Source organism: Amphiprion ocellaris, chromosome 8, assembly GCF_022539595.1.
Source record: "Amphiprion ocellaris isolate individual 3 ecotype Okinawa chromosome 8, ASM2253959v1, whole genome shotgun sequence".
In the NCBI taxonomy this organism is placed as follows: domain Eukaryota; kingdom Metazoa; phylum Chordata; class Actinopteri; family Pomacentridae; genus Amphiprion; species Amphiprion ocellaris.
Genome location: NC_072773.1, coordinates 6874843 through 6995277, shown reverse-complemented (window position 1 = coordinate 6995277; position 120435 = coordinate 6874843). Strand labels below are relative to the sequence as shown.

Here is a 120435-nt window from a genome sequence, read left to right as displayed (position 1 = left end):
CTTACCACTGCAACACAAGAGCAGGGTAATTAACCATAATTCACTTTAGCTATTTTTAGTTGACCTGATTTCTGCTGCACATACTGTATTTGTCAAGTTTTGATGGTACATTTTGTAACTTTTTCAACAATTTAGCCTGGAATTAAAGATTGATTTCAGTGCCATATATTTTCTTTTCACTAATATATTATTTGGTTCACCCAGTGGTCATATTTATGTTGTGTGCAGGGAAAAAGAACATAAAACAACTGTCATATATTCATGTAAAACACCTGTGATTATTGGCATAATTTGCAATGTGCTCTCAAAAGTCAATTAATTGGAATAAAACTCTAATTTTATTTCTGCCTGGAGGTGATTCAAGATGCTGCAAGGCTGTGATGATGCAAAAAATCAGATTTTTTTTTTCAAATGTTTGATTACTCATCAGAATTTTGAAGAAAAAAACACCTTAAAGCTCAAATGAGTCAAAACCAAAACTACAATTGCTTTGTTTGGCTTTTTTTTGGGGGTGCTTAGGAGTTTTTAGGTGAAATTTCTTATTCAGAATGAGATGAGACATGCAAAAACCTAGTTAGGTCAAGCTAAATATAAAATACTGTCGATTACTGTGTTAAAAATTGCACAAACATAGTATGATTATGTATATTTCACAGGGTTTTGGCTGAAATTAAACTATTCTTGTCAAGAAACTGTAAATCTGGCACACTTTCTTGAATGCATTGCAGTTTTTGTCAAATTTAGGTGTCCTTAGTGTGTGTTTGAGTGTGTGTGGGAGCGACAAAGCGAGTTACAACTACGGATATAAAGAAATTAGGAAAAGTATTATTTTGAACATATTTCTTTTTATTTACAAACTTCAAAAAAAACAAACAAACAAAAAAAAAGGATCTCAAAGTAATCCAGGGTCATACACATTATCCATCGATAATCTACACATCAGGCTTTGACTGGAGCCAATCCTCAAAGACAGCAGATTTTAATCTCCTCCTCCACTAAAATGGAATTCAGACAGTCGGCTCGGCTTATCCGACGCGAACTGACTTGTATAAATAAATATGTAAATTCAAGTAGAAAGCTGTGAAAGTAAAGAGCAGTCAGTCTGCCGAGCTGACAACCAAAACAGTTCAAAACTGAGGAAATGCATTTTGATGGACAGTTCTGATGATATGGTGATGGACCATTTAAAAAAAAAAACAAAAAAAAAAAAAAGCACTTGATATCGTTGTCTTTTTTTCAGCGGATAAGTGTTTGGACTGCCCCTGACCCACTACTTGTGATTTGAGCTTACATGCACACAAATGGCTCATATTATTCAGATTATACATTTGTACTCCAATTATCTGAGTTCATTCAGATCAGAAAATGGTTTCAAAGCGGCTCAATTTTGCTGAATATCGAAGCATCCCTGGTGTCATTTTCTGGGGGTTTCTCATCAGTCGTCGGATGTTTAATCCATCCTGGATATTCAACACCTTAATTGGTTGGTCCACATGCAAGCTCTGCACAGTTTCACATGTGTTGGGTCAGACTGGCTGATGATCAGTTCTCAAAAAAGAAACAAACAAAAAAAACCCACCAAACACAAAAAAGACCATCTGTAGTAACAACAAATACTAATATGACCATAAAATTCTCGCAAACAAGATAATGAAGAAACAAATGGAAACCCCAAAAAAAAGAAAAGACGTTGTACAAAAATAAAAATACAAATGAATAAATATGCACCGTCATAAATAAATTAATTTGGTAAATTCAAACATTGTAAAAAGAAGAGAGCAAAAAAAAAAAAACAAACAAAAAAAATAAGTAAACTAGCATGTGGAAGAGAAAAAGGGCGGGAAAAATGATGAAGAGCGGGAAATGACAAAAAAGCGGGAAATGCTTAAGTCTTTGCTCGATGATGTTTCAACTGAAGAGCTAGTGGTTTTTTGAAAGCTCTTGCTGCAGCCGTTTGAGAAGATGGAACAGCAGGATGATCTAAAGGGAACTTGGTCACACGATGAAGCTTTTTCCAACTTTAAACCAATAATTGATGTATACAGATTTGTGTCTCTTTTACAGTGCAGCACAGTGCGGATATGTACTTCGAATGAGGATGCCGTTGAGAGAAAAAGCGTGTCACTGTGGTAGATTTTAATTCTGCTCTGCCACATTATTTGGTCTCTTAAGACACAATTCCTCTTTGATGGAGGTTTCTGATGTGCTTGTGCATTTCTTTTTCTTATTTTGTTTTTGGCAAAGCTACCATCTTTACTTAAAAAAATTGGTTTGGTTTGCTCAACAAAATGTGACGAGAAAGAAAAACTAAAGGAAAACCAGCAGAGCAGAGGTGAAATCTGTGTTGAGAAGAAGTTACTGAACCGAGTAACACAAGTTTCTATTTATATACCTTTTAAATGATTCCTTTTGTAACCCTTAAAAACACGACACGCAGACTCGAACACAGTAATGACACTAGCGTAACCAAAGAAACTCGGGGTTTTTGCCGGCTTAGTTTCCTCCAGGGGTTTGTTGTACAAATACATATATAGGCTTGAGTGAGTGTTTTGCATCGTTTTTCGCTAGGCTACAGTAAGACTGCGGGTGAGATTCAGAGAGCCGCTGTGACCGTCTGTCTCTCTTTACCTCTCATCTCTCACAGTTAACATTCAGAAAGATGGAGGCAAAAAGGCATTTTCTGTTGGTTGTTTTTCTCCGCTACAAGGAGGACACCTCACTAGTTTTTTTTTTCTCATTTTCACCTGGCTGTTTTTGTTTTTCTCATAGGCAATCGTTTTCTTTAAAAAGTCGATTACATAAATAGAAAATACACGCACACACGAAAAAGAAAAATCTAAATCTTACCATGTTTGATGCCTAAACAGAAGGAGTCTTTTCAAAAAGGCCTGGTATAAAGGCATTTGATTTCGCGTACATTCTTTTAAAGTTTCGGTAAATGTCTCCAACCTCATCCTCAACAACAACAATTCAACGTGATCCCGTGTCTTTTTTTTTTTAATTTTTTTTTTTACTTCTTCATGAACCGCTAACCTGGCAGTGAATTATCAAGTTCCATCAAAACGCTTTGTTTGATCTGCTAACATTTTCTTTTTTTTAAAGAAATATTCAGTAGCAATATTCAACAAGTGACAAACAATACCATTTCAACAGATTTTTAACCACCTAACTTAAGTGTCAAACCTTTTTGTTTGTTTTTTTTTAATCATAAGCAACTTCCACCCAGCTGTAGTCTTTTTTTTAAATTAGCTGAAAGCAAGAATTTTAACATTTAGCAAAGCTGCAGAACTAGAATCTCTAAAGCCGACAGTACAACTAGTGGCCGTTTCTGGTCACTGCAGGTCCACGCTCAGCAGTACTCAGTCCAGTGATTAGCATCTTAATGCCAGTAATTGGACAAAAAAAAAAAAAAAAACCCAAAACAAAACACTTGGAAGCCCAAATTCCTCTGATTTCCATTTTCACCTTCCCTCTGGAGCTTTTATCAGCTTTCATCTTCCGATTTTCAGCATCAAGATTTGTCGCTCAGTGTCCAGTCTGTGTTCGATCCCCGTCCAGACTGTTTTTGCAGAGATGATCAGAGGAAACACTTCGTCAAGGGCTCAGTTGTTGTCACCGTCTTTCACTTTTAGTCTATTTCTGACCACAGACTCTTTGAAATCTGCATCCGGGCAAATAGGGGGTCATCCTATTTTGACGATTACTAAACTGCTAAAAGCTTTCTCCAGAAACCGCATCGTTCTTCCGTCACTGCCCCCTCACTTCAATCACATCGTCATCGTCCGAGCTGTTCTCCCTGCTGACGTCGCCGCCGTTAATCAGAACCGGACCCCGGTGGCCCTCAGATCGAGCCGAGGAGGAGAAGGAGGAAGGGGAGGATGACGAGGAGCTGGAGGCAGCAGTGGGAGGGTACTGGGACAGGAAACTGGCTCCAGCAGGACCAGGGGTTGCGGCCGGACCAGGCAGACCCCCCGGCAGCATCGAGCCTGAGTAGAGGCTGGCCAGAGATGGGCTGTAGGTGAGTGGGAAGCCTGAAGGCAGCATCCCGGCCATGCCAGCCATACTGGGGCTCAGCATGAAGGGAGGCAGGGCTCCTGGGAGGGAGCTGGCAGCTTTGACTGGAGCAGAGGAGGATGAGGAAGATGAGACTGCAGAAGCGGTGATTGTTGTGGATGAAGGGGAAGACGAGGAGGTGGGGACAGCGCCGGCTCCGCCCAATCCAAACAGATCTGTGTACATGTAACTGGGGTCGCCCAGCTGAGCATGGGGGGGCTGGAAGTAACGAGAGCCTGCCCCCATGAACAGAGGATGCCCCAGAGAGCCGCCCAGCATGGCCGAGTTGAACCCCATTGGTGGGAGGCCGTAACCCCCAGTGAAGGGGAAGCCTTGAGAGGCCAGAGGGGCTGAGGAGTGTTTACCGTTGGAGGGCTGCTTACTGGCTCGCTCATCCAGGGATGGGGTGGAGGCTTTACGCTTGGAGCCTGTTCTCAGGTCCTGGGCGGCGGTGGCGTCCATGTTGGGCTGAATTACGTTAGTCACAGAGGCGTCGTGGTGGCTCATGTTTCCACCAGTAAAGCTGCTGCCATTGGCGGGTTTGGTGGGAGGCTGGTTGCTCTCTGCTGCCCCCTCTGGCTGGACGCCGGATCCCGCTGAGCCTCCAGATCCGGTTACATCCGTGTAGCGCTGCAGCTCGTTGATGATCTCCGGTCCGTCAGGTGAAAGAGGGCGGGGCAAAGGCTTGGAGGCTGCCTGCTGCTTCCTGTCAGGTGACAGGCAACTGTTGCTGCCATTGGTTGAAACATCCTGAGGTGGGGCTTGCGAGTCTGAGAAGAACAAAAGGATTGGATGGTAGATTGAGAAGCTGAAAGACATTATTTACACAAACTGAGTTCACATAAAGAATAGTGCAATGTCAGTAGTGGTTTCCTCATCTTATAGTGTCTTATCTACACTTTGAATCACAAAACCCACCAGTCGGTTTGAAAGGGATTTTTTATTATTTATTTAAAATGACACTGTTTGCTAAAGCCAGAAATTGTAAGCTCAGAAAGCATAGTTAGATTTTAACTCCCAGTTGTCCTCTAACTTCTGTGTCTTCAGGTTTTGTCAGGAAAATTAACCAAACCTAAGCTTAAAATTGAAATTTTTCAGCAAAATCACATTATTCTACATGTCTCATTGAAAATTTGCCAAAAAATAAACACTGCTCTGACTAGATAGTGTAAAAAACTAAAAAAATTGCATTGCTTGTCACAATTGTAAAGTCAAGAATGACTCGACTGCACTTCAAGAGTCATGAGACAAAAATTTGAGGGCTTCTGGCTGAATTGCAGGTTGTGTTTTCTTGAACAGACAGAATACATATGAAAACCAATTACAAATGTTAAAATATTTATTTTGTGTGCAAACACCATTTTTTCCAGTTATGGTAATACCTGAAGGCACTTGCAAAATTTTGTACATGTTTATACCAGTTTTTTCAGTTTTTGTCAAATAAATAATCAAAGAAATTTAACTTTTTAAAAGTTTTTTTTAATCATTTGTGTGATTATGACTTTGCTATTCTGAACAGAAGATATTTTTTAGCTCTCTCTGCTTCTAGCTGTGGTTGTGTTGTTTCCATTGAGGTGCAGGACTTTTTATTGCAGTGAAAAATAAACCCACTGAAGAAAAACGTGACAGTAGCAATTCTGGTAAATTTATCATCCTACCTTTGGGTGGCGCTGTTGTACTCTCCTCCACTGTCTTGGCTTTATTAGCTGCTCTGATGGCAAAGATTCGGCCATCAGACGTCCTAATGTAAGTCCCTAAAACAGCCAAAAAGTGAAAGAAATTGTGAGTAAACACAGAAATTTGATAAAAAACTGATTAATCATCCTGATAGTTTTCTTGCTAACTGACTAAATGAAGATATTTAGTTCACTATCATATGAGACAAGCAGTAAATTCTCAAATTTGAAAAGCTGGACTAAAGAAGTCAAGTTTTTCAGAGTCTAATAAAGGAGTTTTGTACCTTTTGTGCCCCTGATGACATGGATACTTTCTCCAGCGGTGATCCTGGCCTGAACATCTGTGGAGCTGTTGGTGTCTGGAATCACGATGTCTAGAAGAGACAGAAAAGGATGATTTAAGAGTGTCTACAAACATGAATATTATGAGCAAATATGGATAAAAATGAGGTCAAAAAAATGTAGTGTGTGCACAATTTGCCTACCAGTAGTGGTGACAATTTTCTGCACAAACACGCCAGCTTTTTGCAGGCAGTTGACAGGGAATCCTCCGAGGCCGGACCTGGAGGAATCGTTGTCCAGGGCGGAGCCTGCAGTCGCCTGGCGAGGGATCATGGGAACTGGAGTCGACTGGACTGGCCGGACGCTGGTCACCGGCTTTTCCTCAGTGCGAGTGGGAGGACGCCTGGGGAGATTTTAAAAGCAGGTTTAGACGTTGTTTACATCTGACAAAGTGTAAGAATTTGAGAAAACCTTGAATCACTGACCAGTTTCTCTGACTGAATGCAGGGATGTTGGTGAGGCTCTGGTCGCTGGCCGGGTAGTAGTGAGCATACGATGGCCGGGTGTACGGCACTGAGGCCCTCTTCTCTTCTTCGTAGCCCTTCTTGGCGGCTTTCTTCTCGGCGTTGCTCAGCTTCAGCTCTCTGCGGTCGATCAGCAGCGACTCGTGAGGGAATGGTTGCTGGAATAGAGGATGGAGAGAGTTTTAAACTTCCTCATTCTTTCATAGCATCTCGCTCTTTCCACTTGCAGAAAACTTTGTATGTAATTTAGAATGCCACCATCTAAGCACTACTTTTCAGTGGCTTATGCCGATCTGCAGCAATAAAAACACATGAAAAGTGCCAAGTGGGGAACCCTAATTACCACATGACTCACCGCCTCTCCAGCACCTCACAGGCTATTTTGAAACGGTGTTATAAATATAAAGCAAAGTGTAATTGCAACCGCTCGGTGTAGCTCCCACCTCCAATGTATTCTAAAAATGCAGTTCAGTGGTTAACTAAAGAGACATTCAATGTTTTCATTCAGCTGCAAGGTGACTTATTGTTAATTATCTCTAGTTAAGATGAACTGCCAGTCCTTAGAAAATGAGTTTTCAGCTGCAATGCACAATGCAAAAATCCTGCAGACTTGGAGCTGGTGAAGCTGATAAAATATTCCCACATGTTTTGCCTTTATGACCTCTATAAGGATTAAAAAATCTCTGTTCGTCTACCTTCGTAATCAGGTGAGAGTAACGGTACAGAGCCTTCCCGAGGACGCTCTCCATCTCCTCCTGAGGCTTCAGCTGCACCTGGGAAGGATCTGGTTCCTCCTCCACAAAATGAAGAAGAGACTCCACTTCCTTTCTGGTAAAGGTCAGCACTGGGTTCAGATCATCCACCACACGGTCTAAAGGACGAAGAGGGGAAAATCAACATGAAAAATCCCATCATGAGTATGTGAAAATATGTAGGCAAAAACTTATATAAAGGATAAAGGCTCATTTTTACAGACACTCTTCGTGGCCTAAATGTGTCTCTCAGCAGTCGAAGCTTAGGGCAAACACTTGGGACAGTTTACTCTGTCAGACAAGAGCCTCTTAGCAGAAGAGCTGCAGCTTCAGCACAAAGCTGATTATTTAGTTTCGGGGGGTCTGTTCACACAGAAGGAGGTTTTCAGTGAGTCTGACTACTGACAGAAGCTTGACAGAGTAGGGCTGAATCATTCATGGCTTAAAGAAAATATCTAACTGTGATTTTTCTGACAGATAATGTGATTGGATTTCAGATAGTTAAAGTTAAAAGCTTTAGTTAAAGTCAAAAGTGCAACTGTCATAGCAGGAAGTTGACATGAATTTGTAAAACCACTCACATGACAGTTTAAGCTCTTTACAGTCTTCACAAATTACTAAATGCATTGTTCATATGGTCCAGCCAACCATCGCTAGAGGCAGAGAGAACTCAAGAATGTCTTTTGTGCAGTAGTTTTTTTATGCCATAAATCATAAATAAATAAAGAATTCAAGATTAAATTCTTAGATTTTTTTCTATAAATGTTTAAAAATGGAATCTACAAGTGCCCACATGTTACAAACACTAGAAAAAATGGTGACTCTACATACTGTACGTATTGTACTACATTAATTAACATTAATTCTATTTCCATTTTAGTCTAGTCGTTATACATAGCCTGCAGTTCAGCTGAAAAGTCTGAATTTTCTTCACATGAGTGTTGGTTGCAGTAGAGTCAGCAATGATTTCAAGGTTCAAGAGCTGCAGAATTTTTTTTTTCCTTCACAGAATCTGGTTAGAACAAATGGTTATTTTTTTGGACAAATTTATTAACTGAGAGATTTGGAATAAACTGCTATCATGATTTCAAGCTTAGATCTGGTTAAGTTTCCCAATTAAACTGTAAGTGCCAGATGAGTAGTTCTGTCAGAAAGTTGAAACCTGACAGTTCTCGAAGATTTTACAGATTCTGGTGTAAATTTGGGGATTTTACTTTAAAAGAGTGTTAATTTTTCTGTTTTTGTCACAATAAAGTGAAATTTACAGTGGCTGAGCATCAGAGAAGTGCATCAAAACTTTGCCTAATGTATGTCTGCTACTGAATTTGCAATTGGAAATGTTGCCAGTACGTAAAAAAATAAATAACACAAACTGGATGTGCTATTAACCCTGTCATGTATGCATTTTTGGTAGAGTTTAGAGGTAGTGATTTGACTGCGGATGTTGTAATATTCTGCAGCTGCTCTGAACTCACCTGACATTCCCTGTTTGGAGATCTGTCGGTCGTAGATCTTCTTCTCCAGCGTGAAGTCGCAGACCAGTCGGTAGATGTGACATGGCTTCCTCTGGCCGTAGCGGTAAACACGACACACGGCCTGAGCGTCGTGACATGGGTTCCAGGAGGCGTCGAAGACCACGACACGGTTCGCTCCGATCAGGTTCACACCGAGACAACCAGCCCTGAGATCCACACAGAGATCAGCAAGAAGATGAAGGTGTGTTCAGTTTTTTTCTTTACCATAATTTTATGGTATTAATATTGTGGCTGTATGTTACCTGGTTGACAACAAGAAGACCCACGCTGAGGTGTTGGACGGATCGTTGAACTGGTTTATCAGTCGCTCTCTCTCTGAGGCTGTTGTGCTTCCATCCAGTCCTTCAAAAGACCAAATACCACACAGTCAAAATAGAGTTTCCTGCAGCTTTATGTGCTGGGATATTTTATCGCTTGCTTTAGTTGATGGTGTAATTAATTTCATTCCATGCCTTTTCACCTTATTCATTTTAAAGGCTCTACTTTACTTATTTGACTACATCAGATTATTCATACACTCGTTTGTAACATATAAAGAAAGAAATGATGTAAAGACAAGGGAAAAATAAAAATATATAGAGGAAAAAAGTAATTATTGACTACAAATTTGTGTAACATCAAATAACCATATATTTATTTAAAACGAAACTTAAATTAGATAAACTTTATTTATCTCTTGTCTGGGATATTTACATGTTACAGCAGCTGGATACAGATGAGGCATGAAAGTAGTAGGACAAGAATTACAAAAGAAGAATAAGGCTAAATATAAAAATATAATAAAGCCATAACAAAGAAAATGTACAAGACATGTTGAAGCTACAGGTAGATATCCATAGATAAATTATATTTGCTTGTGATTGGTCTTTAACAACTTTTTTCTTAGTTTGCTTAAGCAATTAAGTAAGTGATGCAGCTCATATTTCTAAAGAAAAACATTTAAATATCTCTAAATAAGGCAAAAAAAACCCAACAGTTGTGCATACTGATGTTTGTGTATAATCATAAAAGATCACCAGTAGGTGGCAGCACTCATTGTAAGTTAATGAGAGACATGTACAAAACAAATCACTACATTAAGGAACACATATCCTTGTATAAAGAGCACATTTATCAGCTTAGTTCATCACAGCTTACGAATGTCAAAATAGACATTAATTTCTCCTGAGCCACAGCTGCCATTATCTGCCTCTGAGTTTAAAATAACTTTTCTACTCACAATATGGACTGAATCACCTGAAGCATCTTTTAAAGATGATAAATGATGACTTACTGTAGTAGTTGAGGTTTCTGACCCAGGTCTGGTTGGTTCTGTCTCTGCTGGGTGTGTTGGGCGTCGGAGGCATTGGCCTCTTAGCCAGGAAATCCTCGATCACGGTGAGCGTAGATAAACTCTGACTGCAGGAGGAAACAAACAGAATAGGAGATCAGATCACATCCAAATGTCACAGGAAGTAGCACTGAACAAGCAGAAAGTAAAGCTGAGAAAAGCTGCAAAGGACAAAATCTAAAAATAAAACCGTTTCTCTTCTAATTTAATTCCAAAAATCTGAAATCTGGTGTTTTTTGTGTAAACTTTTACCTGAAAACAAGGAGCTTGTCTCCCTTCCTGACGCTCTCCTCGATTAAATGGAACAGCAGAACCATCTTTGCCGAGTACTCCAGGATGCCAGGCTTGTAGTCGCACATGATATCCTTCGCCTGGATGAGTGAGAAGAAAGAAAAGGTTAAAACTGCACTTAGATCAGCAGATTAAGTGTTGTTTCTCTTTAGGTCACAAACAAGTGTTGAAGTGAAGCTATGGGCCAGACTGTGTTTAAATGCTCATATATATCAATATTTTTGAAGCAATATCACTGAAATTTTGCTTTAGGACAAATGGAACTCCAGTCAATAAGTGCTAAAGGGGTCAGGAACATATTACAGACTTTAACGCAGTAGCTTTTTTTGGAATTACAACGTACCCATTCATAGGTGATGACCTGGTTGGCTTTCTCCTGCAGCTGGTTCAGACTCAGTCCACCAATAGCATTGGGATTGTCCACGTTCTTGGACTTTTGATTGGGTGCTGTTGGACATCGAGCGTTTCCCGTTGAGGTGATGTCGTCCAGATCTAAATCATGGTCACTCGCCATGTTTTCCTTCTGCAGGGCCTCATACAGAACATCGGGGTGGTTCCAAATCTGTGGAACATCATTCATTTGCATTTAGTGAAATAAAAACACCAATATTCTCTTTATGATTATCGCATGTTTTCCTTAAAAAAATACAACATTTATCAGAGTCAAAGGCTGTAAAAGCGGAAAGAATCATTGGATATTCAATGTTTCTTTTTTTTTTTAATGGAAAAATGCATTTAAAATGTGATGTTTCAATAAAATCAGTTCATTCCACTTGTCATGTTTTTTTAAATGCCAAAAATTACCCTTTGGCACTAACCAGATTTTGTAAAAAACTAAAAATTCTGCTCTAATAGATGCAACCTTAAAACCATTTGCAATTTAACCTTGACCAATACTTCTGTGACAAGAATTTTGACTGAACTTAGAGAGCAGATAGGAGACAAGTCTGGAAATTAAATGTGTAGGTAGCAAAACATCTATAGTTTGTAGAGTTTCCAAAATGTTCATCCCGTATTTGTAACATCAGCGGGCTCTTAGAAAAATATTGCACATGTTGATTCCAGTTGTTTTCAATTTTTGAGAAATAAATAATCAAAGAAATTTAACTTTTGTTTTTTTCTTTTTGTATGATTTATGGTTTTATAACTTTGTCATTCTGCACAGAAGACATTTTTGAATCTTCTCTACTAGTCATAGTTGCTGTTTCCATAGAGGTGTAGGACTTTATATTGTAGTGAAAAATGAGCCCACAGCAAGTAAAAAAGTGACAGTAGCAAAGAAATGCCCAGATTATTTAATAATAACTTGCAGAACAAAACTGCAGTAACTCGTGCAGAACAAGAAGATATTTGTAGAAGGAATTTTGGTCTTTATCCTCTACTTGTGAGTAAATTTTATCAAATAAATAGTGGATTTTTTTGTTATTATTTTTTTTTAAATTTCCAGACAGACTTCCAGAGTCACTGCTCACCTTGCAGCAGACGCAGAAAGCTTTGAGGGGGTTGAGGCTGAGCCAGCCAGTGTTTCCTGCCTCCCTGAAGCGGTTCATGAACTCGGTGTACAGCGCCCTCTGCAGGGGAGACAGACGCACCAGGATCACATGTTCCTCCTTCGAGGGCAGCTGGTCCCTCAGGACATCGTGGCCTCGCCTGGATTAAAGACAAATCACAGTAAATATTTGCAAAGGCTTATTAAAGGTTAAGAATGTTTAGGGAAGACTGAGCTTGGGGACAGTGATTCTGACTCCTACCTCTGGACGAAGCCCTCCAGTAGGCTGTGCAGGACGTGGCTCCGGTACCTCATCAGCTGGATGTCCTGAGGTGTGCTGTCCACGCACTGCCCGTTCAGAATGGGGCGCTCAAACATGTTGCTGAACTCCTGCCGCGTACCTAAAATACGAACAAGATCTCTGCTTAAAAAACAAACATCTCGGCAGGTAATTGTGGAACACAATATTCCACAGATCCAGTTTCCTACCTAAGAAGTCGGGTCGGACAAAGTCGACCATGCACCAGTACTCGATGAGGTTGTTCTGCAGTGGATATCCGGTCAGGACCACGCGCCGTCGGGTTCGGATGTTCTTTAAAGCCTGGGACGTGCTGGCGTGGCAGTTCTTGATGCGATGTCCTTCGTCGCAGATGACCACATCTGGACCGGGCCGGGCCAACGCTTTCTCAATACCTGGAGGAGGACAAGTCATGATATTTACTTCTGACAGATTCCACACTGGACCTGTTTTTTCTTCCTCTGTATCCTCTATTATCTTCCCCACTTTCTCCTACCTTTAAGCAGTTCCTGCTGCCTGTCCTCCTCATCCAGGTCGATAACAACAGGTCCAGTTGTTTTTTTGCTCTTCTTCTTCCTTCCAGTAACGAAGCTTTTCTTCAGCGACAGCAGCCGATACATCTCGTATCCCATCAGCAGAACCCCTCCGTCCCGAGCCCAGTCCTCCACCACCTTGGCCCTGGTTGCTGTGTTCCTGCATCGCATAAGAAAGAATAAAGATGGGTTTAAAACGTAATTCTTTCTTAGTACCTTTAAGCACCATGAAATGAGTGAAATAACTGAACGAAAGCAAAGAAACTGAGGAGCAAACAAGAGAAGAAAAAAACGTAATAAACAGAGATTACCTTGTATCAAGCTGCCAGGAGATTTGAAAGGCATATTGAAAACAATCACCAATATTATACCATTTATCAGAGTAAAAAACTGTTAAAAAAAATTTTAAAAAAGGAAAAATTGTTGGATTTTTACCTTTGAGATGCTTCTTGAACTAATTATGTGTGACTTTTGTTGGGAAAATTTAAAAATCTAAGCTTAAGATTATAAAATCCTCTTAGACTGTTGGTCTAATGATTTATTCAAAAAATAAATCATTTTGAACTAAGAAGATTATGTAAAAAACAAGCAAAAAATTGTGATTCCCGAAGCAACCAAGAATATATTTGAAACTCATGTGCCATCAACAGAAAAATCAAAACAAACTGACATAAATTCTGGGACTTTTTGACTAAACTGGGCTGACGGGGGACAAATATGAAGGCAAATGAAAAACATAAGAAGTTTATGATTTATGGTATTATAACTGTGTCATAATGCTCAGAAGACTTTTTTGAGTTTTGTCTACTTCTGGTCATGGTTGTGCCGTTTCCATAGAGGTGTAGGACTTTATATTGCAGTGAAAAATGAGTCCACACTGAGGAAAAATGTGTCAGGAGCAAAGAAACGCCCCAAAACTGCTTGGGGTAAGAGGAGGAAACAAGAATTTCAGTAATTCCTGTTGTAATAAATTACAATTCTGTTGGAGAAGAGCTTTAACAGAAGTGAAAATGCTTGTTGACTTAGTTAATTTTTAACAGTCACACTTTGCAGGATGTATTGTAACCAAGCTGACAGACAGAATGAGGTTACTGTGTCACTTTCAGCCTGCATCATGGAACTGCACTCTCACTTTGCAGTATTTCTTCCACCCCTAATCCCAAACACACAACACGAGAATCTGAAAATCTTTCCAGTAGACGCAGCTGTTCGCAAAGAGACGCAAGGAAGGCCAAGCCAGCTGGGGATTAAAGGCGGAGGCAGCGAGAAGGTCAGCTTAGCAGAAAGGAAAAGTTTCCTGCCTGCTGTGACCCTACGAGGAAGACGGGACCTCGAGACTTGTTTTGGTCTTTTATTCTTTCTTGCCGCTTTTATGTAAATCAATAAAAAGGTCCTGTGTAGCTGCTCCGTTGTGCGGCTCGCTGTTCCAACATACAAACAGTAGGATTTAAGTTTTAAAAATAAGGATTTAAGCTTCCGCTTCTGTTACTCACTTGTGTTCGTCGTTGAGGATGTGAACTTTAAATGTTCGTGGCGTCACCAGCGCCGGGTCGGTATCTGGAGATAACGCCTCGGGGGGCGGGACCCACATGTTGAACTCCGACAGCCAGTTCTGCAATGTGTTCACCTGGAACGAAACGAGGAGATAAAATAATCAATTTTTGTCGTCTAGTCTCAGTATTGATCCCGTTCACGTCTTATCCAGTCCTGACAAGATCAACTGACATTGACAAAATTTCATCTCTGACTTGATTCAATCATTTCAGATACTGAGAACATGCTCTTTATAACTTCACAAATTTTAACATTTCTCACTTTCACATCAGTAATTTTTCAATTTAAATGCCCTTAGTGTACAACAAACAATATAATTATAAGACATTGTGCAATTTATGGTAATTATTAATGGTAAATTATATGTCTTTCCAAGTATAGATTGTTCAGTTGATTAAAAATAATAAATATAATTGTTAATTGGGGTATATTTTAACATTTTTTCATTCAATTTTTGCTGAAAAATCACAATTTTAAGTTTATATTTTCCTGATGAAATCTAAAGTCACATATAACTTCAAGGAAAGTGAGAAAGTTAAAATCCGACAATATTTTCTGGTTTTATAGGGTTTTTTCCCCGCTGTCCTGTGTAAATACAGCCTGCAGTTCACTTCAATTCAGTCGAACAGACACTGAATATTTGTTTTTCACAACTGAATCTCTAATGGGAACACAGAATTTGTACTTTCTTGTTTCATTGCACCGAAACTTTACTTCCCACGTGGCACAGATTCAACTTTCTGAAGGGTTTTAGCATCTGTTGTAAGGTGAGCATAAGTGTCTGGAAGTCTACCTGAATACATAAAAAAAAAACTACTATTAATTTGGCTAAATTTACAAATAAATAGAGGATTAACAACAAAATTACATTAAATGTTTTCACTAAAATCCTTTAATCCCACTTTTGTTATCGCTACTTCAAGCTATGTCTGCATATATATTGTGTCAGAGTATTTGTTTCCTCTATATATTTTGATTTAATCAACTTAAATTCTGAGTTTTTTGATTCACTGCACCTAAATTGTACTTCCCACAATGATCAGACTTAAACTGTTGAAGGCAGTGAGAACATGAGTCTGGAAGTCTGTCTGGACACATAAAAATAATTTTTAAAAAAACTAACAACAATTTGTCTAAATATGCCAGCAAACACAGGATCTACACCAAAATTACTTTAATGTTTTCACTAAGATCCTTTAATTACACTGCCTCTATCATAACTCCAAGCTGTAGTTGTATATATATTGTGTCCAAATACTTGTTCCATCCCAAATTTTTTGGTTTAATGAACTTATATTCTTTGTTTGTTTTAATTCGTTGTAACAAAACTATATTTTAAACCATAAACATACATAAAAAATTAAGAAATCCACTATTATTTTAAGTACATTAACCATTAAAATGTTTTCAATAAAATCTTTTAATCCCACTTCTGTTATAACTTCAAGCTGTCTGCATGTATATTGTGTCCTAGTACCTGTTCCATCCATATTTTTTCATTTAATCAACTCATATTCTTTTTTTCTTTTTTATTCAAAGCATCAAAACTATACTTTCATATATAAACGCACGTAAAAATGTAAGAAATTAACTATTAATTTGGCTAAATTTAAGAGCACTTAGAGGATAAACATCAAAATTACTTCTACAGATGTCCTCTTGTCCTGTAATATCTATTAATATTATTATTATTATTACTACTACTATTATTATCATTATAAACCCTTTTAACCCCAATTGGGAGTCCTACATGGAACATTTATGTGTCTTCTTGCTTTCAATCCTCAAATCCTGTCATTTTAATATAAAATTTGTAATAAAAACTGCACAGGTGCTTACGGGTACGATGGCGAGCACAGTATGAGCCTGGGTGTGTCTGAACAGGACGTCGATGAAGGAGATGACCTGCAGCGTTTTGCCGAGGCCCATGCTGTGGGCGAGGATGCAGCCGAAGCCGCTGCTGCTGCTGAAACGCTCCACCGACTCCACCAGGTTGTCGTACAGGAAACGGACACCGCCGATCTGACGGGAAGGCAGTGAAAGTCAAGAAGAAGCAATGAGGAAGAGGAGGAAAATGGCAAAACAGGAGAGAGACGGCAAGGTGGTGTAGAAAAAAAGGTAGAGTTTAGTTTGAACCATTCAACAGAAGGGAATTTTTTGAGTATGATGCAGATTTGGGCGAGTTGTTTCGGCATTTTGGTAAGATTGAAGTTTTTTAGGAGCAGAAAATCTGTGTACCTGGTGAGGTTTGATCACTCGGGCCAGCTGGGGCGACAGGAAAATGTCTGTCTCTGCAGCCGGGTGGTTCAGATTGATCAGCACTCTGCCCTGGTCGTCCGGTTGGTTCAGGACATCGTCGGCATGCGCACCACTCGGCTCGCCGTCCTCCTCCTTGAGGTTGGATTCGCTGCTGATGTGGATGATGCCGTCATCCTCGCCTGAACTCAGATCTATGACATCTAAACAGACGAAACAGATACAGGAAGGTTTAAAAAGATGTAGAAGAAATAGACACATTTTCTCATTCATCATTTGTGACCTTCAGTTTTGTGGGGAAAATGAGCCAAATCGAAATTTAAAATCACCTTATGTTATCTTAAAAAAATTGTCAAAAATAAACTGTTTGCACCAAGAAAATTCTGTAAAAAAAAAAAAAAAAATTCTCTCACTCCCTGTTGCAACCAAGAAGATATTAGTAACTCAGCTGTAATCAACTAAACAATTTTTAAAAAGTGACAAAATTCATGAGAGTTTTGGCTAAACTAGGCTGATAGGAGAGAAGCATGGAGACAAATAAAAAATGTAAAAATTTCAGGATTTATGGCTGTGTCATATTGCAATGAAGACATTTTTGAGTTCTATCCACTTCTAGTCATGTTTTTTCTGTTGCTTAAAGGTACGGGAATTTATATTGCAGTGAAACAGGAGGGGAAAAGAGAAACATTACGGTGTAAACTTGAAAAATGTTTTTTCCATCTAAATACAGGAAACACATTTTTCTCTTGCGGATGCAGAAACCATGGTAGGATGAGAAACTATTTTGTTCCTGTATTTAAAGCTCACACATACTGCAGTATGTGAGACAGCAATGGGAGCGAGGACACTACATTACACAACCTATTTCTTCAGCCTGAATACAATGAAACACCTGAGTGTCTCCAAACTTCACAGTAACAATAGTAAACTTTACAAGGTGTGTTCCACATACAGCAGTGCAGAAGTTTTGCATACACATGTAACCATTGGAGCCTCGAGCACATTCTGTTCTTGTTACATTTTCATCCACGGTGGGCTCATTTTTAACTATAATATAAAGTCCTGCACCTCTATGCAAACTCAGAAATGTCTTTTGTGTAGCACAGTAAAGTTATGATGCCATAACTCATAATAAAGAAAAAACAAATGCTACACTTCTTTGAATATTTATTCTATAAATATGAAAAAAAATGGAATCAGCATGTTGCCTACAGGTGTTACCAATGTTGACGAAGAATAGTGATTTTACAAGCCATACATATTTACCTTTCTGTACTTGTCTCCTATTAGTTCAGCTCAGTGATTTTTTTGTCAAATGACTGTTGGTTACAGCTGAGCCACTAATATCTTCTCGGTTGTGTCATAGAGTGCAGAATTGTTTGTTTATTATCATATTATTACGGTGTAAAGGGCTTATTTTTGGATAATTTTTATATGACACATAAAGGAACTACAAAGTCATGGATTTTTCTGACACATAACTGTTCGTCACAGTTGAATCAATCATGACTTAATGGGTGCAACAAGGAGTGCAGAATTTTTTGTTTTTAATAGCATCTAGTTAAAGCATACAATGTAATTTTTTTTGCAAATTTTTAAACGAGACGTATAATATAGGTTTTGGTGGGCTTTTTGGTGTGTTGCTGTTGAGTCACTAATGGCTTCACTGTTGTGGCAAGGAGTGCAGAATTTATAGCTTTTTGCAGAATCTATTAAGAACAAGCCGTTTACTTTTGTTAATTTTTTCACTGAGACATGTAGAATAAAGTGCCTGAACACCATGTCACCCATGATTAATTTAAGGACAACATGTCTTTCAAAGCAGCTGTTGGGTTTTGAGGCTCAGAGGGTTAAACATTAAATTGAATGTACTGAACTGGTGAAATGAATGAAAATGTACTTGTCTTCTGATTTTTTAAAAACCTTTTTGCAAATATTTACTGTATATTCACTTGTCATCTTTTTACTTTTCAAATGATCCAAGTCATATTGAACAACATATTGGGATATTAAGCTTAGATTTAGATCTGAAGGAACGACACATCACATCGTATAAGACCAGTTTACGGATCATAAAAAAAGGTTAAAAATCCAATGATTTGTTCTGTTTTTACAGTTTTGGGCTCTGATAAATGTTGTAATTTTGCCAGTTTTTTAAAAATACAACATGCCTTTCAAACCCTTGTAGCGGGTTTTAGGTATCAGGGGTAAAACATTTAAGTCCCATCATCCCAACACTTCAAAAATAATTTCTGCTAATATTTACTGTGACTACGCTTGTTTATTTTCATTTTAAAGGAGACATGTCAAATAAAGTGATTTTAATGACATATTGTGATTTGTGATGGTTCTTTCACAGATGAATAGTTCATGGACCATCAGAAACTTGACAATCTGATGACTCTCTCTCTCTCTCTTATTTTTTAAATTTTTTTTACAGTTTCTGGCTCTAATAAATTATGTAATTTTTGGGTAATGACGTGAGCGTGGATTGGAAAAGACCAAAATCCATATCTGATAAAAAAAAAGGGGGGGGGGGGCTTGAACGTCAAACGGTATCAAGTGGTGAAAGTTATACAAGCTGGCAGCCTGTGAAGGCACAACGGGAAGAGGTGGTGTGTGTGTGTGTGTGTGTGTGTGTGTGTGTCAGTATGTTAGTGTGTGTGAAAAAGAGAGAGAGCGCTTATATAACTGCAGTGAATGGCTGGTTATACAAGTAGGATTAGAGTGGAGGGGGAGACTGGTTATGCAACCCCAACCAGAAATGTCACTGTGACACTGCAGTGCGAGTGTGTGCGTTTATATATGCGTGTGTGTGTGTGTTCTGGCTCATAACCAGGATTAGCTGGCTTTATTGCTCCACAGACCCACTCTGATTTGCCCTACAGACACTCTTTCATCTCCCTCCGAGCTTCATTTTCCTTCGCTTTTGTCTTTCTCGGCTTTCACATCTTTTGTGTGATTTGCAGGTGTGTGTGTGTGTGTGTGTGTGTGTGTGTGTGTTTGTGTTTGTGTGTGTCTCCAAATGCAGTAAAACGTGTGTTTATCCTTCGACTCTCTCACAGTGTGTATGTAAGTGTGTGTTTATCCTTGACTGTTTGAGTGGCTTTGTGCGTCTGAGAGTGTTTGTGCACTCGGGCAACAAGGGAACGGTACATGATGTACCCGGCAAAGGTTTAAATATTCTGATTCACATGGCAGCTAATTTACGAAAAACTCCCTGCAGCACTTTTAAAGCAGCCACACACACACACACACACACACACACACACACACACACATTTGACAGGAAGCGAGGGGAGTTTTGACCTCAGTTGTTTAAACTTGTGCAGGCTAATTGACTTTAAAGGCTTCCAAAAAAGCTGTGTGGTCCGTCCGCCCTGGAAAGACTTCCCTTCTTACGCCAAGTTTCTGCTTCAAATGAGGGCCAAATTCATTTAAAACCATCTTTACTGACAACAAAAACGATAAAATGAGCAAGAAAGTCACAAAAAACAGAAACAGCAGAACCATGTGAGGTCTGAGTGGTCCTCCTGGAAGTATTTACAGAATTTAGAATACATATTTTTGATTAAATATCATGATTTTAAGGTTAGATTTAGTTAATTTTCCTGACAAAACATAAAATTAGACGTGATGAGTTCAAGGACAGTTGGAAAAAGTTAAAAATGAGACATTTTCTTTTTTTTTTGCTTGTTTGTGTACAAAATCTGAAGGTTCTGCTTTCTTGTTATTTGTGTGAGCACACATGAAAGGAAGTGAAGAGAGTTTTGAATAAAGAGCATGATTTTAAGCTTGGATTCAGTTAACTTTCCCATCAAAACCCAAAATCAGACATGATAAGTTCAAGCACACCTGAAAAATAAAAAAGCGACAATATTTTCTTCTTTGATGGCAGCGCGCACATACGCAGCGGCTTTGAGCTCTCCAGACCACATTACGTTCTTACTTATTCTGTGTTCTTTACTTAGATACTTGGCACAGGCACAGAAGTATAGTCACGCTTAACTCATCGGCTTGAATCGAGGATTATTTCTGATTCCTGAGGATCTTTCTATCCCCCTTGAGATTATCAGAACTACTGAAAGAGCCCCGACACCAGCTGAGAAGCTGAGGAGGCCAAGGTTCTGGTTTCTGGAATCTGTTATTTTTGCAGAATCTGTTGAGAGCAAATGATTTCCACACACATTTGAAAGGAAGGGAGACGAGTTTTGACCTTAGTTGTTAAAATTTTCGCACTAATTGACTCTAAAAGTTTTTTTTAAAAAAGCTGTGAAGTTTGTGTGGTCACCCTGAAATTTTTTTTTTTACAATGTAGAATATAGCTTCTTAATGAAATATCACGATTTTAAACTTAGATTCAGTTAATTGTCCTAACGAAACATGAAATTGGACACGATGAATTCAAAGACAGTTGGAAAGACAATACTTCCTTGATTTTTTCAGGTTTCTCAGTTGTGCTTTTTTGCAGAATCTGCAGGTTCTGTTTTCTGGAGTCTGATATTTTCAGACATGATAAGTTTAGTTGGAAAGTAAAAAAGTGACAATATTTTCTTTTTTCCCTAGTTTTTTTTTGTAGAATCTGGTTTAAAGATTATGATTTTAAGCTTAGATTCAGTTATTTTTCCGGATGAAACCCCAAATCAGGACATGGACAGTGGGAATGTTAAAAAAATGACAATACTTTGGTTTTTTTTGGAGAATCTGTAGGTTCTGGTTTCAGGAATGTGTTAATTTTTCTAAATCTGGTGAGAGCAAATAATTTACACGCACATTTAACAGGAAGTGAGGAGAATTTTGACCCCAGTTGTTTAAACTTTCGCACTAACTGACCTTAAGACTTTCCCAAAAAAACAGCTGTGAGGTCCATCGCCTTATAGTAAGTTTGCACCAGCCAAGTTTGTGGTTCAAAATAAAGGCCAGCTTCATATAATACTGCCTCTATGGTCAACAGAAAAGCTGAAATGAAAAAGTAGAACCTGCAGGACCTATATCTAGCAATTTGGAGTGGATTTAAGGTGAACACTGATCCAGACATCTGCTATGTTGTGGTAAAGAAAGAATTCTCATTTGGAATGTTTTTCCAATCCTCCATATGCATTTTGTTCTTGACTTTCCACCTCTGGGCTCAGATTGGAAACAGATTGTGTAATTTAATAAATGCATGTCTGGCTATTGATGGCTGCTTTGCTTAATCTTTGAGTGATTGATGCTTTCGAGATGGAATCAGCTTTCATCACGGGATCCACCGTTTATATCTATATCTATAACTGTGCATTATGCAACCTCACAGACGTCTCCAGCACTGAGAAATCTGGACAATCTGATAAGAAATCAACCTTGAAAACACCCTTTTACACATCTGCTGGCAATTTTACAGGACAGATGTGTAATGAAACAGCTGATGCACTTTTCCACCAAAGTCACGACAGCGATCGCGCTACGGATTGTGACATAAACGCATCGCTTGTGTGGAAGGAAATTTGGCTTAATCATGCTTCATTATGCACACACAAAGTGAGTCAGTTCGATTAAAATACAGCAAACGGGACCGATTTCAAGCTTTGGAAAAGATTCTAATCTCGTCAAATGACGAGAACGTGCTCATTAAGGATTTTCTTCTACCCTTTGTACAGAATAAAAAAGGAAAAATGTCTGTGACAATCACACTAATCATTAGATCATCAGTCGGATTGACTTTTTCCCCGCTTTCATTCATAGTATTTGTTTTTACAAGCTCAGAGTTCATTCAGAACTCCTTATAGCAGAATGTGGCGGCACCTCTTGTGCCCCAGATGCTAAATATCGCACATCATTATTACAGCTCTATTCATACGGGTCCTTAAACTGAAGCCTGTAATTCAAAAGCGAAAAGCACTCAGACAGATGAAGCCAACAGTGTTACAGATTCCATATCTGAAACTGGACTATCCTGTGGTCTCCCACCTTTAACTAGATCGACTATTCATATTGGTGATTTATTTATTATGCATAACTTCTTGCTTCTGTTGTGTCTCAGATATGAGTCAAACCTGCCAAAAAGTACCGTTTGAGGTGTTTTTAAGCAACAGATTGAACTATACAGATTCATTTGACTGTCCTGTGATCTTCAGTTTTGATGATCTAACATTGTTCTTGAAATTCAGAATAATTTTCCTGTGAGTATGCAGTCTAAATGGGTTAAAAGTCCAGGTTTCTCCAAGCTGAAGCTGTCTATAAAACTATGTTAACCTTCAACGGATTTTAAATGCACGTTAGACTTTTAATAATGCCTAAATGACACAACTTATCAGAGCCAGAAACTGTAGGAACGGAAAGATTTGTTGGATTTTTAACTTTCTGATGATGCTCGAACTGCTCAACGTGCCCTTCTGTCACAAAAATGGCCAAAAGCTGAGCTTAAAATCACAATTTCCGATAAAATCACTTAAAAATTTGCAAAAGATTGACTGTTTGCTTTAACCAGATTCTGAAAAAAATGAAAAAATTCTGCGCTCCGAAACACAACAGAGGAACTATCACTGACTCAGTTGTGACCAACAGCCATGAGACAAAATTCAGGGAGTTCTGGCTGAACTGCAAACTGTGTTTACACAGAGCAGATAGTAGACATGAATGGAAATAAATAAAAAATGTAAATAATAAAATATCTATGACTTGTAGTGTGACCTGTTGTTCTTCATGTAATTTCAACACCTGTGGGCACTTGGGAAAATGTTGCAAAGATTGAAGCCAAGTTTATTCAATATTTTTCAAACAAATAAATAAATGTAACTTTGGTTCCATTTTTTTGTTTTTTGTTTAGCATTTATGACATAACTGTCATACTGCACATAATGCATTTTAAAGTTCGCTCTACTTCTAGTCATGGTTGTTCTGTTTCCATCGAGGTGCAGGACTTTATATTGCAGTGATAAATGAGCCCACAGTGAGTGAAAATGTAAGAGGAGCAAAAAACGCCCATAAGTTGCATAGGGTTCAGAAGGTTAAGCATAATAAAAAAAGAAGGGATTTAAGTTTCCACCCTAACAGCATTTCTATCCTTTAATTTCTAAAAAATGGACACAAAAGTCGGTGAAACTTTTCAACGTTCGTAATTTAACTCTTCACTCGTTACTTCACAGCTCACACTGTGCTGTTTAGTCACCTTAACAAATACTATCCGGCTTATTTAAGCAGTGCGGACAGATGAGAATATACAGCTGGATGATGGGTGATAAATTAACTTCACTGTTCTGCATCTGTTTGCTTTCATAACCTCCCTGCAGCCATCTGGCCTCAGCGACCTACTGGCCCACTTCCACAAATAAAGGTCAAAGGGAAACTTGGAGGCAGAAAACGGAGAGAGGTCGGGCACAATTCAGCAGCATGAATCACTGATATATATGTATTTACAGAGGGATTGAAGTGGGAAAAAACTGTACTTTATTTGATATCTTGATTCTACAGGAAGTTAAAGCTTTGGTTGTTCTACAGGATCTGTTTTTCTAAATTATATGTAAAGTTTCGATTTTATTTTCTTCTGTTTTTCTGCATTGTTATTTTCAAGCATCGCTCTGTGCAAAAAAGTATTTTCATACAGAGAAATATCTGATGTAAAAGGACATTAGGTCATATATATTGTGTACATACACACACACACACACACACACACACACACACACATATATAAATATACATACATACATATACACATATATACACACACACACATATACACATATATATCAAGATATCAAAGTTTTTTCACATATACATATATATATATATATATATATATATCTATATATATATATATATATATATATATATATATATATATATATATATATATATATATATATATATATATATGTGTGTGTGTGTGTGTGTGTGTGTGTGTGTGTGTGTGTGTGAGAAAAACTTTGATATGTTGATTTGCCAGGAAGGTGAAATTCTCATGGGTTCTTTAAGGTCTCTTTTCCGATTTAGACGTACAGTTTAGATTGTTTTTTCTTCTCATTATCCAGAGAAATAAATATATGCGTGTTCCACTATGATGTTTGCAAAGCAGAACTTCAGCCTTTATCACATTTGTCAGGACTTTAAATTTGCAGTAATTTGCGACTTTTTTTGCAAGTAAGTATTTTTATACATTTTGGTTGGAGTCAATTACGTTAATGAGGTAATTTAGTTATGTTCATCTTTGAAATAACAGTCATCTAATGCTCACTGAGAGAAACCTGTTCAAGGATTCACTTAAAACACAAAACTAAACACCCAATCTGTGTCACTGTCATGACTTTTGAGTCAAAAAAATTTCTGAAAAATGTCAGAAACAAACAAAAATCCTTTGTTTTGGTTGCTGAAGCGTTTGTGTTAAGAGGAATATCTGATTTTATGGGTTGTTGCTGATCTAATATGCTTCAAAACAAAGTCAATATTGGCGTTTCTGTGTTGTGTTGTTGCCGTTTCTCACCTGTTTTGTGCTCTTTAGCAGCTGATGTGGTTTTGTCTGTCTTGCTGTCGTCCTCGCTGACACCAGTGCTGCTGGAGTCCAAACTGATCACTTCCTGTCTGCTCGACTTTGCCTCCTGCTGAGAGGCCACCGATGTCGACGATGACGACACATGCTTTGTCACGTCGCCTAAAAATAGGGATGGGAATGACGTAGCAGATCAAGAAAGAGGTGAAAAAAAATTGACTTCAAAATAAAAACTCTGCTCTTGAGAACTTGGGGACAATATCAGACATCATTTTTGCACTTATGTGTTTTTTTTCTCCCCCCATTTAAATTGCTCGTGGGTGCATATGCAATCATACTTAATATAAACAAAATCTACATATATGTGGTAAAGTTCAGTCAGCTTGTGCTGCAAAACAGAACTTTAGTCTTTAGCACATTTGTCAGGGTTTCAGATTTGCAAACACTGTCATCTGTGACTGATTCTCCCAGATGTATATTCTTCTGCTGCAATTTGTATTTAAAATGTTTGTTTGAATCACCGTATGTGCAGAGTGCATACTATTTGTTATTTGTTGGCACCACAGCACAGTATATTTTCAGATTTTTTCAAAAAGTGGTAATATATTTATAGATCCAACGCATTTTCTTCAGTTTCATAGATTTTTTTCCATTGATTCAGGTGGGCATTCATATGGCTACATGCTTCAATATGTTATCGGAGGTAAAGATTACAGAATTGGTGGTTGCAGATGCAGTTGTGGAAGCATTTTTGTGTGTTTTTGCGCTCACCAGTTGTGTATTCAGGCAGCAGTGGTACGGGGAAATCCTGTTTTCTTTGCTGCTCCAGACGTCGCCTCCTGTCCAGCTCCTCCTGCTGGGCGGCTTTGGTCACGGCCTCCAACTGATGCTCCCTCAGCAACTTTCTACAAAGACAGAAAAGCACTTAAAATTTTAATACAGCTATATATTTTTGTAAGCTAACTTTACTTATTAAACAGTGCAGGCAGCATGGTTTAGCTTGTATGTGCATTTATATGTCAAAGGACTGTTATTATCAAGCATTGCATCTTTATAGGGGCATTAATCAGCATTTATTTGATATTAAAATGGGATTACATTTTGGTTTAATGAGTCATTCACTGTTCGGGTCAGTAGTCGTGCTCTCATCTTGTTTTCCAGATGTAGCAGGAAATTTGTTAGCGCTAAATATCAGGCAAAGTTAGCTGCTAGCTAGCAAATGTAGCCAAACAGTTAGCAGCTACAGAGGCAGATATGTTTCTGAGAAGTCAATGGAGACACAACTGGAGTGTAAACGAGGCATAAATACTGGATCTACATATTAGGCTAAAAGATTTGATAACCATTTCATTCAACTGTAGTGCTCTCAGCAGTCTCATTTCCAGATGTAGCGGGAAATTTGCTAGCACTGAGTAGCAGGCAAAGTTAGCTGCTAGCTACCAAATGAAACCAAACTGTTAGCAGCTAAAAAGGCAGTTATGTTTCTGAAAAGTCAACAAAGACACAATTGAAGCATAAAAGAGGCATAAATACTGGATTTATATTTATACATATATTAGACTAAAAGATAGAAACATGACTTACAATGGTTGCTGTGGGCAAAAAAACACAATTTAATGAATGGCAATACAATGTACAAAACACTATGTGCATGCAGAGGGATTTAGATAAAAGATCAGATTTAGAATTTAGATTATTTGTGGTTTCTCATGTGTTAATGCTGCTACAAAGGAGTTTCATGCTGTTTTTTTTTGCTATCGTCACATTTTTACTCACTGTGGACTAATTTTTAACTGTGATATAAAGTCCTGCATCTCTATGGAAGTAGAAAAACTATGGCTGGAAACAGAATGCTAAAATATATTCTGTATAGTACAACACAGTTATAATGTCATAAATCCTAAAAATGGAAAATAAGAACGTCGAATTTTCTAGATTTTTAATGTTATAAAAACTGGAATTGGCACATACAACATATTTTCGAGGTCCTAAGGTTGGTATTTATGCTGAGAAAAAATGGGAAAATACTATAGACTGCATTTTACTACTATTTTACTACTACTTAGGTTTTTAATTTGCTTCAAAAATTGCCTCCTAAGCACTGCCTGCAGTTCAATCAAGAAGTCGCAAAATTTTTGCCAAGTGACTGTTGTTTGCAGCTGAGTAGCGAATGGTTTCTTGGTTTTAACAGTTTTTAAATTTTTTTTAAGAATCTGGTTAATACAAATTTATTTTTGACAATTTTGTAAATAGGCATGTGGAATAAAGAAATTTTGAAGATATATTGCGTTTTTAAGCTCGATATAGTTTATTTTACCCAATGGAACTCCTCACATCATGCATGATTTCCTTAAGGACTGTTGAAAACCTGAATAATGGTGTAATTTTAAAGGTTTCTTAAAGAAAACATGCATTTCATACCTAACAGTGGGTTTTGGGGTTCAGAGGGTTAATTATTTGAGATAGAAAACCTCAAAATTCTGGGAAAATTCTATTGCTCAGTGTTTACAACAGCAACAGACAACTGAAACCATATTTTCTGCTCTGTTTACACCAACAGTTAAATATCTTATCAATGAGGGAGCTACAGGCAGAGAATTAAACCCAGAGCTCACATCTCTGGCACATGGTTTATATTATCTTGAACACACTGTTATGTAAAAGCAGCAGAATACTTGGGGTTGAGCTATATCATGTTTACTGGCAGGCCGGAGGAACGAAGCTGCAGACAGTGCACATGTATAATCAGGGATAGATTTCATCGGTAATTGGCCCGAGCTTTAATTCTTCAAAGTGAGAGTGAAATCTGAGAATGAGGAAGGGAAAAAAGACGTACAGTGGCAATATGATAAATCCTATCATCCGGCCGCTGGGTGTTATTAGAAATACAATAAGTGTTGAATAAGCCGAGTGAATGTTAGTTTGCTCTGCACCTCAGCAGCAACATACCCAAAGGCTTGTGTGGTAATCCTTTTTATCTCAAGGTTGACTGGGTACTGCATGACAAGCAATGAGTCAGACTTGTTTTTAAAAACTGGTTTACTCAGCCTTCAAATGCAAAGTAGGCAAAACACTAAATGGATCTCATATCTTAACATCTGTGTCTTAGCAGTTTTATACAGGCATGGATTTATTGGGCTGTAAGCTAGAAAAGGTGTGATGTTGCTGGTCATGGCATGAGGCTGGGATGTGCTCAGCAGAAAACGGATATTCAAGTGCTCTTCTGTGAATTCATGAAAGTGTCCACTACATTTTACTGGCAGGACCAAATGTCCAAGGACAATGACTACCTGCCCGCCAAAATATACCTCATATTTCATGAAAACAGCTCTTTAGACGATTCATTATTTTAACAGTTACTGGTACGTAAAGAAATCAGCTTCTTTATTATAGTTGGCTAACGTCTCCATTTAAACCTTTAACCCTCTGAACCTCATTTTTACTTACTGTGGAATAATTTTCACTGGAAAATAAAATCATGCATCTCTATTTTGCAGTATGACACACTTCTAATGGCATAATTCATAAAGTAGAGAAAAAAACATTGAATATTCCGTGATTAATATTGCAACAAAAATGGGAAAAAATCTGTAATCAACATGTTCAGTGTCCTCAGATGTTACTTTTGGAAAAATAAATGGTGCCTCTATATATCAAAGACATTTTACGGCTTACATTTTCAATCATTCTTACTTTCTATGTGATCTATTTGAACACTGCCTGCAGTTCAACCAAAAGGTTGCAAAATTTTTGTCTCATGACTTCGTCACAGCTTCTCAGGTGTGCCCTAGTGCACAGAATTTTATATTTTTATAGAATCTAGTTGGGCCAAAATGCTTATTTTATGAGACATATAGAATAAATCGATTTTGATGGAAATCGTGATTTTATGCTGAGATTCAGATCATCCTGTGAGAAGTTTACTTTGAGTAGTAGTTTAGAAGGTTGAAAATCCGGCAAATCGTTGTTTGCATAAGTATTACCAATACAAGAAAAAAAACTGGTGACAATACATACTGTAGATATTTTGTTATTTATATTTTTAATTTGCTTCCACACTTGCTTGATCTCTGACTCCTTGTAAACACAGCCTGCAGTTCAATCCGAATAGTTTCTTGAATTTTTGTCACAAGACTGATGGCTTCAGCTGAGACATTAACGACTTCACTGTAGCACTGAGGAGCTCAGAATTTTTCAGTTTTTACAGAATGTAATTAGCAGAAAGAGCTCATTTTTTGCAAAAATGTTAATGAAACATGCAGAATAAAGCCAATTTGATGGAATATGATCATTTTAAGCTCAGGTTCGACCTAAAATGAACGTGTTGTTTGAGATGGAACGACACATCAAAGATGAGTTGTTTAAGAGCCACTGGGAAGTTGAAGATGAAAAAATTCTTCACGTTTTTTAAGTTTTTGTCTCAAACTTTTCTAATGGAACAAGAAGTCACAGATGCATAGCTAAAGAGCCGTTGGGAAGGTGAAACTGAAAATTTTTTTATGTTTTTTGAATTTTTGGATCTCATAAACTGTGTCATTCCTTAAATTTTTTGAAGATGATTCTTGTTTGAAAGCCACCGGTGGGTTTTAAAGTTCAGAGTGTCACAGACATGTTGGTGGATTAAATGTTGTGAATTCTTTTGCTATTTCTTTCAGGAATCTGCAGTGAATAAACATGTTGGTGTTTGAAATTGCATTTAGGAACGCCGGGTTCCATACCTGATGTTGCGTCTCATGTGTGAAGGTTTGGAGCTCCTCTTCTTGGTTCCTGACAGGGTGGAGGGAGGCGAGGGGCTTTGGCTTGCCTGCCTGGAGTGGGGTCTGGACCCGGGCTGGGATGGTGGGTGAGCCGGCATCTCCGCCGAGGGTGAGGTAGATGGGGGAGGGGTGCACTGCCACACTGCCGGGTCGCCGCCTTGAGCCTCATTCTCAGAGCTGAAGGGGGCGCTGTGGGACTGGTCTATAGAAGGGACGAGACAGGACAGATAACTGTTAATTGAAAGTGTAATAAAAGAGCAAAACAGGACACAATGTAAGTCATGAGTTTGGATTCTTATCATCCACAATTCTGGTTAAAAAAACTCCACAAGTTCACACAAGTACAAATAAATTTGAAAATTGGGGTTTTCTTGGATAAATATGCTCCGCAGACAGATATTAAAAGATGTAACTGTTATGTAAATGTGCAGAACAATCAGATGCTGCTGTGGAGAAGAAAAAAAATGCAACTAGTTTGATCTTCTTTAAAAGATATAAAGATATATTGTCTTTTATGTTCCCTCAGAGCTTACTAAACTGAGCTTTATGCTAACACACGAAAGAGTCACTGCAATATGAAACTGAAGAGCTAGCCAGCAGATATTCAAGAACGTCTCCACCTACCAAATAAAGCAAAGAAAAGCAAGTAGCAGTGAGCATTTTTTATTTTAAACATCACTAACAGCCTTTTATAGAACTAAGAACAATGCAGCCCTGAGGCGTTGATGTTAAAGTGCCTTTTTTTATTACAATTTTGAAACTCTCCATTAATGTCTGACTGATATTAAACTGCTATACAAGTGCTACATAAATTATGTGATCTTTCTCAAACACAGTGTTGTGCTTTTTCAGTAATTATCCCACTGCATGATTTATCATACATGAAAAAAAAAATTGTTTCAGGTGTATTTTTACAACTAGGCAGCGTCTCTGCTTAAAAAGTTGATTTTGGAAAATTCCCGTGTCTGCTGAGTCACATTAGCTGTGAGTTTTGTAATACTTGTTGACTCCGGGAAACTGGCGTGAAACAGAGCTTCACTTCTGCAGTCTAACAGCTCAAAATACTCACCAAATATTTTAGGAACTTCCACATTCAAGACACTTGGTCTTAATAAAATCTGGGTGGACGAGTACAACTGAGTCATAAGATTAATTAAAAAGTTCCTCTGGCCGTCTAGCACCACAAAGACTCTGTTGTCAGCTGAAGTTGCACACCTAACAATCATAACTGTCAATGAACAGGAAGAAATAAATCATATAAATTCATTACCAACAGTCCTGAGTCAAATATTCTACTGACAAAGCAAGCAGCCAGTTCTACTGGATTCGTCCTGTACTGTTTGTTCATTATGATCGACCCACTCTTTAGTTTATGCAGGTAAACATGCTTGTGTTCAGATGGTTTTGTCTGAGGTGTGGATGCAACACTCCTGTTCTATTAAAAAACCTGGCAACACGTTTCAACAAATGAGCCAACAGGAGCAGCATACAAACAAATATTAGATCTTTCTTTTTATTGTAATTGTGTTTGGAAATAGCTGAATCACAACCTTACAGCTACAAAATGAAAAGCAGCGGAAAGACTCTTAATGTCTATTGCACCTTTGTACTTTAACCCTCTGAACCTCAAAACCTGCCAGTGGGTCTGAAAAGCATGTTATCTTAAAAAAAAAAAAAAAAACAACAAAAGACAACCATCAATATGGAAAGAAACTGTTAAACCATGAAGAATCGTCATACTTTCATGAAATTTCACCTAGAAAAATGATCCAAATCTAAGCGTAAAATTGGAAGATTTCATCAAAATGACTTCATTCTACAGGTGTAATTTAAAACACTGGACAAAAACTGAGCCTTTAGATTAACCAGATTGTGTTAAAAAAAAAAAGCAAAAAAACTCAGCCAAAAAAGATTATTAGTGATACAACTGTGACAAACAGCCACATGACAAAAATCCAGGAAGTTTTCAGCTCTACTAAGATGAACAGCAGGCTGTGTTTAAACAGCAGACAGGAAACAAGTGGCAAATCAAATTAAAAATGTAAGTAGTAAAATATCTGTAGTATGTAGAGTCACCATTTCTTTTTCCAGTGCTGGTAACACTGAATGAAACTTGACAGAATATTGAACCTAAAAATTTTGAAGTGATTTTAATTTTGTTTTTATGAATTATGGCGACATAACTGTATCACGCTGCACAAAAGTTATTTTAACGTTCTGTTCACTTCTCGTCACGGTTGTTCCGTTTCCATTGAGGCTCATGATTTTATATTGCATTGAAAAATAAACCCACAGTGAGTAAAAATGCAACAAGAGGAAAAAACAAAAACGCCAAGACACTGCTTGGGGTTCAAAGGGTTAAACTGGTTTGATTTATTGATCTGCTGCAGCCTGTGAGGACTTCACTGTATTCAAATAAGCATTTAACTAAACCACATTAGTGAGACTCTGAGCCAAATCATACTTCAATGCAAATCCATGAAAACTGTACACATCTTTAATCCTAATTTGTCATCTTGTCTGTAAATGCTTTTTCAGTTCTGTTTCTTCTTCCCTCAATCTGCCTGTATTTCACCTTTCTTCTTCTTCTTCTTCTTTCCTCCTCCTCTTCCTGCTTTCTCAGTTGTTCTGCCAGAAACACACTGAACCAGATCTGAGGCTTATGTAAGAGTTGGATCATAAATATGGACGGCTTATGAAACACAAGACAGGATACAAACAGCCGACAGACGCACGCAGCAAACACACACATTCCAGAGGACAAGTGTTCACATAAGAATATTAATCAATACATAAATATCTGATGCAAACGTAGAAACGTGTAGAACGGCGCAGCCAAAAATCTGACTGGACAAAACGGGGTAATGCCAAAACACACGTCTATCCTCGGTTTCAACATGCTAAGAAATGCGTACAAGACACGTTCACTGTGTGACACCTGGCATGAGGATACAAACGGACACACATCCTCGACATAATGGAGCATGGAGGCTGGTGGCAATGAGCTCACCGCCAACTGAAAAACAACTTACATAAAACGCCCCTTCAGTCCATCTATGCAATAACAAACTTCTTGATCTGGCTGCTAATGACAGCAGCTCATCTCAGTGCTTGGTGTGTGCGTGGCGCATCTCAGAGTAGCGTTTCAAAGCAATTCTTTTGCAGTAACTTAAATATAATTAGCTATATGCAGAGAATAAAATATCAAAAAAAGTCTGGGCTCTTTAGAAGGTGCGCAATCCTCTAACGCTGGTGCATTAAAAGGTTAAAAAAAAATGCTAAGAAATGTTCAATCTACAACATCGAAATAAATGCAGTAACCAAGGTCAATTTGTTTTTTTTTACTTTTTTGTTCAAATAAATTAATTCGTGTCAGTATTCACCAGTTTCATGAGTCTTCCACAGCTTCTTTTTAATAGGGCTTCCTCCAGTGCCATCATTAGACTGATATATTTCTTTTGAGATAAATTTTCTGCAACTTTTTAATGCAAATTTGGTGCACATATCCATGATCCCCAGCTTTAGAACCACAGAAATGCCTCTTAATGTTTATAGTATGCTATAAGAAGTGCAAAACATGAACATAAAACAGCACAATGCTTAAAAATGCACTATGAAACACCAGCTTGAAAGCTCCTGTGTGTACATTTATGTAGAATAACTGTAGAAATCTTTTCTACACAAATAAGTCGAAACACAATCCTCCTTGAAGGTGTTAAACCAAGGGACGGATGAATAACTTTACTACTGTTTCTTTAAAGGTACCATGTGCTGAAAATCCATCTTTACTGTATGTTTTATAAACTTGGAGGAGTAAAGTAAAAGCTGTGAAAATGTAGACATTTTCATTATTCTGGCTCCCAAACAACTAGATAGTTTCCAGTTTTAAATGCTAGTAAGAATTTTTTTCAAGATTCTACTTAGACATCAGTGGGCTTTTGAGCCGCTTGTGCTAATATTAAAATGACTTCGCCATGAGCAAGGCTCATCAAATGTTCTGCTGTTGGATGCAAGAGTGAACACAAGAGTCTTCATGGACTCCAAGCATGTGAAGAACTGAAAAGCCAGTGGATCACTTTTATATTTTGATGGCAATGTCACCACAACAAATCCTTAGTGTTAGCATGTTGTGCAGCTAATGTAGCTAACAATACTATTAGCATTGATCATATGGCAACTGGTTAGAGCTCTGTGGAAAGTGTAAGACAGAGAAGCATTCAGAAACTTTATTTTGAAACCAATGAACAAGGACTGGGTGGGTTTTTGTCACCTATTGTGCTTCAGTTCAACCTAAACTCAGCCACTGTTTACTTCTCTCCTGCTCTCTGTGCTCACATATACTGCATTTCAATACATCCGAATTCCCAATAAGACTGCTCTCATTTGCATATTTTTTCGTTTACTGGTGTCAGACAACAGAACAAGTATGAAGTAATGACTGGAATGCACCCTATTAAGATTATATTTTAACCAGCAGTGATTTCCAAGCTGCTGCTTCACCGCTAAACTATAGATTTTTAATACTGCAACGTTATCCGACAAACTCACCAAATACATGTGTTAAAAACAACATCTGTGCAGGGAATTCAAAGGTACTTCCACACAAGACGAATAAAAAGAGTCATGTTCTCACAAACTCATTCACATCAATGTCAGCTGTTTTGCTGGGTGCTGTCACAAACACGCAGAGAGAGTTTTCTTCCTGAAGCGAGCCTTGATAGCGGCAGCTTAACTCCAAACAGTTTTATTAGATCAGAACTAAAATCAGGAGTTATACAGTCATGGTGAAATTAAACATCTTTATGTTTTTTTGAGCTAAAATATTAGAAAACAACACATTGTGGTCACATGAGTCTTTCACTAATATGTTGAAAAGGGGAACAATATGGAATTTTTAACTCTACAAGCATCAGAGATGTTAAAATATCTGCAAAGAAAATGATAAGAGATCCAAATCAGACACTCTTACACTGTCCTCTGCCTTTCACTGCTCATGATATCATGTCCATCACGTTTTCTTTTCAGACTGAGCTGTCAGACATTGTGTTCCCAGAATAGTAAATGGAGGAGCCTTCCTGAAACTGAATTATTATATCGTACGAGAGGCAGGAGCAGCAACATAACTTTTGTCTTGTGTCACAAATTTGATTTACAAATCCACTTCTTCACCCTGTCTACCCTGTTTTCCTCCCTCCCTCCAAACTCTACCTCACAGGACAGTTATATAACGGTTCCTAAAATGCATATGGAGCCTCGACATCAGCACAAACACACACACAAGACACTGAGGGGGCAGCCGAGGCAAAAAATAAAGAGGCGGCGAGATGAAAGTGAGGTCACCATTCAAAGAGAAAGACAGAGATGCACTTCAGAGTAAGAGGGGGCGTTCGACACACTCACACATTAAAAAAACATGGTGGCACAAAACACGCAAAGATTCTGGGACTGTTTCCTTCTGCTCGGGTCAAGAGGACAAATTCAGGAATCATTCACCACACAGAGGGAGACTTTATGAAATACGTTACGAAATATGCTTTTATTAGCTCTTTAGACACACCTTGTACTCATTGAGTGCGTATCCAATGTTCATCTTCAAATATTTCTCTCGAAAACAAAGTGAGAAAGTTAAAAAAAAAAAAAAAACACGACTCCATCATCTTTGGTATTTAACTCTAATGAGCCAACAAGTCTGCTGGATTTGGGAATGAAGTCAGCAAAACAGTTTGATTTTGTTTCATGCAATCAAGTAAAAACAAATAAAAAGTGCTAATGATAATGAAGCGCAGCAGCATCACATCGGTTTCTTCTTATGGAATAACAGTTTCAGTACCAGATTTCTGCTAAAACTGGGAATGAGAGTGGGATGCAGAGGACCAAGCCATTAGCAGACCCGACCACACTTGTTGACAGAGTCCATGCATTTAAAACAACCACTCTAATGCTCTGAACCACAGAAATTTTTAGCCGAGATAAGGATCTCCGGAGAGAGGCATCCAGCTGAAAGCAATTTTATGTTGCTTGGATGTTGCTAAATAGTGTCTGTGGGCCGGATCATAAACATATGGTGTTTTAAAAGTGTGAAATTTCTCCTCACACGCAGCCTCTCAGTGACTTTTTATTAAATAAAATGCAACTAAAAGTAACTTTACTGTAGGATTAGGAAGGAAGTAAAGCAGTTTCATAACATGCAAATCACGTTTCTCTTCCACGGTGCTGAATTACCTCCAAAGAAAGTGTATCTACAGAGAAAAAGATGCAGATAAACGAGTTTCATAACCTACTGAACAGTTATTCAAGTTCTATAGCCTCCAATTATGTAGTATTTGTGTTGTCCTTGCCAGTGGAACAGAATAGAACAAAATGGAATAGAATAGAACAGCATAGCATAAAATGGAATAGAAAAGAACAGAATGGAACACCACTACAGAACAAATTAAAATAGAACAGAACTGAGTAGAATAGAACAGAACAGAATCTAATAAAGTAGAACAGAACATGATAAAATATAATAGAAAAGAATAGAGTAGAATAAAATATAATAAAATAGAACATCTTTATTGCAATTTGCAACGAAAAGGGTCAGTCTTGTAGGGCACAATAAATAAATACTAAGTGCATAGACAATTAGCAGGTATTAATTATCTATGCGCGTATATATACAACCCCTGTGTGCGTGCGTGTGCGTGCGTGCATGTGCGTGTATATACATATGTATATATATACATAAATAAAAGTAATGGTTCGAAGAAACCGTAAGACCTTGGCACAAGATGACTTGAAATCAGCAAGACTGCCAGTCATTCTAAGCATATGTTTTCAGGTAGCCTTAAGAAGAAACTGTTTAACACCCTACACTGTCTGGAATAACATCCCCATCTTCCAAGCATGATATCCCACTTTTCCTAACTGGAATTCTGAACGTATGGCTGGTTTTATTCCTTTGGGAATCAAAAGAAACAAAGACCTGACTGGGTCTACAGGGAGCCAAAACAGGCGCTGCAACTGGTCAATGTTCATGCCTGTCGTACATGTCTGCCCTCCGATTGGTTCCCTCGTCTAGACCAGCTGTATCCTCCCCTACCTCTTCTTCTTCCTCCTTGTAATTCTCTTCCTTATTATTGTTCATGCCATTTTTGTTATCTCCCTCCTTTCTTGGTCCTTCCTGGTGTTCTACTTTTTAAGTCTGGGTGACCCTAAACTTTTACTTTTATATATACTATATACATACATAGACATATTATTTATATACAGGCCAATGTAGAGATTCACACACATATATTTTCAGACACACACACCTTTGGGAGAATCTTCCTGCATCATGACCCACCAGGTTACACAACACTCGCACAAAATGTACAAAATAAGTTATATAACGGATGAATTGTTCAATACTCCCCACCAAGTGCCCAGGAAACCGAAAACCTCTCTTGAATCATGCTCGGCAAACACACATTTTATGCGCCGTGCAAACAATACTACGACACAAGACTGGCGGCGCTCCAATCACAACAGCCCGTCAAATAAACGTTGTTGGCTGTATGAACTCACACATTACATAATGCAATACGGAGCACAGTCGAATGAAAAAAATCCTCCGCTTGCCACCCATTACCTGGATCCCAGCAGTTAATCTGCACCTCCTGCCAAACTGCTCACACTTTATGTTCCTCACATCCATCTTTCATGGCTGCGGACCCCACACCACTGTGAGGTATTTAATCACTAACAGGGAAGCAGGGACTTCGGATGTATTTGAAAATCACACAAGAAATTAGACATATAAACAAAGAAAACTTTCTATTTTACTTTCCTCTTAAACCATTTAAACCCTCAAAACATGCCAGAGGGTTTTAAAGTCATGTTCTCTTCACAAAAACAGCCAAAATGACACAATTTATCAGAGCTAGAAACCATAGAAACAGAAAGAAATGGTTAGATTTTGAACTTTAAAACGGTCCTGAACTACTCATCTGCGACGTGATGTTTACTCATTCATCAAAATCACTTTATTCCACACGTTTATTTAAAAATTCACCAAAAATAAACAGTTTGCTTAAACTAATTATGAGGTGCAAGTAGCATTTATCTGACAAATTTATGACACTTTGTCACCAGCTGCAATAAATGGATTCTGCTCTGCATTTAAAAAAGCTCCTGAAAGTTGTTTTTTGTTTGTGCATCTGGATGTGGGGTGTGAAATAAAGAAGATTGAATCACGAAAGAGAAAAGACCAAATATATTCACTAAAAAGCACAAAAACACTGGTACACACAGGGTGGCAGTTTTTGAGTTCATTGCAGACTTGCTTCTTAAACTTTTACCTGCTGGACTTGTGCATTTTTTAAAGTTCTTTTTCTGGCCTTTGGGCTTTTTTAGGGACAGTGTAGAGGCAGACAGGAAAATAGGGAGAAAAGCGGGGGAAAGACATGCAGTAAAGGGCCGTGAGCAGGAATTGAGGCCAGGCCGCTGCATCGGGGACTAGCCTCTGTTCGTGGGTCGCCTGCTCAACCAGTTGAGCTATCCGGGCGCCCCTGAACTTTTGCATTTTTTTGTCAAAACTATGACTGATTAGTAACCGCACCTTCTGAAATCTCTGTGCTTCAACTTCAGCTAAAGCAAATGAGTTAACGGAACTATTGGTTGGGTTTATCAGAATTTGAAAACTTATTTGTGAGTTCTGATCTGCCCTCCTCATTAAGAAAACCCTCCCGAGGCCTTAAAGCAAAAATGCGAGCTTGACAAACTGATTGTTGCTAAGTGATCAGATATAACTCCAGCATTAAGCTGCAGGCGATGAGGAGGGGATGAAAGCAGGACGAGAAAACAAGATGACTTGAGGCCAAGCGTGAATGCAGGTGAAGCTCCACCACAAGAGAATGTAATGAAGTGTCTGGATGAAATGCTGAATCATGACAGAGTAAACAGCAGCTGCAGCACATTTTCTGAGCCATTACTTTGTTCGTTTTGGACGCTGCTTCTGGGTTAAAGACTAAAGACACAAACAACACAACGTGCACTGAAGAGATACGGCATGCAGCTTTGAAAGGAATGTGAAGCCGTTGGCAGCAGGATCATGGTCAGTGTTTGCAGCAGAGCAAACGTCTTCAGCAAACCACCGGGTTATGTAACCGCATCTACGTATATGTTAAGTGTTTATATAACTCTTCTTCGCACTGTGCTGACGAACACGACACCATCAACATGCCATGGCAACATGTAAGTGTCAATAACTCAGTCGTCAGTGTCATGAGGAGGGCAGGAAGGAGAGGAAAAAGACCGTCGGGAAAGAAAAAGAAGCTTAACATTAAAGCTTCTTTTAAAAAACTATACTTTGCATTTAGGAGGTTTTCTTTTGTCCTCGGTGTGTTATGTAGCTGCTGTTTTTGTGTATATAGAATATACAAAAGTCTGGAAACAGAAAACACAGTTTCTGGATCTGACAGATCTTGTAATTTTATGTTTTGTTTTTTTTGAACATGTACAACCTTTTAAATGATCCATAGGTTTTATCAATACCGCGAGAAAAATGGTGACTCTACATACTACATTTTTCTTTTACTACTTTCATTTTAAATTTGTTTCTGTGCTTGTTTCCTCTATGCTCTGCAAAAAAGCAGCCCATTCCAGCCAAAAAAGTCTTGAATTTCTGTCACGTGATTGTTGGTCATTGCTGAGTCATTAATGACTTCCTGGTTGCGGTAAGCAGTGCAGAATTTTTAGGTTTTTACAGAATCTGTTCACAGCCAACCATTCATTTGTAGCACTTTTTAAAATTATACATGTTGAATATCATGACTTTGATGAAAAACCAATACATTACAATAACTTTATTAATCCCCAAATGGAAATTCAATAAAACCATTACTTGAAGGTTAGATTTGGTTAAGCAAGTCACAGATGGGTAGCTCAAGGGCCATTTCAGAAGCTGAAATTCCAATTCTTTCAGTTTTCAGTTTGACAAATTTTGCTTTTTGTGGTTTAAGTTTAAACAGATAGGAGCTAAAATCTGAGTGCCATACAGAGTTTGAAACGAGCTGCTGCAGAAAAGAATAGAATGAGAAAAATATGTGTTTTGAACAATAAAGCAAAGAATAAAGCTATACAACATGGTAAAACTACAGAATACCATATACACAGACCGTTACAATGTGTCTTTGGTCTAACGAAACCCTTTAAAGCCTCAGTAGATAAACTCGTAGGCTTTTTCTTGGCTCTGGAAACCTGACAAGTTGGTGGGTTTTTTTTTAAACAGTGATGAAAACAGCTGGATGCAGAGAAAACTGATTTTATATGATGTCTGGCTGCTTTTCAAAGAAAAATATTTTTAAAAAAACTTCAGTGGAACAGATGGATACATGGGGCTGCCCTTGAACTCAAACCATGAGCTAAGGTTGTAATCTGGAAAAGTCATGTGATAACATTTACTTGAATCGATTTCTGCAAACTGAGAGAATCAGTGCCAACTTCCCTCCTGTCTGCAATTCACATCTCTTAAAATACATCCAACACCTGCATTAGATTCATTTGCATCCATAAAACATGAATTCAGATGAACACAACTCACATTTCTGGATCTGTTTTGCCACTTGCCTACAGAACTGAACTAAGGATCCACTGTTTACAGGTTTTAACGTGTTTTTCCCTCCTTAATGTCACTTTCTTTCCTCTGATCTCCTTTCAGATCAAAACAAATGAGATGAAAACTAACCAAATAAATAAATAAAATGAATGAAAGTGTATAATCCGTCTATGTCGAGCCCTCGTCGCTCTCCGTCCGCCATCTGTGTAAACAGATTAGAGATGACGGCAGATATTTACTACGATGCAGCGGAGAATCCTCCACGTCACAAACACACAGACAACACAAACAACGCAATTCCAGGAAGTAGAGAGAAAACGGACGGATTTCACTGTAACGTCAGCGTTATTAATCCAACTTCATCCGTACGGAGGCTTTTCTGCTCTCTCTTGTCAGAACCGTAAACGGGTCTGTTCCTCCGGAAGTTATTCAACATGTTTTGTATAAATTTCAGTGACTAATTGTGTAACATCTGACTTTTGAGAAATGCCAATCAGAGGGCAAAATGCAAAAAATTAAATCCTCATACCTCACGAGCAAAAATACCAGGGCATGTATGATATGTGGGATGAAAAGACTTGCTTTTGTTGGTATCTTGACCTTTTTGTTTAGGGTTTAGTTTGAAATATCTTCATTAAGGGGATTTTCTAACACATCATGTAAAAGAAGTGGTTCACATATTAACCTTGAAGTAGTTTTTCTTTACCTTCTTTCACTAAAAAATTTTTGAGTTCAGTTGGAAATCTAAAAATTGAGGAAAAATGCAAAAATGAAACAAAAAAAACATTAGTACACGTATGACAAAAATGTAATTTGCTGCTATTTTTAGAACCTTTTCTCAAGGTTTCATTTGAAACATGTTAATTAAGATGATTTTTTGGGACATCATGTAAAATAAGTGATTAAGATACTAACTTTAAAATAGTTTTTCTTTACTTTGTTCTAACAGAAATTTTTTGAGTTAAGTGGGGAATCTAAAAATTGAGGCAAAATGCAAAAATTAAATCCACTAAAACACTAGTGCGCATATGACAATAATGTCATTTGTTGCCATTTTTGGGACTTTTTTTTAAAATTTAGTTTGAAACATGTGAACTAGGATGATTTTGAAAACATCATAAAAAATAAATGGTTCCTATATTAACTGTCAAGTATATTTCTTTACTTTCTTTCAACAGATTTTTTTTGAGTTAAATGCAAAATGCAAAAATTAAATCCATAAAAACCCCAGTGCATGTATGACAATAATGTGATTTGCTGCATTTTTGGGACCTTTTTTAAGGTGTAATTTGAAACATGTTAATTAAAATGACTTGTAAGACATCATGTAAAATAAGTGGTTAAAATATTAACTTCAAAGTAGTTTTTCTTTACTTTCTTTTATCAGAAATCTTAAGAACTGTGTGGAGAATCTACAAATTGAGACAAAAGGCAAAAATTAAATCCTCATGCGTCACGAGCAAAAACACGAGTGCATATAAGACATTTTACATGACAATAATATCATTTGTTGCTATTTGTTGGACCCTTTTTAAAGGTTTAATATAAAGCATGTTAATCAAGGGATTTCATGGAAAACAAGTTGTTTAGTAATTAACGTTGAAGTAGTTTTTCGTTGCTTTCTTTCACCAGCAAATTTTTTTAAAATCTAAAAATTGAGGTTAACTCATTTTTAATTGATTTATGTCTTTTAAGAATTCTGAGAAGTTCTTCAGAGAAAACAGGAAAATGCTTTGGTGATGGTGGGGATAGAATTTCTGTGTAGAATCGTTAAACCTGCATTGGTTTTCACATAATTATTGTTGGGGGAGGGCTATTTTTGTTCTATCTTTGTATGAAACCTTACATTTTCTCACCTCTTCATCTCATCCTTCCTCATCACAGTCTACCTCTCTACCTGCCAACACCTCCTGCTCAGTTACCTGCCTCTACTTTTTTAAATTATTCCTCCATCCTCCTCCTTCTGTTTTCATTTCTTTCTCCTCCACACCTCTCACCTTCCTTCTTGCTCCTCCTCATCACATAATCACCTCCCGCTGACGTACATTTATGAACCACAGAACATCTTTCTTAAGGAGTTGCCAATAAAAGGTGAAATTATACGTGACTTCCTGATAACTGGTTCTACACAATGCATCGTCTTTGGTTATTGAAATGAACTGCTGGTGAGGCTTTGTCAGGTTTATGCAATCAGAATGATGGATTTTTGTATTCTGCGTACTGTGAAACCACACTACGTTCTACAAAGTACAAAGAAATCTTCGGTATGCATCTGTGTTTTAAAGTGACTCAGAATACAAATAAGATTAGCCAACTGTGGATCCCGGTATTCCGGTTAAGTAGTGAAGTTTGGGAATGATTCATCACTAAATTGAAAGATTATTCACTTGCTTCTTTGTTAATGGTATAATTTTCTTCCAACTTTCAAAGGAAAGATGAAAGCTAAAGCAGTATTTGACTTATAAAATTGAATTTCTACAGATGAAGGTGCATCATTATGTATACTGCATATGAGTAAACCTGAACTTAATAAAATTATGGGAGATTTGAGGTTTTTCTCAACTTTAACCTTCTGAATCCTAAGTTGTTCTCCCGTCATGTTTTCACTCACTTTTGGTGAAATTTTCCCCTGCAAAATATACTCCTCCACCTTTATGGATACAGCACAACCATGGATAGAATTAGCCAAAATTTAAAAATGTATTTTATGCAGTATAACATTTTTAATGCTATGAAGTAGAAAAAACTGAAGTGAAAGTTTAATATTTCTTATAATTTGTTTTACTCATTTTCGTTTGTTGCAGCTGAGTCACTCTTGGTGTCTTGATTGCGCTAAAAAATTGAGAATTTTTCATTTTTTACAGAATCTGGTTCGTGCACATGGTTACTTTATGTCAAATTTTCAAATAAAGCATGTAGAAAAAAGTGATGAAATATTACAAGAACTTACAGAAACTTGGAAATCTGATTATTGTTTCTGTTTTTACAGGTTCTGGCTCTGATAAATGGTGCAATTTTGTAGATTTTTTTAAAGACAACATGCCTTTCGAACCCACATTTTAATTACTTAACCAATGTCAATATCACCTTGTAAACAAACCTGCAGAATCTAGAATAAAGTGTATTTTTCCTCAAGATAGATGCAATATTTATGTCACGGTAGAATAGTCACATCAGTGTGATACATCATTGGCTAATGGCCAAACTGTTTATCTGATTAAAATGAAACTACTGCTAAGTTCTTCAATTAATTCCAAATTCCATGTAGATGCGATTTGTCGGGCACAAAAAGTAGAAGTAGGATTTCCCAGAAAGCTAAAATGTGAAAAGACAAAAATAAACAAAACACTTATCAGGAAACAGGAAGCTGATCTTATCTGACACCAACCGGCGGCTTCCAGTGATGCATTTGTGTGACAGAAACTGAACCGGGTCAGGGATGAATGTGTTAACCAGGTCAGTAGGTTGTGTTAAGAGTCGGGGCACAAAACTTCCCATTAATTTGTTCCTGGAGGCTTCAGCTGCTGCACAGCGAGTGTTTCATTCAGAGTCCCTTCGGTTCCCTCACTGACACAGTCGGGCAAAAATTTGCTCTGCAAAAGACAGACAGGCCACCGCCGCCGAGGCTGGTCGGACGAGAAGGGACGCTTATGTAACCGCTGCCTCTGGCTGTTACACAACCGGCATGTTCACAAGAACCTCACGTCCTGTACGCACACACACACACACACACACACACACACAAGATGTACCACGTCACAAGCACACCAAACACACGCTCACCGGAGGAACACGGTGACGTTTAGAGAACAACCTAGACTTTGAATCACTCCACCAGCGACGACAGTTAGCGCTGCTCCCTCACTTTTATGACCCAAACTGCAGCGACAAGAAAATGTCAGATGGTTTGCGGTGGACGGTGAGGACAGACAGACAGGCTGAGGGATGAGGGTGGACAGATGATGAGGAGATAAATTGGAACACAAGATGGAAGGTAAACAGATCAATAAATCAACTGGTCGAAGGCAGACTAAATATTTAAACTCCGGAATGTGGCAGACGCTTTGTCCAACAGCGACAGTTTGTGTGTTCGCTCTGATTAAAGGCAGTAAAATATCAAGATTTGTGACATTAGCAATATGAAACGTCACTTTTCCATTTCGCTGACTGACGAATGATGTCAGTGAAATGTGTTGGAAGTTTCTACTTTGTCTTGGAATAACTTTCATCATCTACACTACCGTTCAAAAGTTTGGGGTCACCCAGACAATTTCATGTTTTCCATAGGGCTGGACCCGAATATCCGAATATTCGGTCGTGATGATGGTATCCGAATATTTATCTTGAGAGCTGAATATTCGTGACGTGTCCCCCTGTCGGACATTACGATATGAACCGATCCTAATATTCACCGCGTCCCCTATGTACCCCATGTAGATATTCCATTAAAAATCAGCTGTTTCCAACTAGAATAGTCATTTACCACATCAACAATGTCTAGACTGTTTCTGGTTCATTTAATGTTATTTTTTCTATCAAAAATAAGGACATTTCTAAGTGACCCCAAACTTTTGAACCAGCAACAAGATGCATATATGTATGAAAATTAACCCTCTGAGAAAAAAAGCACAAAATGTACACCATTTATCACATCCAGAAACTTTAAAAGCAGAGAGAATCATCAGATTTTCCACTTTCTCATGAACTACTCATCTGTCACACCTTTCTGTCAGAACACCTGAAACAAATCCAAGCCAAACAAATCATATTGCCTTAAAATCATTTTATTCCCCACGTCTCTTTTAAAAATTTGTCAGAAACTGACTGCTTTGTCTAATAAAGTTCTGTAAAAAAAAAAAGAAAATTCTGCACTTCCTGGCGAAACTATGAAGTCTTAAATAACTCATCTGTGACCAACAGTTATGTTGAGGTACTTTTCAAATGGGCTAAATTGAACTGCAAGCTGTGTTCACCATAAAAGATGGGAGACAAGAATGACAAAGTGAAACATGTATAGTATGCAGAGTCAGTATTTTTCACAGTATTTGTAAAATTTGTGGGCACTTGTAAAAATTTTGCACATGCTATTTCCAAGTGTACTTCAATTCTTTAGTTTAAATAATTAAAAAAAAAATCTACTTTCATTTTCTATAGGAGGCGCAGGACTCTATATTGCAGTGAAAATTTAAGCTACAGTGAGTAAAAAATAAAAAACAAAACACACACCCAGAAACTGCTTGGAATTCAGATCATTTTTAATGTTTAAATCTCCCCCAAAAACACATTTATTAAGTTCAGGTTTACTTATATGTTACACTGTGATATAAGTCAAGCTTCTTTTCTCTTCTTTTCAATAAAAAATGAACCCACAGTGAACAAAAGCACCTGAGGTTGGGCTTTATAATCAATGGAAATAGTTCTCTGCCAGTTTCTTGACAAACTCTAATAAATGGAATCAGCAGTACCTGTGCCAAATTTGCTCAAAAGTGCACTTTTCCTTTCACTGTGACTTTCAGGTATGGCTACATTAAACTGCCAAAATGTTCCTTCTTTTAAACGTTTTAGATGTTAACTTTTTTTGCGGATTCCCAAAGTCAGACTAAGCATTAACTAGGTTATATGCTCGCCTTGAGAAAGCCAAAAATAGCGACTAATGCATCCCTCAACATGACAGAACAACACACACACACACACACACACACGCACACACACACACACACACACACACACACACACACACACACACACACACACACACACACACACACACACACACACACACACACACCTCTGTTATATAACCGGCTGGCCTGAATGAGTTATTAAGGCTGCTTTATTAGAGCGAGGCAGGTGAGTTATGAAACCCTCCCGCTGGCGGAGTGTGTCAGAGGAACGACGAGGCGATGCAAGACGAATAAGACCGAAGGGGGAAGGAAGGCAGGAAGGCGATGCAGAGAGAACAGCAGCAGCAGCAGCAGCAGAGGGGTGAGTCAAGGTAGAACAGCCTGTTTGTAGGCCAGTGTGTCACTGCTGCTGCTGAGGAGGAACCAGGAGGAGGAGGAGAGCATCGGTCACTCTATGACCGGTTACGTAAACCCTCGTTGGCAGCGTTTGGGATACATCGTGTACTTTCAGCTTCTGAGCAGCCTCTGAGAAATCTCACCTCCGCAAACCACCTCAAATCTTTAATACAAACGTCTGTCGGTGCATCGCCGGATCGGAGCTTAAAATAATGGTCACCCTGTGCTGCTTATCAATGTGCCGAGCAGCCACTTAACTCAAGCTCAATATACTAAAAATCTTTGACTGAATCAGTCGCCTGCAGCAGTGGAAGCTCCCAGAACCAAAGTCTGAACACGTCAGACTTGGCTCAAGATGAGATATACAGATTCTTGTTTACCAGACTGTGAAAGCTACAGTTTGTGACAGACCTTATCCCTCTGAAAACCCAAGAAGTTCCATTTTTACCCACTGTGGGCTTGTTTTTCACTGCAGCATAAGCTTCTTCACCTCTATGGAAACAGCACAACCATGAAAAGAAGGAGCGAGAACCTAAAAGTGTCTTTTCTGCAGCAAAACAAAGTAATAACGTCACAAATTATACTTGAATTTGTTTGACTAGTTTACAAAAATTGAAAAAAAGCAACTGGAATCATTGTACACAGGTACCAAAACTGAGGGGAAAAATATGTCCGGACCCTACATACTACAGATATTTTACCAAGTTGGTCAAAGTCATTGTGGACCACTCAGGGGAATAAGTAGACACAATGAAGTCTAAAAATTTCTGTCACCTGTACAGTCTAGTGACAGATCTGTTTCAGAGTATGTCAGTTAGTTTCATGAGCATTTTCCACCTTTTTGATTGAGCTGCTGTTAAAAGAGAGTTCCAGGCGGGCGACAAAGTCCTTGTTCTGCTTCTGTTCTCGCTGCCAAATACTCAGATTCACTTAAATATCTTAAGCGGTGTGGTAAACACATTTATGCCTTTTGAACTCTACAGTGGACTAAAGTCAAAGCAGACGAGAAAACGAGTATAAAACAACAACAGCTACGAGTTTGTGGGTGTCCACAGGATCCGACAGTTCTACACTTCCCATTTCAGTCTATCTAAGCAGCCTTGCCATGCCTCCCAGTAGTGCCACAATGCTTTTTAAAAGGCAAAGCATCTCATTGCCAGCTCCTGCCGCAAAAAGTTCAGGTCTGTATGCTACTTTATGAAAACTAGCCGTCACTCAAACTCTGAAATTTCCAAAAAGAACTTTTAAACCAAACACTAAACTAACATTTTCACATATGTGCTCAGTAATGTCTGACTCCAGGTAAAGTACGGTTTTTGCATGGACTACTATTATACATGGTATATTTATGAGATTTTTATACTTGCACATTTCTTGTTAGACTGCTGCTTACAATGACAGTAAAGGAATTCTGAAGGCAGATTCAGCAACTGCATGGTGAAATGTTTTCGTAATATAACAGAAAGCTTCCAAAAAACCTGCCATGTTGGTTCAGTTTGAAAACCAGGAACAGACGGTCCATAAATGAAGTGTTCGACCAGTCAGGTGCAGCTGGAGTTTGCTAGATTGATGAAGGATGTAGCCTATGTTGGTTTCTTCTTGGTTTATTGTGATACTGTGTAGTCCCACAGCTATGAATTGTCCAATACGACCTTTCGCATCAGGAAGCATGTGTTGGATCTTTAGCGAACCTACGGTTAAAAACACTCTTCAGCTCACGGGTCCATCGGTTGAACTAGTCGTCCCTCAGCTATTAATAAATAGATGAGACATAAACCGTGTTCTGGTTGATGCATTTTAAACATCATTTTCAGGAACTTCTTGTCCACAGTGGAACTGAATAAGTCACTATTTAAAAGCCGCTCCTGTTCCTGGCCGTAAATCAAGAAATATTTGATTAAAATGTGAAATAATACGAGTAGCTTCGCCTCAGCCTTCATGATGTTCACTGTTTGATCCTGAGGCTGCGGTATTGTAACACTATACAGCACTGTAGCCATTTAATGGGAGGGATAGGAGGAAAAAAAGGGGGGAAAAGAGTGAGAAAGGAAGGAGGTTAGACGAGGTAAAACGGAGACAGCAGGAGTTTATTAGAGAGCAAGAAACACAACAAAGCTGGTGGATGAAAGCTGCACTCACAGGAGGGAATAAATCTATACAGATAAAGGAAACGGCGACAGATTGGAGAGGGAACAAAGTGTGCAAGGGTGGGATGGAAGAGGAATAAAATTGCAGTGGAGGAGAACAAAGAAAGCCGCTATATGATCTGACAAGAGGAAGTCAAAAGATAAAAAAAAAAACCCAAAAACCTGCAGCTTTCAACAAAGAGAACATTAGGGAAGTGGGAATGAGAGGCATGTGGCCGGTCTGGCGAAGCCTACATCCTCTGCGTTATGAAAGCAGCCAGACTACACGTGCTTGCGGTGTTCGGACTCCCGGCGCTGGTCCGAACAGGACAGGTTGTTCTAGCCCAGGGTGAGGAGGAGCAGCAAAAAAACAAAAAAAAAGAATCAGCACAACAAGCTCCTTCCTGTTTCTTACTGTAGCGCAGAGGTGCTGCTGCTGCCGAAATATCTAATCGGCTCATCGCTGACAGACAGACTGTACTCTGAGGAAGACGTGCACACTCACTGCACAATGGATCTGAGGGAGAACAGTGTGTTCCTTTAGCCTTTATCATTATTCGACATGCCCCATTCGCAGCGATGACAGGGCACCTAGCGTCTCCTTTCACAGCGAGCCAAACACCCAGAGCAAATCCCTTCAATTACCAGCGTGCAGACGTGACTTAAGTTATAAAGCATCGTGTCTAAATGCACGCCAACACACAAGGAGGCACAAACGTGGTGCAACCTGAGCAAAATATGACAAATCATGACGGGTATTTCTGAAATCCTTTGACTGTTCAGCTGTCTGTATATTTCACCCATGAAGGAAAACTTTAACAGCTTTTCAACACGTGGCTTAACAAAAACACAACACAATCTTTTCTCTAGTGTCAGATTCAACTACATGGATGCTGCAGAACACAAATTGAATGACTGAGGTTAAAATGACTTGCAGCATTCGCATCAAAGAATTTCCTTCAAGATTATTGCAGTTTTATCTCATCTTACATCGTGTGAACTATGTCAAACCTTCAGGAATACACAGAAGAAAACTAAATTGAACCTACAAGAAGTTTTAAGGTCGGACTGGATTCTTTACTAGCAAAGTCAACCACTTGACCTTAGACAACCTGAACAGAAGTTTCCTCTTTTGTGAGCTCCTATCTGTGGATCAGATTGCAGACAGTGACTTTAAATGTGCATTATTTTCTCATTTACTTGGGTTAAATTGGACAAATAAGTACTAAAAAGGCACGAAATGTTTACCCCATACATCTCAAGTGGATGATAATAGGGTTAAAGATAGTATTTTAGCTGACTTCAATGTCATTATCAGTTTCATTTTGAATCAAATGGGCAGAAACAACATGAAAAACAACACAAGATCCTACAGAGCAACAAAAATAAGCACAAAACAACCTATTTTCAAGATGGATAATCAGAATGGTAAATGACACGTGGCCGTATTGGACGTCTTAAAATGCTGGGTCATGGTTCCAGAAATGAACCTTTACATTTTAAGTTCATAAAACAAATTTCTCAACATTAACCGAAAGTTAAGACACACTGTTAAAGAAAATAGTCTTATTTGTTGGTCTGATAACTTGCTGAGAGTTAAGGTTTATCTGATTTGACCTGAGGATCTTGACTCTGCATGAAAGAAATCTCTCAACATTAAACTAGACTTATAACACACTGTTAAAGAAAAATGTCACATTAGTACGACTGATCACTTGCTTTGGTTTATCTTATATGATTTTGGAAGAAAAATGAAACTCTTCTTCATGAAAAATGTTACTTTTACAGCTCCTGGGAATCTTGCCTTCCTGTGAAATAATTATCTAAACATTAAACTAGACTTACAACAAACTGTTAAAGAAAAAAGTCATATGAGTTGCTACAAGTTAAGGTTTATCTGACTTCATTTTGGCAAAATAATATTTTACAGCTCTTGAAGATTTTGCCTTTACAAAAAACATATCATCAAACAATAAACTAAAGACTTGCTGTTCAACAAAAAAAGTCCTATTAGTACGACTGATAACTTCAGTAAAAGTTTTTCAGTCTTCACTTTGGCAGAATAACTAAACTCAGACAGCTCCTGAGTATTTAGACTTTTCATGGAGAAAAAACATATAAAAAACCTTTAAAAATGCTCTGCAGACTGCACTGTCCTGTCCCGGCGCCTCACGCGTTTACCCCCCTAACCCACTGGTCTGCTGAACCATATGTTTTCCTGCCTCCCACATGCTCATACTTCCAGCATGGCCCAATCCTACCCGACTCAACCAATCATGCACTGGCATTGGTTTAGGTAACCGTAGAAACAGCCAATGAGAGGACAGGCCTGGGATGACAACACGAGACAGAGGCAGCCGACACGCGTGGGAGAGAACCGGCGAAAAGATGGAAGGAGGGAGACAAAAGAACGAATCGAGCAGAGAGTCAAGAAATGCAGGAAAGTGATAGAAAACAGAAACATAATGTGACGACAGAAGTCCAGAGACGATAAAAGTGACAAAAAGAAGACAGAGCGAGTGTGCATGCTTGAGGAGGTATGCATCATGTGTTACACAACAACGTTAAGTAACTTAACAAGCGGCGCTCAACTAACGCTGCACATTCGAGACATTTCTGGGATGCTTCTTTCACTTCTGCCCACTCTGTCTCTTTAAAGTCCCATTTTTTCCACCATTCATAATGTCATCGGCTTTCATTCATGCTGTTTTTCCTCCAAACAGGATGCAGTGGTGAAGGGAAGCACCTCTGCATCCACGTTCATTATCTCACCAGATAAACTGCAGAGCATCTCTGCATCGCATCTCCTGCAGCTGTGTGGCAACGTTCACCTATTTGCTGACGACGTTGTTACCTACCTGCGAATGACTCGGATTCGTCCAGTAGCAGCATGGTTGTCGAGCAAAAAAGAGAAGATCTGGTCTCCTCTGCCTCCCTGTTACGCTCTCAAAACTACCTCCTCTCTCAGGGAAAAAAAGTTTTACAAAAGAAGCAACAAGGAGGTTGATTATTATTCCTCCTTGTCTCAGCCTTGTTAGACACTCGGCTGCTCTGTTAATCGACTGCCTCAGTGACTGACTGACTCACTGACTACCGGCCGTCCACTATGCAAGCTCCTCTCTGAGTCAATAACACTGTGAATGTGAGGCAGAGGCAGGCAGGAGAGCTGGCAGCTGAAAAACTTACATAACCCTTCATGCTGGAGCTGGGGCCCCGCCGAGGGGGGACTCGAACGGTCTGAACAACCCTTGGTCCTCCCCGCCTCTTTAAGAAAAAACAGAAAAAAGAAACACCACTCCCCCATAACACGCTGAGGACTACAGAGCATGTACGGAAGCCGGCGCCCACATACTCATGCTGTTTATGTGTTTGCTGGTCAGCTTTGAACACTTTGACGAGGCTAAAAGATCAGATAAAAGCACACAGAAACCACATGTCAGAGCGTTAATGTGACCGTTGTCGCTTAGATTTTTAAAAAAAAACACTCGGATTCTTCCGCACACGAGGCAAAACAAGCCATTTCACGCACGTTTCTCTGTCTTCTTACTTCAAAATAAGATCATTCGAGGTGGTGTGGTCGGTTTTAAGAGCCACAGAGGAATGTGAGCTGCACAAATCTTTGTCACCTACAAGATTATTTTAGAACAACTCACATGACACCTGATACATGCTGAGCCCTTCATGTATGTAGGGAACCTAAGGGTGCACGCACAATTGTGACACTTTTCTAAAGAAAAAGCTGCGTTTTAAATAGCCAGTGGGTCCAAGAATGGCTCATAACCTTACACAAAAAGACTCTAAACCGGTTTTCCTCTAAATGCTACAACTCCCACCTAAGACCTCAAGAAACAAGCAAAATATGTAATCTACTTCTTAAAAAGTGTTCTAAATCTCAGCACATATATAAAAAAAAATCTGAGTTTTGTTGTATTTGTGGTTGCTGTGGAAAACGCTGTCAAGTAGCAATTTTTTATAAACTTAGAGTCTAGAAAGAGGCTCCTCAAAGATCAGAAAACAAAATGTGTTAATCTACTTTTTAAAAGTTCTTTCAAATCCTCACTTTTAAATCAACTTTAAAACTTTCAAAAGATCTACCATCTCAAAAGATGATTTTCAAAGATCTGAAACTACTTTTATTTGCAAAAAACTGATGAAAATCGAGAAAACCTTGCACACATTCAGGCAATTAACATGCACATTCCTGTACACTGGAAGTATTTCTATTATGAATGTAAGTTTGATGATTTGTTGTCAATCTAGTGACTCATTTAAGCTGTGACTGGCTTCAAAAACAAAACAAAATAAAGTATAATGACTTAATATAATGATTAATCTAGTGATTAATGAAGAGCAACTTTGTCTAAATACAAAGAGAGTCTAAAAAAATGGTTCCTTGAAGATCTGAAGCTACTTTTATTTGCAAAAACTCACGGAAAATAGATAAAACCTTACACATATTCAGGCCATTAATTTGCACATTCCTGTACACTGAAAGTATTTCTATTATGACATTTAATCTTTTGCTACTGATTTGACATGTAACATACTACATATTAGTTTTTTACTGGTACACATTTAAACACTTTAAATGTCAAACTCCTACTACTTAGCAATAAAACGGTTTCTGATTCTGGTTTGTAGAGCCATTTTCTGCTCATGAGAGGAAAATTCAGCCACAAACACGTATCTAAAAGTCCTTGTAATTGAGGTAAGAATACTTTTTCAAATAATTTTTTTGGGAACAAGGACAACTCCTGCATCTATTTCATAACATGCCTTATGAAAGCTCTGAGCCGTGTTCTGCCCGAGCAGCTAAAGACTTGGCACCGCAACATATATAGGTCAGTATGATACAAACTCCCCCTCCTCCTCCATGTGTCTGCATACATGCACTGATAAGAAGAAGACATACAGCAGCAGGAGAGGAGATATGTGGGGAGATTAAGAGGAGTGTTGAGTGAAATGGAAACCCGAGTCAAAAAAGAAATGTCAGCTACTCACCCATGTCATGTGGCTCAAAGTTTTTGTGTCTCCTACTCTGGTGAGAGATCCATACCCCCTTCTTTCTGTCTTTCTTTCTTAGCAACTCACAGCTGTTTGTGTTGTGCTGCTGCTTGCCGCTTCAACAAACACTTCCTTTCACCGTCCTGTGTGAGCTGAGTGTGTGTTTCAGAGTGTGCCTGCAACACCTAACCTCGTCTCGCTGCTCTATCGGCACTCCAGCTGAGGACAGAAGGCCATTGGGACAATTACAAAACAATGAGTCGCTGAAAGCTGCCGCAGCAAGCCGCTTGTACCAGCCCCCCCTCCCCCCTGCTCATTGCCTTTCCTGTCTGCCTCCCCCATCACCTCCCTCTTTCTATCTACCCTCCCCCCTCAGGCCAACTGACACACACAGGAGCCGGGCGTGATGTCATCAGGCCACGCCCACCGCCGAGAAGCTGCCTTAGGTAATAGGGGTAATGGGGTTCACCCAGGAGGGAGATGGACAAGAAGGGGGAGACGAGTAGGGCAAAAAAAAAACCAAAACAAAAACATCCTGCAGCTGTAATTTTGTTGATTTGTTGTCATTTAGCAGGAATCTAGTGATGCATTTGAGCTTTGAGTGGCTTTAAAAATCTAATTAAACATAGATTCTGAAGGCAAATTGTGCAAAAACAGCACAAACGGGGAAAAAAATCATCACTAGCTTCAAAAATACTCCCAACCTGAGTTTTAAAAGGTCAATGGCTGGTAAAGATATACAAAAACACTTTTAAAATGGTTTTCCTCCAAATGGTACATGAACTCTCACTCATGACCTTCAGAAACATGAAAAAGAAACTTTCCATAGCATCAGAAAACAAAATATGTAATCACTTCTTAAAAAAGTTACGACAAATTAAGCTGTTTTAGGTAACAGGGGTAACCGGGCTCAATCTGGAGGGAGATGGACAAGAAGAGGGGAGACGGGAAGGGCAAAAAAAACATACTGCATCGGTAATTTTGTTGATTTGTTGTCATTTAGCAGAAATCTAGTGACGCATTTGAGCTCTGAGTGCCTTTAAAAATGGAATTAAACATTAGATTATGAAGGCAAATTGTGCAAAAATGGGACAAACAAGGAAAAAAATCATCATTAGTTTAAAAAATGAAGCCGAAGTCATGTTATCAGAAGTCATTAAATAGCCAGTGGGTCAAACAAGGGCTGGCAAAGATACACAAAAACACTTTAAACTGGTTTTCCGCTGAATGCTACATCAACTCCCACTCAGGATGTCTTGTTTGTTGTTTGTTTTGTTATTGCAATTGTTATCTGCAGTTGTTGGAGAACACACTGGTGAGTAGCAACTTTATGTAAATGCATAGAATCTTTAAAAAAAAATGGGTTCTTGAAGATCTGAAGCTACTTTTATTTGCAAAAACTGATGCAGAGCAAACAAAAAAACTTGCATTCATTGGCAACTTATTTGCACATTCCCACACATTGGAAATATTTCTATTATGACTGCAATTTTGTTGATTTGTTGGTATTCAGCAGAAATCTAGTGATGTATTTGAGCTGTAACTGGCTTTAAAAATGAAATTCAACATTAGATTGTGAAGGCAAATTGTGCAAGAACAAGACAAAAAACCCCAAAAACAAATGTTACGAAAATTATTCCCATGGGTCATTAAACAGCCAGTGGGTCAAACAATGACTGGTAAAGATTCACAAATACACTCTAAAAAACACAATTTTTTTTCTAAATGCTATGTCAACTCCTACTCAGGATGTCAAAAATACAAGCAAAAACATTATTCAGAGCATCATTCTTTAAATTTCTTCTAAACGCTCACTATTAAATCACACCTATATCAAAAAATATCAGCATATATATCGATGCATCAGTCTAAAAAAAAAGTGTCTGAAGATCTGAAGCTACTTTTATTTGCAAAATCTGATGCAGAATTATCATAAACCTTGTACATTCATAGGCGATTAACTTGCACATTCCTACATACTGGAAGTATTTTTATTATGACTGTAATTTTGTTCATTTGTTGTCATCTGGCTAAAATCTAGTGACTCATCTGAGCTGTGACTGGTTTTAAAACAACAAAGCCAGTCAATCTAGTGTAATGATTCAATCTAATGATTAAACATTACATTATGAAGAAAAACGAGGAAGGATTTGCACAAATTAAAAAAAAATCCTTTTATGTTGAAGAGCAAATCCAGACTTTGATGGTTTTAATTAGCCAGGACATAAAAAAACTAGGAGTTTAACATCACTGCAAATGCAATTAAAATTGATGACGTTGGAGCAAAAACGTGCAAAATAAAACAACAACAACAAAAAAAGAAAATGACAACATAAAGGAAAAGGAAGAGGAAAACGAAACAGAGGTGAATAAAATCGTAGTAGTACTACTTTCTGGTCAGCGAGCGCGTCGGAAACTTCTCGTTTGGCATGGTGGGACGGTATCACACGTCATAAATGCCAATAAACACGTCGTTAACGCTATAATTGTCGAAAACAGTAAAACATTTCAGTGGCAGATTCGAAAAAGCGAGGATGCTGGGAGAAAATGAAAAACCGAATAGATATACGCCGGAAAGGAGATGAAGGAAGAAAAATAATGTGAGAATAAATAAAAAAGGTGGAAAATGACTCAGAGAAGATGATAAAATAGAGGATTTAAGGCTAGAAAAGGTGGAAAAGATGAAGCGGTGAAGGCAACAAGAGTGATGGAATCAGGTAAAAAGGGAAATAACAAGAGACGGGCCTCCTCCAAAACAATCCTGTGAACCCAGGGACCCTGTTTTAAGCCCAATGTTGCCGGTCGAGGGGGTTTATTCTGCAGATCACTTTCCAAACAGAGGCTGGAAAGGCGAGATCCCGGCCTCACATGGCCACACATTAACCCACATCGCTAAGGAGCCTGAGGGGGGGAGGTGCAGCCGGGTGAGGAAGAGGGAGGTGGGGGAGGAGAAAGCAGGAGCAGCAGCAGCAGCGAGAAGCCCACCAGCTGCCTGGCAACACATGAACAGCCTCCTCACACAGCCAGCGCTTCACCTTTGCCACACTACCACAGTTCTGCATCAGGCCACACCTCCAGCTGGGAAGCCCAGCTCCCATTACACTGTTTACATAACCCACACTGACCAATAGGAGGGAGAGAGAGGGGGAGAAACGCGGGAGATGTGCCTTTTCACACACATTATTTGGGATTTTTGTTGCTCGGATTTGCCAAAAGGTTGAGAGAAGATTCCAGATCATTTACTGGAGTCACAAAACCACGTTACAAAAGATGGTTGTGAAAGAATCACAACTTGTCAAATCCTGTCTATTACAAATACCCCAAAGTAAAAGGGCAAAATAAAGCAGAAAATAAGGCCTGTTGTTTTCACAAAACCGCCAAAATGGCATCATTTATCAGAACCAAAAACAGAAAGAATTCAACTGTCTGACCATCCTCGAATGAATCCGTCTGTGATGTGAGGTTCCATCAGAAAACCTAAAGAATTCTGAGCTGAAAATTGATATTTAATTAAAATCACTTCTTTCTACATATCTGATTATTTGCTTGAGTTAAAGTCACAAAACCACATTTCAAAGAGGAAAAGAATCACAACCTGTCAAATCCTGTTTATTCCAAGAAAAGAGCTTGTAAATATAAAAAATTTAAGTACTGTACTATCACAAAACCACATTACAAAAGACTGTTGTGAAAGAATTACAACTTGTCAATTGACAATCCTGTCTATTATGAAAAATACTCACAAATAACAGCAAAATAAATATTTTTACAAACAGAAGAATTCAACTCTTGAATGATTCATCTGTGATGTGTGGTTCCATCAGAAGACTTAATGAGATCTAAGCTTAAAATTGAAATATTTCATCAAAAAACTTTATTCTACATGTCAGAATTTAGGATTGTTTACTTGAGTTAAAGTCACAAAACCACATTACAAAGACAACTGTGAAAGAATCACAACTTGTCAAATCCCGTTTACTCCAAGAAAAGAGATGGTAAATATCAAAAAGTGTAAGTACTCATTACGAAAAAAAGTGCAAAATAAGGTCTGTTGACACCATTTATCAGCCAGAAACTGTAAAAACAGAAAGTACTGGTCAATGGTCCTAGAATAAATCATCTGTAACGTGCAGCTCCACCAGAAAACTTAATGAAATCTGAGCTTAAAATTGTGATATTTAATTAAAATCATTTTATTGTACATATTTGAAATGGTTTACTTAAGTTAAAGCCACAAAATCACATTAGAAAAACATTTAAAGAATGACACGTTTAACTAATTGTCCAACCCAGCGCAATCCAAAAAAGTACTTGCAAATATAAAAAATTAAAGTACTGATTGTGGTAATGTAATACAAGCGTTATTGGCATATTAATACTGATATATCACCACTGAAAGAAATGACTTCACAAAATTGCCAATTTATCACAATTGCACTATTTATTAGTGCAAAAAAATGTTTGAATTGACTGATTTCCAACTTTCTAATGGTCCTTGAATGAAACACCTGCGACATGCAGTTCCATCAGAGCATTTAGCCAAATTAAAAATAGGGTATCTCATCAAAATAACTTTATTCTACATGTCAGAATTTCGGGTTGTTGAGCTAAAGTCACAAAACCACATTAAAAAGACAGTTGTGAAAGAATCACAGTTTGTCAATTCCTGCTTATTCAAGGAAAAGAGCTTGTAAATATTAAAAAAAAATAAGCATTTTTAAAAAATGAAAATAGTGCAAAATAAGGCCTGTTGACACCATTTATCAGAGCCAGAAACTGTAAAAACAGAAAGTACTGGTCAATGTTCCTCGAATGACTCATCTGTGACGTGCAGCTCTGTCGGAAAACTTAATGAAATCTGAGCTTAAAATTGTGACTTATCTTGTGGTTCCATTAGACAATTTATTCTAATCAAAGCTTCAAGTATTTCATTAAATCACTTCATTCTACTCGTCTGATCTGAGGTTATTTACTCAAGCTAAAGTCACAAAGCAACATTATACAAACAGTTAAAGAATCTCTGATTGTCAAATCCTGTCTGCTACGAAAAATACTTATAAATATAAAAAAAGAACATACTTTTAGTGTAAAATAGCCAACGAAGCATCACAGGGTTGGATTATTGTCACTGATGCAACACCATATAAGAAGTATCGTAATTGTGTATCTGAACTTGGTGGGTTTGAAAAACATATTGTCTTCATAGAACTGCCAAAATAACATCAAGAAACAGCAAAAAGAATTTTGTGATTTTCAACTTTTTGACGGGCCTTGAATGAATCATCTGTGACCTGCGTTTCCATCAGAAAACTTTTCAAATTTTAACTTAAAATTGAATTATTTCATTAAAATCACTTTATTTTAACACAGTTTTAAAAATATGCCAATAAAGGAGTATTCATGCACATGACCATGATGCACACAGTTTTTGATAAACCCTTGTACATAATTGGGTGGAAGAAAAGGAGTAAAGCAATATGATAAATGGCAAAAATACACCGACTTGAAACATATTTGTGATATGTTTTGAGCAATGCAATGCAACAAAAAATGCACAGAAAGAAAACTTGTGGTGTGTGTATAGGTACAGTTTTTACTATCACCCAGTACTTAGACACCTGACAGCTGCCGAATACGAACATCTGATCCCATATTGAGCTGCTGGGTGCATTTTGTTTAGGTGTACAGGACGGCCACGTATGTCACAAACAAACCTAATTCCAGTGAAATGTAAATTAGAATGCAGTTTAGCTGGATAAGAGTGTAACTTTTTGTGAGATAAGGCTCATTTTCAACAATACTGAAACACATAGTGGACTGTCTAAAACTCTAAAATCTTTGTATAAATCTCATAATTTGAAAAATCATTGGAGGGGTGGAAGCAGAGCGAGGTTTTAGCTTCTCTCTCTTCCTCTGTTTTGTCAATCTTGCAAGTTACAACCTGAAAGGCTTCGAGGAGAGAATGGAAGTGTTCGGCTTTCTCCTTGTGTCTTATTGCATAAAGATGACAGAGATGATCTGATTTGTCGGCAACACAATGAACTCTTCAGAGGGACCAGTGACCAGGGGGATAAATCTGGGTGGAGAATGTTAGAGAGCAGTGCTTGGGTCTCAATCATTACCACCTCTAAGCACAGTATCTAACTTCTGTTTACACAGAAAAGCTGGGAAACAAACAGGATGCCAGTTATTGTGAACTGAACTATGGAACATGGTAAACGTGACCATTAAAACTAAGGAGAAGCTACCTAGCAGCACAACAACTGTATCAGGCAGCTGTCAGGGGTTTGTCACTGAAAACTGTAGATAATCTAAAGCACCTCATTTTGCAAATTAAAAAAAAAAAAAAATCTGTTATCAGTCCCCAGATTTTTCTCATGACAGTTCATCACAGATGTGTCAGTGATGGTTTCTCAGTTTTGTGCTAAACTCCAGAATTTCTATTTTTTTTTACATAATCGGGTTAGTGCAGTTCATAGTTATTTTGATGGACAAAAACTGGAAAAAATGGAATTAGCATGTACAAAAATGTGCCAAGTGGCAGCAGATGTGACCAATACCAGGAGAAAAAATCTTGACAAACTATAGACATTTTACTACTTCACATTTTTAATTTGTTTTCATGTTGTCTGCGCTGTATATATGCACAGCCTGCAGTTCAGTTGAAATGTCCCTGAATTTTTGTCATATGATTATTGGTCACACCCAAGTCACTGACAGCTTCCTGTTTGTGTTGAGTAGTTCAAATTTTTTCTTATTTGTACAGAATCTGCGTAGAGAAAATGGTTTATTTTTGGCAATTAAAAAAATATAAAACATGTAGAATAAAGTGATTTTGATAAAACATCAAGATTCCAAACTCAGATTTGGTTTAGTTTTCTTATTAAACAACGCATAACAGATCTTAGACAACAGTGGCAGGTTCTGTCAATTCATGATAATACTGTTGTTGTTCAAGGGTCTGAGCGGTGGTTCCATGAATATGATCCACTGTAGCCACAAACACAAGTCTAAATTGTGCTTATATTTACAGAAAGTCTGATCCGAGACATTAACAAGAGGTAGAGTTCAGGTGAGAGAAGCTAAGAGTGGAAAGAAATGAAGAAATATTGAGGAGGAAGCAGAACGTGTCAAGCTGAACATTCTGAGCCTATAAATTCAGCTTGAAAAGGCATGTTTTCTCTACAAAAATCACCAAAATTAATCTGTTTTAATTTATTTACCAACTGAAATTGTCAAAACAGAATTGGTGGAGTGAAATTAAGATCTGTTACAGTTTTTGCCCATCAAAATCACTTAAAATTTTGTGAAAAATAAACACCCAATTATGTAAAAATTATTGGTGGGACGCGATTTAAAAAAAAATAAATCTAATTAATTACAGGCTTTGTAATTAATCGCAATTAATTGCAGTTTTGTCAAATAGCAATATTTGACACAATAAGTGAAGTTTTTCAATTAAAATAAAATTGCGGTTGACAGTTGAATCAATGAATAGACATATACATGTTTATAATTTAAAATTTATTTAAAAAAAGGAAAATGGGACATATAGAAAAAGTGATTTTGAGGACTTAAAGCCTGAAGTTAGTTGTTTTTTCCACTGTATGGCACATAAACTCAAGCACTGTCTAGAAAAGTGGTCTATTATGGGATGGCTACACCGTTAGCCGTTAGCATGACTCGTAGCTAACGTTAGCTCTGGTGCTAACAGCAACATGTTTTACATTGAGGTGATACCGTCGGCTTGAAGTGACGCAGTGATCAGAAAAGTCTTTGTTGTACAATTTGCACACAACCAGGCTTTTATCCAAGCTGCCATCAGGAAGATTTTTAAAAGAAAACTTTCTGCCCAACAAGCTCAATCTCGTCTTCCTTCACTGTTCACCAGAGCCTGACTTCACTCAGTGCTTCCTGTGCTTCTTCTTCATGGCTACAAACAGACTTTAGGTTCATTACCGCCACCTACTGGGCTGGAGTGTTCATCAGCGTTACCGGTGTGCCAGAAATGAGGGAACTGAGGAGGGTGCAATTAATTGCATTATTATTTTTAACGCGTTATTTTCGCTGTAATTAATCAATCGAAATTAACGCGTTAAAGTCCCAGCCCTAGTAAAAATCAAAAAACTCTGCACTGCACCACAAAACTGAGAAACCATCACTGACACATCTGTGATGAACAGTCATCAGGGCAAAACTTTGGGGACTTTTTACACACACTGGTACATGTTGATACCAGGTTTCTTCAATTTTCTGTAAAATAACTAAACAAACAAATTAAATTTTCATTTTTTTCTTACTGTGTATTGCATTATAATGCCATTCTAAGTTCTCCCAACTTCGAGTCATGGTTGTGATGGTTCTATAGAGGTGCAGGACTTCTCGATTTCTTAAGATAGAGCAGAAGGCTTCCAATGAAACAAATTCTGACAATTTCAGTTCAGATCAGAGGGCATTCCAAGCAGAGGGGGAAGAGTAACTGAAAGCTTTTTTTCCCGTTTCAGTTTGAACACGAGGAGCACACAGATACAAAATATCATCTGATCATAGGGTGTAACGACTTTCAGTTCTCCAAAGAGAAAGGCATAAATAAGTAGGACCCAGGCCAGGAAGAGCCTTATAAACCAGAGTCATACAGAGTCTACTTTATAAGGCTGAGGCTTAAATTTAGTCACAGGTATCTGGAACTGAACAATGTAGTATTTTACTTTATGATCGAAGCAACTTGTCAAGATCAATAAATGATTTTAAATTTACATTAATTTCCAAATCTGTGTGGTAATCCTGACCACCACACCGAACAAACTAAATGGGAACTATTAAGGAAGAAGGTGAAAGTTGTCGTCCTGCCTTGTAAATGTATAAAATTTATGCATAAAAAATACAAAAAAGTTGTGGCAGTGAATCAACAACAGAGTTCCCACAAACCAAACTATTTTGTACTAAAGCTGCTGACTCACACAGTGCTGAATTTCTTTAAATATTTTCACAGTAAAGATTCATTTTGCAATGTCATACATATGCCCTGCAGGCCAAAGCCGGCCTGCAGGGCATATGTATGACATCCCTGATCTCTACTTGGAAAGGCTTGGGAAAGAAAACTTAAAAAGCTGTCTTTTCCTGCTTTGAGAGTAGTTAAATTGCATTTACTGAGAAAATACAGTTCCTTGAAATTAATTCCTGTGGGATTATAATGTTACATAAAGTCTAACGGCTACTGATCCAAACTCTTAAAGGATTAAATCTTGCTCAACTGAAATAAATATATAAAACATGGGCGATATTGTCCGTTGGGTTGATCAGCGGAGCTCGGAGGATTCTCCATGCCTGAAAGCGGCTAAAAAGGGACGATTTTCCATCCGAGTATAAATAAACTCATGTCAGTGACATCAGAGTGACTAATGAAAATGTGAAAAGTTCAGATTATAGCAGAGAACACATGATTCACCATAAAGACGGCAGGTGGTTTCAGTGATGAGTTACTGTAACTCATAATCAGTTTGACACGAAGCCAGCTGGGTTACCTGATCTCACAGCGCACACACACACACACACACACACACACACACACACACAAAGCACACACACACACACAAAGCACAGACACAAAAAACCCACAAAGCACACAATGTGATCTGGCAGTCTGGTGTGTCAGTATGTGGACCAGCTGGTGTTACTGTATCACCTCCTACACTTCACTCTGTGCAGCCCTTAATCAGGTCACACACACACCACACACATAACACACACGCACACATGCACATGCACACACACACACACACACACACACACACACACACACACACAGACTTCGAGAATCTCATATTCCCTCTAACAATTTTAAATACCAAATTACAAAAACACAAAATCTTCACAATTATTTATGTTCATACAGATATAAGTTTATGTAACCGCATTGATATTAGCATTGCTGTGTTTTCAAAGGCTGCATACTTTACTGATTACCATTTTACAAGCTGTAGTACCTGGTGACACCACCAGGTTACTGTTTAACGCTGTAACCTCCTGAAGATGTGGTCATTTGGAATACCGAGTGTTCAGAGAGCATTGTGGGAAACTAACTAGCCAGGGCACCATGACAAAGTCTCATGTGGCAATTAATGCCCACGTAAGTGTGCGAGCAAGCTATCGTGAACTACAACTGCGATAGCACTTTAGCTACATCAGCACACAGAATGATTTCCACTGAGCAAATTTCATTCATTGATTTATTTTATTAGTTGCTTCTTGACTTGATCCAAGATGTTTGGGGCTGTAAAATTGCAGGAAACTAAGTTTAAAATATATTTTTTCTCTGAGGAAGAACTCCCTATCATCCACAAATTATGTATTTTCTCCCTTTTTAAAACTTCTCTCTAAACACTTGGTTTAAATCCAAGAGGTTTGTTGATGTAAAAATACAGGAATTTGTTTTAAATAACATTTTTTCCTTCATGTAGAAACCTGTCTGGTTTCAATGTCTGGAGCTTTAAATACAGCTGAGCAGTTATTTTCCCTGTCACCTTCAGGAAGAAAACTCTCTCTGCATCTGTGATTAACAGTGTGAAGCAGTCACCAACAACTGACAAGATGGCAGTACCAGAGACATGGATGATTGTGAGAAACTAGGACTTTCTATCTCTTCTAATTTTATCTGAGGATCATCTGACTTGATAATAGCAACAGCAACTAAGAGAGGAAGCATCATGAAAAATTATGTTGTGCAGTTGCTTCTTGACTTAACCCAAAAGGTTTGGAGGTGTAAAATTGCAGGAAATTAGGTTTAAATTACATCTTTTCTCTAAGGGAGAATTTCCTAACAATCTTTTCCCCATTTTAAAGCATAACCAGTTCGCCAAAAGGTGTCTGTAACGTTCGTGGGAGGAAACATGTTTACTTGTTTTTTTGCCAGTTTGAATGAGAGCTCTAGTCACCGACACCTACACACCAACAGGGGAGCAACAGGCTAATTAACAGACTATTACTCTGCTGCTCTCTGGAGCTAATCGGCCTGTTTACATGTGTGCAAGTCTTATGAAAGATGTGACTAAACCCCATGACGGCTTCATCTAAATCCCACAGAGATGAAAAAACATGCAGCGCACACACACCTCAATCTGTTCACAAACACACACAGACAACACACCTGACCCAGAGCGGGAATCCTGCAGTGCCGAAGAGGAAGATTTTATTTTAGAAGGCTGCTCCCACCCTCCCCACGTTCATTTCTCAATGTCACTCTTTGATGAATGGCCTCCCCATTTCTTTACACACACATACTAACTGATTTTTTCAAGGGGTTTGTATGAGTTTCCTCAATTTTTCTGGAAACACATTCTTTCCCCATATAGTTCTCAAAAGATCGCTTTGAATAAAAGTGATTTTCACATAGATTTTATGGCGTCTTCATCAAATAATCTGTCTTGTGCTGCAAAAACACTGTTGACCGCTACAAACAGTCTGTTGGCAACAACATTAACCCAAAATTGGGAATAGGGAACAAAAAAGGGCAGACACAATTTTATATCACGGAGTCACATTTAAATAAAAGTGCTTTTCACACATATATAATGGCATCTACATCAAATAATTTATGTTTGGTACCCTAAAAACACTGCTGACCACTATAAACAGAGTCTGCTGGCAAACAGATTAACCCAAAATAGGGAACAAAAAGGGGCAGATACTTAAATTTATATGATGAAATCGATTTTAAGAGACAATTATAGATACTACAGTGGCTTTCTTCATATGTCCCAGATCACAAGCTTTTAAGCAGGTGTTTCAGTTTTGCTAACGTGGAGCACCCCAGGGTTCTATTCTAGGCCTCATCTTATTCCTCTCCGTCAGCAAAATTGTACAAAGCCTACCGAGTAAAATCTCATGAAATTTGGTGGAGAGCATAGCTAAAGGACGAATCCAACTAATTTTGGTGCAATTCTGGATTACTTTCTTAAAACACAGTGCATTAATTTCGGCAGACAACTGCACCCTTAGTTTAGAGCGCTATGGTAAAATATTTAATCCCTCCTGGCTTCTTAAATTTTATTTATATTTCATTCTAATGTGTCAGATGTTAAAACAACAGAACAAAAACAACCAGAGTAAACACAAAATACAAGTTTTAAAGGTTCCATATTTGACCTATTGTCAGTAAATGTCTTATATGTTACATCAGTGTAGCATGAGATACAAAAAATAGAAGAAACTGCACCTCTTACTAGTATTTTCCTACAAAAAGGCAGCTGCTAGACTTGATTAAAACCAAGAAAAGAGACAACTTGAGCACATCTACACAGGTTAACGGGGTGATTATATTTTTTCTTTTACCTTTACGGTTCGTCACATACCAGATTATATTCTAGTTCCTCTATCTAGAGGAGAAACTGTCTTTTCTGTCAGAGCACACAGACACTAAAGCAACCAATAATTTCTTACTTTACAAGGTGCACATTTTCGATTTTTAGCTGATGAGTACTTCATTGATTCTTGTCCAGTTAGTTTTATCCGTCTATCATGTTTTACTGTTTGTTTTGTCTAAAATGTTGGTTATCGGTTCATTATTTATTATATCATAATACAATATAATACAGAGAACACTCATTTTCAAGGGTAAATTTCGATTATTTTTCTTTTCAAGGTCAATATTTCTCCTTTTATGTGCCATTTTATTATTTTCTAAGAAATATTTGTCACTTAATAATATCACTAATCACGAAATATTAACACTTTTTGTAAATTCCATAAAGCTGCACATTTTTTTGTAGTATGTATGCAAATTGTTTATCTTTCGTATTTGAATTTTAACAGCTGATTTTTACATTTTGCCTATGTAATTGATTCAGTTTCCATACAAAATCAAATTATGTGTACATAATAATGATCTTTTCAAATTTGCAGTGTACATTCTGGCAATTCTCATAAGACTACTGAGGTTTGCACAAAATTAAAACTTAACTGATGAAAACCATCGTAGTAGCCAGAATGGAACATCTGTCTCAAATCCAGTGAAGTCAAGCAAAACCAGATGTTTGCATACTGAAAATGGTTGCCAAAAAAATCCACAAATTTATTAAACACTTGGAAGAGTCAATCTGCTAAGCTAATGCTTCATTGAATCAATGTAAAATTCCAAAATGTGTATTTTCCAGCAGCTTAGTAGCCAACAAATATGTATATTAATAGAAAATAACCACCAAATAAAACCCTATCATTAAAATACATTTACTAAAATTGTATATCCTTGCAATTTCTCATAAATAACTGAGAACAAACTGTTACCTTCATGCAAAAAATACAGCGATTTGTCTTTGCACCCTCATTTTTCTCCTCATCCTGTCTGTCTCTTTAATTTATTATGGAAAATATATCTTTCCAGTTGACTGTACAGCTCACTCAAGTTTCCACTCATCATCCCATTTGTGTATTTTCCCCATAAATGAGGCAACAAATTAGAGGCAAAGGGAGAAAAGTAACATTAAAAACACCAACGTCCAGTTGTTAACTATAAAACTGCATTTTACACATGTTTTTATGAGAAAACTTTCGCCAGATGTTAAATTGCTGCACAACGTACATGTGAGTGTTTGTGTTTTGTATGTTCAGGTGTTCAAAGTGGTGCCAGTGATCGCCATGACAACCCAAAGTTCTCCACGAAGAAAACCAATTATTCAACTTAGAAGCTGAACCGACATTCTGCAGCTGAAAAAAGCAAACTGAGACTATAAAAAAGTGTCACTTCATGTGCAGCAGAGAATTTATACAGGACCTAAACACCTTAAACACAAATATAAAGTGTGTGAGAAAACTAAATGTTATGATAAACATATAATCAGTCATTTTTGTCATTATTAAGCATATTTTTTATTAGCTTCTTCATGATTGCAAACCTTTTTGAACCAATAAATTCTATATACATTCTCAGTTCATTTCACTTCTTGAGTCAGCACTCAATATTGTGCAATAACTACATATCTATACGCAATAACACACTATTTATAACCTCTGTGCAGTAACACACAACTTATCACACTCTATACTACACTTTATTTACTCAGGAAAAGCTCATATTACATTAATGTATATGCTGTTTCTACTTATGTATTTTTAGGACATACAGTAATGGAAAAAAATATTGGACCACCCTTGTTTTCTTCAGTTTCTTGTTCATTTTAATGCCTGGTACAACTACAGGTACATTTCTTTAGACAAATGTAATGGGAAAAAAAAGCTCGTAACAGTTGAATTTAAGAGCTGATATCTAGCCATTTTCCATGGTTTTCTTGATAACCAAAATCACTTAAGTTCTTACATCAATAGTTATGGCATTCTACTGCCAAAAACAGTGCTTCAAGGCATTCCATGTTTTCTGTCTGTTTTACTCACGAGTCACATAGCAGTTAGTACTGATTCATAACCATTGTTTCTGATGACTGCAGCCATGCGTCTTGGCATGCTCTCCACCAGCTTCTGACATCGTTCTGCTGTCAATGCAGCCCATTCCAATTGCACAAATTCAAACAAATTTGCTTTGTATTTTCACTTGTGGTTCTCCATTTTGTATTTGATGATTTTCCACAGGTTTTCAACTGGATTTAGATCTGGTGACTGAGCAGGCCAGGGCATGGTTCCAATGTTCTGGTTCTCCATCCAGGCTTTAACTGACCTTGCCGTGTGGCAAGGGGCATTGGCCATGTTAACATGAAGTTTTTTAATTCGGAATTATTAATTCAGAATTAACTCATTCGGAATTAAAGTTTTGTGCTTCGCGTTTACATGGAAATATTAATTCCGAATTAAGGTTTACATGGGCCGCACGTTTATCCCCTTCCTTAATTCCACTTTAACGCTTGGGCATTGGAAAGGATTCTGATTGGACAGGAAGTGGACGTGACGTATCGCTGTTTACCGGAAGAAAACACACTCCATTTGCCGAGGCATTTCTTTTCCCCAACAACATGGAGGAACAACTAATAAGCACGCTTTTCGCTTTGCTTTTTATTGTCATTTTGAAACAGCAACCCGACAATGGCGTACTACTTCTGTTGCATCACTTGAGAAGGAGAAGAGAGATAGAATACCGGAGAAGTGAGGCAGAAGACCAAGCTGTGTACGTTGCTACGTCATCGCTAAGTCGTCGCTACGTCATTGCTACATGAGGAGCCAAGCATGCGCAGAATGACCGGAATTAACTAAAGCAGAATTAACTGTATACATGAATAGAACGTACACAGGAATTAGTTTATTTGGAATTAACATCGGAATAAACCAGGTAGTTTATTCGGAATTAAGTTTATTCAGAATTAACTTTTTAATTTGGAATTAGCGTTTACAAGGAGATTTTAAAGCGGAATTAACTTTAATTCCGAATTAAAGAGGAATTAAAGGTCTCATGTAAACGTGGCAATTGTGTTGTTGGAAAATCCAGTCATTTCAGGCAGAAAAGAGTTTTCCAGCTGATGGAAGAAGATTGTTTTCAAGAGTAGCCTTGTACATCACCTGGTTCATTGGCCCTCACACAATTGAATTTGCACTGTTCCACCCAGACTGAAACAACCTCAGATTGTCATCGATCCACCCCCATGTTTTACTGCAGGGGCAAGACAGTCTGGTTTGTAGCTTCTCCAGGCTTAAACCTAACCAGTGAGTGGGCTGGAGTGGACATCAACTGAAAATTGGATTCATCACTGAGGAGAACCTCAGCCCAATCATCAACAGTTCAATCCTTATGATCCCCAACCCAAGAGTAACTGGGCTTTTCTCTGCCTTTCCTTGATGAAGGGCTTCTTCCTGCTCTGTGTGACTTCAGACCAGCTTCAAGAAGTCGGTTTCCAACTGTCCTTGCCGAACAAGTCACATTTCTCCACAGTGCCCACTCATTTTTAAGGTCCCTGGAGGTCTGAGGACGATTCCTGACACAGGAATGGATGAGTGCACAGTCATCTTGTGGGGTAGAAAGATATTTCCTGCCGCGACCAGCTAGTAATTTGGTAGTACCGTGTTCGGTTTGTTTTTTCGTGTAATGAGCGGCTGTGTTGGAGATCTTCAGTTTTTTTGCTACCTGTCTCTCACTCATGCCAATTTCCAGCAGTGCCAAGATGGCTGCCTGCATTGTATTCTTCAGGTAATATCCCTTTAGTTGTACCAGGCATTAAAATGAACAAGAAATTGAAGAAAACAAAGGTGGTCTAGTAATTTTTTCCATGACTGTTTTTTTCCACTCATGTTCACATTTTAGGTCATATTTTTCTACCTACGCTTATATTTTTTGTTCATATTTGTACTTAGGTGTTCAAAGTGGTGCTGGTGATCGCCATGACAACCCCAAGTAAAACTAATTATGCAACTCAGAAACTGAACTGACCTTGTGCAGCTAAAATAAGCAAACCGATAATTTTTTAAAAAGTGTTGCTTAATGTGCAGCAGAGAATTTATACAGGACTTAAACACCTTAAATATAAATACACAGTGTTTAAGAAAATTAAATGTTATGAAAAACATATAGAAAATCTGTCACTTTTGCAATCATTACATATATTTTTCAGTAGTTTTTTCATGATTACTCAGGTTTGCATTTTAGGTCATATGTTTCTACTTGTGTTTATATTTTTAGTTCACATTTGTACTTATGTTTATTTATATATTCTGTACTGTTCATATCGCTGAGAAGTTTCCCCTCGGGGATCAATAAAGTATTCCATCCATTTATGCAATTTGTGTTTGAGATATTAAAATTTCACTCACTTTATCATTACTTTCTTTGTTGTCCATTTCAGTAAGGGCTAAAATATGTATATCCTTGTCTTTAAAATGTATGTATGGAAAAATGCATTCCAGTATTTAAAGAGCAGCTGTTTGAAAGTAGATTTTCAAACAACAGGAGAAAAAAAGAAAACAATATTCATGCATTTGAGAACATAAAAATCTCAAAAAATAACGTAGAAATAATGCAGCAAATGGGAACAGCTTCGGGTAAATTCAGCGGTGGTGAGACAGAAAGACAAAATTTTCAAAAGCAGATTAAAAACGGCAGACAACAGGTGAGAAAAGAGAAAAAGAAAAAGGGGGGATGTTGAACCTGAACCATGAAACTGCTACAGCTTTGAGGGGGCCGGCATCCTGGTGACGGTTGCTACGGTAACCAAGCGACAGACGCAGGTGACAGCAGGGGGGGGTGATGATGTCACACAGAGTAAAATAGACGTGCAAAGCGAGGACGATAAACATGTACAAAGGGGCGTTCTTGCCTATGAAGCCTTTCAATTCTTCCACCAGCTGCCAAGACAACAAAGTCCAACATGCACGCCGAGATATTTTCTAAAATTAAAAACACCTGAACTGTGTCATAAATTCACCCAAGTTGTAGTGTAATAACTGCAACATGTACAAGGTTGGTTTAAAGTGAATTTAAACCAGCCTCCACTTGCAAAAATTTACAATGCAAGTGTAATTAATTGTGTTTCAAGCTGGAGTTTGGAAGATTTACATAAAAATACAAGTCTTTTACATTCAAGTCTTTGCCAAACTGATTCACACAATGGAGGAGTGCCACAGTGTAAAAAATAAAAAGAAGTGAAATAAAGATGAAATTTCAGCAGCTGCAGAGCCTAGAAATACAGTAAAGTAGTCACACATACAAACAATTTTCTTAATTAAAATACATTTTCTGGCTATAACTTTACATATGATCATGCATATTTTTGTTGCACATTTTATTATCATTATTATTGATAATATTGACACTACTGCTACGACTATTAATAACAGTAATAATAACAATAATAACAATAATAATAATAATAATAATAATAATAATAATAACAGTAACAATAACAATAAATAATAATAGTGCTGTCAAACGATTATACATTTTAATCAGATTAATCACAGGGTTGCTGTGGACTAATTCCGATTAATCACGATTAAATATCATTCATTTTTAATCAAAATTAATCATGTTTAATTTTGCACGCACAAATAGACTTAAGAAAGAAGAGAATATACTTAACACTGAAGGCGTTTAATAAACATCTTCAGTGTTAAGTAGGTTCATGTTAGAATCCCAGACTAACGCGTACTTTGCGTTAATGTGGTACTTTAAGCTGAAAGTGCTTTCGTGAAAGATGGAATTTGGCTTAAAGCTAACTTTGGTGCAATACATCATATGGAAACATTTATGTTTAATATTATACATGGTCCCTTTGGAAATAAACTGATAATAATAATAATAATAATAATAATAATAATAATAATAATAATAATAATAAAACTCCTTTCTGCTGAGTGTGCATATTACTGTATGTCGGTCAACTGTTCCGTCTTGGGGTTTCTTTGTATTCAACTTTCCCACCAAGAGGGCCAGCGTGCTGTTTGGTAGGGCCCAACCGATATGGATTTTTTTTGAGGCCAATGCCGATTCCAATATTTGGCAGAAAAAAATTCTGATAACGGATTAATCGGCAGTTCTTTTTTGGTCCCTTAATCATACAACAACCAAGATATGAATTACAGGCAGAACATTTTACTGTTTATAATACTTTGTCCTTTAGTATTTGTTTAAGTTTACAACAGAGAGGAATTTTCAAATCCAAAAACATGTAACAAAGCATTAAACCTCTGGGAATTTATATGACCTTAAAAAAAAAGTCAATTGCCTTTTACTTCTTGTTGCTGCAGATTAGAGGTATACATACACACATGCGTGGACAAAATTGTTGGTACCCCTCGGTTAATGAAAGAAAAACCCACAATGGTCACATAAATAATTTGAATCTGGCCAAAGTAATAATAAATAAAAATTCTATGAAAATGAGCCAATGAAAATCAGACATTGCTTTTAAACGGTGTTTTAGCAGAATTATTTTTAGAAAATAAACTCATGAAACAGGCCTAACCCTAACTCTCTCCTTAACTCCTCCACGTTTTCCATATTTATTTTTCCGCCGTTCGTCAAACTGCATGCGTCGTCTGCACTTCCTCTCAACGCCAAGGTGACATCACTTCTGTTTAGCTGGGCTAGGAGCTAACGCCAAGCAGGAATCCTGTGATCAGGTACGACTACTCACCCTGGACAGAAAGCCCCGCCCAGAGCCATTTGATTGACAGCTCAGTCCACCAAGTCAAGCCAAGCCTTTTGACTTTGCTTTTACTTGGTGGACTGAGGAGTGCCAAAAGGAAAAGGCAAATGCAAAACGGAAAAGACAATGACAAAATGGAAATATAAAAAGAAAAAAAGAGAAAAGGGAAAAGCAAAGACCAAATTTTCCTTTTTATTTATTTATTTTTATTTATTCTTCTTTATATTTCCACATTTATTTATTTATTTCTCTTTATATTTATTTATTTCTCTTTATATTTCCACATTTATTCATTTATTTCTCTTTATATTTCCACATTTATTTCCTTATTTATTTATTTCTCTTTATATTTCCAGATTTATTTATTTATTTCTCTTTATATTTTCACATTTATTTCCTTATTTATTTATTTAGTTCTCTATATATTTCCACATTTATTTCCTTATTTATTTATTTATTTATATTTTATTGTGGCACTCTGTGACTCCATATAGGCTAGATTATCTTCCACTATTACACTGAAATGTCATTACATTGATTGAGTGATTAAATAATTCTATGAAATAAGGTAATTGTGCTGTTACTTAAGAGATAGCAAAAAAAGATTGTGTACTTTACACACACCTTTGTTTTATTATCTATCTATTTAAAAGATGTTTTCCAGTGAAAATGTGTAATTCAGTTTAACTGTGGCAGTCAAAAATGAGAAAATATGAAGGGAAAAAAATGTTAATTTACAGTTATTCATTGTTGATTTATAGTAAATTGCTGGAATTTTATGAGTACAAAAAAGATGCTTTTCGTTTGTAAAAAAAACTAAATCTATGTAGTTATCTATGAGTACATTTAAAATGGATTTAAGTGAGAAAGACATTAAAATACAGTGGAGTGAAAGTGAATTATTTTTGTTGTCAAAATCTGCACATCGACAGGAGCATACTGTAGAGTATAAAATAATTCTATGAAATAATGTTGTAATTATGCTGTTATTAAAAGATAGTAAAATACATATACTTTAAATTCACTTTAGCTGTATTTAACAATTGTAAATTTACAGTTTTTAATTGTTGATTTTGTGTATGGTAATTTACTGTAATGTTATACATTACATTCAATAAAAAGTTCAATAAAGCTGATTTTTGTTTGTTCAAAAACAATAAAAAGTAAATAAAAAACTAGAAAAGGTAGATAAGAGTTCAAACAAAAATTAAAAAATAAAGAGAAAATATAAAAATATCACATATAAACAATTTAAATGACAGCAAAGTGAACACTAATTTACTTTTACTATTTTTGTTATTCTTCTTGTAGAAATCTGTAAATATTGTAGAGTGATTAAACAATTCTATGAAATAATGTAATTATGCTGTTATTTAAAATATATTAAAATTCAAATTCTGTACTTTAAATGTACAGAATTAAATTTTTAAGTTTTATATTGTTTATTTGAGTGTTTTTAACTCTGTTAACTTTAGACAGTGTTCTTGGGTGCCCTGGAAGGCGCCTATAAATAAAATGTCTCATTATTATTATTATTATTATTATTACTACTTTTGTTGTGTTTCATTGTTATATTTAAAAGGTGTTTTCCAGTGAAAATGTGTAATTCTGCCTAAATGTGGCAGTGAAAATAGACAAAATATAAAAAGACAAAGCTGTAAATTTATTGTTATTCATTGTTAATTTATGTATAGCTGTAAAGCTTTATTTTGCTGTATTTTGTTGGTAAAAAATAAATAAGTCTTAAAAAAAAAACACCTGTGAAAATTTGGCAAGGATGTGAGAAAAAACACTCAAACACATTTTAAAAAAAATATTACTTTCAAAAATTATAAAAGTCAATAATGCAATTGGTAATAATTTAAACAAATTGTTTAAATAAAACATCAAAATATCTCATATGGATGATTGAAAAGACAGTAAAGTGAACATTAATTTACATTTGCTATTTCTATGGTATAAATCTGTATATTGACAGGAACATATTGTATATTAATTATATAATGTAAATATGCTGTATTTTCAAATATAGTAAAATTCAAATTTAAATGTACTTTTGTTGTATTTAATTTATTTTGTTATATTTAAAAGAGACTTTACAGTGTAATTCTGCTTAAATTTGGCAGTGAAATTAAGGTTATAATTGTTGATTCATGTATAGTCCAATAAAGATGATTTTTGCTTGTAAAAAAAATCTTTAAAAACTGTGGAATTATGGCAGCAAGGATTTGAAAAAGAATACATTAAAATTAGGGCTGGGACTTTAATGTGTTAATTTCAATTAATTAATCACACCGAAAATATCACGTTAAATACGTTTAATTGCGCATTTAATTGCACCTTTCTCGGTTCCCTGATTTCTGGCACACCAGTAACTCTGATGAACACTCCAGCCCAGTAGGTGGCGGTAATGAACCTCAAGTCTGTTTGCCAGCTGCGATGAAGAAGCACAGGAAGCACTGAGTGACGTCAGATGAACAGTGAAGGAAGATGAGATTGAGCTTGTTGGGCAGAAAGTTTTCTTGTAAAAATCTTCCTGATGTCAGCTTGGATAAAAGCCTGGTTGTGTGCAAATTGTACAACAAAGAGTTTTCTGATCACTGCAGCACTTCAAGCAGACAGTAAAACATGTTGCTGTTAGCACCAGAGCTAATGTTAGCTACGACAGTCCTGGTAATGGCTAACGGTGTAGCCATCCCATAATAGACCACTTTTCAAGACAGTGCTTGAGTTTACAAAAAGTCTTAAAATGTTGAATATAATCGCTATAGTTGCACTTTGATTTGCAGTAATCTGTGACCGTAGCAGACAGATGAAAAATGCAGATAAATAGAAATGAAACAAACATTTTTGTTGTTTAAGTTTTTACACTGTCGAGGCTCCACCTCCTTGGAGGAGGAATAACTTAAACAAAAAAAATATCTGTCTTTTAATAACTTCATTATAAACTTTTTGTTTATAAAAAATTACACAAATAAAAAAAATGTATATGCCTAAAAAAAGAACCATCAAAATTACACCATTTATCAGTTCCAGAAATGATGAAAACAGAATGAATCTCTAGATTGCCAACTTTCTGAAGCTCCTTGAACTACTTATGCTGATGTTATGTGCCATACAGTGGAAAAAACAACTAAATCCAGGCTTTAAATCATCCAAATCATATTTTTCTATATGTCCCATTTTAATAAAAAAAAATAAATTTTAAATTATAAACACGTATATGTCTGTTCATTGATTCAACTGTCAACCACAATTTTGTTTGAATTGAAAAACTTCACTTATTGTGTCAAATATTGCTATTTGACAAAAAGTGCGATTAATTGCGATTAATTAACTACAAAGCCTGTAATTAATTCAATTCAATTTCATTTATATAGCGCCAATTACAGTCAAATTGTCTCAAGACGCTTTACAGAACCCATATGCCTGACCCCCAGAGCAAGCCAAAAGGCAACAGTGGCAAGGAAAACACCCTTTTAACAGGGAAAAAAACCTTGAGCAGAACCCGGCTCTTTATGTGGGGGACCCATCTGCCTGCTGGCCGGGTGGGTTGAGAGGGACAGAAGAGGTAGAGAGGTAGAGATAGAGGGGTAGAGGTAGAGATAGAGGGATACAGATAGAGGGGTAGAGGTAGAGGGGAAGAGGTAGAGGGGTAGAGATAGAGGTGTAGAGGTAGAGATAGAGGGATACAGATAGAGGGGTAGAGATAGAGAGGTGGGGGGTGGGACACAAGGACCATAAAACACAGCCACACATCTGAAGCATCCAGCTCTGGGACCAGGGACACTCGGAGAAAGGAGAATTAGATTAAATTTTTTAATCATGCCCCACCACTAATTAAAATACATAAAATACTGTAAACCTTTCAAAAAGCCAGAAGGCAGTTGTAAATAATTTAAAGAAAATGTTAAAAAAAAAAAAAAAGTTTTTAAATCACACAGATTATTTAAAAGACAGTAAAGTGAACATTAATTTTACATTTTTATTATTTTTTGTGTAGAAATCTGTACAAACTGTAGAGTGATTTAATAATTCTATAAAATAATGTAAAAATGCTGTTATTTAAAGGGTAGAAAAATGTTAATCCTATACTTTAAATGTACTATTGACTATTGATTTTGCTATATTTAAAGACATTTCCCAGTACAAATGTGTAATTCTGCTTAAATTTGGCAGTGAAATTACAATTTTAAATTGTTGGTTTATGTATAGTAATTTACTGGAATTTTAGGAAACAATAAACAGTCCAATACAGATGTTCTTCGCTTGTAAAAAATATATAAATAAATAAATAAAATTGTGGAAATATGGCAGCAAGGATGTGAGAAAGAACACATAAAAATACATAAAATACTGTACCCTTAAAAATTTCTAAAGCAAGAGGGCAGTTTTTAATTATTTAAAGAAAAAAATATTTTTAAAAAATCACAGATTTAAAAGACAGTAAAGTGAACACTAATTTACATTGTTGTTATTTTTCTTGCAAAAATCTGTATAAATAGTAGAATGATTAAATAATTCTATGAAATATTGTAATTATGCCGTTATTTAAAATGTAGCAAAATTCCAATTGTGTGCTTTAGATGTACTTTTATTGTCAATCAGTGCAGACAGTGAAAATTTTGCACATTTAAGTTGTATTTTTTATTGTTGACTGGACCAAATTCTTCAGCAAATGTGATCATTTTGAGCTTTCAATTTCCCATTGTTTCACGCTAAATGTTTTGTAATAAAAATAATCTGTACTTTACACCTCCCAATGTGACCTCACAGTCCAGTTCTGTTGCCTTCAGCTGCTGCACCAGGTCGATTATACAAAGTGTTGCACAACTGTTGTGGTAATTTCTTTTTTTTAAAAAGCCTGAGCACCAAGCAGGAAGGTACGAGGACATCAACCCCTTTTTGGTAGATGATTAATTAATCATCATCATAATCATCTCAGAAGTGCAGAACCTCCATTACAGAAATATGGCTTCTATCGGCGCTGAGCTGCTGTAATTAGGACGACATGTACACTCGGAGTGTGAGTGTGTCTGTGTGTGTGTGTGTCTGTGTGTGTGCGAATACATGTGCTAAAGAGTTCTTCACGGGTCTCTGCTGCTTCGTCCCAAACATAACAAGCAATTTGTCACATTAAACACCGACTGGCAGCAACGAGGAGCACAAACGTTTCAAATCTTTCATGTCACAGGTTGGATTTGATCGATCTGTGGATTTTTTTAAAGACAGCTGAAGAACTACAGGACAAGAAATGCATAAAAAGAAAACCCAACCAAAAACCACTCCCAAGCAGCGATAAAGCATTTTTCCTGCACATATTAAACAAAATAGTGTCATAAAACACATCAAATGTGCACATACAGCCCTAAAATAACTCATTCCTACAGATGTAAATGTAATTTAGCTGTTTTATTGCTGACAGGTTGCATCTCGTTACTAAAACTACACTGGAAAATACAAAAAATCAGTGTAATGTTTAACTGTGCAGGTGTGAATGTTGGCAGGAGCAGGGAGCATAAGTAAACAGATCAATAGATATGATATTATAAGCATTATATTTAAGAAAAACAGATTTTTGTTCATATTGGTTTATCTATAAAATATGTGAAAAGATGTATATACTTTCAAATTAATAATAATCTGCTGTAAAAGTGCGAATTATGTAGCTTTAAATTACAAAATACATAACGATCTAACAATATTATATTATTTTGCAGCAGGGTAGGTCATTTAGCAAAACAATATGCTGGCCAATAAAAAAAAAAAAGTTTTAAAAAAGTAAAAAAACTGAACACCTGAAAGCAAAGATGTGGAAAAAATAGAACAATAAATTACAGCAAAACTGTAAAATTTAAAAAATTATAGTCAGTAAGGCATTAATTTAGACAAAACTTAAAAAAAAATCTTAGTAACCAAGTTACCACATAAAGAAGATTTTTAAGACAGTGAAGTAAAGGTTAATTAAAATTTTCATCATTTTTCTTATAGAGATCTGCGCATTGACGGTGTTTTTTTTAACAGACATTTACCACAAATAAATTTTTTTTCAATTTTTCATATTAAAAATTTACACCTGTAAAATACACCAAAATATTTTCAAACAAATAAACTGTAAAAGTGCAAATTATGTAAATTTACCTTACAAGAATCCCAAATTTTACAGGATTATAGAATTTCAAAGCAGGTTAGAATATTTTAGTAAAACAATATAGAGGCCACTAAAGTTGTTTTTCATTTGTAAAAAGAAATAAAAATGAAAAAAGGCACAAAGTAAAAAATATAATATCTGGAAGCAAGGATATGAGAAAAAAACTGAAGAAAACAATAAAATACAGTAAAATAGTGTAAAATTCAAACTATAAAGCCAATAAGGCATTAATTCAACTATAAAAAACACAAAATTATCATATATGGAAGATTTTTAAGAGAGTGAAGTAAATGATAATTAGAATTTTCATTTTTTTTCTTATAGAAATCTGTACATTGATGGGAGTATATTGCAGATTAATAAAATAATTCTATGGAAAAAGCCCAATGATGCTATTACTTCAAAGAAACGACACTCAAATTGTGTACTTTAAATGCAGTTTCGTTGTATTTAATTGATTTTTACTATATTTAAGGGATGTTTTGCACCTGCAAAAATGTGCCAATCTGCTTAGATTCAGTTGTGAAATTATGAGAGAACACATACGAGGAAAAATCTGTAAAATTAAAGTTGAACATGGCGAATTATGCATGGTCATTTAATGTAATTTTATGAGAACTGACATTTTACTGTTTTTTTTAACATGTACAGGCATCTGAATTAAAAACCTAAATTTTTATTATTTTTCATATAGAAATCTGCACATTGATGGGAATATATTGTAGATTTAATAAATAATTCTATGAAAAACGTAATTATGCTGTTATTCAAAAGACAGTGACACTCAATTGTGTGCTTAAATTCAGCCGTGAAATTACAAGAGAAAATATACAAGGAGATATCTGTAAAATTAAAGTTGGTAGTGGTGAATTATGCATGGTAATTTACTGTAATTTTATGGAAACTGACATTTTACTGTTTTTTAAACAGTGTACAGGCCTCTGAATTAAGGAAATCTCCCATAAAACCTTTTGATAATATGAAGGCAGGAAAGAAAAACAGCAAAGACTGGAAGAAATGGCAAAGAGGAAACCCACAGATACAGTGTTTGTGTATAAACAGGGTTGGTGGGTGTATTATTATGGGTTTGTGTAGATTCTCACTGTGGCAGGTTGGTAAACCAAAAAAAAAAAAAAAAAAACTGACAAGGAACCACACACAGAAACAAAAATACATTTGTAAAGATCCTGATTTACATAAATAATGCCTTTTCCAACCTTAATCAAACACCAAGTCCTCACTAAAGCCCTCTCTTTGTAAAAATGTCCTTAACCTTAATGTCAAAAGCCCCGCAAAAAAGCCCCGGTCATACACAAAAACACACTCAAGGGGCAAGAGAAGAAAGAAAGAAGCTTAAAATTCAAGGACAGTCACTTGAACACTTCAGGGCTTTGTGTATTTCCACCAGAAATCGATTAAAAAAGCGCTCGGGTGTGTTCAGTTTATGAAACACAACAACTTTCTAAATGTGCTGCAAGTTCTAAAAAAGAAAAAGAAAGAAAAAAACTACTAAAAAGCAGCATTCTTCTTTTTCTCCAGGAGGTCAAAGTCATCCAAAGACTGACGCCATTTAAGTTCTGCAACCAAAGTTTAAATCTTTACCTCCCACGCACACAAACTCACTGCCAGAGACACACACACACACACACACACACACACACACACACACACACACACACACACACAAACATCAACACACAGGACTGTGCGTTTAATAGGACTAATAGATGATTCATTGGGTTATGTAACACCCCCTGGCAGCAGAAGAAGAGGAGAGAAGGAGATGTTTGGTTTGTTTCCTGAGGGACTCAAGGATGCCAGTAGAGCTGCTCTGGTCACGCATGTTGCTGCTCCGGTTTGTTCTCACAGCAGCGTTTTATTTATTTTTAAGTTAAAAAAAATATATTTTATAAGTCAGGCAGATGAGGAAGTAGTACCTGCTGCTCAGGTGTCAACATCTGCTTTTTCATCCAGAAACTTCCAGGTTTTAGCTTGTTTGTTCAGCAGCAAATAATCTAATACTTTAATGTGATTAAGAGAAAGAATGAAAGCTGGAATAAGACAAACTTTTTAGCCAGATTAATGCACAAAGTCTGTCAGATGATCAACCCCACCACCCATCTTCTTAGAAAGGTGTCATTTTGAGTTGATTTTAAACTACCATAATTTCCCGGCTACTGAGCGCATCTGAATATAAGCCGCACCCACTAAATTTAAAAAGAAAAACATTTTTGTACATATATAAGCCGCACCTGTCTATAAGCCACAAGTGTCCACGTTGTAACATGAGATATTTACACAGAAAGATTTTTTTTACATTTAATTAAATAAATTTTTTCGAAACATTGCCTGTAACACGGCAGTAAAACGCAGAGTCAGTTCTTCACGCTGCCGACTCCAACGTTTCACCATGGATTCATTGATGCCAAGCTTACTGCAGCTGCTCTATTTTCTTCTTTAACAGGCAGATCGATTGCCTTTAACTTAGAAGCTGCATCATACGCTATGCTGCCCTTGCAGCGCGTAGCTAGACAGCTAGCTAACATTCTCAAGTCTTTAAATAATCACACAGGGCTTGCTTTTTCTGTGCTTTACTTCAGCTTGACTTGGACCAATAGTGTAAAAAGACAAATAATCTCCAAGGCAGAAGCATAGTGAAACATTAGCAACAAAGGTGAATTAGCTGTGTCCGTTGCTCCACATGAGAGACGTAGCTAACAGGAAAAACAAAGCACCTTCCAAGATATGTCAGAGTGCAGAGCGCTCACACTGTCGTCATTTCTGACACCACACTAGAACGAAAGCACTCACTCTGACGCGGTTTTAAAAACCCAACTGAAAATCAACTTTTAACTTACACACTTAACTTTAAAGACAGTACATATGCATTTTCTTTGTGTGTTTTCCATGATGAGGGTGTGTGCATGAAGCAAAAATGACTTATCTGAGGAATTTAGTGTGAGTGCGTTTGATTTAATTTGAACAGTTTCATTGGTTCACTGTGACCTGTTCGGTAATTTCATTGGTCTGATGTGACGAGGCTAAACGTATTGATGGCATGAAGCTCGCCCGTAAAAATCTATACATTAGCCACATTGTTGTATAAGCCACAAGGTTCAAAGCATGAGAAAAAAGTAGCGGCTTATAGTCCAGAAATTACGGTACTTTTTATACTTCAGCTGAGGAAGAAACCCAATAATCCTGGGTCCACTTCCTATATTCTTATATTTACTGTGCCAACGAACACGGCAGAGTTATGTAACGATCGGCGTACGTTTGTTTGTTAGCAACATTCCTCAAAAATGGACTAATGGATTTGGATGAAAATTTCAGGTCAGAAATGACACAAGGACCAAGTGATTAGATTTTGGCAGTGATGCAGCTTATAGTCTGGATCCACAGAGTTGTTAAAGATTTCTGTATCATTGCAAGATAGCAGCATGGCATCACTGTAACTATGACAACAAATGAACGCTACGTCAGCTGCCTGCTGATGATCACGATTGTGATCCTACTACAAATCGACCACTGTGGACTTATCAGGACTTATCTGTAAGAAATTATAGAAGGAATGACTGATTAAATTGTGGGGGTGTTTCCGAGTCCCATCAATTTCCACCGCCCGCTACATATTTAGGTCACACAATTCAGTATCCGTACATAACGTACACATGCATAACACACACCTGTGGTCAGCACAAGGTCATTTTGTTTGTGGATACATCTATATTAAATGGCCACATTCTATGTTGTCGTGATTTCTGCCACAAATTTTTTTCAAGATTTCAGTCGTCGGAAATGATACGACTAAGCAGCCTTAGCGGAGTACTGCGCTCTCTGAGTTCTTTTCTTGTTAATTCAATTTTATAGTGGACTGTTTTTTGTTTTATATATATATATATATATATATATATATATATATATATATATATATATATATATATATATATATAATTTCAGCAAAAGTACAAAAATTAGGTTTACTTCAGCATTGTGTGTCTGACATCCATGTTTCTTTTTCTGCTGCAACTAAACCATCGCCTTTTTCAAGTTAGATTACACAGTAAATAGAAGACCTTAAAACCTGGATACAAAACTATTGAAAACCTGGATATTAATGCACAAATCTATTGAAAACCTGGATATTAACACACAAAATTATTGAAAACCTGGATATTACATCACAAATCCATTGAAAACCTGGATCTAAACAAAAAAATTTTTTTTTAAAATTAAACCTGGATTTTAAAGCAGAAAACTATTAAATACCTGAATTTTAATGCACAAAATTTTTGCAAACCCAGAAGTTAACACACAAAACTGTTAGTGTACAAGTGTGTCCAAAACCTGGATATTTAAACATAAAACAGCTAAAAATCTAGACACTAAGACACAGAACTAATTAATATCTGGATATTAATGCACAAATTTGTGAATAATTATGTACCAAAGTGTCCATATTCTGGATATTAATATACAAAACTATTATAAACCTGGATATTAATGCACAAAATTGTAAAAGATCTTGATATTAACGCATAAAACTAATGAAAACGTAGATATTAAGACACAAAATTGGAAACAAAACCCTGGTATTAATGCCCAAAACTGTTAAAGAACTTGATATCAACATACAAAACCGTTAAAAACCTGGATGTTGACACAAAAAAACGAATAAAACTTGGATATTAACACACAAAAGGGTTAAAAAAAACTTGATATTAATGCATAAAACTGATAAAAACCTTGATATTAAAACTCAAAGTTGTCAAAAACCTGGATACTAATGCACAGAACTGCTCAGCATTGTGCATCTGAAGTCTATATTTCATCATATTTTTTTCTGCTGCAACTAAACCATTGTTTTTTTTTTTTAACATTAAATAGAGTAAATACGAGAAAAGATAAGTCTAATGAAAAAAATCATGTTTTATATTTCACATTTGGGCAAAGCAAACATTTAGGTTGACAAAACTGGAAATTTAAAGTTGACTTTCCCTTGAAATGAAGTTGCAGAGATGCACATTTGAGAGGAATAAAATGATTTAAGTGCATCTAACTTAACCCAGCTGCATTAATTTTACTTGTTCACTTAATGTAGATAAACTTGACTCAAGTGCATGCTTCAAACTGAAGCAATTCATTTAAGTTCGTCCAACAATTCTTTTTTTTTTTTTGTGCAGATGCCTCCTTAATTTCTACTTTTTATCTATTTTCTATCACCATTAAAACCAACCAAACTCTCCGATCAACCACAACATTAAAAACACTGACAGAAACACTTATTATCTCATAATGTTGTTCATGTTTCGCTGGGAAACCGTGCACTCTGGCCTTCATAAATTCATGTTACTTTGACATGTAACAACAATCTAAACATTTTTGCAGATCAAACACACCAGTCACCTCCTAAAGTAAGACAATGCATCCAACCACACCACGACAACTGCTCAGTAACAGATCGAGGACAAAAAGCCGACCTTCAAACTCCTCAAATCCAAGTCCAATCAAAGATGCGACGTCTAATAGATCAACAACCTGCATCCCAGCAAACACAAAGTCCTGCTGCTGAACACCAGAGGATAAACCCTGCTGATCTACACCCAACATCCTGACTCACCAGGAAGCCCCTCATCTTCATCTTCATCATCTCCATCACTGATATAACAGAAGTCTCCATCCCTCCCGTTCAGTCGTTCCTCTTCATCATCAGACATCCTGACCTGGAAGCCGCTGCTACCTCAGCATCATCTGAAAACAAGAGTAGAGGTACGAATGAACATATGGAAACTAACAAACAGATGAAATAAATGCATAAATTAACTGCTGCCACACTACACAAGTGTTGTTACAAGCTCTGTTCAAATAAACAAAAAAAAAAAAATCTGTGAAAAAAAGGTGAAACTCTGGCAGGTAAAACATTAAAAACCACTGTAAAAACTATTAAAATAACAAAAATCTGTCAAGTAATGATATTTTTTTAGCTGATTTAAATACCATGAAACTGTATTTTTGTGGTCACACCATGTAAAATAATTACTGTTAAATAAAACAGAAAATATATGTTTTATGTTACCTTTATTTATGGAACAGTTTTTTTTTTGGCAAATATGTAAATTAATACTTTTTTCCTGCGACTTTACTAGATATCTGAAATTTAACAAAACAGTTTGAAAAAAAACTAAAAAACTGCAAAAACATACACAATCCGTCCAAAAAAAAGTTGCACACTAATATTTCATTGGACTACTTTTAGCTCTGAGCGACACACATTTGCTGTGACACTGTTCTGACAAGCTTCTGCAATGTCACAGCATTTATTTCTGTCCAGAATTGCATTCATTTTTCTCCAAGATCTTGCACTGATGATGGAAGAGTCAGACTGCTGCACAAAGTCTTCTCTACCATATCCCAAAGATTCTCACTAGGGCTGAGGTCTGGATTCTGTGGAGGTCAATCCATGTGTGAAAATGATGTCTCATGCTCCCTGATCCACTCATTCTCAATGTGAGCCCCATGAATCCTGGCATCGTCATCTTGGAACATGTACATGAACATCAGGGAAGAAAACCTCCATTGATGTAAAGACCTGGTCATTCAGAATATTCAGGTAGTCAGCTGACCTCATTCTTTGGGAACATAACGTTGCTGAACCTGATCAACCCCAGATCATAACCCTAAACCCCACAGACTGGTAGGAAATAGACATGATGAGTTCATCACTTCATCTGCCTCTCTTCTTACTCTGATGCACCCATCATTTTGGAACATCTGGACTCATTAGACCACATGACCTTCGTTCAGTGCTCCAGAGTCCAATCTTTATGCTACCTAGCAAATTGAAGCCTTTTTTTCTGATAAGCCTTGCTAATCAGTGGTTTTCTTAGAGCTGGACAGCTGATTAGTCCCAATCCTTGAATTCCCTTCACATTGTGCGTGTGGAAATGCTCTTACTTTCACTATTAAACATAGTCGTGAGTTCTACTGTTGATTACCTACGATCATAGAAGAGCTTGTTCCGACCACATTTGGTCCTAGACGCTGATGGTTCACCACTATTCTTCAGGTTTTAATAATGCGTTGGATGGTTCTTAACCCGATTTTAGTAGTTTCAGAAATCTCCTTAGTTGTTTTCTTTGCTTGATGCAGGCCAATAATTTGAAATTGTGATTTGCAATTTTAAGTTCATTTGAAAAACAAAATTGAGTATTTGATTCTATATACATCCATAAAATCTGTGTTCTCTTGCAGAATAAAGGCAATTTATCAAATTCTGTTGTTTCTGCTGCACTGTAGGTGTAAACTTGCAGGATTTTAAATTTTCTGAACAAAAAAAGAAAGAAAAAAATTAGGTCAGGTTATGAGTATTTTAAAGGCCTTTTGTAAGAAAGACATAATAAAGGGTTACGACCTGCGAATCAAAGACGGAGCTGCAGCACAAAGGGACAAAACGAAATGTGCTGGAGAGAACTGCACAAAGAGCGAGAGGTGAAGAGTGCTCAGGAGTTTGCAGGATGCTTTTAAAGCTCCATCTCTCAACAACAGGAAAATTACTACTGAGAGGCTTTTCTCTGAGGCAGAACAAAACAATCATAAACTGAAAACCACAGAGCAGATGTACCATTTATTACCAGGTGTGGTTTGGTAAAAGCAAAGTTTGGCTTCTTTTCTTGTCTGACACACAATAAGAGTAATAATCGTTATGTAAAGTGTCATTATTACAGATATACACTACGGGTCAAAAGTTTTAGAATGCCCCAATTCTTCCAGTTTTTTATTGAAATTCAAGTAGTGCAAGTCCAATGAATAGCCTGAATTGGTACAAAAGTAAGTGGTGAACTGCCAGAGGTTAAAAAAAGGTAAGGTCACCCAAAACTGAAAAATAATGTACATTTCAGAATTATACAAAAAGGCCTTTTTCAGGGAACAAGAAATGGGTTCACAACTTAAAGCTGTTCTGCAGCAATGGAGGTTGATCAAGCCTTGAAAGTTGGTGCTACCAAATCCTACATGTGTCCCAACTTTTCTTGATTACTTACAACCCCCTCTGTCTACATAAAAGTAGTGCTGGAACACACCATGGCACCATACCCTCCAGAGCATTATTTGAACAGTGTTGTACAGCAGAAAGTACAGGGGGTCCTGAACGTAACGTGCATTTTGCCATTGGTTGGAACTCACATACTGTGACATATGTGGCGTACAACCAGCGAATGTAAACAAAGCTGTCATCCTTGTATAGCGCCATGTGATGACGTATTCATCCACTCCACTGGCCAATTAGTTCACGTGCAAAATTTGTTTTAATGTCGCAAATGCCGTATGTCAGAGTGATGGAACAGGACTTTCTCAAAAAATTTCTGAGAGATTGCAACGTAACCACGAAACACCATAAGTCGAGGACGTCTTAACCCGAGGACCTGGTAGTGTGCTGCTATAGAAATGCAGAGGAAAAGGCAATTAACAATAGAAGACAGACAGACCATCATAACACGTAAAAATGTAGGCGTTTCCTACAGAGAAATTGCAAAGAAAGTCAAGGTGTCAATGAGCACAGTGTTCTTCACCATCAAAACACATTCAGAAACTGGGGGAAACTCTAACAGGAAGACGTCTGGAAGATCCAAAGCCACAAGAGAATCAGAAGACAAGTTTCTAAGAGTCAGCAGTTTGTGCGATAGGCAGCTCACAGGACAACAGCTTCAAGCACAGTTTAATAGTGGCCGTAGTAAGAAGTCTCAGTTTCAACCATGAAGAGAAGACTTGAAGTTTGACAAGTGGAGTTGCAGCAAGAAAGCCACTGCTAAGACATTAGTACAAGAAAAAGAGGCTTGCCTGGGCCATGAAACACTGCCAATGGACTACTGAAGACTGGAAGAAGGTATCATGGAATGATTGTAAATCAAAATTTAAAATCTTTGGTTCATTATGCAGAATTTTTGTATGCCATCAGGTAGATGGCACTGTCAAACATGGAAGAGGAAGCTTGATGGTCTGGGGTTGTTTTGTTAGATCCAGGGTCAGTGACTTGTACAGAGTCAGAGGAACCCTGAACCAGAACGACTACCGCAGCATTCTGCAGCGCCATGCCATGCGTTCTGTTACACCTCCATGGTCAAGGGTTCATCCTACAGCAGCTAATGACCCAAAACCTAAGTCCAAGGTATGCCAGAACAGTTGGTAAGCTTGAAAACATGGAGTGGCAGCACAGTCTCCAGACTTAAACCCCATGGAGCTGGTTTGGGATGAACTGGACAGGAGGGTGAAAGCAAAGCAACCTGGAAGTGCCACAAATTTATGGGAACTTCTGCAACAGAGTTGGGAAGAATTTTCTGAAGAATATTTCCATTGTGGAAAGAATGCCACGAGTGTGTTCAGCTGTTATATCTGCTAAAGGTGGCTACTTTGATGTGTCAAAAGTTTAGAATACATTTGGTTTCTAATTAGATTTTTTTAACTTCATTTGTTTATGTTTCTATGCTTTCATTTCAGAGTACAATGGGACATCAACATGCATAATTTCCAATAAAAAAATGGAAAAATTGAGGTGTTCTAAAACTTTTGACCTGTAGTGTATATAAGCCTTGACACTACAGAAACTATAATAACGTGTTAAATAAAATTCCTATGAGAAAAATGTATAAATCACATTACTTCGCTTGGGAATTCTAGCGAAACACTTACTAGACCTACATTTACCACTGTAAATGGAAATTATCATCTCTTAGCTAAACACAAAGGCTTTAAATAATATTCACTCCCACTCGGCTGATTGGAGACACAGTAGATGTTTGCTCTTGATCACCTGCCAGTTTACCTTGCATAACCTTACACAGCACATTGCACAACAGTTAGCTGCAGCCAAGCCGACCTACTGGTCCGACAGGGCCATTTACAGGCCTCATAAATCCAGCCGAGCTAAACTCCACCGAAAACCAGCAACCGAGGACGCAGTGAACTTGTTTTTTTCTTACACTGACTTGTTTCCCCAGAATACAGATGTTACACAATCACAGATGATTTTCAGATTTTCTTGCATGAAAGTCTCTCAGACATAGAATATTGCAGTGTTGTTGGGATGACAGCAACATAATTATCATTACATCTGATTTTTCTGTGAAAATGTCCTCCCATTCAGCTCAGTAACCATGTAAAAGGCCCTCTGATGTCCCGCTGGCAATTACCGGCTGCAGCGTTTATCCTCTGCAAGACGGAATTATTGTTTACGAGAACAGTTCATCTTTGTGGTTAAAAGCAGTCAGTATTTACAGTTAATAGAGGACAGGACATGACCTGTGGTTTCAGTTTCTTTGTACAAGCCAAACGCCCTACATAACCCCCTCCAGAGGAATTTATAGCGACAATACAGCCGTGGCACACTGTTTCCACCTACGCCACAGCACACACAGCGACATATGCTCTTTGAACAGGTGACACAGAATGTTTTCTTCAAAAACCATAACAGATGTCACAAGCAAGCACTGCTGATGATCCAATTAGTCTACAAAAGCAGGAATTATCTGACAATGACTGTTTCTTTAAAGGAAATACAATACTACTGAAACATTGATGTGAACATTAAAAAATACATTAAATTTTACTCTGATGAAGCACCAATGAGTGTAATTAACTTCATAGGCAAACCTGCGTATTAATCCACAGGATCTCGATATTAACAGACAAAACTATTAAAAACCTGGATGTTAAAACACAAAACTGGTGATGTCAATGCACAACAGTGTTCATAACCTGGATATTAATGCGCAAATGTGTCAGTAATCTGGATGTTAACACACAAAACTGTCAAAACATGGATATTAATGCCCAAGACTGGTGGAAACCTGGATATTAATGCACAAGACTGTTAGAAACCTGGGTATTAATACACAAAACTGTTAAAAATCTTGATATTAACGCACAAAACTGATAAAAATATAGATCTGAATACACAAAACTGTAAAGAAAACCCTGCATATTAATGCCCCAAACAGTTAAAAACCTGGATATTAATGCACACAACTGTTAAAAATCTTGATATTAACATGCAGAACAGTTAAAACCTGACAGTCTGCTGACAAATTCAGTCTTCACGCACAGCTACAATCAGCATATTGTCAAGGTTTTATCCACTAGCATGCTACCAACTGCTAATTACAGAGTCGACGTATGAAGATTAAACAATTAAACATATTTCTTCATCAGTTTCAGTGTGAACAAGCCAACCGGTATTCGTACTTAAAATCTCCTTATATGAGAAGTTGAGCAGTGTCGTGCAGACTGTAGACATTAAAACTGTAATTAATTTAACTGCAGCTAATAAATCGGGACTCTGTGAGAGACAGCTCACCTGTCTGACATGAGGAAACATCATAATGCTACATTTATGTGTGTGCATTGATTATTAATCTACTCTTTCACATTAGATCACAGTTAAAGGTACAAGCTTATCTAATGTCACAAATATTTGTAAAGTATTATTAAAAACAAACCATTTTAAAAAAGGGGTAATTTTACACAAAAATTTTGAAAACAATGAATTACCATTTACAAAAATACAGATTTTTGATGTGGACCTTATTTCCAGTTTTGGCTTGTTTTTTGTTTCTTGTTTTTATGCAGTCACCATGTAAGTCAAAACTATTTTTCTGTGGTTTTGTAAGGAGTATCTGTTTAGAAAATATGTAAAATAAGAATTGAAAAAATGTTTCATTTAATTCATTCCTTGAAGTAATTTTCTTTTAAACAATGACAAATATTTGTAAAATATTTCAAAAAAATACAATAAAAGAAGTGTAGTTTTACACTCAAACGCTGACAACAATAAATTTAAAAATGATAAAATACGTTTAAAAATCGCAGAAACTGGGAAAGTAATGGCAAATATCTGTAAAATAATGATATTGATCTGTAAAATAATGATATCGATAGCTGAAATAAATACTGTAAAACAATGTGACTGTGTTGTCACCCACAGGAAAATAGACAAATTATCATTTATAAAAATACAGATTTTGATGTGGACTACAGTTTTGCCCAACTGTTTTGTTTTTTACAGTAGACTTTTTTGCTCTCTTTGCTGTTTTAGGCCCAATATTGGAGCTGAAATGTGGAAACTTCCCCCCCTAAATCACTTCACACGACTCAGAAAAACCTGCTGTCAGGAGGTCACGCTGACACAAGTATTACCATTACAAAAGTAAGATTGACAGTAATTTCAGCGGATTATGAGCAATAAAAGTTCTTTGAGCACAAGTGAAATGAAAAAACAGGGCAGCCTCGAGGACATTCTGAAGAAAACATTCCCTAAAAGTAACCTGACTTGACTCCCACTTATATAAATATATAAATACATCTACTGCAAAAGAAACAGCTTCTAGGAAATTGTGAAGAAAATATTCTGTAAAAGTTGAATTCTACTTACACAAATGTGAAAGTAGGCCACATGAAACTGCAGCAGACACACTGTACAGTGTGTTATTAGTCTTATATTAGTGTTGTTATCTGCACAAATAACAACAAAAAGTGAAAAAATTTAAAATCTTACCAGTAAAAGTACAGCTAAAAATGATGTAATACTTTAACATTGAAAAACTGAAAGTAATTATATTTTTTCCTGAGTTGGATATAGAGGAGCAGTATAATTTTCTGGTCACACATTGGAAAAGAACCAATTATTAAAAAAACAAAACATATTTTTGACCTGGTTTTGGTTTGTAGTTTGAAGTTAAAGGGAAATTCGACAGTAATTTGACAGTAATTACAGATGATTATGGACAATTTTTATGTTCTGTGAGGCCTTTATCTACCAAATGAATTGAAAAAAATAAATCCTCTACTTGCAAAAGAAACAACTTCTGAAGAAAACGTTCCCAAAAAGTAACCTGACTTGACTTCTACTTGTGCAAATGTGAAAGTGGGTCACATGAAACTCCAGCAGACATACTGTACAGTGTGTTATTAGCCTACATAGCTCGGAAGGCAAATCCCAGCCAGAAACCACTTGATTTGCTGCCATCAAACTTTTTGTAACTTTATATACCAGAGGATAGCAGGCCAAACTATTCTGTTCATGTCAGGGCTCGGGGCTGTAAAACAGCTCTTATGTAACATAGAGTATATGTTTTTGCGGCTCCGGCTTGTGGGTTTGACACTTTCTTGTATTTCTCATTACCTGATGCGACCTTTTTAAACTATCAGGATGTGGACAAGACAACACCTGTGCAAATATAATGCAATCCAGTGCAACAGCCCTGTGAACACACTCTGGAATTTAACTTTTCTCCAAGACACTTTGAAAGATAGAAATATTTATAAAACTGAGATCATACGCCAGGCAAGTCCAACTTCTTGATATGTTTTCAGAAAGACGTTGTGATATATCCAGTGCTGTTGCACTCGATTTCATTATAGCGCTTTGTGCAGGTGTCCAGAGTAAAAAAAGGAAAACTCATGAGCTTCTCTATGAAAATGTTTTTCTGTCAGCTCGGCACTGATCTGACGTTCTACCTGCACAGGTGAATCTCACAGCTTTGACTCTGAACAAGACAGTTTCAGGTGAAATGTCAGACAACGTCGCTCACTGTCTTCTTTACCCTTTTAGAAAGAACAAGAACATAAAGACAAAGCTCTATTAATCCTGAAGGAGATTTGTTTGCCAGATATTTGCTGAGAAAACAAATTGCATAACATGAGAAATGCAGCATCTAGTGCAAGACTAGTAAGATATAAGTATGATACCTGCAAAAAACTGTCAATAAACTGGATAATAATGTACAAAAGTGTGCATAAACTGGATATTAGAATATAATAGAAGAATAGAATAGAATAGCTTTATTGTCATCATACATGAGGTCATGACAGGACATGAAGATATAAGTAGCTGCCTCTGGATTGCCTCTGCATTGAAACAAGCTAAATTAGCAATAATAAATAATAAAATCAAATGTACATAGAAAACAAAACTATATTAAGAATTCCAACATATGCAAAAAGGGAAGATATATGGAGGACAGTGAGGCGGTAATGAGCTCAAGTAAAAACCAATGAAATAGAATAATAATAATAATAATAATAATAATAATATAATAATAATAATAATAATAATAATAATAATAATAATAATAATAATAATAATAATAATAATATTAACACATGAAAGTGTCAATAATCTGGATATTATTACACAAAAGTGTCAATAATCTGGATATTCAGGCACAAAAGTGTCAATAATCTGGATATTCATGCACAAACGTGTCAATATTCTGCATATGAATGCAGAAAAGTGCCAATAACCTGGATACTAATGCACAAAAGGGTCAATAATCTGAACATTAATGAAGAAAGCTGTCAATAATCTGGCAATTAATGCACAAAACTGTCAATAATCTAGATATTCATGCACAAAATTGTCAAGAAAATGAATATAAATGCACAGCCTTGCCGCATTACTGTGATGTATTTGGTTTTCACACTCAGCCACAATTAGCATCACACACAAACCTATACATTAACTTACTCTGAAAACAAAGACGAGCAAAGTACAAGTATGTTACATTAGTGAAATTAAAAATATGTCCACTAAAATAAGTTTAGAACAGAAAACTAGCACTGGCAGTGACTCTGAAATAGTAAAGTTATCACGATATTGAAATAATGAACTTGAAATCAGAATATGACGCCTGAACAATGAAATATTACGCATGACAGCAAAACATTGCAAATGAAATGTAAATGCACAGATGATAATTAAATATTATGCATGAAAGTGAAAAACTGCACCTGAAAAATGAAACTGCACATAGTGTAGACACATTGTACATGAAAATCAGAATCAGAAATACTTATAATATTGATCCCCGAGGGGAAAAAGTAGAAAAAAGAGCAGAAGTGACCACAACAGGCTAAATTGAAGGTGACGCTTGCATTTTTGGAAATGCAAATTATTTAAATTTCCTATCACAGAGCATAAAAGATGTTAAGTGATGGTTACTTCCAAGCCATAGATTCATTGCTAAAGGTGTGTGTGCCTGTTGATGTGATTTTGGCAAACTATCCACAATTTGTACTGTGAAATCACAACTGACATTGGTCCAAAATTAGCTTTCTCCACATAAGAACCTCACAAAAAATCCATAAAATGCTGCAAAAACTGTGAAAGAATTTGATCTATTAGGTCGAATATGATTTTAAAAATCTGAAAGAGTCAAATATGTAACATTTTCTTGCCACTTATAAGTCCTGCATGTTAGCAATAAGTCAGCCAGCTTGACTAGAGAGAAAGCAGCTTTCACTGACATGAATGTGACGCTGCAGTATAATATTTTGTGTTGTTTTCTTATAACATCTAGAACAGAATTTTGGCAACTGTTTTATTAAAACATACCCTTTGCTACTGCTATTGCCAAAAGTTGCCCAAAAATTACCCAAATAACCCAAAAATGAAATTTTAAACTTTTGTGCAATTGACATTTTTGGTGCCCAAAACTTTCCACTGTATTGTTATTTTCTAGTCAGTGCTGCAACATTAATAGAAGGACAACTAAGTCTTTTGAATTCATCAGGAACGGAAAGGGTTTCCACTGTGCTAAAGCTGCAACCGTGAACTTAAAACTACATTCAAACAGTTTTAACTCTCTGAAGTACATTTGCACACAGAGCCTAAAAGAAAAAACCATTCGTGTTCCACCCCTACAGTCTTACCTTACATAACCTCACACAGCAGGCCAAGGAGGGGCTCCAAGGACGTCTGATTCAGCCGACCTCGCTTTGTGGAGAGCACCATTATTTTTGGCAATTTGAATTCAGTGAAGATGGAAACGGCGATGAGGGCAAAATATTTTTTTTTAAATCACCGAGGGAGGAGTAAAAGAAATGAGAGCGATGGAGGATGATGGGGGACAAAGACGGGAGAGGCGGGGGAGGGGAGTTAGTCTGAACTACAGAAAACAGCTTATTTAGACCACAATTAAAACCAGGAGTTATTCTTGTCTCTTTTGTATATGTGGTCATTTTTAATATTGTCTTGTGTTATATGTAGATTTTATATTATTATTTAATGCTATTTGTATTTTCATCATGCTCCCCTGTATGATGACAATAAAGCTATTATATTCTATTCTTGTAGTGTACTTGTGAAATAAACCATCTTCACAATATAGATTCTGAGGATGAGAAACTTTTATTAATTTGCTGAAAAGTGACAAAATATTTGGGCTGAAATGATTTCTTGAGTTATACCTGTAATTCGATTACTAAAATTCCTCGAAGCAAAATTCTCTGAATCGAGACTTCGTTTAATCCACTACATACTAGACCCCAGGTCACTAACTGGTGGACTGTGGTCCGAGTCCGGATCCAGATTTCATCAGATATGGACCCGCACCTATATTCAATAAATTATAAGGGGATTTTAAATTTGACAAGACGCTTCTATTTCAACCAGTACAGCATTTCTAGTGTTTCTGACATTTAGCAGATCGGAGGCTGAACTACGAAGGCAGTTTGTCAGAGTTTCTTTGTGTGAGTCGACAAAAACTAAAACCCCCGTCAGAGTTAACAGGTATGAAGGTGGTTTTCAATTTTCTTTGTTAATTCAGACTTCCTGCTTCAGATTCATACAGGAGCATTTAACGCATCATCTGACTCGTTTTCTGAACAAAATGAACCGATCCCCAACAGGTTGTTTTAATGGAGAACAATGAGGAATATATATACTTATATATTAAAAAAATGACGGTCAAAAGTGCTCCTACTACAAATGATGCAAGACAGGAAAGCTGGTAGTAAACTGTTAAACATGCATTAATGTCTCTCGTTTACAGATAAATGCAGCTGATTATTTCTAACAGCTGCACAATAAAACTGCCAAACTTCATATAGTCAAACATGATACTGTATTGAAGTGCATGTAGGTCTGACAACGTCTCATAGTGAAGGAAATCACTTTAATCTGTGGCCAAATCAAAGTGAAACTAAAGTTGCTGATTGAATATCCTCTGTAACAAATACTAATAAACTGATCAGTTTTTAAATTTGTGTTCTATCAGCTGCAGTAGCAGCAGTTTAAATGGACCAAACATTAAAACATATTAATGGGATTTCTGCATCGCCAACTGAATATATGTGGGGTTCCCATGGCTTTGAGTTTTAGTTGAATACCCCTGTAATATATTATATATGTACAATACACCTGTACTATACTATATATGTACCATACCCCTGTACTACATCGTACAATAGTCCTGTATTTCTGTTGCACAACGCACTCACTTCCACTTTTGATGCTGTAATGTGCATGCCAAGCGCAGAATCTGATTACTCGATTAATCGCAAGTATAATCGATAGAATACTCGATTACAAAAATAATCGAGAACTGCAGCGCTATTAAATTTTGGACCTTTAATATCTAATATCTGTCAGTCATGTGCTCTGTGTACAATATGATAAACATTCTACCAGAAAACTGTGAAAATGCAGAGCTTTTATGTGCATTTTGTGTATGTTTCAAGCATTTCAACGATAATTTGTTGTCTAATGAGGTTGTTGCTGCTGTCCGTCTCTAAATGTTCTACTTTTTCTCTCCCAAATGACATAATATAATTATTATTAGCACCATTGGATCTCATCTTCTGGTACATATTGAGTGGTGGTGGTAAACATAAAGCTCCTTCAGTAGGTGAACAGAACTGACGTATACTCGCTCATAAACATGCTCCCACTGAGGGTTTAATCGACAAAATACTGAACCCTTTCATACTTTACATATGCACCCAAAGACACCATGTAATTACCTCCTGAAAGCCCCAGAGAGAGAGAGAGAGAGAGAGAGAGAGAGAGAGAGAGAGAGAAATAAAAATGAATGATAAGGGGGGTGGGGGGGCAGTGTGAAGACAGCTGCTTGCATAAGCTGGCTTACATAAGATCTGGCTAATAATGCCACTGTTCAGCTTACCAGTAAAAAAAAAAGATAAAGAAAAAAGTTACACAAGATGTATACCAAGATGCGAGGACACAGTATATACACACACACATGCTCTGTGATTACTTCTCCCAGCATGTCTCGAAAGCTCAAAAAACCATATTTTCTGATACGAGTCCACTTCACATACACAAATATAAGGACTCTCGGTGACATTAATGCTTTCTCTTGGCCCTTATGGAGACCCAACTCAGACTTTTAAAGATGCAAGGATAGAAAATTCAAGATCTGAGCACAATGGTCTCAGGTTCATACGTCAGCAGCGTTGAATGGTGTGTACCAGGGCCTTGTTATAAACCCCGCAGGAGCTCAAGTAAGATTTAAACGAAGGAGGAAGAGGAGGAGGAGGAGGAGGAGGGAGTGTTAACATGAACTACATCAAGTCAAACTTTCCCTACAGCCTGATTTGACACAATCTGTTCTGACTGTCGAAGTTCTTGTAACCTGAGCGGGCTAATTTTTAAACAACAGAATGAAAGCTGACAGTGTGTAAGAAAGTCAGTCTCTTTTATTTAATATCTGTTTCAATCCTGAATGTGATTGGGAGGAAGGAGTGACATTTTGAACAACGAACCGATGACGCGCCCAATGATATCGACCGACATCTCCTAACTTTCAAAAATATAGGTCAATTTGTGCAAACCAGACACGTTCCAGTTTTATGGCTCTGGACGTGGATATTGTATAACATCTTACAGATTTACAGAAGATCTGCATCACATCGCCTCGCTTGTGTAACAGAATTACACAATGCTGAGGCTTGCTGGTGGTTGTGGTGGGGAGGGAGGAGGGAGAGAAAGAAGGAGGGGTTAACCAATCAAGTCAGGTTGCTTTCATCCAAAGACAACACACATAGACACACACTGTCCAAATACTCAACACACACAAAAATACTTTTTTTTTTTTTTTTTTTTTTAATCTAATGTGTGTGTTAGTGTGCAGGTAGGGTTTTTTTTGCAGGAATTTCTTTACAGGTTTAAACATCTGCAGACCTCAAATGGTTTAAAAAATGCTGTGTTTCTAAGGCTTTTTAAATGGGTTTTATTTGGCCCACTGACCAGTCATCTTGCATGCCCACAGATAAACAATTTATATACTATTGAATGGATTTTTAGCTATTACTTCTTTCATAAGATGGCAAATATTACATTACACAAAAAGCATTCAAACTGCAAGATGAAGATGTTATCAGAAAAGTAAAAACACCTGCCATTTAAACATAAATCTTACACAGTACGATGCAGGTAATGCAAAAGTTCGATTGTGCAGAATTAAAAAGAATTCAGCTTAAGGTTCTGTTGATTACTTTTAAGTCTGGCTCCAATCTACATTATAGACTTTTTACCACAATATTCTGCACCTCAACCCCTTAATTTCTGAGAATTGTTTACTGTTAAAATTGCACTGTCTTTAGTAATGTTTTACTGTTGTTTTCCAATGCATTCTGTGTTTTAAGCATCTTGAAACTCCAGTTTTGAAAGGTCCTACAGAAATTAAATGTACTACTATTATTATTCCTGTGGGCTGCACAGTGGCTTGGTGGTTAGCATTGTTCAGGAGAAGATCCCTGGTTCGCGTCCCGGCCTGTGATCTTCCTGTATGAAGTTTGCATGTTCTCCCGAGCTGGAAGCCCCCCCCCCCCCGCGCGCGCGCGCACACACACACACACACACACACACACACACACACACACACACACACACACACACACACACACACACACACACACACACACACACACACACACACACACACACACACACACACACACACACACACACCACCCCTCAACACCTGCAGCCTACTTAGTTTAATTGGAACCTTCTCAGATGCACCAACTGTTTTTCTAATTCCGTCTTTGAGCCTGTAAATACCTGCGACATGGACAAGTTTATTCAGGATTAGCCTCCATTTAATTCTCTGGCCTGGTGGCCACACACACGCAAATTAGTGACCTGAATCAGTGAACAATGCTGACCTGCAGCGACTCGCTTCAGAGGATATTTTTAAACATGTAAACCCTTGGGCCAATCCCACCTGACTCTCATATCTAATCCACGCCCACCTGAGCTCCGCTTGGCCCGGAGCAAAGAAAACAAGGAGAAAAGATGAGAAAGAAACCAGAACGATTACCACGTCTCCTGTTCAGGAGCTTTAAGAGGCCAAACAATGAAGACCTCCATTAAATCCTTCCAATTTAGACTGATTATTGAAGGTAGAGCCAATTTAAATCCTGATATCTGCACAGCATCAGTAAATAATGCAGAGGCTTGAGCACCTGATCGATATTTTCATGGTGAGCGGTGGTCCATGGGATTGAGAGGGGGAAGGGTCGGGAAGAAGCAGGGATCAGAAATCAGTGGTTCAAGATGATCTGCGATTGGCTGCTCTTCAGCCAATCGGGGAGGGTTTGGTGGGTTCAGTGGGTTTGTTTCAGGTTCACATGGGGACACTGGTGGGGAAGGGTCTCTGCTGGATGAACTGTTCAACCTTGGAGGCACCTTTTCTGCTGGTTTCCATTATAAACTGGTTCAGTGTGAAGAGGAGGCAAGTGGGATGACAATGGAAGGTTGAGTTGGGAAACTCAACAGAAAAAAGAAGAGACAACATGAATACAAAAGCCCTCTTTCCTCTGAGGATGAAAGAACTATGGTTGGAAATAAAAATTCTGCACTAATATAACATTTCAGCAGATATTCTGTCAGTATGAACACACTTAAAGGTGTTCCGAGATGTAGAGATGATCTTAATCGTGATCATTTAGACACTTTATCCTAAGCTGCATCAAAAGTAGTTATGATTTTTCTCTACAGGGACCATTTTCTTTCCACTTTTAAGATCTTAAGGCAGCCAACAAACGTTTATTAAAAAAAAGTCCAATCTTATATTTTCCCATTTGTCTCTGCCAACTTCCATCTTCTCTGTCATGTCTATCAGGCACATGAAACATCTAAAAGTGAAAGCGATTCAAGAGAAAAATCAACCACAATGTGGAATACAAACAGTTCTTTAAGAATTGAATGGATAATTTTTGTAACAAATTGATTCATGAACCATAAAGAACAAACATTTAAGTCATCTGCCGAATGGTTCATGAGTTAAAGAACCACTTCAGGCATCTGTCTTGTCTTCTGCTTCTATTCAGGCTTTTTCTTCGATTTTTTTTTTTGTTTTTTTTTTTTGTTTTTTTTAATAAATCTGATATTAAGTATTGTTAAGTGGGTAGATAAAAAGTTAATTGCCAAAAATTAGGTTTTTGTTTTTGGCAGTTATGCTTTAAAAGTCTTGCTATAAACTGTTGCTGTTGGGTTTTTGACAGTTTATTGGTCAATCAAGAAACCTGACTTCACCTTAGGAAGTTCAAGGACACTGAGCCTATTTTCACTACTTTATGACTTTTAAACCCTCTGCACCCGAAGCAGTAGGTGGTTGTTTTTTCCCCTGATTTTTCACTGCAATATAAAGTAATGCATCTCTATGGAAACAGCACAACTATGGCTTGAAGTAGAGGGAATTTAGAAATGTACACCGTGCACCGTAGGTACACTATAATGGCAAATTCATTAAAAGAATTATTGAACAAAAAATTTAAAACTTGGACTTAACATGTATTACATTGTTCCCCTTGTTGGCAGTTGTTACGAATATAGGGAAAATGGTCACTGTAAATACTATAGAAAATCTACTATGTACAGTTATAATTTGTTTCCATACTCCATATAATTTTCCTTAATGTTCCATGTAAACACTGCCTGCAGTTCAGCGGAGAAGTCTCTGAATTTTCGTCATATAACTGTTAGGTGTATCACAGAATCCTTAATTTTGTTTAAAATCAAATCTAGTTAGTACAAACTATTTATTTTTGGCATGTAGAATGAAATGAAAAATCCTAATTTTAAGCTCAGATCCGGTTAAGTTTTCCAACAGAATTGCACGCCACAAATCAGTAGTTTAAAAATCTGTCAATTCTGTTTTTTCAGTTTCTGTCTATGATAAATGGTGCAATTCTGGCGATTTTTTTGGTGTTAGAGGGTTAAACACTAAACTATTTATGGTTGTTTTTTTCCCTCGTTTACCACCACAATATAAAGTCCTGCATCTCTATGAAAACAGCACAACCATGGCGAGAAGTAGAGAGAACTCAGAAATGTATATCGTGCAGCATTATATTATAATGCTACATTATAACGGCAAATCTCAATCAAAATTCAAATAAAGTTGAACCTTGATTACGACAGAATTTGCACGTCACAAATGGGCAGTTTTAAGGACTGTTAGAAAGTTTAAGAATCTGTTCATTCTGTCTGTTTTTTCAGTTTCTGGCTGTGATAAATTGTGTAATGCTGGTGATTTTGGGGTATTAGAGGGTTAAAGACTAAATATTTTCAAAAAATAATGGATAAAATCTGGTATTTTTTTCTTATATTTTTTGTATATTTTGGAATTGATCCATTCACTATTAACCACCTCTTTACTGAAATCATGTGTTATATAGCCATATTGAACCCTTCAGACCTCTGAACTTAATCATTATTGGAGCAAGTCTTAAGAGTTGAATAACTAAGACTCAGCAGTTATCTGAACTACTCAAGCGGAAGCAGAGCAGAGAGCAAAAAGCTCTCAGGCCATCGCTTGGTTAATGCATTTATGTTGCACCGAGCAGAAGTCATTAGAGGGAAGATGTGTCTTCCAAACAACTGAAAGCTCCAGTTTGCAACGGAAATTCGAAAAAACCTGGAGTCAGACAGTAGTTTCTGTTCCCCTCTGTTACTACTAGTAGACTGTTGTTGCATAGTAAACACTCAGCAATTCATTTGAGTGCATGAAACAATGACTAAAAATACAGTTTGGTTAGTTAAATGCACACTCGAAGACACAGAGGCGTAGCTATGGATGCTGGTCAACAAATGACTAATGTCAACAATAGCAGGTGCTTCTACACCCCCACAACTCTACACGCCGACAAGCACAACTCAATGAGGACGGAGAGTTCAGTTTTTCAGAGGTCAATGGTCAAACTCTGAAACATCACCACTAACAAGTGCAGTAATCCAGACAGAAGAACACCCACACAGCCAAGACGTGACGGATCTGCACAAACACAGTGGTTATATAAGCCTCAGTCAGACAAAGCTGCTCGATAGTAACACATGCTCCTCAAGGATAAACAGTCATTAGGTCAAACGGAAGGTGCAAAAACAAGCAAGGGTGTACCTGCACAAACACAAAGAAACACACGGTAGTACTTCTATGTTAACGTAATGCAATGTAGTAAGACCGATCTTACATGCATAAACTGAATCTTTAAGGGGTTCTCAAAGTACAGCTGAAAAAAGCAGTTGATTCATGAGCATTGAAATCAGCAAATATTGTGCTAATTTTCTTTGTCATATATGATGAATCTCTGATTGGTTGGACAAAATGAAACATTACAAGATGTAACCAAAGAAGCTGCAATTGGAAATGTTTCACTGCGTTTCGATATTTAACAATAAATCAAGAAAATAGTTGTTTTTTGCAGCTGTAGTTTGACTTAGTTGATTTAAATTTCAGTGTTCTGAATCATCAAAGCTCTAATTAACACTTATTTATTCTGGCTCAAGTTGAAGTCGTATTTAGAGCAACTTGTTCTATAAAACTGGTGGAAAAAATATTTTTAAAGTGAATAAAGAAAACCGAATACAACTGTAGATAATTATCAACATATGATGTAGAGTTGGGGTTATTTTTTTCAATTATTCATTGGGTTACAATAAATTATTTGTCCAAAAAAAAAGTCACTTAGACAAGCTAAAACCAGAGAGTTTGACATCATTGTTTTAAAAATATATGAAACCAATAATCAGTTATGTGTATCACTGTATACACATAACTGTCTATTGTGGGGGTTAGGTTCCAGAACCCCCCGCAACAGGCGAAAATCCGTGAAACAGCGACTTGATATTTATTTCATTATTGATATATATTTTAAGGCTTTATAAACCCTCCCCACACTCTTGTAAACCTTTACCACATTCTTATAAACACCGCAGAGCAACACTATGTGCAGCAATCAGACGTCGATGTGAAATGGATCAAGATGCTTAACGCTTGCTATACATGGGAGACGGAGGAATCTGAGCCCATCAGCGCCCAGCCCTGTATGCCACACATTTTATTTCAATATATATGTGTATATATGTGTGTGTATATGTGTGTGTGTGTATATATATATATATATATATATATATTATATATATATATATATATATATATAGAGAGAGAGAGAGAGAGAGAGAGAGAGAGACAGAGAGAGAGAGAGAGAGATGTGCAAATTCCCGCAATATAGCGAAAAATCAGCGACACAAAATTAGATATATACAATTTAAAAATCCGCAACACAGTGAAAAGTGAACCGAGGTGATGGACAACTGTAGTTGCCAAATATTTAATAAAATCAACAAACAGGTTAATCAAGTCAGCTCTAAAACTAATATCCATTTTACAAACTACTTCATATGCGATAGTTCATTGCAGGGGTGCAAATTTGGAACAACTTTGTTAATTGACATTTAACAGCATTGTCAATCAATAATGAATTAATTGATCACACAAATTGAGTGAAATGACATTATACCACATAGCTTCTTCTAACAACAAGCATAAGCTCCTAGTAGACTATGATTCGACTTAGAATCGTGATCTCAGTTGGCATTAACCATAACAGAAGACGATGTCATGGTGCCTCTATGCAACCTAAACTCCCACAATGCTTCCTGACTCCTCAGGTTAAACAGTAAAAGGCTATACCTGGTGGTGCAAACAGGTACTACAGCTAATCAATACATCAATACAGAGGCATTTTTTATTACTTATAATTGTGAGAATAAACTGGCATCACCTCCAAAGAGATCAGTGTCTCAAAACATCTCCTTCATAACAACACAGAGGCTCACTGGTTACACTGAGAATAAAACAGTAATTTGAAGAAAAAAAAAATACTGAAATCAGCGACTCATCCAAAGTTACAACTGGCTGACTCTCACAAAGAAGTACAAAAGCCGACAGGTCTTTGGAGGCCTGAGGAAGCCTTCTCATTTCTGCCTGAACATCTGACGCATCCAAACAGCCACGCACTCATCAATAAAACCCTTGACTATGGGAAGGAAACTTATGAGTGAGAAAAGACAGTATTAAATCATTAAAAGTTTAGCAGGATGAGGCCCCTTAAGGCAGTGCCAGAGTGAGAGATTTTCCACAGCAGCTCAGTAGAAGCTCTCCATTAAAGGAGGAAAGAGTCATGAGGCAACCCAAGTGCTCAGTCATTTACCTTTTTACTACAGTGAGCAGCCCACACAGACATGAACTGCAATCCAAACATATTTCTCTGCTGTGCTTCTGAATGAACACACAATACAATAATTCACAAGTACACAACACTAAATACTGATATTAGGATACGTCTTATTATTCAGTAACTGTTACTGAAGGGAACTTTATATGTATATATATATATATATATATATATATATATATATATATATATATATATATATATATATATATATATAAATAAAAATAAATCTACCTCTACTTTGCAGCAACAAATACAAGACAAGATTTCATAACTCCTTTACAGATTGACTTTTTTAAGGTAATATAATTTCCCAGAGGTTTCATGCTTTGTTGCATGTTTTTATACTTGACAATTCCTCTCTTTTGTAAAGTTAAACAAATACTAAAGGACCAAGTATTGTAAAACAGTAAAATGTTCTGCCTGTAATTCATATCGTTGTTGCTGTAAGCGTTAATGCACCAAGACAAGAGTTATTTAATTCATTATAAATTTTTAAAAATTAATCAGCCAATTAATCAGTTATCAGTATTTTTTTCTGCCAAATAATGGAATCGGCATCGGCCTCAAAAAATCCATATCTGTCAGGCCCTGGTTTTTATACAGTAACCACACATCACAGTTGAGGACTGAGGCATGAACAGAGCCTGTGACCTTTTAGTTGTGAGTCCTCTGACACCTCTGACTTCACTGTCTTCTGGTTTTTGCTCACAGAACATGAATAGAACAGACTGAGATATATTCTTCCAACTCCACAGGCTGAAGGTTTAATGCCATAAGACACATCCTTTTGCTCTGTACACTCTCACTAAGGAGGCAGGGATTCCATGTTTTCCTAAAATTAGGGAGACAGGAAAGCGTAAAACTAAAAACTGCAGTTTTCCCACACATTCCTGTCTCTGTGAAAGCTTTAAAGGTTAATTTTAGTAAGTTAGCTTATAGCAGTGTAGGTCAGACACACTGAGCACTCCCTTCATGGTGCTATTATAAATTACTAAAACATGAGAAACAGTGGAGACCAGCATCTCCTCCTCTTTCTGCTTTGCTGATTCAAACTGGGTGAAGCTGCTACTAAATCCCTGCTAAACTTCCTGCTGTGATGTTCCAGTCATCTCAGTGTATGAACAGCAGAGGTCAGTCTGAGCTGCATCCATCACTCTGCTCCCTCATTGCTTTACAAGGAGCGTAGGTCAAAAAGACGCCAGCACTTCCATCCCTCACCCGCTGCTTTAGGACTCAGCGTGGGCGAGGGAAACCCACACTGGTCTGAACTACCCTTTTTGTCCTCCTCCAAAGCTTTTTTTCCTTATTAAGATTCTAAATATTGTTCTTAAGATGTTGAATAATAAGTACATTTATCTGCCTGGTCTTTGCAAAACAGCCGTTTGTGTGTTTTCAAAGTAACACAACATAGAAAATCTTGTTCTGCGTGGGTGTGATTACGACCATGTGTTGAATTTTTTATTTTTTTTTTTGCTCAAGTTACATTTTTACTCAATATGGGCTCATTTTCACTGCACCTCTATGGGAACATAAGAAATAACTAAAGGTGGCTTTATTGGATTATTTATTTTATAAACTCTGCATGCTATAGATATTTCTAGTCTCCTGTCTGGTCTGTGCAAACACAGTCTGCGGTTCAGCCTAGAAATCCTGAATTTTTGGCATTTTTTGGCATCGTGGAGCACAGACTTAGTTTTTTTTAGTTTTTATTTTTTTTTAACAGAATCTATCAGTACTAGCCTTCAAGCCTTTTACTGTTAGAACATTTTTAAATGTGACAAAGTGATTTTGAAGGAACGTCACTTTGGTTTTGTGAGTTTTCAAAGTGATGCAGCGAAGAAAACCTTGTTCTTTGTGGGGGTGACTACAGCTATGTGTTGAATAATTTATATTTTATCTCACTGGAAATAAAAATCTTACTTATTTAGAAGAAGTGAAATGTGAGAACTAAACACGCACCGTTCTGATTATTTTCTCGTCTTGCAGTCGACAAATCTCATCGCTTCGGCTGCCATCAAAGTGCAGAAATGTCGAGCAGGGCAGCGGCGGCAGCTCCGGCAGCTCCTCCTCCCACCTTCCATCACCCCTTTCGAAGCGCCGTGTTCCTGTACTCAGCCGCCTGCTGAGCTCATTAGCAGGAACAAGCTGAAGGAGTGATGTAAGGATGAAAAGAGTGCCACAGGAGTGTTCCCAGATCATCGCTTCGGAATTAAACCGAGAACCTGGGCCTAATTGGAGTAAAAACCCAACTAACTAACCTTGACCTGGGGTTTGAAGCTTGTAATCGATTACAGAATGAGACAAACTTCACACACACGTAAACTGAAGCACAACTGACAACACGGGGGAGTTTTGCACCATAAAAGCAGCTCAAACTAGACACACATGTTCTCTAAACAGTGTTTTGTCTGACGCAAGGAAACACGCACTGTAACCTCGACACACACACAACCTCCAGAATGACATATATTGTAGTTGTAAGATTTTCACAGACACACATTTTCACTGCACTTTATGTAACATCTTTGTTCTGCTTGAGGTTGATGGAAAGAAAGAACAAGAAAAAAAAGAAAGTGATAGTGTTTCATAAGCTCAGGTTGTGTCTGGCTGAAGCGTTTCGCTAGATACCTGATCCAAGGTCAGATTAAAAAGAACAAAGTCTCCGAATCAACACTGACAAGCACAAGCAGACAGAAAAAAAGCCTGAGAATCAGACTATTAGAACATAATCCTGCAGCCACAGGACTTTCAGCCTGATACAATGTGTGACTTGGAACCCAAACGCAGGTTCAGCATTACAAGCTTCACAAAAAAAAAAAGACTGCAAGAGTAAAAGATACACCAAAGGAATTTAAGGAGAAAAGGGGAGCTTCATGTTAATAGAGTGATGGGTTAGTTTTTGCAGCATTAGAAAGAAAATCTAAATGTTTCTCAAAGTCAATCAGCAGTTTCAGTGTAAAGCTGCCATTTTGCAAACATACAAAACTCTACAGCAGAAGCAGTACCCACAGTAATATCAATGCACCAAAATGCACTGCAGCCACAGATATTGATTAAAGTACACAACTTTTGGTTCTTTTTCTCTGCTGGAATCCCTCCAGATCAAACTGAGGAGTTCACCCTGAAATCTGAGTGGCAGCTAACAAGCTTTTGCACAGCAGATATCCTGACTTGAAACCAGGCAGCCTTTCTTGCTTTTTTAACTTCTGGTTTTTAAAAAAATACATGAAAACATCCCCTAAATTTGTACTTTATTGACAGAATTACTCGTAAAACCGAATTGTGTCAATTCTTAAACCCTAAAAAAGTAATTCAAGGGAACCATTTCCACCAAATTTACTGTTTTAGAGTAAATTTGGGTTGGTATAATAATGCTGCATCAACTTAATATTGTGTGTAATTTAAACTTAAATGAAACTAAACTAAATTTATGTTGATGCAACTTTATGAAATTGGCTTGATAACTTAGATTTTCTACACCTCGAGGTCAGGATTTGACATCTCTTCCTCTACCTATTTAACATCAGAGAAACTTGTAAATTTGCCAACTTGTGTTAATAATTATTATAATTAAGTGCATAGCACTTCCATCCAAATAACAATGAAATACTAGTCTGACTAACTTAAATTTTATGAGTAATGAATTTAAAAACTTGCATTTATGCTACCAGTCTTAAAGTTAGTGGTACTTAAAAATACCTTTGATTTAAGAGAAAAAGCTAATACCTCTAACTCGATACAGTTTGTTGTGACCGATTTATCGGCCAGACGATTAAATTGGCCGTTTATAGCCCTTTTCAAAATAATCATCATTGGCCGGAGTTTGGCTGATTACACGCTGATATATTCTTAATTTCTCATAAAACAGTAAATGCTGTTAAGTGTCTGAGTTGTTTACAGTGATGTCTTTGCGCCATTTATCCAATACATGGAGCTGTGACTCCATTCAATCCTCAGTCCTCACCGCTGTGTTCTCAGTAATGTACAGGAGCAAGCTGCAGTCAGGCAACATCACAGGAGTGGACTGAGCCGACTGTTAAGTTTATAACAACGATGTGAAACTAACAATGACTCAACATGTCTCCCGTTTCAGTTTAACTCTCTTTGCCATGCATCATGACGAGTGACGTGTGCTTCGTTGCGTCTGTCATGCATTTCATTTACGTTGTATTGCTAAAGTTATGCTAACCTAGCTTAAGTTACTCCCCGTCTGTTTATGTTAGCAATAACATCACTGTAGTTAAGCGCACCTAGCATAGTGTTAACTAACAGCTTAAAAGCCAGAAGGTAACTGCAGAAATAACGTAAGTGTACAAAATAGTTGGCAATACAGAACGACCGTTCATCACTTCGTCAGCTGTTTGTTGAGGCGCATTTGAGGAGGAGCAATGTGAACGCAGAGGGGAGGGGGTTTATTCAGTGAAGGCATGAAAAGTTAAATGATTAACATTACTGTCTGTCTTCAGCAACAGTTATGATGTCATGTCACTCTTAGTTTTACTGTCAGAAAATACTATAATGTGACAGGCTGTAGCAGCAACTCTGTGTGTGTTGTTATAGAGAAACATTAATGTCGGACTATTTGTGATCATTATATATTTAAAATGCAACTCTGTCAAAGATGACATGTTTTTACATCTGAGAAAGGCGTCTCTGGTTTTTATTTTTATTCATAGGAGTCATGACTTTATGGCAAAGAAAATAATGGAGTAGAGAAAATGTGATTTCAAGTTAGAGGGCATCAGAGGGCTGCAGAAATAATGTTTTGCCAGTAACTTCACTCATTCTGTTGCTTATATGCAGCATATACATATATTTAACCTACCTCTAGTTTGCAGCAACAATAAGTACAAGACAAGATGTATTTCATGACTCATTTATAAATTGACTCTTTTTTTTAAGGTTATACAATTTCCCAGAGGTTTAATGCTGTTGCATTTTTTGTCCTTGAAAATTCCTCTCTGTTGTAAAGTTAAACAAATACTAAAGGACACAGTATTGTAAAACAGTAAAATGCTCTGCCTGTAATTCCTATCTTTGTTGATGTAAGTGTTAAGAGAACAAAAAAAGTTATTTTTTTCATTACATATTTTTAAATTAATCGGTTGATTAATCAGTTATCAAAATTTTTTTCCTGCCAAATATTGGAATGGGCATCGGCCCCAAAAAATCCATATTGGTCAGGCCCTAGTTTGTTGGTTGCCCTAAATTTCATTAGAAGTTTGCAGAACTCAAAAACATTGATGCAAACTACATATATTTATTTTGTTGTTTAGTCTAAGCATGATTTCGTAAGACCGTAGGAGCAGAGAAACACTGAACTTTCCTCCTGTTGGCCTGGATTTTGTAACTTCCTAGTTTCAGAATAAATTTAAACATCAAAGTCTGTTTACAGGTTTTGCAGAATTCTGTTGCATGTGTGAGGAAGGCTCCATAAGGATTTTGTGTCTCTAGATGGAGCTGTGTGAAGTTAGAATACAGTGAGCCACCTATGTTTTATATTCAAAACTGTGTATCTGATCCTACGCTACAAGTTGTTGAGTGGCATTGTGGGTAATACAGGAGGGCTGCGTTCCAAACTGCATACTTTGTCTTTTTACTTTAACTACGTACCACGGCTTCCCTTACAAACTGTTCCATGCAGTATGAATACAGTTGGGTCAAATCACTGCACCTTACTTTAAATATATATATATATATATATATATATATATATATATATATATATATATATATATATGTGTGTGTGTCTTTGTTGTTGCTGAACTTTGTTTATAGTCTTGCAGGACATCCTGATGCATGTGATGTAACTGTGCAGAGAATTGTGAATGCATGCTGGCTTGCAAACTGCAAATTTGACCACATGTCGTAGGAGATTGTAGTCTTCATGGTGTACTGCATTTTACATACAATGCACTGTATTATTATAGTATTGTAGTATGCGTATTGGAATGCACCCCAGCTTAGCATGCCTGTAGGTGAGAAAGCTTTATCAGCTTGTGACAAATAAATATAATTTAAATGATGCTGAGAAGAAGATGAATCGAGTCAGTTTTGGTCCTTTTTTAAAAATTAAATAAAATGAGTGAAAGCAAAACTGGCTTCAAGTTTAGTCAGCTGGAGTCGAGTCTTTGTTGTAGTTTGTTGTAGTTTGCTGTGAAGCATTTCTGCAACTGTTATTCTATCTAGTTTATAAACAATGCCTTTTCAACTGATGCATCATGCAAATTCTGCGCCGGTGCTGTTTCTGCTGAGTTTTCACACATTTTATTACAAGTTGCATCAGGCTACTCTCCTCTAAAACACATATCTTCAACTACCAGGAATTTAAGGTATTTATTGTTTAACTTCATGCCTTTGCAGATGTAAAGCATCATAATGTTAACTTTGAGTGCTTTACATAATGTTTAAATTTTGTCAAAGCTCAAATCAGCTTTTGTTTTGGTTTGCTGTGAAGCATTTTTGTCTGTTTTATCTAAGCTGGTTGAACTAAAAATACACTATGCCACTTCTGCACCAGTACTGTTTCTGCTGAGTTTTCACACATTTTATTAAAAGTTCATCAGGATATTTTCCTCTAAAACACATAAAATATCAATAACTACTAGGAATTTAAGGTATTCATGGTTACTTCAGGACCACAGCTGTTTCTGCTGAGTTTTTACTGACAATATGATGGATTTTATTAAAAAATACATTGGGTTCATTTCTCCTAAAGCTGCCTGAACAATCAAAATACCTTTACCTACATGGGATTTAAGGTATTTATGGTTTAATTTCATGCTTTTGCAAATGTAAAAGTTCCCGCTATTATTAAACTGTCAGAGTGCGTCAAGTCTTTTAAATTCCATTAAAGTCTACAGTTTTGTTGTGGTTTGCTGTGAAGCATTTTTGCATCTTTTATCTAAGACAAAAGCTACTAAAAATGCAGATTTCAGACATGCACCACTTCAGGACCGGCTCTGTTTCTGTATCCAAAATATGATGGATTTTCTGACAAGTTTGGGTTATTGGGTTATTTTCTCCTAAAGCTGCCTGAACACACACAGTATCAATAACTACCAGGAATTTAAGGTATTTGTGGTTTAATTTCATGTTTTTGTCAATGAAAAAGTATCCTTCTAATGTTGAGCTTTAAGTATTTTAAGTTTCGTGAAAGTCTACATTTTTTGTTGTGGTTTACTGTGAAACATTTCTGCATCTTTGATCTAAGCTAGTTGAACTAAAAATGCAGGTTTCACTCATGCATGACTTCTGCATCGGTGCCGTTTCTGCTGAGTTTCCACACATTTTATAAAAAGCTGTATCAGGTTATTTTCCTCTAAAACACCTAGAATATCAATAGCGACGAGGAATTTAAGGCATTTGTGGTTTGATTTCATGGTTTTGTGGTTATTTGAAGGTAAAACTAGCCGTCTATACTGATCTGTGACCTCTGACTGTGTTTCTGCAGAAAGTTAACTAAATTAAAACCAACTTTGTGACTTCAGCTGCAAACTGCACACCACAAATCAAAAGAGGGGCTACGTTTTTTATGTTCCTAACTTGACATTCAAGCCTCAGTTTACATAAGTCTTTACATAATCTTCTTCCTTTTCGGATTCCCCCTCACAGCCCGACGCTCTGTTGGGTAACAGCGCTGCAAATTAGCCGCTCACTCGCTTCTGCGGAGGTTATTTAGCCGCAGATGTGTCAGCGGCTCAGAGCTGCGGCTGAAAAAACAAAAACAAGAAGCAGAAGAGGAGCAGCGTGTTGTCGCCTCGTTTCATAACAGGAAGGAAGGAAGGATTGGGCTCCAGCAGACAGACGGACGGAAGCAAGTGTAGCCTCCTCTATTGTCTGCAGCCTAATTGACGCTCCCACACCCCAAAACAAGAAACACCGCAAACAGAGAAAAAAAAATATTAAAACAAAAACAGGTTGAAGCAGAAGAAGACGCAGCGGTCAGTGAAACCGGCGGAACTCACCTGTCGTCGTTCGTCCGTCGGTCCGTCCAGGTGAAGCAGCTTTAATCACATTCACTCATTCATCTCCTCGTGCCGTCTGATGCACGCGCTCTGCACAAAACACACATTACGAAAGTTCCGGAAGTGCACGAGCGTCTCAACTGAGCGGAACAAAGTGAAGCCCCGAATTTATTTATTTACTTATTTCGTCAATTAAAACCTGAAATATGTGTTATATTTTAGAGTAATTGTATCTACTATATTGAAGTAAAAATATTTAGAGGCTAACTAAGACTCAGGCAGTATGTATGTATATATAAATATATATATATATATATATATATATATATATATATATATATATATATATATATATATATAAAATTAAATCAATTTTAATACCAGTTGCTAAAATAAAATGACCTTTTTAAAAACAACTGCCATGTAGATGTTATATATTAACCCTTAGATGCACAAGTGGGTCAAAAATGACCCATTGAGGTCGTTTTCTTGCAATATCTTTGTAATAAAAAGTTTTTATCATTTCATATTCCAGCTATTCCTTAAAAAACATGTTTTTGATATCATTCCATTTAAATTTTTAAGTTACCTTTTAAACTTAAAAAAATGTAATATTTATAGTACTACCCCAAGCTTTTTATCGCAGATAATATCATACAAGAAGTGATGAAGTGCACAAACTTGGAAGAATGGAGAGTAGCAACAGCTAGAGGAAAAGAGTGGGAAAATGTCAACCAAATGGATATTGACATTCTTCTGTTGCTGGTCTGTGTAATATTTTTGTTTTTCATTTATCAAAATTTTATGTTAATCTGTTATAAAGTCAAAAATAAACCTATTTCAAGCATGAAATCATTGTTGTGGTGACAAAAGTATAATATAAATCATTATTCTCAACCAAAATGAGAAAAATGGCATAAAGACACACTGATTCTTATACGATTCATTTCTGACCCACTTGTGGGTCCAATCATTCATGCATGTAAGGGTTGATATTATTTCATGAATTATTTATTCATTATTTATTAATTTTTAATGCCAGTTTATTTACATGATGCCATTGTTGTTTTTTTATGAAATATACCCACAAATAAAGAATTATTTTCCATACAATAAGCGTTAAGTGGACTTTTTGTTATTGATTAACCCCCATATTGATTTATGGTCCCTTATTATTTTAATACAGTGTCAGATAAAGACACAAAATCAGCTCACACTCAGGACATTAAAGATGAAACATACATGTTATTTTTTAAAAAGGCACTAAAGTGCTATATATGAATATCAATTTCCACTTTCAATAAGTTTTGTTGTAGGATGTCTAGTTTTGTGGTTTTGTGTGTGTGTTATTTCTGGACATTTTTTTGTTTATTGGGAACTAAAGAAGATTTTTCCACGTTGATAATGTGTCCTGTGCTGTCTGCAAGACTGAAAGTGAGGCTGGAATACACATAAATATAATAACTGCTCTAATTGGAGAGCAGTCTTGTACATTCCAACTCCAACCATAACCCTCTCTGATAAGTTTTACATTCATTAACCGACATAATAAACTGTTTTATGAAGCTGATCAGCAAGTGGACTCCAGCTAGCATTTCTAAACTGATGGATCAATAGGATTTCACTGTACCTTCTCTTGTAATCATTCTTTTAGCGCCCCCTACTGGTCAGTGCACTGCACGACACCAAATTATACAATTTCAGCTGAGGCGGTTGTCATGGACGTGTGTTGAGACTGCACATTAGATGAGTGATTTAATTAATTTTAGGACAAGATAATAACTGTTCATGGAAGCACATGGAGACAGTGACACATTCCCATTTACTTTCAGTCACTTTTAAAAAGGTTTTGTACATTGTCAATTCAGACATAATTCAGAAAACATGTTAGTGCACTCTCAGATTTAGCTTAATCTTTATAAATGTGTTAACTGGGGCCAAAATTAAACTTCGATAACATGTTTTGGCAGGATTTTGAGAATTTCATATATTCCCAGAGTTAAGATTGTTCCTATTTTCACCTTCAAGAAAAAAAAGTCTTATCTGGGAGGACATTTTAAAGGCTCAGTATCTTCAGAAATATAACTCCCACACCTATGAAATTTGATGAGGACACATAAAATGCTTCCGTGGATCCAAATAACTGACTGGCTGACCCTTGAACATGGATGGAAAAGGTGAAGATTTTCAAACAATGGTGGATTGTTGCCCCAGAAAATTCTTGTAAGTGCATGTACACTACCGTTCAAAAGTTGGGGTCACTAAGAAACGTCCTTATTTTTGAAAGAAAAGCATTTTTTTTTCAATGAAGATAGAAATCTAGTCCAGACATTGTTAATGTGGTAAATGACTATTCTAGCTGGAAACGGCTGATTTTTAATGGAATATCTCCATAGAGGTACAGAGGAACATTTCCAGCAACCATCACTCCTGTGTTCTAATGCTACATTGTGTTAGCTAATGGTGTTGAAAGGCTCATTGATGATTAGAAAACCCTTGTACAGTTATGTTAGCACATGAATAAAAGTGTGAGTTTTCATGGAAAACATGGAATTGCCTGAGTGACCCCAAACTTTTGAATAGTAGTGTAAATAGATTTACCCATATTCATACTGAAAATGTAGTGTTTCACTGATATTACACCAACTTTTGAAGTTCTAACATCAGTAGAAGTTGATGTGCAGAATGTTTGGTAGGATAAGGTGAAATTCTTTGCTATTTTGACAAATTATGAATTACTGGCCTCTGCAAATGGGAACAAAAGTGCAATTTTTCCAACAAGCTTGGTATTGTTGCCCCACAAAGTTCCTGTAAGTGTATATAAATGGATGTGTCCATATTTATACTGAAGTATAGTGTTTCATTGATATTGCTCCAACTTTAAAAGACCCTAAACGTCAATAGGACTTAATATGTGGCAAATACGGCAAGATAGGGCTCCAGTTTTTGCCATTTTGATAAAATGGGGATTTTGACTCATTCATAGCACCACAAATGCTGGTCTCGAGTTTTCGTTTCTAGTTTTGTTGTGTTTTTGTGATTCATTCCTGTGTATTTTTCTTTTCATTTTCTGTGTTTCCTGTATCTCTGTTTGCATTTTTGTAGCTTTCATGTCCCTTTTTAACTTCCTTCCTGTTTTACTTTGAAAATGCCTTCTCCCAGCGAGTGACTTGTGTTTTAACATGCCCTGTTTTCTCCCTTCGATTACCCTGATTTGGTTCACCTGTCAGCTGTTTTACTTCCTTCATGTACTCCTGCCAGTTTCCTCTCCTGAGTCCTACAGTTTGTGTTTTTAATTCTGGGGATTTCACCTTTTTTTTGGATTACCGTCTTCACTTTTTGGATGTGTTTTGTATTACCCGTCGTCTCCCTTTCGTTCACCTGCACACCCCGGTAAGTTTCTTCATTTAAGGTTGTTCTTTACCACAGTTACCTGCTGTCTCTTTCTGATGAACCATTTAACTATATATTTTATTTGACAATATATGTGCAAAGCTACAAGTTCCTTCCACTTTGTCTTCATTTTGAAATTTAACAACATATGAGGATTATTTTGCAGAATGTTCTCAGACAGATATTTGAAATAAACACTGAACAGAGAAACTGATGATAGTTCAACAGAAATTACAGCAAATCTCATGTTTATTCAGTGAAACAGGAAATCAAAGCAACAAAAGGAAACAATGCAACTCGTCAATGGATTTCCAGAAAGGAGATTCTAAAAAGCAGTTTCAGTGTCTCTGTTGGTCCTAATGTCAAGTTAATACTGTGTTTTCCTCATAATAGTTTGAGCTCTATGGTGACAGAATCTGTTTTAATGGCACCAACAGTTATTATTAAATGGAGGCTACTAAATTAAACTTTACGTTTATGTCCTCTTCTTCCATGTCAGTGGTGATTCCAGCCACTACTTGCCTTCATGCAGATGTGCTGCAGTTTGGGAACATTCGCTAGGAAAAAATAGTCCTAAATTTTAACATGAAGACAACATGGAAGCAACTTGTAACTTTGCACTGCACATATAATGGCAATATGAAGTCCTCTTTGCACACCAGTTTTTGTGGTCCTATGAATGATTTTACATCATTGTTTCTTCAAAATGTCAAAAACTGGAACTTTAGCTTGCCAAACTTGCAGCAAATCAAATTCTACCGAAGTCAGAGGCCTTAAAAGTTAGTGAAATGTTGGCCAAAGACTGTATTTTTAGTAGGAAATATGGATACATGAACATATATACACTTAGAGGACCTTTCTGGGGACGTACTACCATCCTTGTTTTTAAATTGTGCATATTTTTTCCATTTTGAAGGGCATCTGCTGGAGCCATTCAATCATTTTGATCTGCTCGAAGCAATTTTCCTCGCAAGATTCATGGCTTTGGAACTTGAGAACAAAACATTTTAAACAAACTGAAATTTCTTAAGAAAGTTTACCATTTAAACATTACAACTTACAGATCAGAGTGTCTACAAAGGAACAAAACCTTTAGTCACAGGTTTCTGGAACTGAATGATATAATATTTTACTTTTAAAAAGACAAAAACAATGCAAAATATTCCAAAAATAAGACCCAAAACAACAAAAGCGAGAAAAAAATGTCAAAAATGAGACAAACGACACAAAACAAAACAAAGAAGAGACAAAAGATTTGACAAAAAGTTAGAAAAAAAATTTACAAACGAGACAAAAAATGACAAAAGCATGAAACAAAACCACAAAAACGGTACACAAAACAACGAATAAAGCAAAACACAAAATGACAAAAATTAGACAAAAAACACAAAACGACAAAAATGAGAAACAAAATGACAAAAGTGGGAGACAGATGGCAAAAGTCAGACAAAAAAAAGACCAAAAAACAAGACAAAATATTACATAAATGAGACACAAACTGACAAAACAACAATGAGCCATATAGTAATTTACCTTATGTTTAAAACAACTTGTCAAAGTCTAGGAATTATTTTAAATTTTTAGTTTTACAAATTGCAGTTGATGTCTTCTCTGTAATTATTAAACTTCACAAAGACATCCCGCGGAACGGATTGGACCCTCTGGCGGCCTGGTTTTGACACACGGCCCGCATGTTTGACACCCCTGGTCTAGCTGATACATGTTGAACTAAAGATCAGAGCTAATAAAACCACCAGGAGCGACAAAAGTTCTGAATTATGGGATAATGGGACAAATACAAGAGTTATTGAGGTCCCCTTTTAGAAGTAGTCAGGAAAGTGATGATATTTGTTCATAATGGCAGCTTTTTTTATTATTTTTTTTTAAGAAACATTGATCGGCAGCACCTCACTCTGAGGCCTTGTCCACACGTAGCAGGGTTTTTGTAAAACCGAATATCCTGTCCCCTCCGTCTAGAAAAAAACTTACATACATGCCACCTCGTTTTCAGAAAACAACTTCATCCACACCTAACCGCATAAGTGCGTTTTTCAGCACATTCATAAGCATGCCGGACCTTTAGGTGGCAGTAGTTCCCCAAATCCTAGCAAGGTGGTGGAGAATAACCGTCCTTAACGTCGTCCTTCGCCTGTGTTGTTGAATGTGGAGCAGTATCTGGGCTTGTAAAAACAAGCAAGTAAAAAGCGCCTGTACAAGAAACAGCGGCCAAAACCTCGTGAGAGCATCCATACTGTTACCGAATGTAAACACGGGTCGCATATGTGACGTAAGAACATATTTTGTCGCAGACGGTGACGTTTCGAAACGCAAAACCCCAGTTACTGATGTCCACATGCAGACGCATAAAACGGAGAATTCGCAAATCTTCACTTTGGTCGGAGTTTTTAAAAAGAATCGTTTTTGATGACGTGAATCTGCGTTTTCGTGTGGATGATAGGCCGAATCGTAGAAAAATATCTTCGTTTTGTGAGATACCCGGCTACGTGTGGACAAGGGCTGAAAGCCCACAGTCTAACCCACACTTTTAAAAACCCCAGCAGAAATTTCCATTAACACAAAGAAACCACTGGCTTATTATGATATTTCTTGCACAGCCAGTCTTCTCGTTTCTGTATGATTTAGTCCATCTTCTCCTCCATTGATCCATTTTCTGTCTATTTCTCATCTTCTGGAGCTCAAGAGCAGAAAATAGTTTTTAAAGAATCCAATCAGGACGGATGGAGTCAAGGTGTTTGTGTAGCTGATGTCAGATATCTGAGCAGAGACGGACGCTGTTGGATGCTCAGGAAATTGGAACAAGCTCCAAGGCTCAGTCATCTTCTTTTAATCTTTTAATTTGCTTTTATTCGAATTTTATTGTTTGATTTTAACTGGAAAGCACTTTGGTCACCTTTGAGTGTTATAAAGTGCTCTATAAATAAATCTTGATTGATTGATTGATTGATTGATCTTCCCCTTTTTCCCCCGTTTTCTCTCTCTATCACAATCTCCAGTCATGTTCAGTCACCCTTCTTCACCCATGATGTCTCTGAGACCTCGATAATTGAATTCATATGCACTTCTGTTGGCGAGGAAACATCCAATAAGACAAACGGAATAAACAGCAGTACATGACTGCCATGTTTTGCACAACTGTTTCTGCACAGATGGAAATCTATGGTTATTTTAAATAAATCACATTTGAAATTCAAAATGCGTTTATCTGTGCGGATAGCCTGCTTTTATATTCTGTCAGTTGAATCTTTTATTTTAAATAATTGAATGAATAATGAAGCTTTGTTCAGTGGAAGTTAATTAAACACATAATGTAGTTTGAGTATGTTCAGTCAACTAATACATTTAGTGGAGATTGATCATCAAGCAACAAGAAAAAATAGACTCCTTTCAGTTTCAAAAGACATAAATTATTTAATTTAGAGCCTAAAGATGTTCGAACAGCCCAGATTTATCGAAATGTAAAACCTCTACTGTGGACGACGAACAGAAAATAAGTCCTGAAGACTGAAGCTTCCTTTCTGTGCATTAAAACAAGAAAAATGTACTCAAATCTCACAAAAAGACGGTGTGCACAAGGGGAAACATAACTTCTTAATGCTAAAGATGTTGACAGTCAGGCCTGGAGGATTTGAGTCTTTACCTTGTGTTGACCTCATTTTTACACTAGATGGAGCCACTCACCATGAAATACTGCACTGCTTTAACTGTATTCATTCACACAGCAGTGGTTTAAAGTAGGTTTACTCTGTGAAAGTCATTCATTCTCAGGCTCAGAGATGCCAGAATTCACACACAGGACCTACATGATTATAAAGCAACTTGTGCTAAACATGCACGGTCTGGTATGAGTTCCCTGGTTGATGTGTTTAGCATCTTATGTGTACATACTTTCATTCAATCTGCAAGGTTGCGCATTCTGACATTCTGTTCAGGGGGAAAAACCTACAATGCAAAAGAAAAGACACAGCAGCTTTTCATGTGTATAATGGCAGAAACAAACACGGCACTAAGCAGCAGCATTTTTTGTGTAGTAGTAGCACAAAACATTACAATATGTTGATTTAACACTTTGAGATCCACTAGTTTAACTACCTAAAGAATATGATGAAATGTTTTAGTTTAGACACATTTGCAGATTTCAAAAAGTGAAAAAAATACGTATCAGAGCCAGGACCTGTAAAAACAGAAAGAACTGCTGGATTTTTTTTTTTAACTTTCCAAAGTCAGTGAAATATTCATGCATGATTTGCAGTTAAGTCAGAGAAAATAACCAAATCTAAGCTTAAAATCAAGATAGGTCATCTAAATCACTTTATTACACAAGCCTCGTTTAACATTTTGCCGAAAAAAGAAGTTTTCTCAAACCAGATTCTGTAATTAACAAAAAAAAATCTGCATTTTTGTGGCACAACCAGGAAGCAATAAGTTTCTCTGCTGTGACCAACCATCATGTGACAAATATTCATGAGCTTCTTGGCTAAGCTCGCAGGCTGTTTGCACAGAACAGGTATGGGGCAAATCAATCAAGTGCCATTCAGCGTAGGCGATCATTTCTCCCCATCTAATCGGACCTTTTGCTTTCTGAATTGTGACTGTTGCCCGTTCCATGTGCAGCCATGATGTCAGTTCGTCTATCATTTTCATTCTGTCCGCCTCGTCCTCTCTTCCCATTAATTTTTCCAGTTGTGACGATAATGCATCAGTGTCTGAGTATAATGACATGACTCCATGGCATTACATTTTGATTTGACAAAGTGAGAAAGGTGGAAGTAAAACCAAACTAAGGTTGCATGTTATTTTTATGTTTCTGTATTTGCTGCTTCAAAGGTTTGGCTCACCAGAGGCTCACTATTATCAGCAGGTGCACCTGAGCTTTCCCTGCAGACCTGCAATAACTCAGAATGTTTCAACTCTCCGTCAGTATCCTCCAGAGCTTCAAGGTCTCTGCTCGCTTTCCTACCTCTGTTCTGCCATTTGAGTGCATGTGTTTATA

At 37.0% G+C, this 120435-nt stretch overlaps 1 protein-coding gene across 3 annotated transcripts; it reads right to left on the bottom strand.

Moving 5' to 3' along the window:
* Positions 1–825: 825 nt before the first annotated feature.
* LOC111580844 (helicase ARIP4-like) lies at positions 826–112136 on the bottom strand. Of its 3 annotated transcripts, XM_055012873.1 has the most exons (23): positions 112032–112136; positions 84371–84501; positions 29756–29996; positions 25809–25942; positions 25032–25199; positions 16556–16776; positions 16157–16339; positions 14257–14390; positions 12727–12923; positions 12422–12625; positions 12195–12333; positions 11916–12093; positions 10787–11005; positions 10405–10523; positions 10096–10220; positions 9065–9164; positions 8763–8968; positions 7231–7406; positions 6497–6693; positions 6215–6414; positions 6014–6103; positions 5712–5807; positions 826–4823 (listed from the first exon to the last, which is right to left on the bottom strand). In XM_055012873.1, exons 2-23 carry the CDS (start codon positions 84465–84467, stop codon positions 3748–3750), a joined length of 4500 nt encoding a protein of 1499 aa, XP_054868848.1. In that variant the 5' UTR covers positions 84468–84501; positions 112032–112136; the 3' UTR covers positions 826–3747. The 3 variants fall into 3 exon arrangements, with proteins under 3 accessions (XP_054868848.1, XP_023144528.2, XP_023144527.2); XM_023288760.3 differs by lacking the exons at positions 84371–84501; positions 112032–112136 and adding an exon at positions 53521–53678; XM_023288759.3 differs by lacking the exons at positions 84371–84501; positions 112032–112136 and adding an exon at positions 51378–51662.
* Between the last annotated feature and the right edge of the window lie 8299 nt (positions 112137–120435).

Coding starts and splice junctions, on each gene's coding strand:
- LOC111580844 (XM_055012873.1), bottom strand. CDS start 84,467: ATGTCTGATGATGAAGAGGAACGACTGAACGGGAGGGATGGAGACTTC. Junction 7,407..8,762: donor CTCCAAACAGGGAATGTCAG/GTGAGTTCAGAG, acceptor TTCGTCCTTTAG/ACCGTGTGGTGGATGATCTG. Junction 6,415..6,496: donor GCATTCAGTCAGAGAAACTG/GTCAGTGATTCA, acceptor AAATCTCCCCAG/GCGTCCTCCCACTCGCACTG.